The 136,091-nt window shown below is 40.8% G+C and overlaps 3 protein-coding genes across 5 annotated transcripts; 1 reads left to right on the top strand and 2 right to left on the bottom strand.

Moving 5' to 3' along the window:
* Positions 1–6,976: 6,976 nt before the first annotated feature.
* LOC125374643 (extensin-1-like) lies at positions 6,977–17,671 on the bottom strand. Its single transcript, XM_048385767.1, has 3 exons — positions 17,625–17,671; positions 8,732–8,905; positions 6,977–7,580 (listed from the first exon to the last, which is right to left on the bottom strand). The coding sequence occupies exons 1-3, from the start codon at positions 17,669–17,671 to the stop codon at positions 6,977–6,979; spliced, it is 825 nt and encodes a 274-aa protein (XP_048241724.1).
* Positions 17,672–17,874: 203 nt separating this feature from the next.
* Positions 17,875–20,829, bottom strand: LOC125374642 (acanthoscurrin-2-like; the record flags this gene model as incomplete). Its single annotated transcript, XM_048385762.1, has 2 exons — positions 17,875–17,931; positions 20,698–20,829. Coding segments are annotated over 2 exons (189 nt in total), but the record flags the coding sequence as incomplete, so codon positions are not given.
* Positions 20,830–78,078: 57,249 nt separating this feature from the next.
* On the top strand, positions 78,079–134,041 carry LOC124135046 (SWI/SNF-related matrix-associated actin-dependent regulator of chromatin subfamily A-like protein 1). Of its 3 annotated transcripts, none has more exons than XM_046500210.2 (17): positions 78,079–78,204; positions 80,961–81,542; positions 82,612–82,662; positions 83,903–84,086; positions 86,771–86,921; positions 92,545–92,706; positions 94,757–94,822; positions 95,067–95,204; positions 96,909–96,988; positions 97,753–97,885; positions 101,595–101,665; positions 103,315–103,417; positions 104,987–105,172; positions 107,593–107,693; positions 109,075–109,162; positions 132,324–132,474; positions 133,046–134,041. In XM_046500210.2, exons 2-17 carry the CDS (start codon positions 80,984–80,986, stop codon positions 133,252–133,254), a joined length of 2,433 nt encoding a protein of 810 aa, XP_046356166.1. In that variant the 5' UTR covers positions 78,079–78,204; positions 80,961–80,983; the 3' UTR covers positions 133,255–134,041. The 3 variants fall into 3 exon arrangements, with proteins under 3 accessions (XP_046356166.1, XP_046356168.1, XP_046356167.1); XM_046500211.2 differs by lacking the exon at positions 78,079–78,204 and adding an exon at positions 78,240–78,805; XM_046500212.2 differs by lacking the exon at positions 132,324–132,474 and having other exon boundaries at positions 133,046–133,221.
* The last annotated feature ends 2,050 nt before the right edge of the window (positions 134,042–136,091 follow it).

Below are 136,091 nucleotides of genomic sequence, written 5' to 3'. Positions count from 1 at the left end.
GTGTTTACGTCATTTCAAGAACACGGTCTCGTGAAAAACGTCAGATTGTGTCGTTCATACACTTATGAACGTCAATTTCGCGGGCATGTGACCGATCTCTTGTCCTATAGAAAAGCCGTACATCGTGTAAAATCCAAATCAGAAACCTATTTGATCTTGACTGCCTCCATGGTCCAGTGGTGGTTGTCCGCTAAGAGAGCGAAAGGTCCGGGATTCGATCCCCGGGCGTGTCATACCAAAAGACGTTAAAACATGGTACTTGTTGTTACCCTGTCTGGCGCTCGACATTAAGGAGCTAAAACAAGGACTGGTCGGCTCGGAGTCAGTATACTGTGTCTGGGTTGAGGATCCATGTTAAACTGCGGCGTGGTATCTCAGTAGGCTAGCACTATAACATCGGCATTAGTACGGACTAATCCACACACACACACACACACACACGCACGCACGCACGCACGCACGCTCGCACGCACGTCACGATGTAAGTGCAATAATCTTGGACGCGACGTTAAATCCAGTTTCCCGTCACCCCTTATTGATCTTCCTGCCAATGGTGACATAAAAGTAATTATTGACACCTCGCAAAGAAGACTTTACTAAATCATTATCATCAGATGCATGTAACCAATACTTGGACATGTCATCATTTCAAAATGCCTGTCGACAATGATTTAGAAAGAAGTACTTCTCCTTAAATATTAGGGGGCACAGGTGGCCCAGTCGTCTAAGGCGCCGCGATTCGCTGTGCAGAGTTGTCCCTTGGGCACACCAGAAACCTATGACTGTGGGTTCGAATCCCGGTTCGCCCCGATTATCTTTCTAGGTTTGTCAGTACTATACCCGTGCTCGTGGCTTTCACGGACGTGGTAACGCCTGAGACCTGCATCACTTCGGGCTTTCCTCTCACATTAAGCTGGCACGCCGTGATATAACTGGAATACTGTTAAAAGCGGCGTTAAACACAACTCACTCACTCTGTAAATATTAGCTGCTGTGGTCATGGGAGACATCAAATTGGTTGTTTTTAATCAGAACGATCTCATTAAAATCATATCTTAGTTCTCGCTACCGCTAAACTAGGATCTGAGAACATCCCATTACGGGTCACGTCAGACCGACCTTGCGCGAACTTTGACCGACCAATTGAATGACCAATCAGAAGGCAGCTTTCTCGTGCTTTACGGCACTAATTTCAAATTGACGACTACGCTTCGAAACATATTTTGACAAATTCTCGATTACAAATTTGAAACCTGAACAAAAAACATTCTGGAATGGCTAATAGATGGTCTAGATTGTAAGGATTCAGTCGTTAAACCCGTAACTACCGTTCGGAATACCCCATGTTAAAGATTTCGAGGTTGCATAATTAGAAATCACATCCCGACTGTCACTTTCATAATCTGGTAAGCGACGCTCTGATTGGTCGAATGAAAGGTCGTTCTGACGTGACCCCTAATGGGATGTCTTCAGATCTTTGTTTAGCGGTAGCGAAAACTAAGGTCTGATTTTAATAAGATTGCAATCAGTGGGGGTTATTGTAATTTGAACCTCTGATTGACCGATCAGAATCGAGTATATCCAAATTCATTGTTTACTTAACCAGCATACATAATCAGATCTCATTAATGTCAGGTTGACCGTTCTGAATGACACCCAGACGTGAAGCAACGCCATCGCATCTTCATGACGAAAATACCAAGGTGTAATTCCCAGCGTGCACAGTTAGATATTATACAACGTCTGAGCTATTTTGTTACTAATCTGTTTCTAGGTTTGTCAGCACCCGTGCTCGTGGGTTTCACCGAAGTGGTAAACGTTTGAGACCTGCATCACTTCGGGCTTTCCTCCCACATTAAGCTGACACGCCGTGATATGACTGGAATAATGTTTAAAGCGGCTTTAAACCAAACTCACTCACTCACTCTTATTAATCTTTTTTTATCCATTCCGTGTCAAATCCCTATTGCTGTGGAAAATATGTTGAATAATAATTGTTGGTTTTCAAAAGGTGGATTTGACATATGTCACTTATATCAAGTTCTCTGATCAAACACTTAATGTTGTGAGTGAGTGAGTGAGTTGGGTTTAACGCCGCTTTTAACAGCATTCCAGTTATATCACGGCGTGTCAGCTTAATGTGGGAGGAGTGATGCAGGTGTCTGACGTTTACCACATCGGTGAAACCCACGAGCACAGGTATGGGGCTGACAAACCTAGAAACATGATCGGGGCGAACTGGGATTCGAACCCACAATCATAGGTTTCTGGCGTCCCCAAGGGACGCAACTCTGCACAGCGAATTGCGGCACCTTAGACGACTGGGCCATCCGTGCCCCCACTTATTGTAGTGATGCTTACATATACTGGTTATGTCATTTGACGCTTTGTCAGAGGGAACAGCTGCAAACTTGTCATGATGGGCAGCCAGACTTTAAATGGCAGGCTGGGACAGAATATGTTTATTCCAATTCTGTTTCCTCTTTGCGAAAATTGTTGATTTGAAATGATGCATTGTTATATACAGTAAACTACGGTTATAACGAACTCAAAGGGACTGCTAATTTTAGTTCGTTATAACCGTAGTTCGTTATAAGCATATATGCAGTTATTACTGTAAATAGTCGGGACCAAAAAGTAAGTTCGTTATATCCGTCAGTTCGTTATAAGCGTGTTCGTTATACCCGTAGTTTACTGTATTACATACTCACCGACAACAGAAACGCGAACACATATATGTTGGTTAATGTATGAAGACTGAATTACTCGTAGGAATTCTGTAGGAAAATAATTGCATGTTTAGAAAGCGTCAAAATACACAAAAGGTTTTACACTCTTTCCCGAGAAGATCCAGGTTAGAATTGGTCTTTTCAGCAACCCATGCTTGTCGTAAGAGGCGACTAACAGGATCGGGTGGTCAGACTCGGTGACTTGGTTGATGCACGTCATCGTATCCTAATTGTGTAGATCGGTGCTCATGATGTCAATCACTGGATTACTTGGTCCAAACTCGAATATTTACAGACCACTGTCACATAGCTGGAATATTGCTGAGTTCGGCGATAAACAACAAATAATTCGTCTCATGTTACAGATTTTTACCAGCTACAATCATAATAAAGTATAAGATTTCATTCAGAATGGCAAAAAACATATTAAATCAAAGCGCAAAACACCCATTTCCATGGTAAAAAAATCGGATAAAAACATCAAATACATCGATATGCTTTTTTGAAAGCGCATATTAATACTCGATAAATCTTTTTTTACAGTATGAATCATAAACAACTTTTATTCTAATCTTTTTCTAAACACTGAAACGTGCAACGTAGATCGTGTTAGGTAGGCAGAGCATGTATACTGTTTTGTTGGTCATCTACCGCCTACGACTCGACCTTCGTTAAACCGCTGATCATCTTTAACGCTCATCAATTATTTGGACCCCGAAGGTAGCGTTGAAGCGAGGGGTCACTGTAGAGTGAGTGAGTGAGTTGGGTTTAACGCCGCTTTTAACAGTATTCCAGTTATATCGCGGCGTGTCAGCTTAATGTAGGAGGAAAGCCCGAAGTGATGCAGGTCTCAGACGTTTACCACTTCGGTGAAACCCACGAGCACGGGTATGGTGCTGACAAACCTAGAAACATAATCGGGGCGAGCCGGGATTCGAACCCACAATAATAGGTTTCTGGCGTGCCCAAGGGACGCAACTCTGCACAGCGAATCGCGGCGCCTTAGACGACTGAGCCACCTGTGCCCCCGGGTCACTGTAGAGACGACACAAGCATGTGAGCGAAAGGTTACGCGTGCCTTCTCGCGAACACCTGGTTTCATCACTGTTTGATAGTGATTCATGAACACATGCTCATGATATAGTCGGAATCGTACAATCGACTCTTATGATGACGGAAGTATTTTTTGTCGCTTTTATCTTAGACTAACACAAACAAAACAATGGTAGACATAATGATACTTGGTAGTGGTCTTGCATACTATCTCCGGGGATACCTATTATACTATACACTAGGTGAGGTGAAATGGGGTTTAACGTCGCGTCCAAGATTATTGCACTTATGTAGCGGCGTGCATGCACGTGTATATGTGTGTGTGTGGCTGCTTGTACTAGTCCGGACTGATGCCGGTTTATAGTGCTAGCTCACTGAGATACCAAGCCGCAGCTTAACATAAATACCCCACTCAGACACAGTATACTGACTCCGAGCCGACTAGTCCTTGTTTTAGCCCCTTAATGCCGAGCGCCAGACAGGGTAACAACAAGTACCATCCTTTAACGTCTTTTGGTATGACGCGGCTGGGGATTGAATCCCGGACCTTCCGCTCTCCGGGCGGACACTCTACCATTAGACCACGGAGGCGGTCTTACTATACACTAATTGCGGACTTGTAATCCCTGCAGAGAATTATTTTGATTAATATCCAAAGGGTTTTGTCGCTTTATTTTTATGACAATTTATCTAATTTGTAACAGGAATCTATTGGGACTAACGAAGTTAACGGGATTTCACAGTTGAGTTGAAATGGGGTTTAACGTCTCGTCCAAGATTATTATTGCTCTTATATAGCGACGTGCATGCACGCGTGTGTGTGTGCGTGCGTGCGTGCGTGCGTGCGTGCGTGCATGCGTGCGTGCCCGTGCTTGTACCAGCCTGGACTGAGGCCGATTTATAGTGCTAGCTCACTGAGATACCATGCCGCAGTTCAACATGAATACCCCACTCAGACACAGTATACTGACTCCGCGCCGACCAGTCCTTGTTTTAGCCGCTTAATGCCGAGCACCAGGCAGAGTAACAACAAGTACCATCTTTTACATGGCAGAGCTTGGTGAACGTTCTCCTGAATTATGCAGTGGATTATCTTGGAGTTACCATGACAACTTCCTTTGTGAAGTGACGTCACGATCTCTATCTTTCTTAATGGTAACGAGTCACACAAAAAGGCACGAGCACGGACCCAAAATGAGTGAGTGAGTTGGGTTTAACGCCGCTTTTAACATTATTCCAGTTATATCACGGCGTGTCAGCTTAATGTGGGAGGAGAGCCTCAGGTGATGCAGGTCTCTGACGTTTACTTCTTTGGTGATACCCACGAGCACGGGTATGGTGCTGACAAACCTAGAAACATAATCAGGGCGAACCGGGATACGATTCCGCAATCATAGGTTTCTGGCGTGACCAAGGGACGCAACTCTAAAAAGCGAATTGCGGCGCCTTAGACGACGCCCGTGCCCTCGACTCAAAATGAAACTATGTACGGTATGAGTAAGAGTGTAAGAAAAACAAATGATGATGAGAGTAAAAACAACAAAAGATGACCATAATATAAGGAACAAAACACCCTAATAACAATATATGAAAGGCAACAACAATTTCAATATTATTCTTATAACTTTAACAATAATATAAGAATATCAATAATATAGATATATTTAGAGTGAGTGTCTACGCCGCTACCAGCAGCTTACCTTTGGATGAAAACCCGAATTTTTGCAGGTCTTAGACATTTACGGCTTTGAAACCCACAAACACGGGTGAGACAACCAGGGATCGAAATCAGCACGGATCTGGGATTCGAACCTACAATCACAGGGTCCTGGTACGCCTGAATGACGCAACGCTGCGCAACAAATTGCACCCCCTGAGACACCTGGGCCAGCAACGCCCTCGAGGTACTCAACACTGACACTGACAGGGTGGAGAGAAGGACGTTATTTTACAGCGCTTCAGGGAATTTTGTCCTTTTGTGTTCAAACTTAAATAAGTACTGTCGGAAATGCGAGAAAAACTGCTTTTCTGGCTTCATGGAATAAATACGAGTCAAAGGACTATAAAAGAGCATATATCAAAATAACGCGAACTGACCTAATCTAGCCTGTCCTAACTGACATTGTGATTACCCTTAAAATGTACCTTTACAGGAAAAATAAGTAAGCTTCAGGAATAATGAGCAGCTGGAATAGGGAAGTGCTGGAATAATGAGCTGCCGGAATAATGAGCTTCTGGAATAGTAAGCTTCTGGAATAATGAGCTGCTGGAATAATGAGCTGCCGGAATAATGAGCTTCTGGAATAGTAAGCTTCTGGAATAAGGAGCTGCTGGAATAGTAAGCTTCTGGAATAAGGAGCTGCTGGAATAATGAGATGCTGGAATAATGAGCTGCCGGAATAAGGAGCTGCTGGCATAGTAAGGTTCTGGAATAATGAGCTGCTGGAATAATGAGATGCTGGAATAATGAGCTGCCGGAATAATGAGCTGCTGGCATAGTAAGCTTCTGGAATAGTAAGCTTCTGGAATAAGTAGATGCTGGAATAATGAGCTGCTGGAATAATGAGCTGCCGGAATAATGAGCTGCTGTCATAGTAAGCTTCTGGAATAATGAGCTGCTGGAATAAGGATATGCTGGAATAAGGAGCTGCTGGAATTGTAAGCTTCTGGAATAATGAGCTGCTGGAATAATGAGCTGCCGGAATAATGAGCTGCTGTCATAGTAAGCTTCTGGAATAAGGATCTGCTGGAATAAGGAGCTGCTGGCATAGTAAGCTTCTGGAATAATGAGCTGCTGGAATAAGGAGCTTCTGGAATAGTAATCTTCTGGAATAAGGAGCCGCTGGAATGATGAGCTGCCGGAATAATGAGCTGCTGGCATAGTAAGCTTCTGGAATAATGAGCTGCAGGAATAATGAGATGCTGGATGAGGAGCTGCTGGAATAATGAGCTGCCGGAATAATGAGATGCTGGAATAATGAGATGCTGGATGAGGAGCTGCTGGAATAATGAGCTGCCGGAATAATGAGATGCTGGAATAAGGAGCTGCTGGAATAATGAGCTGCCGGAATAATGAGATGCTGGAATAATGAGATGCTGGATGAGGAGCTGCTGGAATAATGAGCTGCCGGAATAATGAGAGGCTGGAATAAGGAGCTGCTGGAATAATGAGCTGCCGGAATAATGAGCTGCTGTCATAGTAAGCTTCTGGAATAATGAGCTGCTGGAATAAGGATATGCTGGAATAAGGAGCTGCTGGAATAGTAAGCTTCTGGAATAATGAGCTGCTGGAATAATGAGCTGCTGGAATAATGAGCTGCTGTCATAGTAAGCTTCTGGAATAATGAGCTGCTGGCATAGTAAGCTTCTGGAATAATGAGCTGCTGGAATAATGAGCTGCTGGAATAAGGAGCTTCTGGAATAGTAATCTTCTGGAATAAGGAGCTGCTGGAATGATGAGCTGCCGGAATAATGAGCTGCTGGCATAGTAAGCTTCTGGAATAATGAGCTGCTGGAATAATGAGATGCTGGATGAGGAGCTGCTGGAATAATGAGCTGCCGGAATAATGAGATACTGGAATAAGGAGCTGCTGGAACAATGAGCTGCCGGAATAATGAGATGCTGGAATAAGGAGCTGCTGGAATAATGAGCTGCCGGAATAATGAGCTGCTGGATTAAGGAGCTGCTGGAATAATGAGCTGCTGGAATAATGAGCTGCTGGAATAATGAGCTGCCGGAATAATGAGCTTCTGGAATAGTAAGCTTCTGGAATAAGGAGCTGCTGGAATAGTAAGCTTCTGGAATAAGGAGCTGCCGGAATAATGAGATGCTGGAATAATGAGCTGCCGGAATAATGAGCTGCTGGCATAGTAAGGTTCTGGAATAAGGAGCTGCTGGAATAATGAGATGCTGGAATAATGAGCTGCCGGAATAATCAGCTGCTGGCATAGTAAGCTTCTGGAATAGTAAGCTTCTGGAATAAGTAGATGCTGGAATAATGAGCTACTGGAATAATGAGCTGCCGGAATAATGAGCTGCTGTCATAGTAAGCTTCTGGAATAAGGAGCTGCTGGAATAAGGATATGCTGGAATAAGGAGCTGCTGGAATAGTAATCTTCTGGAATAATGAGCTGCTGGAATAATGAGCTGCCGGAATAATGAGCTGCTGTCATAGTAAGCTTCTTGAATAAGGAGCTGCTGGAATAAGGAGCTGCTGGCATAGTAAGCTTCTGGAATAATGAGCTGCTGGAATAATGAGCTGTTGGAATAAGGAGCTTCTGGAATAGTAATCTTCTGGAATAAGGAGCTGCTGGAATGATGAGCTGCCGGAATAATGAGCTGCTGGCATAGTAAGCTTCTGGAATAATGAGCTGCTGGCATAATGAGATGCTGGATGAGGAGCTGCTGGAATAATGAGCTGCCGGAATAATGAGATGCTGGAATAAGGAGCTGCTGGAATAATGAGCTGCCGGAATAATGAGAGGCTGGAATAAGGAGCTGCTGGAATAATGAGCTGCCGGAATAATGAGCTGCTGTCATAGTAAGCTTCTGGAATAAGGAGCTGCTGGAATAAGGAGCTGCTGGAATAGTAAGCTTCTGGAATAATGAGCTTCTGGAATAATGAGCTGCCGGAATAATGAGCTGCTGTCATAGTAAGCTTCTGGAATAAGGAGCTGCTGGAATAAGGAGCTGCTGGCATAGTAAGCTTCTGGAATAAGGAGCTGCTGGAATAATGAGCTGCTGGAATAAGGAGCTTCTGGAATAGTAATCTTCTGGAATAAGGAGCTGCTGGAATGATGAGCTGCCGGAATAATGAGCTGCTGGCTCAGTAAGCTTCTGGAATAATGAGCTGCTGGAATAATGAGATGCTGGATGAGGAGCTGCTGGAATAATGAGCTGCCGGAATAATGAGATGCTGGAATAAGGAGCTGCTGGAATAATGAGCTGCCGGAATAATGAGATGCTGGAATAAGGAGCTGCTGGAATAATGAGCTGCCGGAATAATGAGATGCTGGAATAATGAGCTGCTGGAATAATGAGCTGCTGGAATAATGAGATGCTGGATGAGGAGCTGCTGGTATAATGAGCTGCCGGAATAATGAGATGCTGGATTAAGGAGCTGCTGGAATAAGGAGCTTCTGGAATAATGAGATGCTGGAATAAGGAGCTGCTGGAATAATGAGCTGCCTGAATAATGAGCTGCTGTCATAGTAAGCTTCTGGAATAATGAGCTGCCGGAATACTGAGCTGCTGGAATAATGAGCTGCCGGAATAATGAGCTGCTGGCTCAGTAAGCTTCTGGAATAATGAGCTGCTGGAATAATGAGCTGCTGGAATAAAGAGCTGCCGGAATAATGAGCCGCCGGAATAATGAGCTGCTGGAATAGTGAGCTACTGGAATAGTGAGCTACTGGAATAGTGAGCTGGTGAAATAATGAAACACGTCCCACGCCGTCATGGTACGATGAAACGTCAACGACGGTCTGTTAGTCTGAACAAGTGAAATAAGTGGTAGATAGTATGAGCAATGATGCTGATGACAGTCAGTCAGATGTAACTACCTTATCTTCAGACAAGCTGTGGGTACTGGGAGCCAATGACATACTGGAAATTCATCCTGATCCGGATTCCAAACAGGATAAAATCTTGATTCATCGCTAAACCACACTCGTCTCCAGTTTCTCAAATTCCAAGGTTGTAAGGTATGGCACCAACGCAAGCGTCGCTGTTGATGGATCAGTTGCAAAACAAAGTCGATAACCTCTCTTCTGGGTCGGATTCCAGCCTCGCGAAGATGGTTCCTGACAGTCTGGTCCGATATCCTCCTCAAACCAGGGATGCGTCCTGCAGTCTCCGTAGCTGTGACATTGCGATGACTTAGGTGGAACAGTCGAATGTAGCGATCTCGGACGGTCTGCAGTGGAATTGAACTGTGTATCGGTCACAAAGGCGGCAAATGGTGCTGAGGTGGACATTAAAGTAGCGTGCAACAGAAGACTGCGATTCCCCTCTTTGGATACGTCCTATGGCGAAGTTCCGATCGGCAGCACTGAGTCTCGGCATTTTCGTACTTGAAATATGTTGAGAATTGAATGACAAATTATTGGCTGATACTTACTTATAAAAATAGCCATTACCACGAGTTACGAATGCCATATACTTGCACGTGCATGTTGCTTTACTGTTTTCCTCCATGACATTTTTGAACAAGTGTGAAAACAATACCGTTTAAGACATTGCAAATGGACAATGGCATCGTTTCGACGCACCGTTTGTCGAATATCAGACCACCAACATTTTCCAATAACATATATCCAATTTATTTGCCGGAACGATTTTAGTCAGGCTCAATGAACTACATACTACCCGTGCGTTTCTTTTTTTGAAGAGTGTATACCACTCAAAAGAGGTTAAGGAACACCTGATTCTTTCCTATTACTATAGTTAATCTGTGATGGCAAAGGATCGGGTGTTCTTTCTTTGAGTAGTATATATTCAGCGAACATAGGCGTATCCCCTTAGCCATAAGCCCCCTCCGGACAGGACTCTGAATCCGCAGGACTATCTATTTATATGAACACAATATGCCATGTAGAAAGTGGTCAAATGTAACAAATGTTATATTTGGGATAACACATTCTAAGTAAAGTGCAGATTCTCGAGTCCCTACCGGGATTCGAACCCACACTGCCAGACTGAGGCACCTAATCGCCACCACACACCGAGACTTCCACAAAAATGAAAGTCCCACAACTGGTAGTCTAGATCACGTACTTTGTGTACCCTTCTGACAAGTGTTAATTGTACGTGATTAAGACTACCAGTTGTCGGACTTTCATTTTCATTTCACGGCTATTCGTGCCGATTGCTGAGGCCACCGCAGCACCAACAACTACATCGACGATAAAGGACAGCCGTCCGACTTCCTGCACTTGTGTAAGTGACAGCGCGTGCCCCCGCACCGGCCACTCAGTCAGGTTGTGCGTTCTGTCACGTGCTCACTAACATGTACCCTTTCGATCGTTATAAGCAATAAGTGAAGGGAAGCGGCCGTTCAATCCCTCTTGATGGATGTGAGCTCATTGCCGTCTTGGTGTTGTCTCTGCCACCATAGACCATATATATATAATAGGTGTAAAAGGCAAACTAGCAGCGAAAGGTGTATAAATCAGTGAAGACCAGTTGTTCGCGAAAAATGTAAAGACACGGATAATTTGATTTATTTATAATCGGTCTTGACATGCTTGAGCTTGTAAAAAGTGAGTGAGTGATTTTGGTTTGACGCCGCTTTTAACAGTATTCCTGTCATATCACGGCGTGTCAGCTTAATGTAGGAGGAAATCCCGATGTGATGCAGGTCTCAGACGTTTACCACTTTGGTGAAACCCACGAGCACGGGTATGATGCTGACAAACCTAGAAGCATAATCGGGCGAATCGGGAATCGAACCCACAATGTTAGGTTTCTGGCGAGTTTCAGCGCCTTAGACGACTGGGCTACCCGCGTACACTTCCGTCCACGTTTGTAACAGGAAGCAGTGGGGTAGGCAAATAGGTAGTGCGTCTTTTGTCTCGTCGATGACCAAGGTTGGATTCCAACTTGTTCCTCGCAGTAATAGAGCAAGGATATTACTAAAAGTCCACCTCACTCTCAATAACCGGCAAATGTACATATATTTTGCATATTCGCCTGCCCTCGTATGCAAATATTCGAGTCTGGACAAAACAATCCAGTGATTAATATCATGAGCATCGACCCACGCAAGTGGTTTGTTTGTTTGTTTGTTGTTTCACGCCGCACTCAGCAATATTCCAGCTATATGACGGCGGTCTGTAAATAATCGAGTCTGAACCAGACAATCCAATGACTGACATCATGAGCATCGATCCACGCATTTGGGATACGATGGCATGCATCAACCAAGTCAGCGAGTCTGACCACCCTATCCCGTTAGTCGCCTCTTACGACAAGCATAGTCGTCTATTCTACCCTGGATCTTCACGGGTCTGGGATTTAAGATTGGATTATTGTGCAACACATAAAGGAAAAGGTTCCAAATTGAGTGTTCACCATCTAAAGGTCAGTAACATTATAACAAATACATCTGATATAGCAATGAAAGTAGGTAATCTGTAGCTGAATATACCTTATAATTGTGTATTAATAGTTCACAAAATTTCAAGGACAACAAGAGAACACTATAGTTCTGATAATGTTGAGGGCATTACAACGAAATCTCCCTATGCATAAGTTGCATACTACAAGCTACAGAAACCAGATAATGTTCATTTGCTAGTACTTTAACACTCTGTTTCATGTTTAGGAACACTATCAAATACATTTGACAATACGTTGACAACGGCGTAATGTTATGGTTCTTCTGATACATAATCTGACCATGATCATACTGATCGTTTTTATTATAGCTCACTATCAGTAACTACCTGTGTTTTGTAAGACCATGGGTAGAATGGTCAATAACCGGTAAATATGGAACTAAGAAATGTTCTGTGACTTGCCTATGACAATCTGTGACTTGCCTATGCATGTATTTGTGACAGCCGCCACCGGTTAAGCAGGACACGCTGACCTTTCCGCCAACACCTGGTATCATCATTATTTTAAAGTGATTCATAAACACGTACATTTGGTATAGTTGGAATCGTACAATTGACTCTTCCTTATAATCATGATTGTGTATGGGTCCCAATATGTCGGATATTAATATCAAGATAGAGATGTCCCAAAAGGTAGCATATCGTCATTAACTTTATTTAGTATTTAAATGGATAGTCTATCAACAGTTTTAAATGACGCTGTTGGTGGGTCATTGTTTATGGATTATTATAATGTAATCTGACGAGTTAAAATTATAGACACTATTGAGACAGTTGAAGAGACGTATCAGTACATCAATGACTGGTGAATACCTAACGACTTGAACATTTTCAAAATGAAAACCTAATTGCTTTTGAACAGCCAATATTAACCATATAGTGAAAAAAATATCAAGCTGGCACTCCAATTACGTTTGTGAAGGAGGCCAAGTTCCTAGATGTATCATATGACCATCATCTCACGTTTCTGCTTCATATTAAAATAATCATAAAATATGGTTTCAAATTCAAGGTTGGGAGGGGTCCATTCAGCCTTTCATTTGTACGTATCATATAGCCTTTCTAAACTGGGCTATGATGGAGTCATAAAAGTACCCATAATGTACCTCATTCTATTCATCCTCAAGTTAACAGACACTGTGTTGGATCTTTCAGAACATCTCTTATTAACATTCAGTACACTGAGGCCTACACAGTGAGTCATACAGCATAGAACTGCGTTTTAATGCTCTTCGTGACGACCTTTACGAATAAGAATTCATATCTTATTCCATCTCCTGGCATAAGAATAACCTTATTTACAGACGGACTCAGAACGATAAAATCAAGATTGTCAGATAACAACTCCATTTTCAGAAAACCAAATGCCAGTTAACAGTTCCGAAATTAGTCAATACCCAGTCTCGGCAAGCATAGTCGCCTCTTACGACAAGCATAGTCGCCTTTTACGGCAATCATGGGTTGCTGAACATGCCGTAAAAGGCGACTATGCTTGTCGTAAGAGGCGACTAACGGGATCGGGTGGTTAGGCTCGCTTACTTGGTTGATACATGTCATCGATCCCAACTGCGAGGATCGATGCTCATGATGTCAGTCACTGGATTGTCTGGTCCAGACTCGATTATTTACAGACCGCCGTCATATAGCTGGAATATTTAAAATAGTTTAATTGTATCGGACCTAATTAGTGTCATTGGTGAGCTAAAGCTGGAAATGTCCTCCACACGACATCGTCTCCAAACTTGTGTTGTCGAGAGGTTTGTTGTCAGAAAGAACGGAGTGGAACGTTTGAAAGAAAATGGCTGCCAGTGCTTGCAACCTTTAACTGAATAAGGTTTCTTTCATGCAAGTCACGTACAGTGATTTTGTCTCAAGTTATGCCTTGAAAGCTGACCACTAAAGACGTTTTATTGTTTCCCTGGGGGTCTAATAGACAGATTAAAACAATGAAAGCAATTATTTTTATTTCATGAAATATGATACTTTGTTTTTCAATACATGTATGTATGTCGATTCTTTTGTTCAGCAAGTCCACAAAATACCAAAATCGTGAACAGGTGTAAGGTAGTTCATGACAATATGAAATTAGAGAAGAAAACGAAATATGAAAAACACCCACAAAAAACACCGCCCACACAACACACACAAGAGCTTACAAAAAAATTATGTATTTATTTTGTGATACTGCAATAGTTTTGAGAGTGTATTTATTAGAACTGTAATCAACTAGTGTCCTGTCCAGTTTCATGGTCAGAATCGAACCGCCAATTGTTGGTTCGAAGTTCACATTCGTGCCGTCTTAATTTGACTTCTTAATTGGGGTTAATTGGGATATAAACATCTTTAAGTTTTCATTTCAAAGGTTTCGAAGGGGTATTCGTTATCAATAAGTTTGATTTGAAACCTATTGCATGAAGTATCAAACTTGAAAACGGTGCGTCGGTGCGACGTTGTAAGTTAACAAGACCTACGCGCTATTTCATATTGCTTTTTGAGCGAAAGTTGGGATTGAAATCGTTCGTATATCGGTACTTTCTAAGAAATTATTTCTTTTGTAGTCAAGCCGTTGGCAGACCAATGAGAATGTAGATTTTACAAATATCGACACTGTTGTTTGTTTATTATGACGACTGATACGGTGTTCGAGCTATCCCACGGCAGTCTGCATATAATCGAGGACAGAGTAGACATGACGGAGACTGGAAATCTTTTATTGTAAATATTTGATTTACCTGTTAATCCAATTTCTTCACTTAATGGCGATTTTTAAGAAGATACATATTTTTTTTGAAGCCACTGTAGAGATCCAATGTTCATGGTATCAAATCATATGTTTCCCCAGTTATATTAAGCCTGGATGATTTACATGATCATATAATCTGTTATATTGGTGACATCAACATTTATATAAACCTAACCGAGAACGAGTCGTTTCAACATGATCCCGTGAGAGGACTGGTCATCTGCATGCTTGTCGTCAAATCCGTGTAAAAGGTTTCGGTTGGCCAGTCTCTGTGGCGACCCGTGAAGATTCCGGGGTAGACTAGGTCTTCAGCAACCCATGCATGCGCAAAAGGCGACTATGCTTGTCGTAAAAGGCGACTAACGGGATCGGGTGGTCAGGCTCGCTGACTTGGTGTATGCATGTCATCGATCCCAACTGCGTGGATCGATGTTCATGATGTCAATCACTAGGGTTGTGTGGTCCAGACTCGTTTATTTGCAGACCGCCGTCATATAGCTGGAATATTGCTGAGTGCGGCGTTAAACAACAAAGCAACCAACCAACTCTGTGGCAATGTCGTCGGTCGGGGCTCATAATATCAATCACTGGATTGTCTGGTCCAGATTATATGTTTTTACAGGCCGCCGTCATATAGCTGGAATGTTGCCGATTTCGACGTTAAACAAACAAACAAACAAACAAACAAACAAACACAATAATCATAATGCGGGAAGAACAGATGCAATGTTTGAACATTATCGCTTGCCGATGGACCCCTCAAGACTGCTGATGCGGCGTTAAGCAACACTTACTCATTCACTTGCCTTAAGAGACACGCTATGTTTCTTTGCATGCCGTGTGAGCAGGGACAAAAGAACCTCCCAGGAAGCAAGCTTGTCTTGTAGCCCACACATCCAGCTTCAGTGCACATAAACCCCGCCGCGATAACCTGATATCTGACCGGTGCATCATAACCCACACCACCACTAATGACCAACGTGTGTCAGCATGTAACGAATCACTCTATTAGCCTGCTGCTGTTATTCCATGAGTCACATACTTGTATTTCATTCTTGACGTCTTTATTTATTAAATACTGGACAAATCCCATCCACAGTTATACTCGACCATCAGTTCACCTGCTGACTTCTTTTATGACACACTGCCGGATCAACCCGGTCTGGGAGTACTGATCGCCTTTAATATTGTTAATTTATTGAGATGTTTGGATCTCATTTTAAGACAATGATATATAGGGTCATACAATTAACTCACGCCAGACGGGTGATTGGAGATAACGATTTGAACAATGACTATATCTCCAGGGTCGGCTCGGAGTCAGTATACTGTATCTGAGTGGGGTATTCATTATTAACTGCGGCATGGTATCTCAGTTGGCTAGCACTATCAATCGGCATCAGTCCGATCCAGTACAAGCAGCCAAACACACACACGTGCATGTACATTGCCATATAGATGCAATAGTTTTGGACGCGATGTTAAATCCCATGTCACCTCCCCTCTAACTCAACGACCTCCTACTCCACCAACTCCTCCACAACCTTCTACTCCACCACCTCCTCCATCACCATCTCGAACACCTCCTACTCCACAACCTCCTCCTCCACCACCTTCTACTCCACCACCTCCTACTCCACCACCTCCTACTCCACCACCCACTCCACCATCTTCTTCTCCACCACCTCCTACTCCACCACCTCCTACTCCACCACCTCCTCCACCACCATCTTCTTCTCCACAACCTCCTACTCCACCACCTCTTACTCCACCACCTCCTACTCCACCACCTCCTCCACCACCTTCTACTCCACCACGTCCTACTCCACCAGCTCCTACTCCACAACCTGCTCCACCACCTTCTACTCCACCACCTCCTTCACCATCTCCTACTCCACCACCTTCTACACCACCAACTCCTACTCCACCACCTTCTACTCCACCACCTTCTACTCCACCACCTCCTCCACCATCTCCTACTCCACCAAGTCCTCCTCCAACACCTCATACTCCACCACCTCCTCCAACACCTTCTACTCCACACCACCTCCTCCACTACCTTCTACTCCACCACCTCCCACTCCACCACCTTCTACTCCACCACCTCCTACTCCACCACCTTCTACTCCACCACCTCCTCCACCATCTCCTACTCCACCACCTTCTACTCCACCACCTCCTCCACCATCTCCTACTCCACCACCTTCTACACCACCACCTCCTCCACCATCTCCTACTCCACCACCTTCTACACCACCAACTCCTACTCCACCACCTTCTACTCCACCACCTTCTAACCCAACACCTTCTCCACCATCTCCTACTCCACCACCTCCTACTCCACCAAGTCCACCTCCAACACCTCATACTCCACCACCTCCTCCATCACCTTCTACTCCACACTACCTCTTACTCCACCACCTCCTCCACCACCTTCTACTCCACCTCCTTCTACTCGACCACCTTCTACTCCACACCACCTCCTACTCCACCACCTCCTACTCCACCACCTCCTACACCACCACCTCCTACACCACCACCTTCTACTCCACCACCTCCTACACCACCACCTTCTACTCCACCACCTTCTACTCCACCACCTCCTCCACCATCTCCTACTCCACCAAGTCCTCCTCCAACACCTCATTCTCCACCACCTCCTCCAACACCTTCTACTCCACACCACCTCCTCCACTACCTTCTACTCCACCACCTCCCACTCCACCACCTTCTACTCCACCACCTCCTACTCCACCACCTCCTACTCCACCACCTTCTACTCCACCACCTCCTCCACCATCTCCTACTCGACCACCTTCTACACCACCAACTCCTACTCCACCACCTTCTACTCCACCACCTCCTCCACCATCTCCTACTCCACCACCTTCTACACCACCAACTCCTACTCCACCACCTTCTACTCCACCACCTTCTAACCCAACACCTTCTCCACCATCTCCTACTCCACCACCTCCTACTCCACCAAGTCCACCTCCAACACCTCATACTCCACCACCTCCTCCATCACCTTCTACTCCACACTACATGTACCTCTTACTCCACCAACACCTCCACCACCTTCTACTCCACCTCCTTCTACTCGACCACCTTCTACTCCACACCACCTCCTACTCCACCACCTTCTACTCCACCACCTCCTACACCACCACCTCCTACTCCACCATCTCCTACTCCACCACCTCCTACTCCACCACCTCCTACTCCACCACCTCCTACACCACCACCTCCTACTCCACCACCTCCTACACCACCACCTCCTACTCCACCACCTCCTACACCACCACCTCCTACTCCACCACCTCCTACTCCACCACCTCCTACACCACCACCTCCTACTCCACCACCTCCTACACCACCACCTCCTACTCCACCACCTCCTACTCCACCACCTCCTACACCACCACCTTCTACTCCACCACCTCCTACACCACCACCTTCTACTCCACCACCTTCTACTCCACCACCTCCTACACCACCACCTCCTACTCCACCACCTCCACCACTACCTTCTACTCCACCACCTCCCACTCCACCACCTTCTACTCCACCACCTTCTACTCCACCACCTTCTACTCCACCACCTTCTACTCCACCACCTCCTACACCACCACCTTCTACTCCACCACCTTCTACTCGACCACCTTCTACTCCACACCACCTCCTACTCCACCACCTTCTACACCACCACCTCCTACTCCACCACCTCCTACTCCACCACCTCCTACACCACCACCTTCTACTCCACCACCTCCTACACCACCACCTTCTACTCCACCACCTTCTACTCCACCACCTCCTACACCACCACCTCCTACTCCACCACCTCCACCACTACCTTCTACTCCACCACCTCCCACTCCACCACCTTCTACTCCACCACCTTCTACTCCACCACCTTCTACTCCACCACCTTCTACTCCACCACCTCCTACTCCACCACCTCCTACACCACCACCTTCTACTCCACCACCTCCTACACCACCACCTTCTACTCCACCACCTTCTACTCCACCACCTCCTACACCACCACCTGCTACTCCACCACCTCCACCACTACCTTCTACTCCACCACCTCCCACTCCACCACCTTCTACTCCACCACCTTCTACTCCACCACCTTCTACTCCACCACCTTCTACTCCACCACCTCCTACTCCACCACCTCCCACTCCACCACCTTCTACTCCACCACCTCCCACTCCACCACCTCCCACTCCACCACCTTCTACTCCACCACCTTCTACTCCACCACCTTCTACTCCACCACCTTCTACTCCACCACCTCCTACTCCACCACTTCCTACTCAACCACCTTCTACTCCACCACCTCCTCCACAACCTTCTACTCCACCACCTCCTCCATCACCATCTCGAACACCTCCTACTCCACAACCTCCTCCTCCACCACCTTCTACTCCACCACCTCCTACTCCACCACCTCCTACTCCACCACCCACTCCACCATCTTCTTCTCCACCACCTCCTACTCCACCACCTCCTACTCCACCACCTCCTCCACCACCATCTTCTTCTCCACAACCTCCTACTCCACAACCTCTTACTCCACCACCTCCTACTCCACCACCTCCTCCACCACCTTCTACTCCACCACGTCCTACTCCACCAGCTCCTACTCCACAACCTGCTCCACCACCTTCTACTCCACCACCTCCTTCACCATCTCCTACTCCACCACCTTCTACACCACCAACTCCTACTCCACCACCTTCTACTCCACCACCTTCTACTCCACCACCTCCTCCACCATCTCCTACTCCACCAAGTCCTCCTCCACCACCTCATACTCCACCACCTCCTCCAACACCTTCTACTCCAGAACCACCTCCTCCACTACCTTCTACTCCACCACCTCCCACTCCACCACCTTCTACTCCACCACCTCCTACTCCACCACCTTCTACTCCACCACCTCCTCCACCATCTCCTACTCCACCACCTTCTACTCCACCACCTCCTCCACCATCTCCTACTCCACCACCTTCTACACCACCACCTCCTCCACCATCTCCTACTCCACCACCTTCTACACCACCAACTCCTACTCCACCACCTTCTACTCCACCACCTTCTAACCCAACACCTTCTCCACCATCTCCTACTCCACCACCTCCTACTCCACCAAGTCCACCTCCAACACCTCATACTCCACCACCTCCTCCATCACCTTCTACTCCACACTACCTCTTACTCCACCACCTCCTCCACCACCTTCTACTCCACCTCCTTCTACTCGACCACCTTCTACTCCACACCACCTCCTACTCCACCACCTCCTACTCCACCACCTCCTACACCACCACCTCCTACACCACCACCTTCTACTCCACCACCTCCTACACCACCACCTTCTACTCCACCACCTTCTACTCCACCACCTCCTCCACCATCTCCTACTCCACCAAGTCCTCCTCCAACACCTCATTCTCCACCACCTCCTCCAACACCTTCTACTCCACACCACCTCCTCCACTACCTTCTACTCCACCACCTCCCACTCCACCACCTTCTACTCCACCACCTCCTACTCCACCACCTCCTACTCCACCACCTTCTACTCCACCACCTCCTCCACCATCTCCTACTCGACCACCTTCTACACCACCAACTCCTACTCCACCACCTTCTACTCCACCACCTCCTCCACCATCTCCTACTCCACCACCTTCTACACCACCAACTCCTACTCCACCACCTTCTACTCCACCACCTTCTAACCCAACACCTTCTCCACCATCTCCTACTCCACCACCTCCTACTCCACCAAGTCCACCTCCAACACCTCATACTCCACCACCTCCTCCATCACCTTCTACTCCACACTACATGTACCTCTTACTCCACCAACTCCTCCACCACCTTCTACTCCACCTCCTTCTACTCGACCACCTTCTACTCCACACCACCTCCTACTCCACCACCTTCTACTCCACCACCTCCTACACCACCACCTCCTACTCCACCATCTCCTACTCCACCACCTCCTACTCCACCACCTCCTACTCCACCACCTCCTACACCACCACCTCCTACTCCACCACCTCCTACACCACCACCTCCTACTCCACCACCTCCTACACCACCACCTCCTACTCCACCACCTCCTACTCCACCACCTCCTACACCACCACCTCCTACTCCACCACCTCCTACACCACCACCTCCTACTCCACCACCTCCTACTCCACCACCTCCTACACCACCACCTTCTACTCCACCACCTCCTACACCACCACCTTCTACTCCACCACCTTCTACTCCACCACCTCCTACACCACCACCTCCTACTCCACCACCTCCACCACTACCTTCTACTCCACCACCTCCCACTCCACCACCTTCTACTCCACCACCTTCTACTCCACCACCTTCTACTCCACCACCTTCTACTCCACCACCTCCTACTCCACCACCTCCCACTCCACCACCTTCTACTCCACCACCTCCCACTCCACCACCTCCCACTCCACCAACTTCTACTCCACCACCTCTTACACCACCTCCTACACCACCACCTTCTACTCCACCACCTTCTACTCCACCACCTCCTACACCACCACCTTCTACTCCAACACCCCCTACTCCACCACCTCCTACACCACCACCTTCTACTCCACCACCTCCTCCACCACCACCTCCACCACGACCTTCTACTCCAACACCTTCTACTCCAACACCTCCTATTCCAACACCTCCTACTCCACCACCTCTTACTCCACCACCTCCTACTCTACCAACTTCTACTCCACCACCTTCTACTCCACCACCTCCTACTCCACCACCTCCTACTCCACCACCTTCTACTCCACCACCTCCTGCTCCACCACCTTCTACTTCACCACCTCCTACTCCACCACCTCCTCCACCATCTCCTACTCCACCAAGTCCTCCACCAACACCTCATACTCCACCACCTCCTCCAACACCTTCTACTCCACACCACCTCCTCCACCACCTTCTACACCACCAACTCCTACTCCACCACCTTCTACTCCACCACCTTCTACTCCACCACCTCCTCCACCATCTCCTACTCCACCAAGTCCTCCTCCAACACCTCATACTCCACCACCTCCTCCAACACCTTCTACTCCACACCACCTCCTCCACCACCTTCTACTCCACCAACTCCCAATCCACCACCTTCTACTCCACCACCTCCTACTCCACCACCTCCTACTCCACCACCTTCTACTCCACCACCTCCTCCACCATCTCCTACTCCACCACCTTCTACACCACCAACTCCTCCATCATCTCCTACTCCACCACCTTCTACACCACCAACTCCTACTCCACCACCTTCTACTCCACCACCTTCTACTCCACCACCTTCTAATCCAACACCTTCTTCACCATCTCCTACTCCACCACCTCCTATTCCACCAAGTCCACCTCCAACACCTCATACTCCACCACCTCCTCCATCACCTTCTACTCCACACTACCTCTTACTCCACCACCTTCTACTCCACCTCCTTCTACTCGACCACCTTCTACTCCACACCACCTCCCACTCCATCACCTCCTACTCCACCACCTTCTACTCCACCACCTCCTACACCACCACCTTCTACTCCACCACATTCTACTCCACCACCTCCTACTCCACCACCTTCTACTCCACCACCTCTTACTCCACCACCTCCTACTCCACCACCTTCTACTCCACCACCTCCTCCACCACCACCTCCACCACTACCTTCTACTCCAACACCTTCTACTCCAACACCTCCTATTCCAACACCTCCTACTCCACCACCTCTTACTCCACCACCTCCTACTCCACCACCTCCTACTCCACCACCTTCTACTCCACCACCTCCTCCACCATCTCCTACTCCACCACCTTCTACACCACCAACTCCTACTCCACCACCTTCTACTCCACCACCTCCTCCATCATCTCCTACTCCACCACCTTCTACACCACCAACTCCTACTCCACCACCTTCTACTCCACCACCTTCTAATCCAACACCTTCTCCACCATCTCCTACTCCACCACCTCCTACTCCACCAAGTCCACCTCCAACACCTCATACTCCACCACCTCCTCCATCACCTTCTACTCCACACTACCTCTTACTCCACCACCTCCTCCACCACCTTCTACTCCACCTCCTTCTACTCGACCACCTTCTACTCCACACCACCTCCTACTCCACCACCTCCTACTCTACCACCTCCTACACCACCACCTCCTACACCACCACCTCCTACACCACCACCTCCCACTCCACCACCTTCTACTCCACCACCTCCTACTCCACCACCTCCTACACCACCACCTCCTACTCCACCACCTCCTACACCACCACCTCCTACACCACCACCTCCTACACCACCAACTCCTACTCCACCACCTCCTACTCCACCACCTTCTACTCCACCACCTCCTACACCACCACCTCCTACACCACCACCTCCTACACCACCACCTTCTACTCCAACACCCCCTACTCCACCACCTCCTACTCCACCACCTTCTACTCCACCACCTCCTCCACCACCACCTCCACCACTACCTTCTACTCCAACACCTTCTACTCCAACACCTCCTGTTCCAACACCTCCTACTCCACCACCTCTTACTCCACCACCTCCTACTCTACCAACTTCTACTCCACCACCTTCTACTCCACCACCTCCTACTCCACCACCTCCTACTCCACCACCTTCTACTCCACCACCTCCTGCTCCACCACCTTCTACTTCACCACCTCCTACTCCACCACCTCCTCCACCATCTCCTACTCCACCAAGTCCTCCACCAACACCTCATACTCCACCACCTCCTCCAACACCTTCTACTCCACACCACCTCCTCCACCACCTTCTACACCACCAACTCCTACTCCACCACCTTCTACTCCACCACCTTCTACTCCACCACCTCCTCCACCATCTCCTACTCCACCAAGTCCTCCTCCAACACCTCATACTCCACCACCTCCTCCAACACCTTCTACTCCACACCACCTCCTCCACCACCTTCTACTCCACCACCTCCCAATCCACCACCTTCTACTCCACCACCTCCTACTCCACCACCTCCTACTCCACCACCTTCTACTCCACCACCTCCTCCACCATCTCCTACTCCACCACCTTCTACACCACCAACTCCTCCATCATCTCCTACTCCACCACCTTCTACACCACCAACTCCTACTCCACCACTTTCTACTCCACCACCTTCTACTCCACCACCTTCTAATCCAACACCTTCTTCACCATCTCCTACTCCACCACCTCCTACTCCACCAAGTCCACCTCCAACACCTCATACTCCACCACCTCCTCCATCACCTTCTACTCCACACTACCTCTTACTCCACCACCTTCTACTCCACCTCCTTCTACTCGACCACCTTCTACTCCACACCACCTCCCACTCCATCACCTCCTACTCCACCACCTTCTACTCCACCACCTCCTACACCACCACCTTCTACTCCACCACATTCTACTCCACCACCTCCTACTCCACCACCTTCTACTCCACCACCTCTTACTCCACCACCTCCTACTCCACCACCTTCTACTCCACCACCTCCTCCACCACCACCTCCACCACTACCTTCTACTCCAACACCTTCTACTCCAACACCTCCTATTCCAACACCTCCTACTCCACCACCTCTTACTCCACCACCTCCTACTCCACCACCTCCTACTCCACCACCTTCTACTCCACCACCTCCTCCACCATCTCCTACTCCACCACCTTCTACACCACCAACTCCTACTCCACCACCTTCTACTCCACCACCTCCTCCATCATCTCCTACTCCACCACCTTCTACACCACCAACTCCTACTCCACCACCTTCTACTCCACCACCTTCTAATCCAACACCTTCTCCACCATCTCCTACTCCACCACCTCCTACTCCACCAAGTCCACCTCCAACACCTCATACTCCACCACCTCCTCCATCACCTTCTACTCCACACTACCTCTTACTCCACCACCTCCTCCACCACCTTCTACTCCACCTCCTTCTACTCGACCACCTTCTACTCCACACCACCTCCTACTCCACCACCTCCTACTCCACCACCTCCTACACCACCACCTCCTACACCACCACCTCCTACACCACCACCTCCCACTCCACCACCTTCTACTCCACCACCTCCTACTCCACCACCTCCTACACCACCACCTCCTACTCCACCACCTCCTACACCACCACCTCCTACACCACCACCTCCTACACCACCACCTCCTACTCCACCACCTCCCACTCCACCACCTTCTACTCCACCACCTCCTACACCACCACCTCCTACACCACCACCTCCTACACCACCACCTCCTACACCACCACCTCCTACACCACCACCTCCTACTCCACCACCTCCTACACCACCACCTCCTACTCCACCACCTTCTACTCCACCACCTCCTACACGACCACCTCCTACTCCACCATCTCCTACTCCACCACCTTCTACTCCACCACCTCCTACTCCACCACCTCCTACACCACCACCTTCTACTCCACCACCTCCTACTCCACCACCTTCTACTCCACCACCTTCTACTCCACCACCTTCTACTCCACCACCTCATACTCCACCACCTCCCACTCCACCACCTTCTACTCCACCACCTCCTACTCCACCACCTCCTACTCCACCACCTCCTACTCCACCGCCTTCTACTCCACCACCTTCTACACCACCACCTCCTACACCACCACCTTCTACTCCACCACCTTCTACTCCACCACCTCCTACTCCACCACCTCCTACACCACCACCTCCTACTCCACCACCTCCTACACCACCACCTCCTACACCACCACCTCCTACTCCACCACCTCCTACTCCACCACCTTCTACTCCACCACCTTCTACTCCACCACCTCATACTCCACCACCTCCCACTCCACCACCTTCTACTCCACCACCTCCTACTCCACCACCTTCTACTCCACCACCTCCTACTCCACCGCCTTCTACTCCACCACCTTCTACACCACCACCTCCTACACCACCACCTTCTACTCCACCACCTCCTACTCCATCACCTTCTACTCCCCCACCTCCTTCTCCACCACCTCCTACACCACCACCTCTTAATCCACCTCCACCGAACCCCGTCCCTAGTGCAGGCACCCACCCACCCGTACCCCACTTATAGCCAAACTAACATACCCCACCCCGTTCCCGGTACAGTGAGACAACTTACACCACCTCATAGTTCCAACCACCCAACCCCACCCACCTTCAGCTCCCAGTGCAGGAAGACGCAATATGTATAGGTCAAATGATATGGGTTATGGATACTGTACAATACGACATTGACACTTTACATTACCTTAGCTTCGCCACCACCTGAGTGCACACAGCCAAGGCACAACGCGTCGAATGTTTTCATTCTGAGGCTAATGTATAACCGGACCCAAGCCATTACTGGCACATCGGTAAACACAGTTAAATTAACCTGATTACTCCAGGTGGGAGTAAGTGTCACAATGGGGGATGTAGACCTGACATTCTGACTCTGGATATTTGCACATATATAGCGGCGTGGATGCACGGACTACGGAGGCGGTCTCCGGTATATTTAGTATGTACTAGCGAGTGGAGAAAAAAACGTTTTATTTATTATTTCCTTATGATTTTGTTCTGATACCCCTGATGTATTAGTCTTGGCTGAAGGTAGCGATCATGTAGTGGTCAGCGAAAACTGGGGGCAGGGTTGCTCAGTATGGTGGCCGAGGTGGGACATCGAATTCTCGCTTTCTCGCTTTCTCGCTCTATCGCTTTCTCGCAGTAGTATAGGTAAACAAATTTAACATCGGAATATTGTTGAGTGCGGCGTAAAACAACAAACAAACAAACAAAACATCTTAACGTGTCATATCGTAATATGACTGATCTCAGTGAAATGAAAGGAGTTGCAACTTGGATACAAAAACACAAATGGCGACATTTTTTGGCGTCAATGTAACAAGCAACTTCTCATAAAAAATGCTTATATTCAAAGCTTTTCATTATCCTTTGTTATCTGAATCCCAAAATGCTATATATAGAGAGATTAAATGTGCGTTTTCTAGTGGTTCCGTACTCCGACAGACGGCGCATCGATCTTTCATAGTCCCATTGGTGTTAGGGCGGTCGGGTAGCCTAGCGGTTAAAGCGTTCGCTCGTCACGCCGAAGACCCGGGTTCGATTCCCGACATGGGTACAATTTGTGAAGCTCTTTTCTGGTGTCCCCCGCCGTGATATTGCTGGAATATTGCTAAAAGCGGCGTAAAACCATACTCACTCACTCACTAATCAATTATGTGCCGGGAACGCCCAATCTGAATTATATTTGATTTAAACATATTTTTGTTCAATAAATGAATCAGGATTGGTAAACAAGTCATCTGACATATGTTAATACCGCCCCAGTTCAAAGTAATAGAAGCAAAATTTTATTTATCAAGTAACATTGATACATGTTGGTTATATATTATCTGACAGACTCTGGTGTCATGGTTTAAGTCCAAATGTATATTTGTAACATTGTCCAAGTTAAATAATCCAATCGTTTCTACTTTAGTCATTGTATCAGGTTACGTATTCCAATGATTGAAGGTATCTGGTGGGAATGACTTGGCATAGCATCCTGTTCTACATCTTATAGTCTGTATATTGGATTGATTCCTAATAGGTAATCAGTAACAGCAGAGGCGTTTTGTGGAATAAGGATAGAAAGATAATCAGGTGTTAACCGATTTACCATCTTATCAAATAGTGTTACTTTTGAATGTAATCTTCTTTTGGCTAATGACTGAAAGTGAGTTTATCTATAAAGTTTATCATGACTTGTACTTTTTGTAGCTCCACAAATAGTCCTTAATGCATCTAACTGTAAACTTTCTAGAACTGATTCTAGTTCTTTGGTACAATTTGGTTCTCCCAAATATAGGTGCAATAATCAAATATGGGCAATGTGAAAGACTTGTACATAACTTCTAACGATTACCGTGTAAGGCAGTATTTTAGACTTCAAAGGCAATTAATAATAGGGCTTACTTATTTAACTATGTCGTCAATATGAGAATATCTGATACCCGTGAAGATCCGGGGTAGAATAGGTCTTCAGCAACCCATGCTTGCCGTAAAAGGCGACTATGCTTGTCGTAAAAGGCGACGAACGGGATCGGGTGGTCAGGCTCGCTGACTTGGTTGATGCATGTCATCGATCCCAATTGCGTGGATCGATGCTCATTATATTAATCACTGGATTGTCTGGTCCAGACTCGATTATTTACAGACCGCCGTCATATAGCTGGAATATTGCTGAGTACGGCGTTAAACAACCAACCAACCAACCATAAACAATCTGACTGAAATTTTAATCCCAAATGTTTATGATTTTATACTTCTTTGATATCAATTCCTTTCATTTTAAGACTAGGTTTTGCACTTTGGCAGAGTTTACGTGAGAAATGAATAGTTTCTGTTTTCACTGGATTAAAGTTTACATGCCATTCATCTGCCCAATTGGTAATTTTCTCTAAATCGGTATTAATAGTAAACGCAGTAATTTATGGATCTTCTACAATTACATATACCGAGGTGTCATCCGCAATATACCGAGTCTATCAATGCCATCAACGTTATCATTAATGTATACAAGAAATAGCAATGGCCCCAAAACTGATCTCTGTGGGACTCTAGCCATTACAGGTTTCAAGTTAGATTTACTACTAGATTGACTAAATTTCAGATAGTCCCGGGAGTGACGAAGTCATTAATCGATAGATTCTGCTGTTGGTTAATCGACGGATTACCCGTGAATGCGTACCATTTAATGATATAAACGAGACATACCTGACTGAAACGAGGCATACCTGACTGATTGAGATTAAACGTTTAACGTCCACTTCACAGTTATTGTATTTTGTAGACGGGGTAGGTGTGTTTTGGAAAATATGAATAATGTTGAATAACGATAACTTAAGGGGGTAAAAGAGCCTTAGCATATTAATTAAATATAAATATTATATATGAATAAAAGTATAATTATAGAATGAGTGAGTTTAGTGAGTGAGTGAGTGAGTGAGTGAGTGAGTGCTCTACGTCACATCGGCAGTATTTCAGCCATATCGTGACGAGATGTTATACATTATTTATACATATATTTAAACTAAATAAAACCAGCCATAGATGGACCGTAAAATAACTAGAATATCACAGATTAATATTTAAAACTAGCATACAACCATAAAAAGATATCACTAAATGAAACAGTACAATATAAAAAAGGGCTATAGATCGCCAGCATCTGAAGGTAGATCACCATGCTGGGGTCCATGGGGACTTACATTACTTTTGCTACCTGCATGGACCCCAGCCGGATTTACATCATCCCTTCAGCTGTTGGCGATTTTTGACAAATTTAGCCAGATAAAACGAACATATATTCTACGATTAAAATTGTGGTGGATTTTTTTTTACTTCGAATGACGTGGTCTGACGTACCCTCTCTGGGGAAATTTAACTTAGTAGCATTGTTTAATACACTAGGGATATAGTAGAGAGTAAGTAAATACCAAATACATTAGTAGAAATATGATATAAACGAGTTATTCAGTGAGTGTGTTTACATTTGCAGCTAGTGGAATCTACTTATGATGCGGATGTGTTAACAGATAAAGCTTAAGAAGATCAAAACTATCAAAGAGTTATTGACTGTGTTTACAGTTGCAATGAGTCTACTCTAATCTAATCTGTTTATTCAGTACATGAGTGGGCCAGCGGCCCATAGTACAATTCGGTTCACCAGACATGTATAAAAATACAACTGTGTACACCTAAATACACAACAGCAAGGCATTCATAGATAAAGAATATTACTTCTGCAAAAATGAATTCCTTAACTTAAAAGCGTGGTAAATATAACAAGCCAGACTTCTAATTGTTGACTGATGCAGAGACGACATAAGTATGTAAAATTGTTCTATTGATGGATTTACATAATATTTTTGAGGAATATATGTCACTCGGAGAGCATAATATTTTTCACAAACCAATACAAAATGGTATTCAGACTCAACATAGCCTGTTTTACAAACCATACATAACCTTCGCTGTCTTGGGATACCAAAATATCTCCCGGTTTCTATGTGGAGCGAGTGGGAGCTAGCTCTAAAACGTGCCAGTGCAACGCGAAACTTATTGATTGTAATTGCCGATAAATAAAATTCCCTGCTAAACCTAAATTTATAACAAAGATATGATGAATACTTGGGGCTATTGGTCAAAGCAAAATGCCAATCTTGTTCATAAGAGCATTTTAATCTTTGTATGAACTCATCAATAAATGAAATAGAAATAACAAGATGCTGATTTTCCCATACGTAGCCAAAGCCATAGGCGTACAAAAGTAATTTAACTCTAGAGGCCCAATTAGTCTTACCTGCTATGGCCTGCTGCACAAGCATATTGTAACTTTTTCGTGGATAACGCGAATCGGGCATCTTTAAAATCTTACACCAATAATTCAAGCATCTTTTGAAAGCATAGATATACAAAGGGTATCTCCCACACTCTCCACGCACAACATGATTGGAAGTTGCTGACTTAACTCCTAAAATACGTTTACAAGCAAGTGTATGAACAACTTCAATCTCCTCGCAAAACGATAAAGATAAACCCCAAACTTCTGCACCGTAAAGAAGTACTGGCACAACTTTAGCATCAAAAATTTTAAAGAAAATATTCATAGGAGTAGGTTTAATTAGCTGTAGGGACTTCAAAAGCTTAAACAAAACCTTTTTAGCTTGATTAACAACATTAGATATATGTGCACTCCAAGATAGATTTCGAAAAAATAATACACCAAGGTATTTATATGTAGTTACACATTCCAACAATTTTCCATCGTAAACCCATTTTTCATATTTTGAAAGAACACTCCCATTTTTAAAAACTACTACTTTAGTTTTATCAATATTGACTGTTAATGAATAATCTTTACAATAACATTCTAACACATTGATTCTTTTCTGGAGACCATAAACAGTATCTGCTATGAGAATGACATCATCTGCGAAAAGTAATAAAAACAATTGAACTACATCTGGATGAAATTGGATACCATGTGCGCAACTGGATTCAATATCTATGGCAAGATCATTTATGAACAAGGCAAACAAAATGGGACTAAGGACACATCCTTGACGAACTCCCTTACTGCAGCTAAACATATCAGAAAATGAGTTATTGTATTTGACCAATGCCAAAACTTGTTTATAAATTGACTGTATACAACAGAACATTTTCGGAGAAATACCATTTTTGTATAGTACCATACGCAATTTGGATCTATCTATGGAATCAAAGGCTTTGGCAAAATCAACAAACAAGGCATAAATCACACCTCGTTTCTTAGCCAAATATTTCTCTATTACTGAATATAAAACAAAAATATTATCAGTTGTGGAATATCCACTCCTAAAACCAGCCTGAGACTCTACTAGTCTATCATAGGATTCCGACCAAAACTGAAGTCTTCTGTTTAAAATAGAAATATAAAGTTTACTGAATACACTTAAGATAGTGATACCCCTATAATTAGTGGGAGAATTGGCATCGCCTTTCTTATATATAGGAACAATGTGGCCAACAGCCCAAGATGAGGGAAAATATGCAGAATCAAATATAGCATTAAAGAAGAATGTCAAAAAAGGAACCAGAACATCAGGAGAGAGTCTACTCACGATTCGGATGTGATTACAGACAAAGCGCTTGTTATAGAAGGTCAAACATACCGATTAGCTTTCATTGTTGAAATAACATTGATATGACACTGAGTAAAATGCATGCTATATAAGTCCACAATATTATCCGTGTGCGCTTACAGTCGGAAAGCGCACGTTAGATTCCCCAACAGTAAGAAAGTAATAATACCACCAAAATGGCAAGTGCGCAAATGAGAGTGACTTTGATAGTGAGTGTGAGAGGCGGACAGCAACTGTACTGTGGCGGGTATAGATTTCGTCGTAAAAGCGTACATAATGAAACAAAGTATTGGAGGTGTGCTGTCGTCGGGTGTACTGCACGTTTTTCAACAGACAGACTCTATAAGGTTGAAGTGAGTGATTGAGTTGGGTTTAACGCCGCTTTCAACAGTATTCCAGTCATATCACGGCTAGTCAGCTTAATGTGGGAGGAAAGCCTCAAGTGATGCAGATCTTACACGTTTACCACTTCGGTGAAACCCACGAGCACGTTTATGGTGCTGACAAGCCTAGAAACATAATCGGGGTGAACCGGGATTCGAACCCACAACCATAGGTTTCTGGCGTGCCCATGGGACGCAACTCTGCACAGCGAATCGCGGCGCCGAAGACGACTGGGTCACCAATACCTCCTCTATAAGGTTGACGCACCGGCCCACTGGAGACGATTGCCGACAGCCCTGCAGGACCGCCTTCAGGGACTACGTGACAACAATTTGGGTTGAAGGACGGCAGGTCAGTCCTGACATCTGGAACCACTTTGGCAACTGTGGCCATCGGACTAACAACAATTTTGAAGGGTGGCGCCACCAGCTAGCCAGGAAGAGCCCCCCTTACGTCTACGACGTAGTTCAGCCATTTCAGAGAGAGCAGTCCAACACCGATGTCAGCATCCTGAGATTGAAAGGCAACCGCTCTGCACTTCCCCGTAAGCGATGTTACCACCAGATCGAAGCACGTCTCAGATCATTGAAGGTTGGTTGGTTTGTTGTTTAACGCCGCACTCAGCAATATTCTAGCTATATGACGGCGGTCTGTAAATAATCGAGTCTGGACCAGACAACCCAGTGATTGACATCATGAGCATCGATCCACGCAATTGGGATCGATGACATGCCTCAACCAAGTCAGCGAGCCTGACCACCCGATCCCGTTAGTTGCCTTTTACGACAAGCATAGTCACCTTTTACGGCAAGCATGGGTTGCTGAAGACCTATTCTACCCCGGAATCTTCACCTGGCAGATCATTGAAGGACGACCTTGTCAACCATCATCTGTCTGACATTGACAATTCAGACCATGTGACGGATCTTCTTCACCTGGATTGAACATTAAACAAAGCCGAACTCATTATTCGAGAGATTCTTTTATGGAACATTGATGGGTTATTTTGAATATGTACATTTTAACTTAAAATGCATAAATTAAACATTAACTTCTCGGAACTTCTAAACCGGGACAGAACATTAATGTGAATGTGTATATTTAAACAGTCATTAACTTTGATGGATAAATACGGTGACGAAATTGATGAGCGGAACTCCTTTGTTCTCGTTTCATTTGCCTGGTACAGGGAGTGCCAATAAACATGACTTCTGCTATACGACGCCGGCTTGTAAAGTATTGAGTCTTGACCAGACAATCCAGTGACACGGACAAGATCCAAGAATATATCAATATTAATTCAAAACAAGAAGGGACGTCAGTTAAGGGTGATAAGAGAAACATTAAACGTTGAAGTCCAACACAGTAAATTAGAATGTCGGTGAAAGAAAATAAGGTACCTGAAATAGTTTTTTATCAATGACAAAACCCCAAAATACATTAACCTATAAATGGAAAAGTTGTTTGCCAAAGTTTACAAACGAGACATCTTGATATCAAAGTCCTGTCATTACCGTCACCAAATACTGACAATAAGCCATCACGCACCATGCTGACAACATCGGTCGCAGTGGGATGTTCTTCTCAACGTTATAACATTGGATAATTTGTTTTAAAATAGCTGGATCCAGATGACAATAGCATTTACGTCCATCCTATAAAGAGGTCATTAGTGATGAATACGGGATAATAAATGAAACTTTACCCTGACGAATTCCATGAAAGGAAACACCAGACGAGGCACACAGTGAGAGCGCGTCAAAACCAACTGATGTGAAGATGGCTAAGAACGCTGTTTAGCATTTATCGTATTTACCGTTATCATCTCTCCAATCAATCAACCAGTAACTTTGTCTATTTTGCCGTATTCTATTGCGGTGGTGATTACAATATATAAAAACAAATTGCGCAATACCGCAACTGTCTGGATTGTTGAATGCCTGTGCTTCGTGGGTGGGTGGGTGGGTGGGTGGATGGGTAGTTGAGTGGGTCGGTGAGTGAGTGGGTGGGTGAGTGAAGATGGGAGAGGGTGGTCCTTATCGTATACGCAGGTAGATATTCCCAACAGGTGTCGGGGAGGAGATGTCTGTTGTAACTGGGTCCAGACTATCTACACATCCATGACGTTGGCGTACCTAAAGAACATCTGTGGACATTTCTAAAACACCGTACACAATTCAGTTGCATGGTTTTTGAATATTATCACGCAACTGAATTGTGTACGGTGTTTTAGGAAATGTCCAAAGATGCATGGTATTTTAATAGTCTCACGACCCGTGAAGATCCGGGCTAGAATACGTCTTCAGCAACCCATGCTTGCCGTAAAAGGTAACTATGCTTGTCGTAAGAGGCGACTAACGGGATCGGGTGGTCACGTTCGCTGACTTGGTTGATGCATGTCATCGTATCTCAATTGCGTGGATCGATGCTCATGATATTAATCATTGGATTGTCTGGTCCAGACTCGATTATTTACAGACGTCCGTCATATAGCTGGAATATTGCTGAGTGCGGCGTTGAACAACAAACCAAACCAAACCAAAGCCAACATTAACATTTACAGCTGGAATTTTATTAGTTATTTGAGAGAGAAAACAATTCATGTTATTACTTTAATTTAGCTGAATTGTGAATACGTGATGTGCCATGCCTATACATGACACATGACAAAGCAATTTCAAGCAATTACTCAGCAGTAAAATGAATTTTAATTCAAATGATACATATAGAAAATGTTTTGTTGTGCGAGCTAGATGACACAAGAAACAAAAGTCTTTGATATCCTCGGAATTGTTATATTTACAACTCAGACCAATTTTAAAGTCGTATCAAGTTTGGTATAACGCTTTTTGGCGTCGCAATTTGCTGTGCAGAGTTGCGCCCCCTAGGTGTACCAGAATCATGTCATAGTGGGTTCCAAATCCCATTTTCGCCCTGATCATAATGCTAGGTATGTCACCACCATACCCGAGGTCGTGGGTTTGCTATGCGTGGTAAATGGTTAAGACCTGCAACACTTCGGTCTTTCCTCTCACATTAAGCAGACACGCAGATAACTGAAATACTGTTCCAGGCGGCGTTGAAACAAACTCACTCACTCGTAACTCAATATATTAATGCAGTTACTGATTCACTTATCTCACAACCAACGTTTCAGTGTCACACAAGTCACCAATTTCGACAGCATTCACCTAGTTCCAGGGGCTGTGGACTCAGCTAACGGTCAAAGCGTTCGCTCGTTCTAGAGTCTTTTGAGCCTAAGCCCATATGACTAGAGACACATTTAGGGGGAGTGGTTCGAGCCAACTACACCGGGTTAGATTCCCCACATGAATACAATGTGTGAAGTCGTGATAATGCTGGAATATCGCGGCGAAAACCACTTAGCTCACTCACTATACGCTTGTTTGACTACAAAATCACGAATAACTGACTGTTTTGCTTGCCTATTTCTTCATTATTTGATCAAGGAATATAATTTCCTATAAGTAGAACCGTGTTATTCCAATGAACTATTCCAATAGTCTTGGTCCTCCGGGTCACTTTATACTGCCAAGTCGATCGATAAACTAAACATGAAAGTGTTGTGTTAACAAATCGGTGACTAATTTCTTCCTGCTTCACGGGGTAGTAGATATTTATGTGACGCTACTGGTCACAGGGCGAGTGGACAACCAAAGCTAAAGTTAACACAGTTCTCTAAAATGATATACTCATAGGCAGAACAATATGCGCCAGTGTCAGAAAGGTAAATAAATATATTGCGTGCATATATTTCCATTCACGCAAAATGCTTACACAAAAGCTAGAGACGCCATATGGTCCGTCGTGTGTTTGTATGTTGAGGGACCACCCCCGCTCATATCAGATGAAGCCATTGTTGTTAGTGTTGTTACTTTGGTTATGTTTGGTTTGTTGTTTAACGCCGCACTCAGCAATATTCCAGCTATATGACGGCGGTCTGTAAATAATCAAGTCTTGACAAGACAATCCAATCATTGTCTTCGTGTTCCCCTGCGTTTTTGTTTGTGTGTTTGTTTGTTGTTTAACGCCACACTCGGCAATATTCCAGCTACATGTACATGTATATCACGGCGGTCTGTAAAAAAGACGAATCTGGATCAGACAATCCAGTGATTGGCATCGATCCACGCAACTGGGATCGATGACATCGATCAACCAAGTCCGCGAGTCTGACCACCCGATCCCGTTAGTCGCCTCTTACGACAAGCACAGCCGCTTTTTACGGCAAGCATGGGTTGCTGAAGACCTATGCTACCTCGGATCTTCCCGGGTCTAGTGTTGTTACAACCGTAGGACGACTATGGAATTAACACATTTGGGTAAGGAGAATTTCCAATTATTTTGTCAGAATCCCGTGAGCGTTAGCTCGTCACGCCGAAATGAGTGGGTGGGTTTGTTAAACGTCACTTTAAAAATATTTCAGTTTTATCACGGCGGGTCAGTATTGTTTTGGAGGAAAACCCGAAGTGGGGCTGGCCTTAGACGTTGACCACTTTACCGTAATCGAGAATATTTAGAAAAATAAACATGGCGATTTCGAACCCAGGGTCATTGGCTGTGGCACGCCTAGGGGTGCGGCGATTAGACGAATGGGCCATTCGCGCGCCATTTACGTCGGAGACCCGCGTTCGATTCCCCACATGTGTACAATGTGTAAAGTCTTCGTGTTCCCCTGCCGTTTTGTTTGTGTGTTTGTTTGTTGTTTAACGCCACACTCGGCAATATTCCAGCTACATGTACACGTATATCACGGCGGTCTGTAAAAGGACGAGTCTGGATCAGACAATCCAATGATTGACATCATGAGCATCGATCTACGCAATTAGGATACGATGACATGGATCAACAAAGTCAGCGAGTCTGACCACCCAATCCTGTTAGTCGCCTCTTACAAGCATGGGTTGTTGAAGACCAATTCCAACCCGATCTTCACGGATCTCACCTGCACTGATATATAAAAGCAGGGTAAAACCAAACCCGCTCTCACTCATTGGTCCATGAAATGACGCGTAACGAGAGCCATCTTTATGTTTCTACGTATCTGCCGTGATACACAGCACATTTGTACTGGTTGGTTGGTTGGTCTGTTGTTTAACACTCAGCAATATTCCAGCTATATGACGGCGGTCTGTAAATAATCGAGTCTGGACCAGACAATCCAGTGATTGATATCATGAGCATCGATCCACGCAATTGGGATCGATGACATGCATCAACCAAGTCAGCGAGCCAGACCACCCGCAATTGAGATACGATGACATGCATCAACCAAGTCAGACCGCCGTCATACCGCTGGAATATTGCTGAGTGCGGCGTTAAAAAACAAACCAGCCAACCAACCACTTCTTCACTCACCCACCCACTTACTCACCGACCCACTCAATTACCCATCCACCCACTCACTAAGCACAGACATTTAACATTCCAGACAGTTGCGGTATTGCGCAGTTTGTTTTTATATATTGCAATATTGTAATCACCACCGCAATAGAATACAGCGAAATAGACAAAGTTACTGGTTGATTGTTTGGAGAGATGATAACGGTAAATACGATAAATGCTAAACAGCGTTCTTATCCATCTTCACATCAGTTGGTTTTGACGCGCTCTCACTGTGTGCCTCGTCTGGTGTTTCCTTTTATGGGATTCGTCAGGGTAAAGTTTCATTTATTACCCCGTATTCATCACTAATGACCTCATTATAGGATGGACGTAAATGCTATTGTCATCTGGATCCAGCTATTTTAAAACAAATTATCCAATGTTATAACTTTGAAAAGAACATCCCACTGCGACCGATGTTGTCATCATGGTGCGTGATGGCTTATTGTCAGTATTTGGTGACGGTAATGACAGGACTTTGATATCAAGATGTCTCGTTTGTAAACTTTGGCAAACAACTTTTTCATTTATAGGTTAATGTATTTGGGGGTTTTGTCATTGATAAAAAACTATTTCAGGTACCTTATTTTCTTTCACCGACATTCTAATTTACTGTGTTGGACTTCAACGTTTAATGTTTCTCTTATCAGACTTAACTAACGTCCCTTCTTGTTTTGAATTAATATTGATATATTCTTGGATCTTGTCCATGTCTCTGGATTGTCTGGTCAAGGCTCAATAGTTTACAACCGCCGTCGTATAGCAGTAGTCATGTTTATTGACACTGGATTTAGCATTCCCGGTACCAGGCAAATAAACCTGGAACAAACGAGTTCCGCTCATCCATTTCGTCACCGTATTTATCCTTCAAAGTTAATGATTGTTTAAATGTACATATTCACATTTATGTTCAGTCCCATCAATGTTCCATAAAAGAATCTCTCGAGTTCGGCTTTGTTTCATGTTCATTCCAAGTGAAGAAGATCCGATACATGGTCTGTTTAGTCAGTGTCAGGCAGGTGATGGTTGACGATTTTGTTTGTTTGTTGTATAATCGAGCTATTTGACGGCAGTTTGTGATAATCGAGTCTGGACCAGACAATCCAGTGAGCATCGATCCACGCAATTAGGATCGATGACATGCATCAACCAAGTCAGCGAGTCTGACCACCCAATCCCGTTAGTCGCCTCTGACGCGCGTACGACGAGCAGATTTGCTTTTCTTAGCGTGAGTGACTGAGTGAGTTTATGCTTTACGTCACATCGGCAGTATTTCAGCCATATCGTGACGAGAAGTTATACGTTATTGATACTTATATTTAAACCAAATGAGCACCTGTCAGCGATGGACAGTAAAATTACTGGAATATCACAGATCATTATTTAAAACAAGCATACAACCATAAAAAAAGATATCACTAAACAGACATGAAACAGTACAATGTAAAAAAGGGCTTTAGATCGCCAGCATCTGAAGGTAGATCACCATGCTAGGGTCCATGGGGACTAATATTACTTTTGCTACCTGCATGGACCCCAGCCGGATTTACATCATCCCTTCAGCTGTTGGGGATTGTTGACAAATTTAGCCAAAGTTTAAACGAACATATATACTACGAATAAAAAACGTGGCAGAAATAACATACTTTGAAAGTCGTGGTCTTACATACCCTCTCAGGGGGACAATATTTTTACACTACTTTAACCCCTTTCAAGGATATCGTCACAAACAATCACAGCTCCTGATTTATACTACCCATCATAAAAGTTAATTCATTTATTTACATAATATAGCAATCAAAATATATTTATCAATTCAATTTCCTTTAAAAAAACAAGAATTAAATGAGAACTTACCTGATTAAAAAGATCCTAGATTCCTGAAACTTTAAAATATTGATCCCATGTGATGGAAAAATCAGTGCAGTCAAGCAGGACATGCTTGACCGTGATTCTTTCATCACAAGGGATACAAAATGGAGGATCCTCACCTTTCAATAAATATTCATGAGTATAACGAGAATGACCAATACGACATCGTCTTAATACGACCTCTTCAAATCTGGACTGACAACCCAAGTAGGTATGACCGATAGTTGCTTTTATTGCATGTAATTTATACCCACTTGGAAGTCCCACTTCTTCTGCATTAGATCTCTGATGTAAGATCTAATGACAAGTTTATAATCACTGTATGGTATAAGAAGTGGTGTCACAGATTTTCTTAGCAATTGAACACCTTTCCATTAACTGCACCAAACTGTTGAGCACTCGTGTTTGTTCAGTTTTAGTGCGTGTGTGTGTGTGTGTGTGTGTGCGTGTGCGTGTGCGTGTGCGTGTATGGTGCTTGTGCGTGTGCGTGTGCGTGTGCGTGTATGGTGCTGACAAACCTAGAAACACAATCGGGGCGAACCGGGATTCGAACCTACAATCATAGGTTTCTGGCGTGCCCAAGGGACGCAACTCTGCACAGCGAATCGCGGCGCCTTAGACGACTGGGCCACCCGTGACCCTATATATATATATATATACTACTCAAAATTTGATAAGGATCGTAGATATTTTTCTTAATAAAAAAACAAAATAACTGCATAACTGGCAATATTGTGTTCAAGTGAAATCAAAAACGTCTCCAACACACTTGCACGTGCATTTCATGCCATGGGAAATGCGTTTCACATCACAGTTCATGCTTTTGCTACCATTGCACGATTTCCAATCAGGCAACGGTGTCTGATTCATTCTGAAACTTTAAACTCAATTGAGTGTTTACACTACGTTTATCTACGCAATGCCCCCTCAACGTGTAAGGCGTCGCCTGACGACAGAACAACTGGGCAGATGTATTGGAATGCTTGATGCTGGCTATTCACAACGTGACGTTGCCAATGCACTAAACGTCAGCCAGAGCGTTGTAAGCAGGGCCTGGTCCCGACAGCAAAATTTTGGTACAGCAGCACACCGACATGGGGGTGGTCGTCAGAGGTCGACAACCCAACGCCAAGATCATTTTGTGGCTCTTCAGGCACGACGTCATCCCTTCTGGACAGCAACCAGCCTACGTAACGACCTCCTGAACGCCTCGGGGGTGAATGTGTCCACTCAGACGATACGGAATCGTCTTCACAATGCAGGTCTCTACTCGAGAAGGGCATGTGTCCGAATCCCCCTGACTGTTCGACACCGGCGGGAGCGATTGGAATGGGCTGAAGATCATGTCACTTGGACACGGAACGATTGGGTTCCAGTTCTGTTCACCGATGAGTCCAGGTATTGTTTGGACTTTACAGACAGGAGGCAGCGGGTGTGGCGACGACAACGTGAACGTTTCCATGATGCCAACATCAGTGAACATGACCGTTATGGTGGTGGTTCCATTATGGTCTGGGGTGGAATCAACAGAGATGGAAGGACAGATCTTCATGTCCTGGAGAGAGGGACAATGACGGGGGTGAGGTACCGGGATGAGATCCTCGATGTGTACGTCAGACCCTACGCTGGTGCTGTTGGCCCTGAGTTCATCCTGATGGATGATAACGCCCGTCCTCATCGCGCCAGGGTGGTTGAGCAGTACCTTGAGCAGGAGACAATTGTCCGCATGGATTGGCCAGCGCGCTCGCCGGACTTGAACCCGATTGAGCATGTCTGGAACATGCTGCAGGTTGCCCTTTCACGCCGTAGAGCACAACCCACGACTTTGGCAGAGCTCGGACATGCCCTCGTGGAAGAGTGGAACAACCTTCCCATTGGGAACATCCGGGTGCTTATTGACAGCATATCTCGACGTTGTCAGGCCGTCATTGATGCAAGGGGAGGTCATACTCGATATTGACACTTCATCGACTAAGTGTAATGATGGACTATCCCTCATAACTGTGTAATTCTTTCTCTTGTTTGCTGTTAATATTTTTTAATGAAATGCCTTTTGGTGTTTGCAGATTTCAAACAATCCATATTGATACAAGTTCATGCCGTTCATGCATTTTCATTCATAACATGATTAAACACGTTTCTGAGTCAGAGTCATGTCTTTTGTTATGTTTGTGGTAACTTACACACATATCACCTAGTGATCCTTATCAAATTTTGAGTAGTATATATATATATATATATATATATATATATATATATATATATATATATACTTTATGAATAAAATTTTGCTTCTATTACTTTGTACTGGATCGGTATTAACATAAGTCAGATGACTTCTTAACCAATCCAGATTCATTTATTAAATACAAATATGTTTCACTCAAATCAAATTCAGATTGGGCGTTCCCGGCCAATAACCGATTAACACCAATGGGACTATGAAACGATCGATGCGCCGTCTATCGGAATACGGAACCACTAGGAAACGCACATTTAATCTGTATATTAATCTAGCATTTGGGGATTCAGACAACAAAGGACAATGAAAAGCTTTGCATATTAGCATTTTTTATGAGAAGTTGTTTATGGCGTCAATTTTGTTTTGTATCTAGGGTTCCAACTCCTTTCATTTCACTGAAATCAGTCATATTACGATATGACACGTTAAGACATCTCCTGCCCATGGAAGAGACGAGTATACGAATCACATCCTGGGGAATGGTAGCCCACTCGGCCTGCAACGCAAAAGCCTACTGCTGCAAGGTGTGGGGTTGTGGTTGACGTCAGCGTAGCCGTCTATCCAATTCATCCCAAAGGTGCTCTTTCGGGTTCAATCCCGGGCATCTGGGAGCTCTTCCATCCCCTCGGCGGAGGTGAAATCTTGATTCGGCGCTGAACCAGACATCTCTCCATCGCAGATGAGGCCATACCCTGTGTTGACGACACCAATGCAGTCGTTGTTGACGATTTTGTCGACTTAATATGACGCGTCGAACAGGACGTCTTGCTCGTAGACCTGCTGCTGTTAAACGGTTTCGTACGGTCTGGTCGGAAATTCTGCGCAGTCCGGGTATCTCGGATGCGGTTAAGGTGGTTGTGGTCGTTTTTACACGTAGGTGGCACAGTCGGTTGTAGCGATCTTGGGAAGGGGTGGTTACATTTGGTCGTCCCGACCTTGGCCGATAACGTGTTGACCCATGCTGTTGAAACCGATTTCCATAGCCTTGTGATGGTGCTGGGCGCTACATTGAAAACCCTGGATACAGCTGATGGGGATTCCCCTGCCTGCAAGCGGCCTGTGACGTTGTTTCTTTGCACTTCTGTTAATCTTGGCATGTTGTTGAACTGTCACGTCTCGATTGGCGCAGATGCCAGCCATAAAAAACCCTGCACTTTAATACCGTTCATAGTGCTGCTGCACATGCAGTGCGTGCATCTCCATGGCCCTTGTGTTAATGCACTGGGTGCGTTTTTTCCGAATCGTACGTGTTTCCTGACTAATGGTTTGCATGTCCTTGTTGTGATCAGTTTGATCCGGGAAATTTGTCACTGACACTATGACACATTAATTAAATCCCTATCATTTTGCACCTCTTGTCCGCTAATTTTGCTTTTATGACCAAACATATATATAAAGTATATTGGAAGTTAAACATTTTGTCATCCACTGTTGTGATATAATATATAAATATTTTTATATCGGAGGGATCTTTAAATAGGCACAGCGCCTGTTGACCAATCCATTTCGAAGACAATAAAATATTGTTTAAAGTATATTACGATATTTGGTATCCCTTATAAAATATATTTCAATTATCTCTTTAAAATAGTTTGTAATCAGTATTGCTGTAATTACACGAGAAAAAAACACAAGGTGAAAATCTAGAAGATTTATTATACAAGCTAGCAATTAAACAATTAAATAGAGATATTATTTTGCAACAAATATTTACACATGTACATATCGCTTTTGACATATAAACATCGCATCAACAATTTGGCGTATCATATTATCATTGTCACATTACATATAATGGAATACATAACATCATTGAATGTTAACTTTAAAATCAATGCTAACTGGCGAAATCATGACATGTAATTATGTAACATGAACTTGACATAGCAAAGTGATAATGAATATGAAGATGGGTAAAACTTCTGGTTAGGAAGATGTTTTAAATATATTATTGTAATGAGATATTATTTCAATCCTAAGGTACGGAATCTCCAATCCTAATCCTAAGTTATTAATTAGCAGGTAAACATAAATTAGTTCATTTTGAAAGTTGCTACACAGAGCAATAACAGAAACAGTGGCGTAGGTATTAATACTTGAAATGAACAGTACACTCCGCCGTCGTGTTTCTCGCCTGCGTCGTTCTAAAATATGTCTTTTATATATCCACCATTTCATACTTTTAACTTTATAATTGTGAGTGAGTGAGTGAGTTGGGTTTAACGCCGCTTTTAACAGTATTCCAGTCATATCGCGGCGTGTCAGCTGAATGTGGGAGGAAAGCCCGAAGTGATGCAGGTTTCAGACGTTTACCACTTCGGTGAAACCCACGAGCACGGGTATAGTGCTGACAAACCTAGAAACATAATTGGGGCGAACCGGGATTCGAACCCACAATCATAGGTTTCTGGCGTGCCCAAGGGACGCAACTCTGCACAGCGACTCGCGGCGCCTTAGACGACTGGGCCACCCGTGCCCCCTTATGATTGTGAAGACATTCGTTTAAGAAATATGACATGACCAGTTCTTTCGTGATGAACACCATGGAGAACAAGGAAGCGTATCACACGAAGAAGTATCATTCCAGGCGAACAAATCAATGCAACAAGTCTATACAAAAATATATTTTTTCATTGTAATGACATACATATGGCTGTGATATCAACAGGATATCATTAAAAAAAACTTCATCCGTTCGAGTGGCTGTGGCCTTAACATTCATGCGTTACACGTTTCGCACGTGTTTGACCGTGGCCTTGAGCCAGGAAGGTCACCTTTACGCTCTCAACGAATGCTCGAGTAGAGATGACGGTAAGCTGTCGATATACAAAGGAATGTTCATACAATCGGTCGTTACTCCCTTGACTATACACAAGCACTGAGCATCTATATTTAGTTTATAATGTGTTCAATGTTGAAACAGATCGAGCATTTCCGAGGTGGAGGATCGATGTAAGTGAATACCGTTGGGCGTAACGTCGCTTTGAAGAGTATTTCAGATATGTCACGGCGGCCCAGGGAGGAAGGCTAGAGTGATCCAGGCTACAGACTCTGGTTTAAACAGGGAGGAAAGCCTAGAGTGATCCAGGCTACAGACTCTGGTTTAAACAGGGAGGAAAGCCTAGAGTGATCCAGGCTACAGACTCTGGTTTAAACAGGGTGGAAAGCCTAGAGTGATCCAGGCTACAGACTCTGGTTTAAACAGGGAGGAAAGCCTAGAGTGATCCAGGCTACAGACTCTGGTTTAAACAGGGTGGAAAGCCTAGAGTGATCCAGGCTACAGACTCTGGTTTAAACAGGGAGGAAAGCCTAGAGTGATCCAGGCTACAGACTCTGGTTTAAACAGGGAGGAAAGCCTAGAGTGATCCAGGCTACAGACTGGTTTAAACAGGGAGGAAAGCCTAGAGTGATCCAGGCTACAGACTCTGGTTTAAACAGGGAGGAAAGCCTAGAGTGATCCAGGCTACAGACTCTGGTTTAAACAGGGAGGAAAGCCTAGAGTGATCCAAGCTACAGACTCTGGTTTAAACACAGTTATGCTGACAAATTAACGATCATATTCGGGAATTCGAACAATCGGATTCTGACACATCTAAGGGACGTAACTTTGCACTGCGAAATGTCACGCTGACCAGTAACCCATTCACACTCTCTAAAATATTTCTACCTAAAATCATTGTGTCACTAGGAATAAGCCATTGTCTGGTGAAAACAGGTCATTCAAATAAACAGGGTATAAACAATTTATATTCGAAAACATACAAAGGTAGGAACGCATGTGGCTATTGACTAGTCATTGTCAAAGCAAAATAACGTCAGAGTATTTCATTTTCATTATCTGCATGGACTGAACAGTGGAATCGGACGTTGAGCGGCAACACCCACTGGGGTCATAAGTTCCGAACTCAGCTATAGTTCCAATAGATTTCTCAATAATGTAATACGCTACAACAGAAATCTTGAAAGACGCCTTTAGTATCACAAGACACAAATGTTCAACCAAAGTTTTCGTGAATCACACAGGTTATATCATTTCAGTGACTCAACGATGATTGTTTTCTATCTTAATCTGTGGTGATGTCTGGTGTTGTGGGGATTGGTATGCCTGGTGTTTCTGATAAGTTCTTCGGACGAATGTATGTCATCCACCATGGAACAAGGACGACACATACAGCCCGTCGGGAATAACATCCGAACTGGGCGGCTGACAAGTCTTCTGTGTGGTGTCGGGCATCGCAGTATCACGGGCCTGGCTACACGGCGTATCTCTTGGCAACAGCGGCATGACCTTAGCACTTCGCCAGGATTGGTAGGTGAAGGTTGAACAAATGACGTACACGTGCCGTTGCAAGCAAGTGCTGGGAACCGTTTCGGTTGACAATTTCGGTATCTGACACGGATGCCTATTGTGCGGACTACACAAGTTTCCTCTGTAGATTGTCCGTAGTAGAAGAGTGATGTGACGACGACTGCGGTGACACACGAGTGATACAAGCGGGGGAGGTTGAACATGTTCATCATCAGTGTCTGCAAGCAGAGGATACATGAATCAGCATTTGACACAATAATAAACTGAAGAGCAAAACTAGAACTCTCAGTTGATTTAATCACGTGTTTGATTTTCAATTGAAAATATATTAAGTAAGTGATACCCGTGAAGATCCGGGATGGAATAGGTCTTAAGCAACCAATACTTGCCGTAAGAAGCGACTATGCTTGTTGTAAGTGGCGACTAACGGGATCGGGTGCTTAGGCTCGCTGACTTGGTTGATGCATGTCATCGTATCCCAATTGCGTGGGATATGATATGATTGATACCCCTACCAAATACATCGCCGTCGAATAACTATTTCTTCTTTGTTTCACTTTTAGCCACCATCAAAAATAGTGTATACTTTCTTTTCCCCGGCAGTTTACGAGTATCTCACTGTGTCGTTACATAAGCAATATGCATGTACCTATCTACCTTAATCTTCCATTAGTCCCATTAAAAATATTGAATATAGAAAAGTGTTCAGCTGCTTTTGAGGCGCAATGGTAGGTCTAAATAATCGAGTCTGGTCCAGAAGATCCGGGGTAGAATAGGTCTTCAGCAACCCATGCTTGCCGTAAAAGACGACTAAAGGGATCGGGTGGTCAGGCTCGCTGATATGCATGGATCGACACTCATGATGTCAATCACTGGATTGCCAGACTCGATTATTTACAGACCGCCGTCATACAGCTGGAACATTGCTGAATGCGGCGTTAAACAACAAACAAACCTAACAATCGAGCGGTCATTTCTCAAACAGCTTCAGTAACAAAAGCACAGGGCAGGATACATCTAAAATCAGTTGGTTTATTTTACGAGTAACCAACTACAACAGAAGCAGTAACGGCGAACAATCCCTGCCGGGTCCCATTTATGGATCGTGATATGAAGACCGGAATTCATATAATACATATCTCGCAGCTGGGACACTGTGTTGTCAGCAATTTCCTTAGTGCAGAAAATTTATTTATTTATTTATTTATTTATTTGTTTGTTGTTTAACGCCGCACTCAGCAATATTCCAGCTATATGACGGCGGTCTGTAAAATAATCGAGTCTGGACCAGACAATCCAGTGATTGACACCATGAGCATCGATCCACGCAATTGGGATCGATGACATGTATCAACCAAGTCAGCGAGCCTGACCACCCGGTCCCGTAAGTCGCCTTTTGCGACAAGCATAGTCGCCTTTTACGGTAGTGCAGAAAAGTCATCTATTAATAGGCTTCTACATGACTTTCCATTAAAAGCAAGACCTTGAATTCGTCTATAAAATACTTCTATTTTGTTGAAAGGTTTCCCAGTCTGAGAGGGGTATCAGCGTCAAGTAATTTGAAATCACATGGCTAAGTTTAGATTACCTGATGTATGGTACACCACAGTAATGGTAATTATCGACTCGGAATGGCTCCTTTCGTACAATGACATATGATATATTGATCTGAACTATAGGAACTAACGGTAAAGAAGCTCTTGGTTTCTCAGTAGTTACTTCCATTGGCAATGTATGTGTGTGGCTTCACAATCACTGAGATATCTGAGAGTGATAAGAAATGGTAGAACTGCTGATAAGTGAGTGAGTATGGTTTTACGCCGCTTTTAGTAATATTTCAGCAATATCACGGCGGGGTACACCAGGAATGGGCTTCACACGTTGTACCCATGTCGGGAATCGAACCCGGGTTTTCGGCGTGACGAGCAAATGCTTTAACCACAAGGCTACCCGACCGCCCCTGAACTGCTGATAAAACATCAAGCTACATCATCTTGTCTTGACATGTAGACTCACTGTGTGAAGTAGTTACAAAGGTCCACTGCATAACTGACTCGATAAAATCGTAGAAAAATGTATTGACAAGAATTTTCAACAAGACGGTCGGGACAGTTCTACGGAAGTCTTACTAGCCCAATTCTAAAGTCACTGGCGTTAGGCAAGCATCACATTATGTGTCGGCTGTTGACTTGGAAGATGCAATGTGTTATTCTTACGCACTGAGACGTTGTATTTCATTAAAATGTACACCATTTGAAAAGTGTTCTGAAGTGAACATTCGTATTGATCTATCTTTTCCGCCTATAATTGCTCCTCACAAGTCATTTACCATGGAATACGATAAACGTTTGAAACATTGGTTAAATTCAACAAAGTCTAATAAATATAAAACGTCAACCGCTATCATCTTGTTTGTTTGTTTGTTTTTTAACGCCGCACTCAGTGCTTAATATTCCAGCTATAAGACGGCAGTCTGTAAATAATCGAGTCTGGACCAGACAATCCAGTGGTTGACATCATGAGCATCGATCCACGCAATTGGGATTAACATAATATATAAACATTGTTAATAAACTTTGCAGATAAGCATTGTACATGTTCTTTGTTGTTAACGCAGCACTCAGCAGTATTCCAGCTATATGACGTCGGTCTGTAAATAATCGAGTCTGGACCAATCCAGTGATTGACACCATGAGCATCGATCCACGCAATTGGGAAACGGGGACATGTATCAACCAAGTCAGCGGGCCTGACCATCCGATCCCGTTAGTCGCCTCTTACGACAAGACCCATTGTACATGTAACTTTCTCCGTAAGCTTCCGGGCAAGAATACTGGTCCCAGCAACTCATGACTGTCGTAACAATCGATTAAATGGATCGGTGACTTGGCTCATTGCATGTCATAATATCCCAATTACCACGATCGATTCCCTTGATGTAAATCACTGGATTATCTGGTCCAGATTCGAGTATCTTTGTTTGGTTTGTTTGTTGTTTAACGCCGCACTCAGCAATATTCCAGCTATATGACGGCGGTCTGTAAATAATCGAATCTGGACCAGACAATCCAGTGATTGATATCATGAGCATCGATCCACGCAATTGGGATCGATGACATGCTTCAACCAAGTCAGCGAGCCTGACCACCCGATCCCGTTAGTCGCCTTTTACGACAAGCATAGTCGCTGGTTGCTGAAGACTACCCCGGAATCTTCACAGGTCCCGAGTATCTACAGACTGCCGTCATGTAGCTGTGATATTGCTGAGTGCGGCGTTAATTGATAAACCAACATTACAAATGCACGTAAAGACACAAAAGGGTAAAAATTATATCCTTCGTCTGAGTCTTTGGTAGCTATGGTGCAGCAATAAACAGTAGGTTACCATTAACAAAACATTCAACCCACACTACTATTTAATGTCTATGCACTCTTGAGATCACTGTTAGAAGACAAAGGTACAATCGCGTCAAACGTTTTACGTTATTGCCGTGGAGGCTTTTCAAATATTTATTGTCAATCCAGCGGTATATTAGATGGATATGTCGTGCTGAACAAAACCATCGCATAAAAGACCGTGATCGTCCATCCCCGTTAGCTACTGCGCTGTATGGAAATCTGTTTTATTCACATGTCGCAATGTTTGCTCTGCGCTTTTCTATACAACACAAATATGTCTCTATACAATATGATCCGCGTTTAAATCTATTTAATTCTTTAGTAATGTTACTGTAAATGTTTCACTTACACGCTGGTCATCAAATATTAGACAAGGGGACATTAATCCTAAACTAATTATGTCTGTAGGACAGGTTCCAGTATTAGAGGTCTTCAGCAACCCATGCTTGCCGTAAAAGGTGACTATGCTTGTCGTAAAAGGCGACTAACGGGATCGGGTGGTCAGGCTCGCTGACTTGGTTGAAACATGTCATCGATCCAAATTGCGTGGATCCATGCTCATGATATCAATCACTGGATTGTCTGGTCCAGACTCGATTATTTACAGACCGCCGTCATATAGCTGGAATATTGCTGAGTGCGGCGTTAAACAACAATCAAACCAAACCATCCAGTATTAGAGGATTTAGGATATACCCTTGATCTTTCCGTTTTCGAAGTCTACCCTTTCGAATTAAATGTAGGACATTATTGTTATACAAATACGTGAGTATTTTTTGCCGTTTTGAACAGTATTCCAAGTATTCCTCGACTTGTCTGTTTAATGTGGGAGAAATTCAGAAGGCTTTATCACTTTACAGTTGGCGAAACTACGATGCTGACAGATCAAGGACCATGATAGAACCTTGACAGACCAGCATATCCTGGCACAGCTAAGGGACTTCACTCTGCACGGGGAACTGCGGCGGTTAAGTTGTTGGTTGGTTGGTTTGTTGTTTAACGCCGCACTCAGCAATATTCCACCTATATGACGGCGGTCTGTAAACAATCGAGTCTGGACCAGACAATCCAGTAATTAATATCATAAGCATCGATCCACGCAATTGGGATCAATGACATGTATCAACCAAGTCAGCGAGCCTGACCACCCGATCCCGTTAGTGGCCTTTTACGACAAGCATAGTCACCTTTTACGGCAAGCATGGGTTGCGGCGGTTAAGTGCCGTCAGTCACAGTTTCCCAGGATTATACGTTTTAAAGAACACTAACAATATTAATACAATTCCAGTACTCTTTCGGATAGTATACCTTACACCGCGGGGAATCTCTGTTAAAACTTCGCCCTTGCGGTGTGTCCTAATACCCTGACGGCGTGGTTTATCAATATCAATCACTGGACTGTCGAGATTCGATTAGATACAGGCTGCCGTCAAAGCTGGAATATTTCTGAGTGCGGCGTTAAACAACAAACAAACAAAGTCCAAGCTAACCACAATGGTAGGTTTGGTTTGTTGTTTAACGCCGCACTCAGCAATATTACAGCTATATGACGACGGTCTGTAAATAATCGAGTCTGGACCAGACAATCCAGTGATTGACATCATGAGCATCGATCCACGCAATTGGGATCGATGACATGCATTAACCAAGTCAGCGAGCCTGACCACCCGATCCCGTTAGTCGCCTTTTACGACAAGCATAGTCGCCTTTTACGGCAAGCATGGGTTGCTGAAGATCTATTCTACCCCGGAATCTTCACGGGTCTAACCACAATGGGAGCGCCAAAGGTATATAACTGCTCCCCAATTCACCGTCAGTGACAAACCACACTCCCATTTCAACGCAAAGACCTCATTAGGATAGAGACCCTTTGGACCCACAATTGTATCATTTAAGATTGAACAAAACGTTTTGTTTGACTTCTAACAACTAAAAATATAGAGGTAAGTTTACAATCTGTTAAAGACCCGTGAAGATCCGGGGTAGAATAGTTCTTCAGCAACCCATTCTTGCCGTAAAAGGCGACTAACGGGAACGGGTGGTCACGCTCGCTGACTTGGTTGAAGCATGTCATCGATCCCAATTGAGACCCGTGAAGATTCCGGGGTAGAATAGGTCTTCAAAAACTCATGCTTGTCGTAAAAGGCGACCAACGGGATCGGGTGATCAGGCACGTTGACTTGGTTGATGCATGTCATCGATTCCAATTGCGTGGATCGATGCTCATGATATCAATCACTTGGTTGTCTGGTCCAGACTCGATTATTTACAGACCGCCGTCATATAGCTGGAATTTTGCTGAGTGCGGCGTGAAACAACAAAGCAACCAACCTACCAACAACAATCTGTTGAAATGGTTGGTTTTAAAGTTTTTTTCCTTCGGAACATCTGATTGTCTCCCTATTCAACCATACGAATGTGTGCCACGTGCCTTTGTTTGTTTGTTGTTTAACGCCGCACTCAGCAATATCCAAGCTATGTGACGGCGGTCTGTAAATAATCGAGTCTGGAACAGATAACCCAGTGATTGACATCATGAGTATCGATCCACGCAGTTGGGATACGATGACATGCATCAACCAAGTGAGTGAGCCTGACCACCCGATCCCGTTAGTCGCTTCTTACGCCAAGCATAGTCGCCTAGTGTACAGGATCATGTAACAAGAGCAGTGCTTCAGTGTGCAAAATAGGATCAAATGCTACAGGTAACATAATTCTAACATCAATATTTCAAAGTTTTGTAAGTTTAAGATGAGATAAAAGCCGCGCCCCCCTGATGTGTATATAACCAGCTATAAAATTTCAACTTTAAACCTGTATTATATACTTCATTTCTTTTTCTTCCTTTGTTTGTTGTTTAACGCCGCACTCAGCGATATATTCCAGCTATATGACGGCGGTCTGTAAAATAAATCGAGTCTGGACCAGACAATCCAGTAATTGACATAATGAGCATCGATCCACGCAATTGGGATCGATGACATGCATCAACCAAGTCAGCGAGCCAGACCACCAGATCCCGTTAGTCGCCTTTTACGACAAGCCATAGTCGCCTTTATCGATGACATGTATCAATCAAGTCAACGAGCCTGACCACCCGAAGAACCCGTTAGTCGCCTTTCACGACAAGCATAGTCGCCTTTTACGGCAAGTATGGGTTGCTGAAGACCAATTCTACCCCGGAATCTTCACGGGTCTTATATACTTCAGGGTGAAAGACTGAGTTTATACAGTTGTGATGAATTATTTAGATTTCTGGTAAACAACTACGCAAAAAGTATATTATAGCTGCGAAAAATCATAAAATAAAACCATATGATGCAAAGAAAAGATATCAATTTTATTCAGCGATAAACACTGAATAATTAAGTATCTTCAGTTGCCTAGCAATACACACTTTGTACTTAAGTTTACCTATAGTTTCACACCTCCTGGTCGCGTATCTAAGCACCCCATGATATATTCTTTGCAGTTACCATGCAACACAAATGATCTATTACCTACATTCTAACACCTGGTTTGCGTATCGAAGCACCAAAGATGACACACATACATTGCCAACATACATTGTAGATATTTGGAAGACATTTCCAAATTTGATGCATCAGTGACAAAAATGATATCTGCAATTGCCGTAAAAGGCGACTAACGGGATCGGGTGGTCAGGCTCGCTGACTTGTTTGATGCATGTCATCGTATCCCAATTGCGTGGATCGATGCTCATGTCAACCACTGGATTGTCTGGTCCAGAATCGATTATTTACAGACCGCCGTCATACAGCTGAAATATTGCTTAGTGCAGCGTTAAACATCAAACAAACAAATTAATAATAATATTATTAATAATAATCATAAAAATAATTTAATAATAATAGCAAGCCTGGCTGTGCAAGGATCACACAAACCCTCTTTGCTGCATTTTTTATTGTAATCTGTAAATAATAATAATAATATTTGTGGTGCATTAGTTTGAAACGCTTTTATAAAGATCGTCTACCAATAAACATGCACCGGTCCAAATTATCCTCCATGAGGTCAATACAGCTTTGATGTACTTAAGACCCGTGAAGATTCCGGGGTAGAATAGGTCTTCAGCAACCCATGCTTGCCGTAAAAGGTGACAATGTTTGTCGTAATCTTCACGGGTCCCACGGGATCGATGACATGTATCAACCAAGTCAGCGAGCCTGACCACCCGATCCCGTTAGTCGCCTTTTACGACAAGCATGGGTTGCTGAAGACCTATTCCACCCCGGTTCTTCACGGGTCGATAGTTGGTGGACAGACAGCAAAGTAGTTTACTATGTACTCTGACATTCATATGGGTAAAAAATAACGAACAGTATACACATTTTGAAGAAACAAAATACTTTACACGTAAGTTTAATTTATTTTTGTGTGTAAAAGTCCAATGTACTGTCAACAGGCAGTAAACACTCACAAAGAATCGTATGCAATCACAAACTGTAAATAAAGAAGATTTCTACAATACCAAAGATCGCTAGCTGTAAAATGTTACTTGAAAACGACACCCACTGAACTTTATCATTCTTCCGCTTAAGAATAGCATCATACCAAATTGCAAAGTTCTATGAAATAACACGCAATTCTAGTTCAAACATTGTAAACTACAATAAGTGACAAGAAATTGCAAAGTTCCAAACAAGTAACAAAATAACATGAATATTTAACACAAAAATGGATCAGTAAGAACTAAAGAATATATTGGCACCCATGAAATGACGATTTGGTACTAAGATGGAAGTGTGTTACCTGGAAGAGCTGGTATGACGCCACGGTTTAGAAGACTTCACCGAGAGATGCATGAACTTATCGAAATATGTCCGCAGCTCTTAACGCCATTCTAGGTCTTTAAATAATGGTATATTGTAAAAGTGTCTCACAAAGTTTGAAAGTGTACGAGTGGCCAGTAAATATAGCACGGCTGACGTTGGTTTACCTATCTGCACTACGGCACCGCATTATGGCGTCAATAAACCGCCCACTAACATTTGTCTTCATTGCACTGGCCATCGCCGCCTTTTCACCCTGCAAGGTAGCAATAATCATAATTGATTCTCGAATGAGAACATTGCTAGCGGACGTAAGGACACAAAAGAAGCTCAGGGTGAAATGTGAAGTGCTATTGATCAGTCAAGTTAAGCTAGAGGCAAACTACACGTCTGATAATTTACACCTCAACTTGATACTCATGTCAGGTCGTGCTTCAAGGGTTTCTCTATTGTCGGAACATAGACATGGTCCAAACCAAGCTAATAGCATTGATGGAGGGCTGGAAAGCTGATTCCTTTATGGAAAGTTAAAATGACACGAAATCATGTCCTATTGCGGAGCCTGTCAGAGAACTGGTTGGTGTGTTGTTTTACGCCGCACTCAGCAATATTCAAGCTATATGACGGCTGTCTGTATATAATCGAGTGTGGACCAGACAATCCAGTGATTGATATCATGAGCATCAATCCACGCAATTGGGATCGATGATTTTTGGTTTTGGTTTTGTTTGTTGTTTAACGCCGCACTCGGCAATATTCCAGCTATATGACGATGACATGTATCAACGAAGTCAGCGAGTCTGACCACCCGATCCCGTTAGTCACTTTTTTTAACGGCAAGCATGGGTTGCTGAAGACCTATTCTACCCCGGATCTTCACGGGACGATGACATGCATCAACCATGTCAGCGAGTCTGACCACCTGATCCCGTTTGTCGCCTTTTACGACAAGCATAGTCGCCTTTTACGGCAAGCATAGTCGTCTTTTACGGCAAGCATGGGTTGCTGAAGGTCAGAGAACTGATCTCCATGATCAAAGGAGATGCAACAGAGGACGAGAAAGCGCTGAGGGTGCGAATGCATGTTGAGACTGCGACTGTACTGAAATCTGTCCCTTATTCAGTACAAAAATGGGAAAATAGATCGAAACTGACAAAGCCATCTTAAATGAAATCAATTTTAAAAATTAGTTTTTAAGAAGTAATAAACAATAAGAAATGACAATAAAAAAAAAACAGAATAAAAAACTCGATATTTCAAGATTTAATAAACAGTCAACATCTTATTCTAGAGTGCGATAGGGATGCCGTAAGTGGCGATTAACGGGATCGGTTGGTTAGACTCGCTGTCTTGGTCGATCCCAATTGCGTGGATCGATGCTCATGATGTTAATATCTGGGTTGTCTGGTCCAGACTCGATCATTTACAGACCGCCGTCATATAGCTGGAATATTGCTAAGTGCGGCTTTAAACCAACCATGGAATTACTTTAAAGATGCATACATATTGTAAAAACAGTGTGGCTACATAATTGACTGATAAGACCCCTTTTGAAAAATATAAATCAGTTCATTTTACTTGATTAGCAATGATTTAAACACATCTGTGATGTTGTATTTGTTAAACGATCCAAACCTACATGACCTTATGGTGTACGACGTATTTAACATAAAAAGACATGAGCATAACACGATGGACTACGCTTTTGGACTTAGCAGCCAAATGAGTTATTTCCGTATTCATTCCCCTGAAGCACAGAACGATAATTGATATCCTCTGACGTCGATAAGGACTTAATCTGCTGCACTTTTGCACTTATTGATATGCCAGTACATAATTCCTTGTATCATGTCCTAGAGTTTCATTTGCCTTATACCCCGTTAGTCGCCTTTTACGACAAGCAAAGTCACCTTTTACGGCAAGCATGGGTTGCTGAAGACCTATTCTACCCCGGAATCTTCACGGGTCGCGACTAACGGGATAGGGTGGTCAGACTTGGTTGATGCATGTCATATGATATCAATAACTGGATTGCCTGGTTCAGACTCGATTATTTACAGACCACTGTCATATTGCTGAGTGCGGCTGTAAACAACAAACAAACCAAACCATTTGCCTTATAACTTTATACGTTGGAATTATACTCATTTCTGATTATTTAATACATCACGTGTTTCTTTGTGTTAAGGATCGAAGGACGTAGAGAAATATAAAAAAAGTGATGTACACTTTCCCACTGTACAGAAACTTTATCGTATTTAGGATAAATGCCACTCCGATGTTTGAAACGTGAATGCGAATTATTGTTGTCAGCACCAGTAGATCAAGAATGATTCGCGACACCTTTGGGTACTTTGACATGGCAGAGAGCATATACGTTCATTTGAAACATTCAGCTGCTAGGTCCCTTTCATTCTTTTTTTGGACTAGGCTCGCTGACTTGGTTAATGCACGGTCATCGATCCCAATTGCGTGGATCGATGCTCATGATGTCAATCACTGGATTATTTATAGACCGCCGTCATATAGCTGGAATATTGCTGAGTGCGGCGTTTTACGCTGCACTAAGCAATATTCCAGCTGTATGACGGCGGTCTGTAAATAATCGATTCTGGACCAGATAATCCAGTGATTGACATCATGAGCATCGATCCACGCAATTGGGATACGACATGCATCAACCAAGTAAGCGAGCCTGACCACCCGATCCCGTTAGTCGCCTTTTACGGCAATTGCAGACATCATTTTTGTCACTGATGCATCAAATTTGGAAATGTCTTCCAAATATCTACAATGTATGTTGGCAATGTATGTGTGTCATCTTTGGTGCTTCGATACGCAAACCAGGTGTTAGAATGTAGGTAATAGATCATTTGTGTTGCATGGTAACTGCAAAGAATATATCATGGGGTGCTTAGATACGCGACCAGGAGGTGTGAAACTATAGGTAAACTTAAGTACAAAGTGTGTATTGCTAGGCAACTGAAGATACTTAATTATTCAGTGTTTATCGCTGAATAAAATTGATATCTTTTCTTTGCATCATATGGTTTTATTTTGTGATTTTTCGCAGCTATAATATACTTTTTGCGTAGTTGTTTACCAGAAATCTAAATAATTCATCACAATTGTATAAACTCAAGTCTTTCACCCTGAAGTATATAATACAGGTTTAAAGTTGAAATATTATAGCTGGTTATATACACATCAGGGGGGTGGCTTTGATCTCATCTTAAACTTACAAAACTTTGACTGACTGACTGAGTATGGTTTTACGCCGCTTTTAGCAATATTCCAGCAATATCACGGCGGGGGACACCAGAAATGGGCTTCACACTTTGTACCCATGTCGGGAATCGAACCCGGGTCTTCGGCGTGACGAGCGAACGCTTTAACCACTAGGCTACCCGACCGCCCCTTACAAAACTTTGAAATATTGATGTTAGAATTATGTCACCTGTAACATTTGTTCCTCTTTTGCACATTGAAGCTTGCCGTAAAAGGCGACTAACGAAATCGGGTGGTCAGGCTCGCTGACTTTGTTTATGCATGTCATTGATCCCAATTGCGTGGATAGATGATCATGATATCAATCACTGGATTGTCTTGTCCAGACTCGATTATTTATAGACCGCCGTCATATAGTTGGAATATTGCTAGGTGCGGCGTTAAACAACAAACCAAGCAGTGTTGAGTGTCACTTTGAATCATTATGCAAACACCTCTGTGACTTCACCCGATGTTTTAAACGATCAATTATTTTTCACGAATGGACAGTGGGTTAAATTGTCAGTTATGGTCACATGGAATTAACAGAACTATATTTTGTTTTGACATGTGAATGATGTCATGCCTCTATATTTCCACAATCAACCCGTGTAGTAAATACACGGGATTGATAAAATATTTTGTTCAATTTGATTATGTCTATTTAACCATCACTCATTCCAGTTTGTAAAAAGTAGTTGGTTGGTTGGTTGTTTAACGCCGCACTCAGCAGTATTCCAGCTTTATGACGGCGGTCTGTAAATAATCGAGTCTGGACCAGACAATCCAGTGATTGATATCATGAGCATCGATCCACGCATTTGGGATCGATGACATGCATCAACCAAGTCAGCGAGCCTGACCACCCGATCCCGTTAGTCGCCTTTTACGACAAGCATAGTCACCTGTAAAAAGTAATCTGTGGCTTGGCAATTTTGTGTAAAAGCAAAGATATTTATTTTTCAAAGATAAAATGTCTTTAGATACCAATAAGAAATTGTGTTTCATGGGAAATGTGTTTTTTTTCACTTTTAAACGCTGTAAATATAATAATATTTTCTTAAAAGTGTTAAGTATAAGTGTTTTTTTTATTGCTGACTCAGCGCCAATACAGTTCTTTTTGTAAATATAATATCACTGACTTCGAAAATAGAACATATGTTAAAATCAACTGAGAGATAAGTTAATTTTGCTCTCCTTTTGCTGAGTGAAAAATATTATTAGCAACCAACTGCATCAGAACTTTCGTTCTGCTAAGAACTTTTCAACCAGCCTCGTTTGTTATTCCAAATGATGTTTTTTATGTAGGGTTTAAGGCGAAGAATCAATCAATCAGCATGTCCAAAACACATCCACAAGTACACGTTTACTGAGATTGTTAATGTGCAACATGCTTATTGATTTGTCTGAGATAGCGACCTTTCCGTTCTCAGTTAAGTAAATGTATATATGCACCAGTGGAGATAAGTAGAATAGACGCCGTGGGCAACAAGTTTGGACGTCAGAGAAGCCGTGAGGGGTGCTTTCAAAATTATGTCTTGAAATGTACATGTCTACCTCATGAAATTCCCTTATCACCTAATAGTCTCATGATACACCGTATGGGCGTTGGGGTAGTCCAGTGATAAAAGCATTATTTCGTCACGCCAAATATACTGGTTCGATTCCCCATATGGGCACAACGTGGAAAGACCATTATTGGTGCGCAACGTGATGTGACTGGAAACATGCTTAGTCACTTTTATGATGAATTTGTACCCCAATTTAATTGTGTGTTGAAGATCATCGCCAGCTATTTCATAAAAATGGTAAAGGAAATAGTTCTGAAAATTATCATAAGAGACGAATTATTAGAGCAGGCGATGGGGCTGTTTACTCCGTTCTGGTGATGGCGTATGTGCGGCAGCGTAGTAGGGCCACGGTTAATTTTTTTTGTCTAAGTATCTCCTACGTAGAAGATAGTAAATTCTAGGCCATACCACGTCCTACGTAGGAGATACTTAGACAAAAAAAATTAACCGTGGCCCTACTACGCTTCCGTACGTATGCTCTGCAGTTCACAGACACAGCTATATTGTAGACATACATATGGGACTCAATCTTCTATTGACAGAACACAAGACACATTTTCCATTCAAGTTGCGGTTTTGTCGAAAGGAAACCCAATAGCATGACATTTCTGTTCAGTGTGAATTGTTCAACAATATTCCAAAGAATACGACCTCTTTAATATCACTTACACCTTCGAGGTACATATCAAGTCAAGTAAAACTCCAGCAAAGGAAACGAATTATGTACTGAAATAGCAATAGTGCAGCAGATTAAGTCCTTAACGACTTCTGAGGATATCAGTATCCGGTACACTTGTGTAAGACTTAAATATCTTGCTGTGCAACAGGTGAAGGGATACGAATATATCTCACTTTACTGTCAATCCCCGAGGCACAGCCCATCGGAAGATATTATATTCACCTTTAGTATTTAATATGCCGTATCCCGTGATGTCATGTTTCCTTCCTGAAGACGGCGATGTAGGCATTTGCAGCCCAGGCCGCGTAGAACTAACCCAGAAGTCGAAAGATTTAATCATGTTATTGTGAGAATTTTAAATGTTGCATCGACTGTTAAGTGTATCCCTTGTGATGAAAGGTTCACCGTCAAGCATATATTGCTTGAGTGTGTGGACTTTGCAATCGCAAGGGATTCACATTACCAAAGCGTAAATCTGAAAGATCTCTTTTCCCGTGTCAGCGGGCATCTTATCATCAGCTATTAGAAAGAAATTGGTCTGTATAATAATTTTTAAATATCTATGTGAATAATTAAATGCTTGTTTTTAAATTTGGTGTGATGTTATTAGCAACTGATATTATGGAAGGCCAGGAGGGTTAACGTTGCGTAAAAATATTGTCCCCCTCCCGTTAGTCGCTTTTTACGACAAGCATAGTCACCTTTTACGGGAAGCATGGGTTGCTGAAGACCTATTCTATCCCGGAATCTTCACGGGTCCCACGCAATTTGGGATACGATGACATGCATCAACCAGTGATGAGTTCAGACTTATAGTCACATCGGCAATATTTCAGCCATATTGTGACCAAATCAATTTGTACAGTAATAATACATAAATATAGACTATAAAATCTGTCGTCAATAGACAGTAAAAGAACTAGAGTATCACAGCTTTAAATATAAAACTAGTAAGTAACTATAAAATTTTGACTAATCAGTACAATACATTATAAAAGTTGGCTAGAGATCATCAGCAACCAAAGTTAGCCACCATACAAGGATTTACACCATCCCTCCGGGCAACTGGTGATTGTTAGAAAGTTTAAGCCAAAGCATTTAAAAACAAACAAGTATTCTGCGATTAAAACTATGGACAATGAAAAATACTTTGAATGAAATAGGACTTATGTACCCTCTCAGGGGGACAATCCAAGTCAGCGAGCCTGACCACCCGATCCCTTTAGTCGCCTTTTACGGCAAGCATGGGTTCCTGAAGACCTATTCTACCCCGGATCTTCTGGTTGGTTGGTTGGTTTATTGTTTAACGCCGCACTCAGCAATATTCCAGCTATATGACGGCGGTCAGTAAATAATCTTGTTTGGACCAGACAATCCAGTGATTGATATCATGAGCATCGATCCACGCAATTGGGATTAATGACATGCATCAACCAAGTCAGCGAGCCTGACCGGCCGATCCCGTTCGTCGCCTTTTACGACAAGCATAGTCGCCACCAGACTCAAAGAACATCAGATCTAGGGTTTTAGGGTTTCAGGTGTAGTTGAATCAATCAATCAGCATGTCCAAAGCACATCCACAAGTAAACCTTTACTGAGAGTGTTAATGTGCAACATGCTGATTGATTTGTCTGAGATAGCGACCTTTCCGTTCTCAGTTAAGTCAATGTCTTTATGCATCAAGTAGAATAGACGCCGCGGGCAACAAGTGTGGACGTCAGAGAAGCCGTGAGGGGTGCTTTCAAAATTATGTCTTGAAATGTACATGTCTACCTCATGAAATTTCCTTTGTCACCAACACGAGATACCTAATAGTCTCATGACACACCGTATGGGCGTTGGGGTAGTCCAGTGATAAAAGCATTATTTCGGGATCGGGTGGTCAGGCTCGCTGACTTGGTTGATGCATGTCGACCAGTGAAGATTCCAGTGTAGAACAGGTTTTCAGCAACGGTTTTATTATTTTACCCATGCTTGTCGTAAAAGGCGACTAACGGGATCGGGTGGTCAGGCTCGCTGACTTGGCTGATGCATGTCATCGATCCCAATTGCGTGGATCGATGCTCATGATATCAATCACTGGATTGTCTGGTCCAGACTCGATTATTTACAGACCGCCGTCATATAGCTGGAATATTGCAGAGAGCGGCGTAAAACAAAAATCAAATGATGCATGTCATTGATCCCAATTGCGTGGATCGATGCTCATGATATAAATCACTGGATTGTCTGGTCCAGACTCGATTATTTACAGACCGCCGTCATATAGCTGGAATATTGCTGAGTGCGGCGTTAAACAACAAACCAACCAATCAAATCACGCCAAATATACAGGTGCGATTCCTCGCATGGGTACAACGTGGAAAGACCATTATTAGGGTGCCAACATGATGTGACTGGAAACATGCTCAGTCACTTATATCATGGTTTGGTTTGCTTACATTTTGTTGCCTGGCTGATTCTGTGTAATTGTGCATTGAGCAATTGTCAGCCACGACTTTCGAACTGTTCGTCCCAGCGGAAAACTGCTGACTGAAGTGTAAAATAACGCCACATTCAGCTATATGACTGCGGTCTGTAAATAATCGAGTTTGGACCAGATAATCCAGTGATTGACATCACGCCTCAACCAAGTCACCGATCCCGTCAGTCGCCTCTTACGACAAGCAACGTCGCCTGTTACGGCAAGCATGGGTTGCTGAAGACCTATATTCTACCCCGGATCTTGCATAAGAAACATATCTAGATCTGACGAATATCTTTTCTGAATTTTAATTGTTTTTCTTGGAGCGATATTCTACTGAAATATAATGATGATTTAGATAATAAAATCAACGTTTGAAATTGTATAGTTGGACATATTCGCCCCTAAAGGCGCGTTTGAATGTTGTCATTTGACCCATTCAGTGTATACAAATTGTATGTATATCATGTTATATTCACTGAATCATATTTTATTTCGTATGTCTCCATCGTATACATGTAATTAGAAACAAGTGCGATGGTAGTTACATGTAGATACATAGTTATAAAACGTCACACTTTAGGGGTATATATATATCTATATATATATCTATATCTATATATATCGGGAGACAAGTCTATATGCCTATATGCAAAATGTTTGGATGTTGTTTAACGTCGCACTCAGCAATGTTCCTGCTACATGACGGCGGCCTGACAAACAATCGAATCTGAAACACACAAACCATGGAGTAATATTATATTTGTCTGTTGTTTAACGCCGCACTCAGGAATATTCCAGCTATATGACGGCGGTCTGTAAATAATCGAGTCTGGACCAGACAATCCAGTGATTGACATCATGAGCATCGATCCACGCAATTGGTATCGATGACATGTATCAACCAAGTCAGTGAGCCTGACTACCCGATCCCGTTAGTTGCCTTTTACGACACATATGGGTTACTGAAGTCCTACTCTACCCGGGAATCTTCATGGGTCGAGTAATATTAAAAGCTAGGTAAGAGATCCGTGAAGATCCGGGGTAGAAAAGGTCTTCAGCAATTTACCATGCTTGCCGTAAAAGGCGACTAACGGGATCGGTTGATAGGCTCGCTGACTTGGTTGATGCACGGTTATCGATCTCAATTGCGTGGATCGATGCTCATGCTCTGCTCCATTCTGTATCTCTTGTGATGAAAGACTCACGGTCAAGCATTTCCTGCTTGACTGTATTGATTTTTTCATCACAAGGGATAATTATTTCCAGGTTTCATCCATAAGGGATCTTTTTAATGTAAGTTCTCATTTAATTCTTGGATTTTTTAAAGAAATTGAGTTAAATAGATAAATTTTGATTATATGTATTGTAAAATGTATGTGATTTTAATTTGGTAGAATGATTCGATAACTGATTGTGAGTGGCTGTACCTTCAAAGGGGGTTGACCCCCTGAGAGGGTGCATAAGTCCCACTTCTTTCAAAGTATGTTTCATTTACCTGGATTTTAATCGTAGAATGCTTGTTGTTTTTAATTACTTTGGCATAAAATGTCTAACAATCACCAGCAGCCAGAGGGATGGTGTAAATCCTGCTGGGGTACCATGCAGGAAGTCGATGTACCATAAGTCCCCATGGGCCCTAGTATGGTGGCCTAACTTTGGTTGCTGGTGATCTCTAGCCCATTATTATAATGTATTGTTCAGAATAGTCAGTCACATTTTTATGGTAACATGCTAGTTTTAAATCTATATCTGTGATAGTCTAGTGCTTTTACTGTCCTTTGTCGACAGATTTTAATGTATATATGAATGTATTATTACTGTATAACTTGATTTAGTCACTATGTGGCTTAAATATTGCCGATGTGACTTTAAATCTTAACTCACTCACTCATATCAATCACTGGATTGTCTGGTCCAGACTCGATTATTTAAAGACCGCCGTCATACAGCTGGAATATTGCTGAGTGCGGCGTTAAACAACCAATCAACCAGCCAACCAACCAACCAACCAACCGGGGTGTAAGATGTCACGCAATCAAAGTCCTCGGGCCTGAACAGGCCACCCTGTCTATAACAGTTCTGGGGGTAGGTATTGTGGTAGAGCTTTGGGTAGCGAATTGTGGATCACTCCCAACCACATAGTTTTTAATCATTTAGATTATCAAAAATAATTTCACAAAAAAAGATGAACACAATAAATATACATTATAAAGAATATTACAGTAATACATTCAGTTAATAAAATATACAAGCAATATATAATACGTGAATCGCAACTCATATTTCTCGGTCTCGAACCGGCAATACTCTCTCAAGCCTGAGATATTTCACAACTGATTTGACTGTCAACAAAGTGAAATAGTCTCTCGGCTCCAGGATACGATCGGTGGAACGTAGGAAAATTGCATCCATCAGTGACAGAAGTTATTTTACGTCTTGTCACGGCTATGTAGGAATACACAGTGCATTAGATAGACTAGATGCAATTTTGTAGCCATACATGGCGGATGTAAGCCATAATACTACAAGAGGTAGTTTTGTGGAACAGACTCACGAATATAGGTGACGTGACACGAACTATCACGTTGGCAATTGGAAACAGATGATTTACAGCGTATTCACATTTTGTTTTGGCACATTAAACAAACAGTCAGTAACATCAGTGGCGACATACGTTAATTTGTGTAGCAGTAACGTATACGTTTACGGTTGTATGCTGTATTACATACAACATGTAAATCTGATTAATCTTACTGTCTACTGACCGAAATATACAAAAAGTCTTGTACATTACAATATTCCCCGTTTTAAATTGTAACTCGACCGCGAGTCAAACAACAATCTAATAATGTTGGATATATGTCTAATACAATTGATATTACACAACAATGTAATATGATAATATCTTGGAATGTAGGTCTAATTCATTTCTTATTTGACATAGTGGAACATAAATTTTAATATACCAGTATACATACTAATTATACTTAGAAATACAAATAACTATACACAAGAACAAAACATTTCACAAGTACAATTTACACAGTCTGAGAGACAATCCCATTGTTCATCAACTACTCTGTTTTACTTCTGCAGGCTCAGGATATACGCATTTGCTTGATGTCGCAGGTTCAGCTACTCTATGAACCTCGGGTCTTCGGCCTTGTGAAGAACTGAAAGGGCCTGCCTGCCAGAATTGATGAATTTATCGAGAGCTGGTCGTGACAGCTGCAGTAGACCATGAGGGAGTTGCTTTGGCCAGACGTCGTTGCAGATGCTCGACTTCCTGCCTGAACATCTGAATGTCCAGTTGGGCCCTGTCGCACGCCACCTCCCACTTCATGGACTGGTCCGCAATCTGGTCGGATCTCGGCTCCGTGACCGGAACTGCCTCTCCAGTGCTGAAATTGGTATGCTCAGCCTTGGGTATATACTCTCCAGGTTTGACGGTTGCAGGTACCTGGGTAACCTGTGGTCGTATCGGCTTTTCCTTCCCAGTTACCTTCTTCGTAACGCTCTTCTTTGTCGACTTTGTTGGGAAGACAAGATTGCCTGGGTCGTCAAAGCATCGATTCACCCTCGTCTTGGCTCTTCTGCAGACCTGCATTGGGTTGGCCGGATTCCCTTTACGCCCTGCGTGCACCACACCATAGTGACGGGTCAGGGACCCGTGAAGATTCCGGGGTCTTCAGCAACCCATACTTGCCTTAAAAGGCGACTATGCTTGTCGTAAAAGGCGACTAACGGGATCGGGTGGTCAGGCTCGCTGACTTGGTTGATGCATGTCATTGATCCCAATTGCTTGGATCGATGCTCATGATATAAATCACTGGATTGTCTGGTCCAGACTTGATTATTTACAGAGCGCCGTCATATAGCTGGAATATTGCTGAGTGCGGCGTTAAACAACAAACAAACAAATGACGGGTCAGGTCAGCGAACCAGTTATAAATTGATCGGCACTCCCTTACGGGGCAGAAGAATGTAGTCAGGTGTTGAGTATGGCGCATCAACCAGTGCATGTCGAAAGCCTGTACATTATCAAAGATCTCCTTGTCAGGGCATGCCGGGCACTCCATTCCACTCCTGAAAGTAACACCTTCCAGGGCATCTGGCGACTCAGACCGAGCATCTTGGTCAAAGTTCATGTCCTCATCACCAAGGTCAAGGATATCCTCGTCTGGAACATTGGTCGCCCTGGGAGAATGAATGAATGAATGAATGAATGAATGAATTTCCTCCAGAGTTGAATCCGAAGATTTTACATGGGCAAATACATTATTTACAATACATCAATGAAATTATTTGACTATATACAATGAAATCATGTTATACACTGCTATGAATTAATAATTTACAAAGTACATTTTGAGAGCAGTAAGGTATCTAGTAGATATACATTAGGTGTTTCTTTAAATTCCATATGAAGTGGCAGAAAGACATTATGATGCTTTGCCAAGTATCGTAATCAAGTTCGTTAGTCAAGTCATGGACATCTGCACCGAGAAAGAATGAAAGCATATCATCATCGTCAAGCATATCTATTTTCACGTATACATCTACATCAAGATTATCAATCAGGCATGAGAAGAAATTATTTCTGTCAGGCATAAACATTTCACAGTGCAAAATAATATGGCAATCATAGTCATAGCAATGTCTATTACAATGGTTACATTCGACACTTTTGCTCTTGAACCGATTTTAATACAAAGTTGCAGGGCTTGTCTTAAATGTGGATAGAGATACATTACATTATAAAAAAAACATGCATTTGTAACCGTTTATGAATTTTATGGTATTGTGAAAGATCTGGTCTCTGTGCTAGTCTCTCTCTCCAGATGTACTGTTCATTCTCTGATAGACGTCTGATTACAAGTCTCGTTAATACTAACGGTTTATCCAACATCTACCATCAGGTAAAACAAGACATTATGGCGTCTACGTTCTAAATCGTCATTCTCTGGAATATCTGTCGGAAAGCGCCAAACGCGCCCAGATTTTAAATCCATATAGCATCCAGAATGAATAAATCAATAAGAACCAGTCAAACAGAATGTGGCATATCTCATCCATGTTTACACCTTGACATAGGCTATTGTAACTGTATTTGAATTGTTTTATTTTTACACAACTAATTCTCATCTCTGAATGTTTCGGGATGGCTCACTGGGAGGTATTCACTCAATCTTTATACTCAGGAGTCCACCATGATGGTGGGTCATTACCCTCGTACGGTAACAACCGGTCAACATGAACAACCCTGGAAGATCTATTTGGACCATTTTGAATATGATATGTGATGTCATCAATTTGCTTAACACCACTTTGAAATGAATTTGTAACTCAGTTTTGCTTTTGTTGGGGTTAAACAACCATACTGGCTGTCCGACTTTAAGTCGTGATTCCTTGCTCCACAGGTCATATCGTTTTTCACACACTTCGGAAGAATTCTCCGAGCAGACTCAAAAGCATATTCACAATGTTGTTTGACCTCGTCGACATAGTTATATCTAGTCACGGGGTTCTCGTTAGGATTTCCTGTGACCAGGTGGTAAGGCATTCGCACTTGCCTTACCGAGCGTCAACTCGTTTGGTGTATAACCTGTCGACTCATGCTTTGAGCTTCGATAAGCAGCCATTACGAAAGAGACCTTGGTGTCCCTTCAGTATAAATGCTAAGCATTGCTGCTGATAATCTGTTAAACCACTCGACCTGGCCATTTGCCTGTGGTACTGTCTACCCTGATCACTAGACCCGTGAAGATCCGGGGTAGAATAGGTCTTCAGCAACCCATGCTTGCCGTAAAGTAAAACAACAAACCAACCAACCAACCAACCAACCATAGCGACAGACCCACTTCTCGACAATCTTCTATGCCACTGTTTTCGCCTAAATATTTGAAAACGCAAATATGTTGCCACTGGAGGTACGGTCCAGTGGGCCAGTGATATCAGTGGTGAGTCTCTCCATGGGTGAGCCTGTTGTATACTCTTTCATGGGTGCTTTCTGTTTTCTAGGACTCTTCCTGGCAACACACTTGTCACAACTGATGCAGTGCCGACGCACATCAGTTTCCATACCAATCCAGAAGTAGGACTGTTCAAGCTTGGCGAAAGTCTTGGAAACCCCAAGATGGCCTCCCAAAGGTGAGTCATGACATGCTTGAGGATAATTCGCCGCTTGATGGATGGTAGAACTATCTGCCAATGCCAATTCTTTCCATCCTGATTCTCCCATCTTCTGTGTAAGAAACCCTGCCTTATCGACAGTCAATGAAACTGGCCCCACAGCGCTTTGCATGCCTCAGAATATCCTGAAACGGTTTTCCCATTCAGGCCGTATATTTTTATCTCTAGCCTTCTATATTAGGATCGGGATCTCGAACCTGCAGGTCGTGAATCTCCTCAGGACTGAAGGAGGTTTCCTCAGCTCTATCGGACTGGTTTGAGCTGGAACAGGGGCGTATCTTTATTCTGTTTGGCAGTTTGTTAGCTGGTGATGGCATAACAACCAGGATTCGACTCTACCAGCCCAATGCTGTAAGGTGCACTCTCCCATTTACATTGGGGACAGGGCGCCTGAGGGATAGGTCAGGCCAGATTCTTAAACTGCGCTTCGAAAGCATGATAATCCAATTGGCCATTGAATTTAGGCAATTGGAGAGATATTCTTCCAATGATATGAGGGGCGGTCGGGTAGCCTAGTGGTTAAAGCGTTCGCTCGTCACGCCGAAGACCCGGGTTCGATTCTCGACATGGGTACAATGTGTGAAGCCCATTTCTGGTGTCCCCCGCCGTGATATTGCTTGAATATTGCTAAAAGCGTCGTAAAACCATACTCACTCACTCACTCACTCCAATTAAATGATCTCCCCTTGGGGGTTACTACAGACATAGGCTGCTTGAGACCTATTCTAACACGGAAGCCCCAGCGGGATCTGCAGACAGAATGACAATAATCTTTTTACATCATGAAACAATGGATGAGGGCAACTGATGAGAAATAAATACTGAGATAATGGCTTGGAAATAACAGCTGAGAACAATGAATGGGAAATAATGGATAAGAAATAACAGAATGGATATTGAATAAGAAATAATGGATGAAAAATAACAGATGCGAATATTGATGTACTGATGGATGAGAATCATGAATAAGAAAAGATGGATGTGAGTGAGTGAGTTGGGTTTAACGCCGCTTTTAACATTGATCCAGTTATATGACGGCGTGTCAGCTTAATGTGGGAGGAAAGCCCGAGATGAAGGTCGCAGATGTTTACCACTTCGGTGAAACCCACAAGCACGGGTAGTGTGCTGACAAACCTAGAAACATAATCGGGGCGAACCGGGATTCGAGCCCACAGTCATAGGTTTCTGGCGTGCCCAAGGGACGCAACTCTGCACAGCGAATCTCGGCGGCTTAAACGACTGGGCCACCCGTGCCCCCCGAAAAGATGGATGAGAATAATGGATAAGAAGTAATGGATATAAAAAATGAATAAGAAATAACTGGTGAGAACAATGGATGGGAAATACTGGATGTGAACAGTCGTCGGAAAATAACAGATGCAAACAATGAATTTAAAAATATTGGATGAGAATTCATGGATGAAATACAAATGATGGATGAGAACAATCAATAAAATATTACGGATGCAATCAAATAAGTCTTCAGCAACGCGACTAACGGGATCGGGTGGTCAGGCTCGCTGACTTAGTTGATGCATGTCATCGTATCCCAATTGTGTGGATCGATGGTCATATCATGATGTCAATCTCTCGATTGTCTGGTCCAGACTCGATTATTTAATGCCGTCACTTAGCTGGAATGTTGCGGAGTTCGGCGTTAAACAACAAACAAACAAACAAACAAACATTCTTCCTTTAACTGCGACGTAATTACAACCTGTGACCCTCACGAACCCCGCTTTTCTAGTTGAACCATACCAAGGACGCATGGACGAAGGAATATTGCTGAGTGCGGCGTTAAGCAAAAAACAAACTATTTAAAACACAATTAAAGACGAGACACCAACATTATTACTCCTCCGATAATGTGATTCCAAATTGTAATGGTATAACTGATGCTATTAGACCCAGGTTATCTTCATCACATGCCCTGTGGGGGTGAAATGCCAACCTACGCAAACGATTATTGTAAATAACACTACTGTAGATTTCCAGACAAGCTTTTTTTGAAAATGCATCAAACTTGTCAGAAAAGATCCATTTTAATTAAAAAAATACATCGTATGATAGTTTCCCGTACATCAGAAAGATTTAAGAATAGTTTTAAACTTCAGTACAAGAAAGGCAGAGGATATCTTAAATACCAAGACTGATTCGATACTATTCTGAATAATAATGTAGGTTTGACCCATGGGTTATAACTTTAGGGTGAGGCGATTTGGCGCGATATATTAATAATAAATATTTATATTTGCTAGTTTGTTTTTAACGCTGCACGCAGCAATACACACGCTATATGACGATGGACTCTAAATAATCAATAAAATCCAGTGATTGATGTTATGAGCACCGATCCTCGTTGTCACTCTATACCAGGTCACAGAGTCTTATGATTCAATAACAAGGCCTTTGATGATGAAACCATAATTCGAAGTAAGCAAAATGGGTCACATATGTTTATTTGTTTTGTTTATTGTTTATGATGATTGTGGACTTTGAGACTGAAGTGAGTGGGAAATACATGAATTGTTAATTTGTGTGTCATTTTTTTCACCTGAATTGTGTTGTATAGGTCGAGATTTTGTATAAAAAGTATCAAATTTAAGACATTCATACATTTCGCAACAGTAACAAGAGGCAGAATTTGTTTTTGAATATACGTACCCTAACTATAGAAGAAATAATAGGGTGCAAACTATCCTGAAAATTGAACGGTATGTATTCATATGGACCCGTCACTTGGTTGAAGCATGTCATCGATCCCAATTGCGTGGATCGATGCATCTTTAATCACTGGATTGTCTGGTCCAGACTCGATTAATTACAGATGATAGTTACATATATCAATATCAACTCACCTAGGATTTGTTTCACACATACGAGACGGGCTATGGAATGATGACAGAAATTCTTTGGTGAGATTTAACCACTAGGCTATACCCTATTGATATGTTTAGCTAGCCGCTAGATCAGCATTGACTCTCTTAGTTGCAAATATTTAATAAAAGTGAATGCGTGAGTTACACGTTAATATCACGTCGGCATTATTTATTTAATCCACCTCGTTACTTGGAGCAGGCCCCTATACAGCCTCAGACGTATCCAGGCCATCAAACCTGATCTTGTCCTTTTTGATAAATCCATTGAAATCATTTACATTATTGAATTTTCTGTCCCTTTTGACGCTAATATGATTGACAAGATTCAGGAAAAACATGGCAAAAGCGTGACATATCTACAAAAAAAAGTATTATTTACTTATTTGTTTCAGTTTTTGTCGCCATTATGTAAATTTGTAGAGTAATTATGTACACAATACATGTGTATTACATGTTTTTTTAGTTGAACAATTGACTTGCCTTTGCATGTGTTTGTAACGGGCGACTACGGTGGGGCTGACCTTTTCGCGAAGACTTGGTATCATCACTACTTGATAGTAATTCATGAACACGTATGATATAGTCGGAATCGTACAACCGATTCTGCTATCAGCAGATATTTCTAATGAATGTGGAAATGCTTTTGTCCCTTTATTTTACTTTAGTGAGTTGTCTCGATCATCTCTGGTTACGTACGCGTACAGTTACATTAATAAAGGATGCCGGAGATTATTACGAGTTGAACAGGTAATGTTTTCTTATTTCAATTGATTTAAAAAATAAATAAATTAATAATTCACTTATCAAGGTATGGGTCAAACAGTTTATATCACTACTTAGTGTTACTTATATACAAAATAATGATTTAGAAATAGATACTGTGTTGTAATTAATAATTCATGTATATTATTTGAACATTTTTCAACATTTAAACATGCGTCGTAATTAAATATTCGAATCCTAGTAACAGACAGTTTTTTAGTAAGAAATATTTGTTGTTTGTCCCCAGATATCAGATATGCGCTAAATACAATGTCTATTCCGAATACAGGATATTTACCATCCCAAAACACACTCGCGCGATAACCTCTATGTTCCATCTAACATGGCCAATGCATTTCTTAAGTGAGTGAGTGAGTGAGTTTGGTTTAACGCCGCTTTTAACAGTATTCCAGTTGTATCGCGGCGTGTCAGCTTAATGTGGGAGGAAAGCCCGAAGTGATGCAGGTCTCAGACGTTTACCACTTCTGTGAAACCCACGAGCACGGGTATGGTGCTGAAAAACGGGGCGAACGGTGATTCAAACCCACAATTATAGGTTTCTGGCGTGCCCAAGGGACGCAACTCAGCATAGCGAATCCAGGCGCCTTAGACGACTGGGCCACCCGTGCCCCCGCATTTCTAAAGTAAACAAGCACCTAGTCAGTGACTAGCAGTTTATCCTCCTCATTCGACTGCTCGTATAAATCTGATATCTCACAGCAGGTAATCATTTCTAGAAACAAAGTGCGTCAGTTGATCAGAAAAGTAGTTATTTCAATGCATTTAAACGTGTGAGGAGAGCCTAGGAATGATGCAGGGTCTTAGACATTTACCAATTTAGTGATATGGTGCTGACAAGAATCATAATCATGTGGTTGTGGCATGCATAAGGGACGCCATGTTTCTACCATGACTACCGGGCCACCTGGGATCTCTTGAAAGAGAAACCTAAAAAAATCTTTGATGCGCGGCACCAACACGGCCGCAAACACTTTGGTCGTTTATTAAATTTACAATAAATTAATTTTTCCCAAATTTGTAATCAAAACGGTCATGTTTAAAAAATATGAACAATATTGACTATTTTACATCTTATGCCATATTTTTTACTACTGTACGATTACCTCCCCTACATTTCACAATTTTATAAGCAATGCATTGTTTGACAGGCATTTCTTAGGATTTCAAAGGATTTGCTTGACTTTTTGCAATCTCAGAAAAGAATCAAGTTCCATTCTGTCAAAACATTTGATTTTTCAACTTTGTACACCATTATCCCACATGACAAACTTAAGGAACAACTTCTTTCCTTTATCCATAACGTGGTGATTACAGACAGTTTAGATTTGGACTCTTTAATTTGTAGTGCCATTTAACTCAAGCAGTCGTCAGGACGTTACTATGTTTGGAAACTAGTGTGGTGTTTAAACTCCGGGTATACCGTGGACAGGTACGGAATATTCTGTGGTGTTCTTGAAGCAAATTGGACTGTATGTAAGGGGACATTAACTCACACCTTCTCTCACACACACATGCATTTTCATCACATCAAGACCAGCTTTTATGTGAGGATCGCTCATCATCCCTGATTCCCTGCCTAGTCAATCACGGAAACTTGACCACTGTCGCCTCTGGGTGAATATATAAAATTGTCACTGACTTTTGCTATCACCACTGTATTTTTGTATTTGATACTGACCACTGCCATATTATTTATTGCCATTGAATATTGCACTATCACTCTATTGCTTACTGCCATTGTTATTGCTGTGCAGTAATTTGTATTTGTTTGTAAACTTAGTGGATTGTGTAATACATTTGTTGGTTGTATACCAATTGTTGATTGTTTGTTGGTTAATTTCCGGATTAACATATTGTTTCCATTTGGGAATCGACACGTAACAGTGTTGAAATGCCTGTGATTTCATTTTCGGATGAAATGTACATTGTTTGCTGATCAAGCAAACAGTATGCAAACAACGGTACCAAACTTTCAAGACATATCAATTGACCTAAGTCTTATGTTGTTCTGCAATGAAGATCTTCTTCAGCAAAAATAACGAAGCTACATTTCAAGTAGTTAATCTTGATATATTTAAAGCAAGAAGATTTTAATGATCTGATCTTCCACTATTAAATACTAGTATCTCTTATACTGCTTCCTCAATTTACTCATTTTTTTGTTAACATACGATGTAAGCTGATTAATTTAAATACCTGGTAGAGGGTTTCTGAGTTAAATAAGTTGCATGTTAAGAATAAATTCAATATGTCAGTTGATATGTGTCACAAAAGAGCACACCCACCTACGGATTTTAGTGAGTGAGTATGGTTTAACGCCTCTTTTAGCAATATTTCAGCAAAATCACGGCGGGGGACACCAGAAATGGGCTTCTGACATTGTACCCATGTCGGGAATCGAACACGGGTCTTCGGCGTGACGAGCGAACGCTTTAACCACCAGGCTACCTGACCGATCCCCTACGGATTTTAACTGACATAAATGACTATTATATAAGATGCAGACTCTGAATGTCAGAACCATGTTCACATGTAATACTGTTTGTTCTATGCAATGAACATGTTCAAAAACAAGAACGTGTAAAAACATTAAAGACTCGATTGGGAAGAAGATAACTGCAAATCACAAAAAGAAGTTGTAAGACAGTATACTGCCTCAGTCTTGTCTTCTATCTACATGACCCGTGAAGATGCGGGGTGGAATAGGTCTCCAGCAACCCATGCTTGTCGTAACAGGCGACTAATGGGATCGGGTGGTCAGGCTCGCTGACTTGGTTGATGCATGTTAAGATCCGGGGTAGAATAGGTCTTCAGCAACCCATGCTTGCTGTAAAAGGAGACTATGCTTGTCGTAAAAGGCGATGAACGGGATCGGGTGGTCAGGCTCGTTGACTTGGTTGATGCATGTTATCAATCCCAAATGCGTGGATCGATGCGCATGATGTCAATCACCGGATAGTCTGGTCCAGACTCGATTACTTACAGACCGCCGTCATATAGCTGGAATATTGCTGAGTGCGGCTTTAAACAACAAACAAACAAACAAACAAACAATTCTATCTACACCAAGCTTGGCGTGCCTGGCGGTGACGTCGAAGCAAAACAGCGTGCACGTGTATTCCTGTACGTCACAGGGCCGGATGTAGTGCTCCCTCAACCGGTTGCCTATGGTTCTGCCCCTAATTGGTCTCAACCCAGGAATTGTCCGATCTGTTTATGTCAGTTTGGTATCGATTCTGTAGATGCACCAAACGAATGTGAGTTGTCTTGTTTCCGTGACGTCACGCGTGGACAACCGGCCCTAAGCAAGTCCTGAGTGTTGCGACCCGTGAAGATCCGGGGTAGAATAGGTCTTCAGCAACCCATGCTTGCCGTAAAAGGTGACTATGCTTGTCGTAAAAGGCGACTAACGGGATCTGGTGGTCAGGCTCGCTGACTTGGTTGATGCATGTCATCAATCCCGATTGCGTGGATCGATATTCATGATGTCAATCACTGGATTGTCTGGTCCAGACTCGATTATTTACAGACCGCCGTCATATAGCTGGAATATTGCTGAGTGCGGCGTTAAACAACCAACCAACCAACCAACCAACCTGAGTGTTGCCCTGCTGTAGATAACGTCACCAAAGAGATGATATTGTGTTTCAATGAACATTACAATGTCTGGCAGCTTCGTTTTGCGCCATTCCTATTTGCAGCATATCCACGTCAGGTAGAAGTTGATTTTCAACAAACCGTGTCATTGCGTAAACTTTTTTTCGTACAGTTAAACAAGTCTTTTTTATTAGCATCCGATAGTTAAACAATCATTGTGTGGTCGTCACATTAAAAAACACGTGTGTGAGTATCATGCTCCCAACAAACACGCAACGATTAAACTTGTGCCCGTGCATGAACATGCACGTGCAATTGTGAATTACGATCTTAAAGTCGATGGGGCCTCTTCATGAATATGTATTGACAGATGCATTATTGAATTTTTTGAACTTTTCATGAAGCACAGTTACTTGTTTCTGTTGGTATATAACAGTATATGGGTGGACGAATGTTCCAATTTGATCCCTTTTAGTCTCCCTATTGTTGCACCAACGCCATTGCATCTGCTTGCGGCTGATCTGTTTGTTACACTTCAGCTGTCAAGTGAGATTTCTTCAATTGGGTTTACCTGTAGAAGCTGCATCCATCCACGTGAAACATAACCGCCTCCGTGGTCTAGTGGTAGAGCGTCCGCCCGGAGAGCGGAAGTCCGGGGTTCGATCCCCGACCGCGTCATACAAAAAGACGTTAAAAGATGGTACTTGTTGTTACCCTGTCTGGCGCTTGGCATTAAGGGGCTAAAACAAGGACTGGTCGGCTCGGAGTCAGTATACTGTGTCTGAGTGGGGTATTCATGTTAAACTGCGGCATGGTATCTCAGTGAGCTAGCACTATAAATCGGCATCAGTCCGGACTAGTACAAGCAGCCACACAAACACGCACACGTGCATGCACGTCGCTATATAAGTGCAATAATCTTGGACGCGACGTTAAACCCCATTTCACCTCACCACGTGAAACAAGCAGCGTCTGCCGCTATCATAAATCTGACACTGAGAGCTTCATCCACCAGCAGACAGTTTTACTGTATCAGTTATGCGTGGGCGTCGAAAAAGCGTCGATTTTACGCTTGTAATTAACGACGAATTTTCAATGCTTTTTGGACGCGCACCAGGTATTGAATTTTCCTTCGATGCTTCGTCCAATGGCGACATATGTGTTTGCAGTGCATGAGTGAGTGGGTTACTGGAAACAGTTATATGTAAATGGTGGGTGTTTGTCTTACCTAGAATACCCACGGGCTTCTTTACTTAATACGAAGACATGTATTGTACAGGTAGATTACATATAAATACAGAAACGCGACAAACACAAACAAACACATCAACAAACAACCAAATCGATGCACTCACGGTTCTCGGCGTCAAAGGCTCCATGTACAGAATCCTTTGTTTAATACCGTACCCCATGTAGGTTTCATCAGTGTGTTTAATGTTAAAGATTAGCGTCACTTCAGAATTTCCTCCCACGTCAAGCTGAAACGCAGTACATGTAATATAATGTGTTCAAAGCTGCGTTTAACCAAACTCACTCATTCCTGTCAGCGGCGAGACTTTTGGTTAGTAGCAGTCGGCGACGAGAACCTTTAACGCAGAGTTTAACGCCTCTTTGAAGAATATTCCATATTTATCACGGCGTGCCAGCTTAATATGGGAGGAAAGCCCGAAATGATGCCGGTCTCAGAATGTTACAACTTTGGTGAAAGCAACGAGCACGGGTATGGGTGGAAATGAAAGTGGCCTAAATTAATTAAAAAGTCCACAAACAGTAAACGGCAACTGACTAGGTTGCTACCTTGATATTTGTGCAAATCCTCCTTAAGCAATACAGAAAGCTATAAGAACAATACCACTGAAACAAAACCTACACTCATGTAAACGGTTATATTTTTTCATTTTCAAAATGTGTCGTCATCAACTAATTGACCTTAACTTTCTGAGAGAAATACTGAAAACAATTGTATTTGTTTGTTTGTTTATTTGTTGTTTAACAGGGCACTCAGCAATATCCCAGCTTCATGAAGGCGATCTGTAAATACTCGAGTCTGGATCAGACAACCCTGCAGTGATTGACATCATGAGCATCGATCCACACAATTGGGATACGATGACATGCATCAACCAAGACAGCGAGCCTGCCCACCCGATCCCGTTAATCACCTCTTACGACAAGCATACGGCAAAGAAGGGTTGCTGAATACCTTTTGAAAAGTTTGTGAGTTTGGCGATGAACACAAACCCTACCCTCAGTGGAAATTTCACGCAGTTACTTCTACCCACTTATTTCTTCAATAGTCGGGCGCGGTAATATAGCTAAATGGTTAAAGCGTTAAAGCGAATGCCTAGGTTCGATTTCCCCATGGGTGCAATGTGTTAAGCCATTCTGGTGTTCTAGGAATCTTGGCAAAGAGACGTAAAACATACACTCGCTCAATAGTCATTGAAGCATACGTAAAATATCTTCAGGCACTCTCTTGTGGCGTTTTTATGTGATACTGAAATACTGAACTTCATTCTGTCTTAACATATATAGTTGATATGTACACGTTTCACGTTTAACCAAAAATAATAAAAACACATTAAGAGCAATATTGTCAATGCATGCATTTCCCATAATTCCAAAATTATCATTACAAGAGAATTTTTGGGGGAGAACAATGTTCATGGAAAATTAATACATTGCCTAAACACGTTTTTGAAGTGCGACTTCCGCAAACGGTTGTAATCAATATTTAAGGATAAAACTGTATACTTGACATTTATTTAAGACTCGTTTCATTATTACATTTGAGACAAAATATATTTCGTTCACTATGCGGGTTGTAACGACATTAACAAACCGGAAATAGTCAGAAAAACGACAATCATGGCGGCAAAAACGAAAGTTGACAACATTCTACTGTCGTCTTGTACTAATTTTAATGTATGTCGACAAACTTTTCTGTGGATATGTTATTTATGGAATCATGCCTTCGACATGTCTAGATATTTGTTTGTTACGGTGATAAGTAATGGTTGTCAGGACGAAATATGGCTGTTCGCTACATTTGGCAAAAGAGGATATTCAAAGAAGTCTTAATAATGTCAAATGAAAAATAATGTCAAATGAGTGAGAGGACTGTTCGGCAAGTATATTACTTATGTAACTATAAATTACTGCATTGGTGGCCATCATGTGACAGAAATAGTAGTGTAGTTTTCCGCTCCGTTAGTGGCATCACCTGTTTTCGTTGTATTTTTATGTGACTCTCAGTCTCGCAATAAAAAAAAACAGACACCGTGTTTACAGCGCCACCTGCCCCTAGATTTTTCGAAACTAACGCTGCCGCGTTATAACCAATGTCAGTATGTTAGTTTCTCTGTTCTCATATGACAATACATAATAGGACTGGCTGTTGATATAGTATAGAGATCGATAATTACTCACTAAGTATTGATTAATAATCGATAATTATCGGAGAAGTAACTTTAACTTTAAAATGCAAGAAAGTCACAAGAAAGACATCAACATATTTCACTCATTGGTGAGCAGTGACACATTTATGCATAGATTACTTTGTGGACATTTGAGATATAAGATTAACAGTTGCTTTCCTTCTTCAACAGTTGACTTTATCATGTTTATCATGTTTATTGACAATGACAAGACTGTTTCAGTTAATCTAAACTTTGATCTCATCACAATATTTTATGTAAGTAAAAATACATAAAAATACATAAAAATACAACAATATTTTATGTAACAATTTCATATTGATAATCGTTAATATTTCTTCCCACCGATGATAATTGTGATTATCTATTGTTTTAGTCATCCCTTCTACATAATCATGATAAGATATATTCATAGCCGATTGCTGCTATGCTGGATGTAGACTCATGTCTTGACTGTTGTGACTCTTGGCTAGATAATTCACTGTCATGGCATTGCGCACCTTTCAGCTATTTCAAAACGTTTTTCAAGCTTGGATGTCTGACTGTAAACATGGTAAAGCCAACATTATTTCATTTTAAATTGGCCTGTCGATTTATGAAAATTTATAGATCATAATTTTGGGGTCATCTCTGATATGTTTTTTGCTATTTTGCACAATTGCTCCTTAAGCCTGATCTGTTGGTGAAACTTTCAAGTGGTGTTATTGTGGTGATTGGTCTTTGAATATGGAAAATTGGTGAACCAAACGTTGGTGTTGTTCTTATTATTCCAAAAGGAAATCCACTTTTTTTGTCACAGAGTTTGACTTATCACAGATTCTACCACCTGCATTGTCATGGTTGGTTGGTTGGTTTCTTGTTTTACGCTGCACTCAGCAATATTCCAGCTATATGACGACCGTCTGTAAATAATCGAGTCTGGTCCAGACAATCCAGTGATTAATATCATGAGCATTGATTCACGCAATTGGGATTGATGACAGGCATCAACCAAGTCAGCGAGCCTGCTCATGATATCAATCACTGGATTGTCTGGTCCAGACTCGATTATTTACAGACTGCCGTCATATGGCTGAAATATTGCTGAGTGCCCTTGTTAAACAATAAACAAACATCATATACAATGATATAGGAGGGTTCATAGAACACAATTTTCACCTTGAGATGGTTTCTTGACATTGAAAGGTAAATCTTGCCTGTTAAAGACAATTGTATTCTATAAGGTGAACATACAGTTTTTAATTTGTCCTCAGACATATCCAGCTGTGCCACATTTTCTCTCAAAAGGGAGGTAACTCTCCCAAGTGCTCAAGTACGAGTTTACTTCTTGAGTAGTGCTTCTACTTGAGTACCCATTTCACTTCTAGTTTTAGTTCTATTTTGTAAACTGAACCCTTGTTCAACCATTTTACTATTTGTCATCCAAATGAAACAAAACTAACCAATGAGTTTTTAATTGAGTTATAATGTGTGTCGCCATCCTTCACTTAAAGAATATTAACTTGCAGATATTAATGTAAGACATGTATTTAGAACTTGTGTTGTCATCCTTAAGTTACACCCGAATATGTTTCTTGGTTTGTCAGCACCATACCCTTGCTCATGTGTTTCACCGAAGTGGTAAACACCTGGTAAAGGTCTGTGAGAGAAGCATCACATCAGGCTTTCCTCCCACATTAAGCTGACCCATCGTAATGTAACTGGAATACTGTTCAAAGTGGCTCGCTCACTCACTCACTCACTCACTCACTCACTCACTCACTCACTCACTCACTCACTCACTCACTCACTCACTCACTCACTCACTCACTCACTCACTCACTCACTCACTCACTCACTCACTCACTCACTCACTCACTCACTCACTCACTCACTCACTCACTCACTCACTCACTCACTCACTCACTCACTCACTCACTCACTCACTCACTCACTCACTCACTCACTCACTCACTCACTCACTCACTCACTCACTCACTCACTCACTCACTCACTCACTCACTCACTCACTCACTCACTCACTCACTCACTCACTCACTCACTCACTCACTCACTCACTCACTCACTCACTCACTCACTCACTCACTCACTCACTCACTCACTCACTCACTCACTCACTCACTCACTCACTCACTCACTCACTCACTCACTCACTCACTCACTCACTCACTCACTCACTCACTCACTCACTCACTCCAAGGTTATCGTCTCTGGTTGGTATTAAGTTTTGAACTTTATTTCCAGTATTGTCACTACTAGATGCATCAATGGAGAAAGGTGGTCTCACAGATGAACAGAGGAGGAAAATAGAAGAAAACCGCAAACGAGCCTTGGAACGACGTCAACAAAAGAGTCCACAGAAAGCATCTCTTCCTGTTCAAACTGTCACAACAAATAAAATCATTAATCCACCATCTCAATTTCCAGGAAACAAAGGACAAATAAGCAGTTTTGGACTGACAACTGTTAGAAGCATTGGTACAAACTCACATCAGCACAGTTCCAAACCACCTTCTTCATCTTTGGGATCAATAGCCTCAGAAAAATCATTTCAGAATAACCGGTTCCAACAGTACAGCTATTCACATGCTTCTGGCCAGAGCAAATCTAGTGATTGGAAAAACACAAGGACTAATTCATCCAGCACGACAAGTGGTCTATATAAGTCTGGACATAAGCAAGATCCTGTGTCGGCAAAAGTTTTCTATTCCCAAAATACTGTAAAAGGACAGTGTGTGTTGGAGTCGAGGGAAAGATTCCGTGTGGACATCAGCTATCATGCAGGGCTGGTGGAGATCTTCAAATCTCTCAACTCAAAATTATATGGTAACAGTTTGATGACAGTTTGTAGTATGGAATGGTTAGTCCTAATAGTATAGATTATGCCAACTGGATTTACTGTAATGAGGGGTGGGGTAGCCTAGTGGTTAAAGCTTTTGCTCGTCACATCGAACACCCAGGTTTGAGTTCCCATATGGGTACAATGTGTGAAGCCCATTTTTGGTGTCCCCCGCCGTGATATTGCTGAAATATTGGAAAAAGCGGTGTAAAACAACACTCACTCACTACTGTAATGAAGCCATAGGAAGAGACCATCAGGAATATTACTGGTACTTGTGTGGGGTCTTTATTTGTGTCCACATGTACGTAATAGGTAATTAATGTTTAATATACGGTGCCAGTATTAAAAATGTACGCCCCATCTGCAGCTATTTGCCTATCTTCTTTCTTGGTATGCTGGGGGCATGGGTGGCCCAGTTGTCTAAGGCGCCGCAATTTGCTGTGCAAAGTTGCGTCCCTTGGGCGCGCCAGGAAACCTATGATTGTGGGTTCAAATCCTGGTTCGCCCCGATTATGTTTCTAGGTTTGTCAGCACCATACCCGTGCTCGTGGGTTTCACCGAAGTGGTAAACGTCTGAGACCTGCATCACTTCGGGCTTTCCTCCTACATTGAGCTGACACGCCGTGATATAACTGGAATACTGTTAAAAGTGGCGTTAAACCCCACTCACTCACTCACTCACTCTTGGTATGCTTCTGGAAACCTCCACACCATTTTGTTCAGTAGTTTTTTAATATTCTATTGAGTGCAACATATCAATCATAATGTAAGAAATGATCCCATTAAGATCCAAATTTAAATGTTTTAGAGGTTTTACTGTAATACATGTTTCAAGTTTTATCAAGTTTAATAGCAAACAAAATATCACTTCCTCGTCACGCTCATCTTACTGGTATCTGACTGACTGACTGACTGACTGACTGACTGTCATGTTAGATTGAAGTAACGTGGACCTTGAGTGTATTTCTCACCAGGACTCACTTCTTTGTGCCTACATGATTTATAATAAAACTATATATGGATGGTACACTGACAGATATTGTTCTTTTCCAGATGCTGTCAGTCGAAAGTGGAGCTTTAAGCTGGAAGATTATGATAACCTGTGTGAGTATCAGTTAGACCCCTCGGAAAATACTTAGCATGTCACTTACAGCTGTGATCCGTGTGGGATTCTGGGTTAGAATAGATTCACAGCAACCTACTATCCATGCTGGGTGTACATGTTGTACGAGTTGAAACATTGTTTTGATGGGTCAGTATGACCTGCCTCACTATATACACTACCGGTATATACGCCATGTACACTACATGCACTATAGATACTATGTACACTATGACCGCTTCCGTGATCTAGCTGATAGAGTCTCTTTCTGGAGAGTGGAGGTCAGTGGTTCTATCGCCATCACCTTGCCATACCAGAAAACAGCAAAAAGTGGTACTTGTTTTTTTTCTGCCTGGCATTCGGAAACATAGCCTCACACACCTCGAGATCCGTTGACAATTTCCTATATACACTTTACATTTACAAAATTATTGTCCCCCTGTGTGACACGTAATCCTATCATAATCGATGTAACTATCATCAACCAGTGTTTTTAAGCCAACTCATTGTTGAGTATCTTTAATTTTGGCTGGTATTGTGCACAACCAAGTGATGATGTAAATCCTGCTGGGGTATCATGCAGGACGCAGAGGTACTGTAAGTCCCAATGATCCCCAGCGAAGTGGCCTAGCTTTGGTTACTGGTGGCCTATAGCCCGTGTTTTAAAACTGTATATATAATATTGTTATGTTCAAATATGTTTCATAAATTGTTTCCAAATATATTATTCTCAAATATGTTTCACAATTTGTTTTTAAATAAAAATTTGCATTAAAAACTAAATTGTAAATATATTAACTTGGTCTCGTCGCTATATGGCTGAAATAATGCCGATGCGACGTTAAATTTTAACTCACTCACTCACTTTACATTCTATACACTGTACAATATATACACTATGTACACTATACACTGTACGCACACAACACTCTTTATTCACTGTAGACCTGTGAAGATCTGGGGTCTTCAGCAACCCATGCTTGCCGTAAAAGGCGACTTTGCTTGTAGGCAACTATGCTTGTAAGCTGGTAAGAGGCGACTAACAGCATCGGGTGGTCAGGCTCGCTGACTTGGTTGATGCATGTCATTGTATTCCAATTGCATGGATAGATGCTCATGATGTCAATCACTGGATTGTCTTCTCCAGAGTCGATTATTTACAGACCGCTGGAATATTGTTCAGTGCAGCATTAACCAACAAACAAACAAATAAACAAACAAACAATACACTGTATGTTGCAGTGAAGGCTGTGACCCCCCTGAAACCCCAGGTCCACCTTGAGCCCCTCCCCAGGGCTATACTACAGACGTTTGCCAAGCAGCTCAGGGGCACCTATGAGTCCAATGACATCCCTGAGGCTGACCTCTCCAAGGTCGATGCCGTACTGGTCGACGCCCTCATGCCGTTCCAGCGACTCGGTGTCAGGTAATTATTGGGGTTGATAGCGTGAGTGAGTGCATAGGTGAAGAGTCGTGTGTTAGTGCCACAGTGTTTCAGTTATGTCATGACATGTCCCCAGCTTGTGTCAACTTTGTAGAATTCAGGGTGTAGTCATATACCTCATTAGTGAAAGGAAGGAACGGGTACCCGGGCCAAGTTGTCAAAGGTGCAGAGTTGCGCCCCTTGGACACGCCAGAAACCTATGATCGTGTGTGTGAATGCCGGTTCACACCGATTATGTTTCTGTTTTGTGGGTTTCACCAAAGTGGTAAACATCTGAGACCTGCATCACTTCGGGCTTTCCTCCCACATTAAGCTCACGCACTGTGATATGACTGGAATATTGTTCAAAGCAGCATTAGAAGCCAACTCACTCCCTTAGTAGCAAAAGGCAGCCCATGATCACTACATCCGGCTCCTTGACCTTTGAAACCGGACACTCACTGCAATATTCACTCCAACATACACTGCAACATACACTGCAACATACACTGCAACACCAATTCCTTTTTTGAGTCTCATATCTACACAGACTGTCCGTAACCGTTCACCAGCTGCTGGAAGAGGCTTAGCAAGATGGCCTGACGTTGGCATTATTTTACTTCAAAGCAATCAACTTCAGCACATGCAGTGTCATGACATCTTCAGTGGCTTCCCCATAATGGCGTAGTGTTTGGTTTAGTGGCAGATCCTGTTTCCTTCTTCCAAGAAATCTGTATGTATCGGCAACGGAATGAGCGTTATACAAGATGTTGCATACAGATTCAGTGGAGGAAGAGACATTTTGTGGGGAGTCAGCTCTTATCGCTGAACGACAGATCTTGTTAATATCTAGGGCAACTTAGCAGGTGTACTTATCATGAAGAGATCTTTGGTCTTCCCATTCTTGAGTGTGAAGCCATTTCTGGTATCCCTGCCGTGATATTGCTGGAATAATACTGAAAGTGGCGTAAAACTATTGTCACTCTCTCAGACCCATGAAGATTCCTGGGTAGAATAGGTCTTCACCAACCCATGCTTGCCGTAAAAGGTGACTATGCTTGTCATAAAAGGCGACTAACGGGATCGGGTGGTCAGGCTCGCTGACTTGGTTGATGCATGTCATCGATCCAAATTGCGTGGATCGATGCTCATGATATTAATCACTGGATTGTCTGGTCCAGACTCGATTATTTACAGACCGCCGTCATATAGCATGAATATTGCTGAGTGCGGCGTAAAACAACAAACCAACCAACCAACACTACCATTCTCCAGGCTCTGCATTCAGCATGACAATGCTCGTTCCCACTCTGCAATTTCTGAGGTCTCAGAACATTTACGTACTGCAGTGTCAGTCAATCACCGAATCTGTACCCGATATAGCATCTGTGGGATGAGCTGGACTGACGTTTACGTCATTGTCAACTAGGGCTGTAGAATCTGCAGCTATTATGCCAAGCTCTTCAGTAAGAATGGGCTGCCATTCCACAAATCGTCATCCACAGGCTTCTTTGTTACATGTGCAGGAGGTGTGCCAGTCATTCAGCCTAATGGTGGACACATGCGGCATAGTCTCTACAGCTGCTGTGATTGAGCCATAACTGGCACATGCAGAGATGTCTGTGTTAACATTTGATGAACTCTGTTCCACTCTGTGATCTTCGCAACACACATGTCCCACGTATCACTTTTAAGGCCTTAGAAGTCACTGAACAAATCTCTTGAAAAGCACATATGCGTTTCATTTGAGAGGGGAGTATATTGTTATGTCACTTGTTACATTTTTGTGAATTCAAAATCATTAATTTACAATCAAAATAAATAACTCACAATAGCCACCTCTGATTGAAACAGCAGATTTGATGTCCCCATCAACACAGAAGATAATATTCATCGAAAGTACTTCTCCCTCAGTCACTTTCAGTAGCACTGAAATAGCGATTCATAACATCATTGGTTACAAACTGCAAGAGTTGCAGTTTCTACAGCCTTCAAAGTATGTGTGGCGATATGTTTGAAATTGAGGGGCGACCAAGTCATGTTTCCTTTTGAAGCAGCTATGCTACACTTTTAAAGCCTAGCATGTATGCAAGTAATGTATAGTGATGTGATAAGAAACAAGGTTTTCAGCATAAAGAGAGCAATACTTTGATTTAAGGCTATATCAGTGTTTCCTTAATTCAATTTGACAACTCACCCAAACATTAGACTCAACCCACGTCCCTTCACTTAGTATCTTGGTAGGGGGCGGTCGGGTAACCGAGTGGTTAAAGTGTTCGCTCATCACGCCGAAGTCCCGGGTTCGATTCCCGACATGGGTACAATGTGTGAAGCCCATTTCTGGTGTCCCCCGCCGTGATATTGCTGGAATATTGCTAAAAGTAAAAGCGGCGTAAAACCGTACTCGATCACTCACTAGTATCTTGGGTAGAATGTGTGAAGCTCATTTCTGGTATACCCCTCCGAAATATTGCTGGAATATTGCTATAGTGGTGTAAAACCATACTCACTCACTCACTTAATATCTTCGCAAACAGTTTGTGTTTAATTTTGTCATGGCAGAATGGAGATAAACATACTTATCTTCAATGTTGAGCAAGCTTACCTGTGAACATAACTAAGCTGAGATGAGTTTTGAACTGAAAGTGTTTTGAACGACAGATGTTTAAGCTTACTTTTGCTTTCAGTTTTGCCATCCATAAGCAAGGCCGGGTGCTGCTAGCTGATGATATGGGCCTGGGAAAGACGATACAAGCCATATGTGTTGCAGCCTACTACCGGCATCTGTGGCCGTTGTTGGTTGTCTCCCCTTCTTCTGTTAGGTTCGACTGGGCTCAGGTAGGTCTGTATTTACAGCCGTACTACATGGTGAATTGTAGCTATCTGTGTTGCAGCCTACTACCGGCATCTGTGGCCCTTGTTGGTTGTCTCCCCTTCTTCTGTTAGGTTCGACTGGGCTCAGGTAGGTCTGTATTTACAGCCGTACTACATGGTGAATTGTAGCTATCTGTGTTGCTGCCTACTACCGGCATCTGTGGCCCTTGTTGGTTGTCTACCCTTCTTCTGTTAGATTCGACTGGGCTCAGGTAGGTCTGTATTTACAGCCGTACTACATGGTGAATTGTAGCTATCTGTGTTGCTGCCTACTACCGGCATCTGTGGCCCTTGTTGGTTGTCTACCCTTCTTCTGTTAGGTTCGACCGGGCTCAGGTAGGTCTGTATTTACAGCCGTACTACATGGTGAATTGTAGCTATCTGTGTTGCTGCCTACTACCGGCATCTGTGGCCCTTGTTGGTTGTCTACCCTTCTTCTGTTAGGTTCGACCGGGCTCAGGTAGGTCTGTATTTACAGCCGTACTACATGGTGAATTGTAGCCATCTGTGTTGCTGCCTACTACCGACATCTGTGGCCCTTGTTGGTTGTCTACCCTTCTTCTGTTAGATTCGACTGGGCTCAGGTAGGTCTGTATTTACAGCCGTACTACATGGTGAATTGTAGCCATCTGTGTTGCTGCCTACTACCGACATCTGTGGCCCTTGTTGGTTGTCTCCCCTTCTTCTGTTAAGTTCGACTGGGCTCAGGTAGGTCTGTATTTACAGCCGTACTACATGGTGAATTGTAGCCATCTGTGTTGCAGCCTACTACCGGCATCTCTGGCCGTTGTTGGTTGTCTCCCCTTATTCTGTTAGATTCGACTGGGCTCAGGTAGGTCTGTATTTACAGCCGTACTACATGGTGAATTGTAGCCATCTGTGTTGCAGCCTACTACCGGCATCTCTGGCCGTTGTTGGTTGTCTCCCCTTATTCTGTTAGATTCGACTGGGCTCAGGTAGGTCTGTATTTACAGCCGTACTACATGGTGAATTGTAGCCATCTGTGTTGCAGCCTACTACCGGCATCTCTGGCCGTTGTTGGTTGTCTCCCCTTATTCTGTTAGATTCGACTGGGCTCAGGTAGGTCTGTATTTACAGCCGTACTACATGGTGAATTGTAGCCATCTGTGTTGCAGCCTACTACCGGCATCTCTGGCCGTTGTTGGTTGTCTCCCCTTATTCTGTTAGATTCGACTGGGCTCAGGTAGGTCTGTATTTACAGCCGTACTACATGGTGAATTGTAGCTATCTGTGTTGCAGCCTACTACCGGCATCTCTGGCCGTTGTTGGTTGTCTCCCCTTATTCTGTTAGATTCGACTGGGCTCAGGTAGGTCTGTATTTACAGCCGTACTACATGGTGAATTGTAGCTATCTGTGTTGCTGCCTACTACCGGCATCTGTGGCCCTTGTTGGTTGTCTACCCTTCTTCTGTTAGATTCGACTGGGCTCAGGTAGGTCTGTATTTACAGCCGTACTACATGGTGAATTGTAGCTATCTGTGTTGCAGCCTACTACCGGCATCTGTGGCCCTTGTTGGTTGTCTACCCTTCTTCTGTTAGATTCGACTGGGCTCAGGTAGGTCTGTATTTACAGCCGTACTACATGGTGAATTGTAGCCATCTGTGTTGCAGCCTACTACTGGCATCTCTGGCCGTTGTTGGTTGTCTCCCCTTATTCTGTTAGATTCGACTGGGCTCAGGTAGGTCTGTATTTACAGCCGTACTACATGGTGAATTGTAGCTATCTGTGTTGCAGCCTACTACCGGCATCTCTGGCCGTTGTTGGTTGTCTCCCCTTATTCTGTTAGATTCGACTGGGCTCAGGTAGGTCTGTATTTACAGCCGTACTACATGGTGAATTGTAGCTATCTGTGTTGCAGCCTACTACCGGCATCTCTGGCCGTTGTTGGTTGTCTCCCCTTATTCTGTTAGATTCGACTGGGCTCAGGTAGGTCTGTATTTACAGCCGTACTACATGGTGAATTGTAGCTATCTGTGTTGCAGCCTACTACCGGCATCTCTGGCCGTTGTTGGTTGTCTCCCCTTATTCTGTTAGATTCGACTGGGCTCAGGTAGGTCTGTATTTACAGCCGTACTACATGGTGAATTGTAGCCATCTGTGTTGCAGCCTACTACCGGCATCTCTGGCCGTTGTTGGTTGTCTCCCCTTATTCTGTTAGATTCGACTGGGCTCAGGTAGGTCTGTATTTACAGCCGGACTACATGGTGAATTGTAGCCATCTGTGTTGCAGCCTACTACCGGCATCTCTGGCCGTTGTTGGTTGTCTCCCCTTATTCTGTTAGATTCGACTGGGCTCAGGTAGGTCTGTATTTACAGCCGTACTACATGGTGAATTGTAGCCATCTGTGTTGCAGCCTACTACCGGCATCTCTGGCCGTTGTTGGTTGTCTCCCCTTATTCTGTTAGATTCGACTGGGCTCAGGTAGGTCTGTATTTACAGCCGTACTACATGGTGAATTGTAGCTATCTGTGTTGCAGCCTACTACCGGCATCTCTGGCCGTTGTTGGTTGTCTCCCCTTATTCTGTTAGGTTCGACTGGGCTCAGGTAGGTCTGTATTTACAGCCGTACTACATGGTGAATTGTAGCTATCTGTGTTGCAGCCTACTACCGGCATCTCTGGCCGTTGTTGGTTGTCTCCCCTTATTCTGTTAGATTCGACTGGGCTCAGGTAGGTCTGTATTTACAGCCGTACTACATGGTGAATTGTAGCTATCTGTGTTGCAGCCTACTACCGGCATCTCTGGCCGTTGTTGGTTGTCTCCCCTTATTCTGTTAGATTCGACTGGGCTCAGGTAGGTCTGTATTTACAGCCGTACTACATGGTGAATTGTAGCCATCTGTGTTGCAGCCTACTACCGGCATCTCTGGCCGTTGTTGGTTGTCTCCCCTTATTCTGTTAGATTCGACTGGGCTCAGGTAGGTCTGTATTTACAGCCGTACTACATGGTGAATTGTAGCCATCTGTGTTGCTGCCTATTACCGGCATCTCTGGCCGTTGTTGGTTGTCTCCCCTTATTCTGTTAGATTCGACTGGGCTCAGGTAGGTCTGTATTTACAGCCGTACTACATGGTGAATTGTAGCCATCTGTGTTGCTGCCTACTACCGGCATCTCTGGCAGTTGTTGGTTGTCTCCCCTTATTCTGTTAGATTCGACTGGGCTCAGGTAGGTCTGTATTTACAGCCGTACTACATGGTGAATTGTAGCTATCTGTGTTGCTGCCTACTACCGGCATCTGTGGCCCTTGTTGGTTGTCTACCCTTCTTCTGTTAGATTCGACTGGGCTCAGGTAGGTCTGTATTTACAGCCGTACTACATGGTGAATTGTAGCCATCTGTGTTGCAGCCTACTACTGGCATCTCTGGCCGTTGTTGGTTGTCTCCCCTTATTCTGTTAGATTCGACTGGGCTCAGGTAGGTCTGTATTTACAGCCGTACTACATGGTGAATTGTAGCTATCTGTGTTGCAGCCTACTACCGGCATCTCTGGCCGTTGTTGGTTGTCTCCCCTTATTCTGTTAGATTCGACTGGGCTCAGGTAGGTCTGTATTTACAGCCGTACTACATGGTGAATTGTAGCTATCTGTGTTGCAGCCTACTACCGGCATCTCTGGCCGTTGTTGGTTGTCTCCCCTTATTCTGTTAGATTCGACTGGGCTCAGGTAGGTCTGTATTTACAGCCGTACTACATGGTGAATTGTAGCTATCTGTGTTGCAGCCTACTACCGGCATCTGTGGCCGTTGTTGGTTGTCTCCCCTTATTCTGTTAGATTCGACTGGGCTCAGGTAGGTCTGTATTTACAGCCGTACTACATGGTGAATTGTAGCCATCTGTGTTGCAGCCTACTACCGGCATCTCTGGCCGTTGTTGGTTGTCTCCCCTTATTCTGTTAGATTCGACTGGGCTCAGGTAGGTCTGTATTTACAGCCGGACTACATGGTGAATTGTAGCCATCTGTGTTGCAGCCTACTACCGGCATCTCTGGCCGTTGTTGGTTGTCTCCCCTTATTCTGTTAGGTTCGACTGGGCTCAGGTAGGTCTGTATTTACAGCCGTACTACATGGTGAATTGTAGCTATCTGTGTTGCAGCCTACTACCGGCATCTCTGGCCGTTGTTGGTTGTCTCCCCTTATTCTGTTAGATTCGACTGGGCTCAGGTAGGTCTGTATTTACAGCCGTACTACATGGTGAATTGTAGCTATCTGTGTTGCAGCCTACTACCGGCATCTCTGGCCGTTGTTGGTTGTCTCCCCTTATTCTGTTAGATTCGACTGGGCTCAGGTAGGTCTGTATTTACAGCCGTACTACATGGTGAATTGTAGCCATCTGTGTTGCAGCCTACTACCGGCATCTCTGGCCGTTGTTGGTTGTCTCCCCTTATTCTGTTAGATTCGACTGGGCTCAGGTAGGTCTGTATTTACAGCCGTACTACATGGTGAATTGTAGCCATCTGTGTTGCTGCCTACTACCGGCATCTCTGGCCGTTGTTGGTTGTCTCCCCTTATTCTGTTAGATTCGACTGGGCTCAGGTAGGTCTGTATTTACAGCCGTACTACATGGTGAATTGTAGCCATCTGTGTTGCTGCCTACTACCGGCATCTCTGGCAGTTGTTGGTTGTCTCCCCTTATTCTGTTAGATTCGACTGGGCTCAGGTAGGTCTGTATTTACAGCCGTACTACATGGTGAATTGTACTGGTTCTGTTTATCTGAAAGAAGACTTGGTGAGTATATCAGCAGTGCTAGGAAGTGGATCAAGTGGACGGGTCTGGCATTATAACATACAGACAGAACTAACTCTCAATTTAATTAAAATCAGACTTTAGTTCTCGCTGCCGCTAAACAATAATCTGAGGACATGCCATTACGGGTCATGTCAGACCGACCTTTCGGGAATTTTGACCGACCAATGGGTTGACTGACAAGAAATTGACATTAGCCAATCAGAAGGCAGCTTTCTTGTGCTTGCACTAGTTTCAAACTGGCGACTACGCTTTGAAACATATTTTGACGAATTCTTGATTAACAATTTGAAAACAGAACAAACAAACATTCTGGAATCTATAATAAATGGCTTAGATTGTATTGATTCAGTCATAAAGCTCTTTACTGTCGTATACACCCTGTTAAATATTTCTAGGTTGCATGATCAGAAATCACATTCTGAATGTCACTTATATGATCTGGTAAGGGACACTCTGATTGGTCAGATGAAAGATAATTCTGACGTGAATCGTAATGTGATGTCCTCAGATCTGTGTTTAGCAGTAGTGAGAACTAAGATCTGATTTTAATGAGATCGAGCTATCTCTAGGATATTCAACTGTGGCAATCAAATTTCGAAAAAGTCCTTATTTGTCCCAAAATGGAAGTGTCTTTTAGTCCTTTTTCTTAAATTTAGAGGAATTTAGCATTACATTTGCAGTGGTGTTAAACTAACAAGTAAATCTCTCTGTATTGACCAATTGACCGTATCCTCTGTGAAATAAATCCCAGCCCAGTCCGATGTACCTCCTACATGTCCATGCACTCCCTCACGATGTACTTATCGAGTTGTATAATACAGCAAATCCGGCGGTGGATCCCGAGTTTGGACCCCCAGGAGATCAACGTGGTGGTGTCGGGCAAGTCCAGCTGTACTTCGGGGCAGGTGAACATCGTCAGTTATGACATTCTGGCAAGGAAGGCTGAAGACATCAAGAAGAAGCACTTCCAGGTGGTCATCATGGTGAGGCAGAGTTTATGCTCATCTGTGAGGTGAAATAGGGTTTAACGTCGCGTCCAAGATTATTGCACCTATATAGCGACATGCATGTACATGTGTGTGTTTGTGTGGCTGCTTGTACTAGTCCGGACTGATGCCAATTTATAGTGCTAGCTCACTGAGATACCATGTCGCAGTTTAACATGAATACCCCACTCGGACACAGTATACTGACTCCGAGCCGACCAGTCCATGTTTTAGCCCCTTAATGCCGAGCGCCAGACAGGGTAACAACAAGTACAATCTTTTAACGTTTTTTGGTATGATGCGGCCGGGGAACGAACCCCGGACCTTCCGCTCTCCGGGCGGACGCTGTACCACTAGACCACGGAGGCAGTCTGCTCATTTGTGTCCAATTGCTTTCTTATATCATTTATATATATGTCCGCCAGGAGAGTGGAAGGTTTTTTTGTTCGACCCCTGGCTGCCTTGTACCAAAAGACGGTAAAAGATGGTACTTGGTGATACCCTGTCTGGCGTTCGGGGATAATGGGCTTAAACAAAGACTGGTTGGCTCGGAGTCAGTATACTGTGTCTGAGTGGGGTATTCATGAAACTGTGGCATGGTATCTCAGCGGGCTAGCACTATAAAATCGGCATTAGTTCGGACTAGTACAAGCTCAACACACATTTTTTCGATTCATGTCACAACCTTAACATGAATAGACATAATAAATATAAATAACTTTAGTTTATTTTTTGGTTATCGGCTGAAATATTTTTGAAGCATTTGATATATTACAAATACAAAAAGATATAAGGCCACACCAGTTTAATTGTTCCACAGGTCTGACTGGGACTTTGTAGCCATACGGATCAAATGCATGTATTGGCCTAATCTCATTGAAATCAGGGACTGCCACCGTGGTCTAGTGGTAGAGCATCCGCCCGGGGAGCGGAAGGTTGGGGTTCGATCCCTGGCTGCGTTATACCAAAAGACGTTAAAAGATTGTACTTGTTGTTACCCTGTCTGGCGCTCGGCATTAAGGAGCTAAAACAAGGACTGGTCGGCTCTGAGTCAGCTCGGCTTGTTGTTACCCTGAATTCTTTTACTCCAATGTGATACCTCTCAGCGTTAAGTGAGCGAAACGTTCAGACAGTATATCTGATTTCTTGAAAACAGTCATAGTTGTGATGTTCCGACTGCCATTAGATAAAGCCTTGCCGTCATATTGAAATTCATCTGATTGTTTCTGAGCAGCATGGCATCTACCCTCAAAAGGGAGAACGCTGGAAGGAATATTTGTGTTTTCTGTATGGGTTTTCATTTGTAAATATTGAACTTTATGAATCGAGTTGGTAAAGAAGTAAGACAAATCATTTTAGAAAGCTGACTCCTGATTGGCTCATGAACCCGTGTCTCCTTTATGTTAATTGGGTGGTCAAAGTTCGCTCAGGGTTCACCAGACGTGATCTTCTCTAGAGGTGTCCTCAGATCTTGAAGCTGAGAGGAATCTTCTCGGAGTAAAATATCTGATTGTAATGAGATTGGTGTTGTCTCTGGCTAGCACAAATTGTGATTGTCACTTGTGTATCATTACTAAACCAAAGAACCTGGAAATATTATGCTGATACATTAATCAGGTACACAAACACAGAGGTTAACTTCAAGTGCTGTTTTGAATAAAAAAACATTAAAATAACTGCCATAGGCCACACATTTTGTATTTTTCGTTTAAAAAATTAAACAGAAAAGGGATTATTTTTATTATGTTTCCCGCTACTAATATAGACCTAAATAAAAAATGTTATATATAAATTCCATGTCTACATCACTATCAGTTTTAACTCCACAGGAGAATGATTTTCAAATGAATGCATGAATGAATGAATAATAAAAAAAAGTAAAAAAAATAAACAAAAAATAAATAGCTGTTTATTTAAATATTTATTTTAAAAGAACCTTGTGTGGAAAAGCTGGAATAAATCCTTGAAACATTAAATTTAAGAAGTGTGGCCTAATTTCTCATGTACATTGGTCAGACGTGTTGACATGAATGTTGTTTCATTCAAGGACGAGTGCCACTTCCTGAAAAACTTCAAGACTGTTCGGACAAAAGCAGCTCTGCCAATACTTCAGGTCAGTTCATTGGATGTGTTCAGGGGTGTTTCGTTATTCTTGGTGATGGGAATGTATTACATTACATCACACTGACCCCCTGAGGTGAATAATTGGATCAGGTTGTCAAGCTTATTTACTTAGTTGATTGTGGTAAATAGAATCTCACCCTCTATCTTGGAAGACATTAGGTCGAGTTTCCCTATGCATTCACTGCTGGTAATGTGTTGGTCATGCTGTACGTCATCACATGATCTGTTGTCAGAATGCAAGGAAGGTGTTGTTGCTGTCGGGCACGCCGGCCCTGTCTCGTCCGTCCGAGCTGTACACGCAGATTGTTGCTGTTGTTCCATCTCTCTTCAAGTTCCATGACTTCGGTGTCCGCTACTGTGATGGGAAACAGGTAGATGCAAGAAGCCCATTGTTCCTAGGTGCCTCAGTTTGCTGAGCAGAGTTGCACCCCTTAACCTTGCCAGGATTTACTGTTTGTGTGTTCAAATCACTGTTGCATTGACAGTTGGTGTGTGTTTGTGTGTCAGCCACATTTGCATTGGCTGTTGGTGTGTGTCAGCAACATTTGCACTGGCTGTTGGTGTGTGTTTGCGTGTCAACAGCATTTGAACTGGCAGTTGGTGTGTGTCAGCAACATTTGCACTGGCAGTTGGTGTGTGTCAGCAACATTTGCATTGGCAGTTGGCGTGTGTCAGCAACATTTGCATTGGCAGTTAGTGTGTGTCAGCAACGTTTGCATTGGCAGTTGGCGTGTGTTTGTGTATCAGCAGCATTTGCATTGGCAGTTGGTGTGTGTCAGCAACATTTGCACTGCCTGTTGATGTGTGTCAGCAACATTTGCATTGGCAGTTGGTGTGTGTCAGCAACATTTGCATTGGCAGTAAGTGTGTGTCAGCAACATTTGCATTGGCAGTTGGCGTGTGTTTGTGTATCAGCAACATTTGCACTGGCAGTTGGTGTGTGTCAGCAACATTTGCACTGCCTGTTGATGTGTGTCAGCAACATTTGCACTGGCAGTTGGTGTGTGTCAGCAACATTTGCACTGGCAGTTGGTGTGTATCAGCAACATTTGCACTGGCAGTTGGTGTGTGTCAGCAACATTTGCACTGGCAGTTGGTGTGTATCAGCAACATTTGCACTGGCAGTTGGTGTGTTTCAGCAACATTTGCACTGGCAGTTGGTGTGTGTCAGCAACATTTGCACTGGCAGTTGGTGTGTGTCAGCAACATTTGCACTGGCAGTTGGTGTGTATCAGCAACATTTGCACTGGCAGTTGGTGTGTGTCAGCAACATTTGCACTGGCAGTTGGTGTGTGTCAGCAACACTTGCATTGGCTGTTGGTGTGTGTCAGCAACATTTGCACTGGCAGTTGGCGTGTGTTTGTGTGTCAGCAGCATTTGCACTGCCTGTTGATGTGTGTCAGCAACATTTGCACTGGCAGTTGGTGTGTGTCAGCAACATTTGCACTGGCAGTTGGTGTGTGTCAGCAACATTTGCACTGGCAGTTGGCGTGTGTTTGTGTGTCAGCAGCATTTGCACTGGCAGTTGGTGTGTGTCAGCAACATTTGCACTGGCAGTTGGTGTGTATCAGCAACATTTGCACTGGCAGTTGGTGTGTGTCAGCAACATACGCACTGGCAGTTGGCGTGTGTTTGTGTGTCAGCAGCATTTGCACTGGCAGTTGGTGTGTGTCAGCAACATTTGCACTGGCAGTTGGTGTTTTTCAGCAACATTTGCACTGGCAGTTGGCGTGTGTTTGTGTGTCAGCAGCATTTGCACTGGCAGTTGGTGTGTGTCAGCAGCATTTGCACTGGCAGTTAGTGTGTGTCAGCAACATTTGCATTGGCAGTTGGTGTGTGTCAGCAACATTTGCATTGGCAGTTGGCGTGTGTTTGTGTGTCAACAGCATTTGCACTGGCTGTTGGTATATTTCCGCAACATTTGCACTGGCTGTAGGTAAATTTCGGCAACATTTGCACTGGATGTTAGTATATTTCCGCAGCATTTGCACTGGCTGTTGGTATATTTCAGCAACATTTGCACTGGCTGTTGGTATATTTCAGCAACATTTGCACTGGCTATTTATGTGTTTCAGCAACCGTGGGGCTGGGACTTCTCCGGGGCATCCAACATGGCGGAGCTGCAGCTACTGCTGGAGGAGCGGATCATGATCAGGTGAGGAGACAACACAGCAGCAACACCACCAGGGCATTCTTCATCTAGGTTCCAAATTACGTGCCCTCCACATACAACTTGGGAACATTTTTGTAAAGAGCACACCATTTGGAAGATAGGGGAGCTGAATGTTTTGAGAAATAATTTGGCTCCTGAAGGAGAAAAATAATTGTGCTCCATTAAGTGGTGATATTCAAAGCTCAGCTCTTAAACAAAAATATCCTCTTAACAACTTTATTTTTAACTGAAAAACATATTGTGATGCAAAGTAGACATATCTGTAAAGATCTGGGGAGAATAGGTCTTTAGCAACCCATGCTTGCCGTAAAAGGCGACTATGCTTGTCGTAAGAGGCGACTAAAGGGATCGGGTGGTCAGACTCGCTGACTTGGTTGATGCATGTCATCGTATCCCAATTGCGTGGATCGATGCTCATGATATCAATCACTGGATTGTCTGGTCCAGACTCGATTATTGTACTGACCGCTGTCATATAGCTGGAATATTGCTGAGTGCAGCGTAAAACAACATACGCACAAACACTTAGACAGTTTAAACTTTCATCAGAGCTTGCTTTGATTAGGTGTCATCCTACCCTTACAGCTTGGATCTTTCACCTATAAAATTGGGTCCATACTCAGTTATTTACAGGCTGTAGGCCATAGCTGGAATTTGTGAAGAGCAGCATTAGATAACAAACAGACATAGTGAAACTCAATAGCCTTTGATAGTCCAATAGTTCTGATTGAAGTTCCTGCTTGTAGACGGCAGAAGAAGGACGTATTGTCCCAGTTACCTGCCAAGGTCCGTCAGATGGTTTTGCTAGATCCCCAGGACATCAAGTCGAACAAGGACCTGAAGAACTCCTCCAAACTCCTGGATCACAAGAACCTCAAGGTGAACAGCAGTAACTCACAGAGTTGTGTCCCTTTGATATGCCAGGATTTTATGAGCATGGGTTCAAATGTTACTTTAGATTAGATTACGACTCTTGGTTTGTCAGCACCGTTCTTGTGATCGTGGGTTTCACCAAAGTGGTAAATGTCTGACTGCATCACTTCAGGCTTTCCTCCCACATTGCTTGCACACCATGTTAGCCATTGTTAGGGTTTCACCAAGTTTTAAATACTGTAAATCTTGATAATAACGCGAGCGTGAATTAAATGCGAAAAATGTGAGTGGTCTTTGCTCGCATTTTTAAACATCGCATTTATATCAACAATAAGACATTTTGGATAGCAGAAATACCAACTTAGACATACGCTGAAAACAAACAACTATGTATTCCACATCACTGTTTATTGAGCAGCACTTGTTACAAGTATATGAACAATGTCATTCAAACACTAATTACATCCTGTGAATTGTCACTGCTGGGGTCAAGACAAGCGTTCTACTCACTCATGTCATCACTGATCACACCTGCAAGTCCAGACAGACGCCACCCAACCTGGTGTCTTTGATCTTTACGACTGCATCAAAGGCTGACACGAGCCAGCGCACACGTATTGTTTTAGCTGAAGTACTCTACTCAACACTAATACTCGGTGCTATTTGGTGTGTGATTGGATTAATGTAAGGTTTGATGAGGGTGAGGATTCTCCAGTAAACCTGACAGAGGACATTTTGTTTAGATATAAATCCACTGATGCCTGAGAAGAGGGGGTGTTGCATTCATATTGAGTCACATTTTTGACTATGGCCCAGCGGTCGCATTCTTTTGGAGACTCATTAATTTCATGTTTTACAGTATCTATAATGATCTGCATCACCTTGGATTCCCCTTTCACACAAAGCTGACACTGTGATGTAACTGAATTATTGTTCAAAATGGGGTTAAAGGGGCACTGATCTAACGCAATTCCCCGGGACTGGTTGTTGCCTTTGTTTTGTTTTTTTCCCAGTGAGTACCCGGATGTATAGCAGAAATCTAGACTAGTTCGCGACCTCTGCTGCGCCATTCATAAGCGCATTAGTCACTTTTATGGGTAGTAATAAGGGCGTACGGTCACATTGATCAACAAAATGAAATACAGTTTTCGAGATAATAAGGAAATGTAGGTATCTTTGCGGGTAGTATCGGTAATGGTGACGAAATTTTGATAAGTCACTTGCTTGGTAATTTTGCGATTTTCGTTTACACTATTTTGACTTTCAACACAAAGTAAATATTTCACCTGAGCATTGCTTTTTTTTATAGTGTGTATATTTTTTTACTGTCAAAATGTGTAACATTTTCAAATTTATTAAACGCCTAAATATTCAGTTATTTTACAAAGTGACTGAAAAACATTTCCATCTGTATTATTATGATAACGAATTCCAAACATTTTGATGTTTAATGTCATCACCAAGAGACTGAAAAGGTTACGCTGAAAAGTACATTTCTATGTTGTTTGGCTTCTAATCCAACATAATAATCTGTTGTGATGTTGTTAGGCCCTTTTGATCGTCTTAATCAATTTTAGTCAATCTGAAGAATTTCCCAACCAAGACGTAGAGGAACAACACGAATCGGTTCAATGCTACAGCGAATGAATGAAAACAAAATGCAAATACCATAATTACAACCTACCAAATTTATGTGTATAAATTTTGGGCAGCTTCCTTGTTTGAGGAATGTATCCGTGAATATCCACACAAAGGAACAATATCCCACTCGTCTGCAGCTGTACAAAGAAACTTATTCGATGTCACGTGTCTCTGTAACAATCAAATATTTTTAAAGATATATATCGTTTCGGGATATAATAACCCGTGTTCCTTTCTCAACTGATCACTTAGATTGTTTCAGGTGTTTCACATAGGTGTCAAGTCTCAAGGGTCGGCTGAGAAAGCCCACGTGACAACTATTTTCATACCGTCCACGGTTCCTAAAAAAATCATTGAGTGATAGATAACAATGAGCAATCAATCAACGTATTATTAGTTAACCCTTTGAACAAAGTATGTTGTTTTTACATCGACACTTCACGCCATGATATGAGTGTATTCCCTTTGTTTAGTAAACCTAGACATGTAAACACTCCCTTTTGACATATCCACTGTGCAAGATAACAGTGATTAATCAATCAACATATTTTCTGTTAATCCTTTGATGACTAGGAACGATCCGTTGATTTACAAAAAAAGTAAATGAACTGATCATTCACCTCTTGCTGGGCTGCCATGTGCATATTACATAACACACATTTCACCTCACTTCAAACCTGGATTTAGATTGAATAATTACCCCCGACACAATAAATGCCAAATGGGAACCTTTGTCAGGTAATCTAAGTGGTGCTACCACTAATTGTACCCGTAGTAAATTCATTAACTGAGCATCAAGTGAATGACGACAAATACACAAGTGTAGGGTTATACCAGAAAACGTGGATGACAACAAGTGAGTAGTAATCGTATTATCGTCACAATCCGAAATCCGAAAATGCTTTCACTGCATGGATACTTTTTTTTTATTATTAAACTATAACCATCTGGGGTATTTCCAAATGACGACATACGATGAGCTCCGCCGTTCTTTTTGTCTGTTTGTTTAGGCTGAAGAAATTAATTAACATGCGCCTTTTGTCGAAATCTTTATAGATCACGGTTAAACTAATCAGTGTTCAAAAATGCGTAAAACAAATATTGCCTCCAGCCTCCAAGTTTATTTAGCTGTCCTTGCAGACGGTAGCCCAGTCTCTGGTCACGCTCAGTTGCGTTGCGTATCATCCGGGTACTCACGGGGAAAAAACAATAACAAAGGCAACAACCAGTCCGGGGAATTGCGTTAGATCAGTGCCCCTTTAACCAAAAAAATGTTAAAGCTCTTTTTCTCGCTTTTCAACAGTTTTGAGATGGCAGGGAGATTTGAGTCAAATTGGTGAGATAATTATTCAGAAGCAGGGGTCGATTTTGCTTTATCCCAGGTGCACCAGTGCAGGTAACATTTCCCACCACAAGTGCAAGGCAGCAGTTATATTTGATAACAGTGGAAAACTGAATTCTTTTAGAACTTGCTGCAAATCTTTTAGAATCCAGGAAACAAAAGTTGCTTATAATTGTGAAATAAACAGGTCTGAAGCGAACCTGCGGAACTAATTCTTCACAAATACCACTTGAACAGTCACTCATGAGGTTACAATCACAACAAACAGACACTTTGACACTTCTGTTTAAGGTTGTTTACTGGATATCAAGATGTGAAAAGCCATATACAGATTTTCTCAAAATAAAATACCTGAGCTCATTCTCAAGTTTATTTTCTTTGAATTTATTTATTATTCAAAATCACTGAAAATACAGTGTTTAAATTTATGATGAAATGCTGCAGCCAATATTTTGGTGGTGCAACCTGAATAATTCACTTGGTTGCACCTGGTGCAGGTGATAAAACAGAATGAAATTGTATTCTGAGAAGATTTATCAAAGCATTTCTCCAGACAACGAGAGTCACCGGCACTGTACAAGATATAAAGTGACATTAAGAACTGTCGTATAAGTGACAACAGTATTGACTAATGGATTAATACTGTCACGTTTAAAGAAATAAGATATCGGAATTCATAAATTAATCCTGTCTTAAATAGCAGCATAATCTGCATTATATCTGTTGTTTCAGGGGATGGAGAGACGAGGAGCCCTGTTAGAGTACTTCCACCACACCTGCACTGCCAAGACGAAGGCTGTCAGGTGGGAAGCTCACCACAAAAGCTCATAAGTTCATGCCCTGTTAGTCTGGAAATGTCTGTTAGTCGAGTTCATTTTAGACAAAATAGTTACTATGTAATTTCTAAGAAAATTCAGCTTCAAGGACGGCCATCAAAGGTGAAAAAGAAGCTCAAATAAGTTCTAAAACTTCCTAGTAACCTTGTCACAAGCTAAACCATATCATTATATAACACAGACTTTATGGCCAAGGGGCTATGTTTTTGAGTATTTGATTTCAAGATACACTGAACCTACAATAAGAAAGGGGACAAACTGTTTTCAGTCGGAAACCTTTTGTTATTGGAGCCAAGACTGATTATCACCTTTATGAATGTCAAATCAGAAAATGGGGCATGGGTGGCCCAGCCATCTGAGGTGCCGTAATTCTCTTTACAGAGTTGCGTCCCTTGGACATGCTAGAAACTGGTTCGCCCTGATTAGGTTTGTCAGCACCATACCCATGCTCGAGGGTTTCACAGAATTGGTAAATGTCTGAGACCTGCATCACTTCGGGCTTTCCCCCCACTTTAAGCTGACACCTGTGATATAACTAAAATACTGTTTAAAGCGGCATTAAACCCAACTCACTCACTCAGAAATTGCCTCTTCCTCATCCTGCCCTATGACCTGGAAATGCTCGCTCAAATACTGTTCATAGTGTCATAGTGTGCCAGAGGGACAAAGGTCTGCATTGATATGCCCCTTACAGATTATGGATCTTAGGTTAAATTTTCGAATCCAAACCACAGGCAAGTTCTGGCATCTTCCACCACTGGGCCACCCTTTCCGTAGTGGCAAGGGGATATAAGAATTGGTGCTGTCTGTCCGTCCGTCCGTCCATCCATCCGTCCGTCCATCCGTCACATTTTGCTTCCCGGCAGCAGAAATAAAAAACATGAGAGTTATCTTAACCAAACTTCGCACATAGATAGGTCAAATGGTGAACTCCTGCCTTTTGACAGTTTGGGATTTTGTAAATTTATTTTTCGAGTTTCCATGGCAACAACTTATGGAGGGCTTATGCCTTGCACACAACCGGAAATGTCATATTGGCAGATGATATGAGTATTTCATGCTTGTTATATTAGAGAAATTGTTTCAGGATCCAAGTCACTTGAATCAAAACAATTATCATTGTATTATTGAAATAGGTACATTCAACGTTTATTTTAGATCCACCCACCCTCATTTCCTTAACTTGCCTAGATCGTTGCTGGTTTTGATCCCAGATATCATGACCATTGCCTTGACCAAAGTGGTCAAAATCTTTGACCTGCATCACTGAGCTGATTGTGTGATATTATTAACACTGTCCAAAGCAGTATTTCAACCATCTATCCTGCCTGGAGTGTGAAAGGTCGCTGGTTGGTTCCCAAAGATGTAGAAGATGATACTGTTGTTACCTGTCACACATTACTAAGGGGTTAGCAAGGAGTTGGTATACAGTGTCTGATCAGGTATCCACATTAAACTGTGGGATGGTGTCTCATTGGGGTAGCAGCTCGAAGCAGGACTAGTAAACGTAGTGGGAACTAGTAAAAGCAGCTACACACACATGTACATGCACATATCACATAGCTGTACAGGTGAAATAACCTCACCTCAACCACCTCACGTTCTCCATCTTATAGAAACTACATACTGGACATGTTGGAGTCGGACAAGAAGTTCATCGTGTTCGCACATCATCAAGAGATGCTGGATGCTGTAGAGGATGCCATCGTGTCATGTAAGGTAAGCAACATTCAGAGGATGTCATTGTGTCTTGTCAGTAAGAAACATTCAGAGGATGCCATTGTGTCATGTAAGGTATGCAACATTTGGAGGATGGCATCGTTACTGGTAAGGTAAGCAACATTCAGAGGATGCCATCATGTCTTGTAAGGTAAGCAACATTCAGAGGATGCCATCATAACTGGTAAGGTAAGCAACATTCAGAGGATGCCATCATGTCTTGTAAGGTAAGCAACATTCAGAGGATGCCATCATGTCTTGTAAGGTAAGCAACATTCAGAGGATGCCATCATGTCTTGTAAGGTTAGCAACATTCAGAAGATGCCATCATGTCTTGTAAGGTAAGCAACATTCAGAGGATGCCATCATGTCTTGTAAGGTTAGCAACATTCAGAGGATGCCATCATGTCTTGTAAGGTTAGCAACATTCAGAAGATGCCATCATGTCTTGTAAGGTAAGCAAAATTCAGAGGATGCCATCATGTCTTGTAAGGTTAGCAACATTCAGATGCCATCATGTCTTGTAAGGTAAGCAACATTCAGAGGATGCCATTGTGTCTTGTAAGGACAGCAACATTCAGAGGATGCCATCATGTCTTGTAAGGTTAGCAACATTCAGAAGATGCCATCATGTGTTGTAAGGAAAGCAACATTCAGAGGATGCCATTGTGTCTTGTAAGGTACGCAACATTCAGAGGATGCCATCATGTCTTGTAAGGTAAGCAACATTCAGAGGATGCCATCATGTCTTGTAAGGTAAGCAACATTCAGAAAATGCGATCATTACTGGTAAGGTAAGCAACATTCAGAGGATGCCATTGTGTCTTGTAAGGTAAGCAACATTCAGAAAATGCCATCATTACTGGTAAGGTAAGCAACATTCAGAGGATGCCATTGTGTCTTGTAAAATAAACATTCAGATTTTGCAATCATGTCTTGTAAGGAAAGCAACATTCAGAGGATGCCATCATGTCTTGTAAGGTTAGCAACATTCAGAAGATGCCATCATGTGTTGTAAGGAAAGCAACATTCAGAGGATGCCATCATGTCTTGTAAGGTACGCAACATTCAGAGGATGCCATCATGTCTTGTAAGGTACGCAACATTCAGAGGATGCCATCATGTCTTGTAAGGAAAGCAACATTCAGAGGATGCCATTTTGTCTTGTAAGGAAAGCAACATTCAGAGGATGCCATCATGTCTTGTAAGGTTGGCAACATTCAGAAAATGCGATCATTACTGGTAAGGTAAGCAACATTCAGAGGATGCCATTGTGTCTTGTAAGGTTAGCAACATTCAGAAAATGCCATCATTACTGGTAAGGTTACTAACATTCAGAGGATGCCATTGTGTCTTGTAAAATAAACATTCAGATTTTGCCATCGTGTCTTGTGAGGTAAGTGTCATTCAGAGGAAAACAGATTTGTGGGTGTTAGGCTAGCTTGGTGGTTAAAACTCAACTTGTCAAAGGCCCAGGTTTTATTATGGGCATAATATTCCATGTTTACCACCTGTCCAGGTTTGTTTTGATGCCTCTTGTTTTGAATTCTTTGCTTTCATCAAATTCAGAATGGGCCCGAGTTTATTCGGATTGATGGCAAAACTTCCTCCGAGGAGCGTAACATTCGCTGTCAGAGGTTTCAGAACAGTGAGTCTGTGAAGGCAGCTGTGCTGTCCATCACTGCAGCCAACGCAGGACTCAACATGGCCGCTGCAACCGTCGTTGTATTTGCTGAGCTGTTTTGGAACCCAGGGGTAACTATATGATAACTATTTGAGAATGTTCAGAATGAGTATTTAGTTGTATTCTGATACAAGGGGATCAGAAAATAAAATGGTTTTCAAGTTTACCATTTGCCATTGGCAATATTTTGAACTTTGATACTTTTTTGAATTATAGCTTTATGTGTGGGTGAGTATAGAATAAGCTGATCTATGGCAGTGTTACATCTGGCAAAAATCTCAATGGTTAAGGTATGTGATGACCTGGTAGAAAATCCCCAATGTGGAAGGTTTTCCTATCTTTCATTTGCTAATATGCTTGAGTATTTACTGCTAATAGGTTTCTGTGGGACATTACTTTTTTGCATCACTTTATAGGATTATAAATCAGTTCGAACATGTTTTCAGCATACCTATACAGGTGAAAATCAAATTTACTGTGTGACTAGAACGTCCTCCTCGATTATCCAGTGTATTGTATCTCCATCCTATTATGATGAATACCCTGACTCATTCCTCTTACCACGGGTTTGTTTTGGAAGTGACGAGATTCCAAAGTTGAGAGTTTAGAGAATACTGGCATTATCGCTGCGTCTTTAACTCAAGAAAGAACAGTGTATGTCGATTGGATGTCTATTTTTAGTATCTTGGATGTCTATTTTTAGTATCTTGTCATTAATCCGTCCTCAAAACGAAGCTTAGGTGGCAAATGGGCCCACTGTATATATCATAACAGAATGGAGACATGAGTCACTGGAGCATCAAGGTTTGTCAGCATCATACAAGAGTTCATGGTTTATCAAAGTGGTAACACTTAGGTAACATTTTTTCAATGTGGTAACATTTTGGGATAAGTGCCATGATGCATCTGAAATATTGCAGTGCGGTTAAACCCAACTCTCTTATAATGAAGTGTATTAGTGCCACAGTCTAATTTTTTTTATCATCTACGTAGAGGATGCTTACATTTACGTAGATGATACCATGATCTACATAGATGATGCTTGATTTTTTTATCATTGTAGTATTATTTACGTAAATGTAAGTATCATCTACATAGATGAAAGTATTATCTCCATAGATGATAAAAAATAGTTAAACTGTGGCACTAATACGCTTCCATACTCTTACTGTTATCATTGTTATTGTGTTTACTCGTTAACAACTGTACATGTTACCATAGTGATTTGACTCTATTCCATCTCTAATAAATCCAGGGGGCGGTCGGGTAGCCTAGTGGTTAAAGCGTTTGCTCGTCACGCCGAAGACCCGGGTACATTGTGTGAAGCCCATTTCTGGTGTCCCCCGCTGTGATATTGCTGGAATATTGCCAAAAGCGGCGTAAAACCATACTCACTCACTCACTCACTCTAATATATCCAGGGGGCACAGGTGTCCCAGTTGTCGCAATTTGCTGTGCAGATTTGAGTCCCTTGGGCAGACCAGAAACCCATGATTCATGATTTGTCAGCACCATACCCAGGCTCTTGGGTTTCACCAAAGTGGAAGAAGTCGGAGACCTGCATCATTTCGGGGTTTTCTTCCACATTAAGCAGACACACCGTGATATTACTTGAATGCTTTTAAAAGCGGCGTTAAGCCCAACTCACTCACTCTTATATTTCCTGTCTCTGCAAGAAGATTTTGAATCTTATTACCCACAGGTTATCTTTCAGTGTCATTTTCAGTTTTTAGAAAAATTATACTGTTAGGCCACAATGATTGAATGAATAAGTTACTTATCCAAATGTCACATGGAGTATAAACCACTATTGGGATTTTACTCATTTGGTTTGTTTGTTTGTTTGTTGTTTAACACTGCACTCACAAACAATATTCCAGCTATATAATGGCAGTGTGTAACTTCTTAAGTCTGGACCAGACAATCCAGTGATTGATATCATAAGCATCGATCTACGCAAGTCAGCGATCCTGACATCCCGATTCCCGTTAGTCGCCTCTTACGACAAGCATGGGTTGCTGAAGACAAATTCTACCCGGATCTTCATGAGTATCTTCATTTGGTAGATAGGTGGGCAGGGATGAGATTGTAATAAATAATACAAAATAATCTAGTATGAGGACTTTTCTTTGCTGACTGACCCCATGGGGATTCTTGGTTAGAATTGGTCCCGAGCAGCCTATGCTGGTCTTTAGAGGTGACCAAATGGATTGGGCTGTCAGACTTAGTGAATTGGTTGATAGCATTTCATTGTACCCCGATGGCATGGATCATTGCTGACAATATCAATTATCTGGTGCAGACTTGATTATTTACAGGCCGCTGTCAAAAAGCTGGAATAGTGCTGAGTGCGACGCTAAACAGCAAACAAACTTTGCTGTCAGAAAGATATTTTACTGGCACTTCAGAGAATTAAAGTCCATGTAGCATTGAACTGTCAGCCTTGTCCTTCACTGTTTGACAGGGATTGTCTGTGACATGTTTTCCGCAGATCCTGGTTCAAGCAGAAGACCGAGCTCACCGGATAGGGCAGATGGACTGTGTCAATGTCCACTACCTGGTTGCCCAGGCAACTGCTGATGACTATATATGGTATGAAGCTATTTGTGCAGATGTGTAAATATTGACTCCCAATTCCATGAGACAACATTACGAGTCATTTTATAATAGTGTCATGAATAAATTGCTACAGGTGTCATCTCGATTATCATGTTTATTACATCTTCAAGCTATGTTGATAAATACTCTGGGTCATTTCATTACTGTGACTTCATGCAGATTTGGATGCCACTTCCCAAACAATGCAAAGCAAATTGGCCCAGGTTATTCTAGAGGATGACTGTGAAATGAGTGTGAAATGGCCAGTACATGTTGTTGCTTTGTGCTATCTCAGAGCTCAAAGGAGCTGTCAAGAATGAACCATTTGTGTTTATTCCCACACGCTGAGGAAAGTTATGACACACTTAATCCTGTGGAGAGATATATCTAGACCTGCTCTGAGGCCAATATTTGGCCCCCCAAGTCTGCAGAAAATGTCACTAAAATTCCCTAATTGAATTTCAAAATGTCCTAGTTCACAGGTTCATGTTAAAATGTTCAATGAACCTCCAAAAAAGAAAATTGAAAAATCCCTATTTTGAGCAAAATAATCATTTTTGGTTATTTGATGGCACTGGCACTGTGTTTGTAACGCTACTTCTACTGCTTTTGAGGCAAGTTAGCATTTATTTACCTGTACAATTTTTGTGATGGTTACATGTCCACCAGCTGTCAAAAGTGAGTGAAACGTACATAAAATATCACAAAACTATGCCCTTCGAGATGCAATTTAAGAACTCTTCAGTGATATTATTGTTGTTGTCTCTAACCCAAACACTATCCTTTCCCAGTGTTAGTATTTTCTGACCCAAACGCTAACCTTTCCCAGTGTTAGTATTTTCTGACCCAAACACTAACCTTTCCCAGTGTTAGTATTTTCTGACCCAAACACTAACCTTTCCCAGTGTTAGTATTTTCTGACCCAAACACTAACCTTTCCCAGTGTTAGTATTTTCTGACCCAAACACTAACCTTTCCCAGTGTTAGTATTTTCTGACCCAAACACTAACCTTTCCCAGTGTTAGTATTTTCTGACCCAAACACTATCCTTTCCCAGTGTTAGTATTTTCTGACCCAAACACTAACCTTTCCCAGTGTTAGTATTTTCTGACCCAAACACTATCCTTTCCCAGTGTTCGTTTCTAACCCAAACACTAACCTTTTCCAGTGTTTTTGTTTCTACCCAAACCCGAACCCAAACACTAACCTTTCCCAGAGTTTGTTTCTAACCCAAACACTAACCTTTCCCAGTGTTTGATGTTTCTTCCCTAACACTAACCTTTCCCAGTGTTAGCTGTTTCTACCCTAACACTTACCTTTCCCAGTGCTTGATGTTTCTACCCTAACACTAACCTTTCCCAGTGTTTGTTTCCAGGCCTCTCATTCAGAGTAAGCTGGAAGTGCTGAGTAAAGCTGGGCTCACCAAGGACAACTTCTCAGAGGCAGACACTACACACATGAAGGTGAGCTCACTACTTGCCCATCACCAAGTGGGGCATGGGTGGTACAGAGTTGCATCCCTCAGATGTTCCAGAAACCTATGCCCGGGGTTCAAATGCCAGATTAACCCAGATCAAGTTTATTAGTTTCTCAGCACTGTTGAAACCTATGGTCCAGGGTAAGCAGTAATTATCTGGGACCTGCATCAGTTTGGGCTTTCCTTCCACCTCAAGCTGACATGAAAAATGTTCAAATCGGCATGAAACCAAACTCACTCTCTATGGCTGATCACCTAGCTGTTATTGCTTACCTTGACACCGCTGGTGTGAACTTATGTTATGTATCTTTGTCCGTCAGTCCATCAGTTAACACACATTTAGTTTATGGTTTACCATTCTGTTGCTCCAAATGAACATTTGATAAAAATGCTTATCCGTGTGATATGACGGTAGCCAAAGTAACTGGTCATACAAAAAGGTGAGGTGTTGCTGTAATACTCACAAGGAACATCCATAACAAAATATTTTGTTGAATAACTATATTTACTATTTTTTTTAAAGATTCTCCTGTTCCCATATTACTTCATGATATGTAGATGTTGTTTTGTTTGCAACATTATTGAGCTGAGGATACATACATGTCATATTGGTTGTAGAATTCTTGATCTGAGGATAAATACATGTCATATTGTTTGTAGTATTCTAGCTATAAGGATAAATACATGTCATATTGTTCATAAGATTCTTGATCTGAGGATAAATACATGTCATATTGTTTGTAGGATTCTTGATCTGAGCATAAATGGATGTCATATTGTTTGTAGAGCTCTAGCTATAAGGATAAATACATGTCATATTGTTTGTAGGATTCTTGATCTGAGGATAAATACACATGATATTGTTTGTAGGATTCTAGCTATAAGGATAAATACATGTCATTGTTTGTAGGATTCTTGATCTGAGGATAAAAACATGTCATATTGTTTGTAGGATTCTAGCTATAAGGATAAATACACATCATATTAGTTGTAGGAGTCTTGATCTGAGGATAAATACATGTCATATTGTTTGTAGGATTCTTGATCTGAGGATAAATACATGTCATATTGTTTGTAGGATTCTTGATCTGAGGATAAATACATGTCATATTGTTTGTAGAACTCTGGCAAAAAGGATAAATACACATCATATTGTTTGTAGGATTCTTGATCTGAGGATAAAAACATGTCATATTGTTTGTAGGATTCTAGCTATAAGGATAAATACACATCATATTAGTTGTAGGAGTCTTGATCTGAGGATAAAAACATGTCATATTGTTTGTAGGATTCTAGCTATAAGGATAAATACACATCATATTAGTTGTAGGAGTCTTGATCTGAGGATAAATACATGTCATATTGTTCGTAAGATTCTTGATCAGAGGATAAATACATGTCATATTGTTTGTAGGATTCTTGATCTCAGCATAAATGCATGTCATATTGTTCGTAAGATTCTTGATCTGAGGATAAATACACATCATATTGTTTGTAGGATTCTAGCTATAAGGATAAATACACATCATATTAGTTGTAGGAGTCTTGATCTGAGGATAAATACATGTCATATTGTTTGTAGGATTCTAGCTATAAGGATAAATACACATAAAAAAAATACACGTCGTATTGGTTGTAGGATTCTTGATCTGAGGATAAATACGTGTCATATTGTTTGTAGTATTCTAGCTATAAGGATAAATACATGTAATATTGTTTGTAGGATTCTTGATCTGAGGATAAATACATGTCATATTGTTTGTTGGATTCTAGCTATAAGGATAATTACAGGTATTGTTTGTAGAACTCTGGCAAAAAGGATAAATACACATCATATTGTTTGTAGGATTCTTGATCTGAGGATAAAAACATGTCATATTGTTTGTAGGATTCTAGCTATAAGGATAAATACACATCATATTAGTTGTAGGAGTCTTGATCTGAGGATAAAAACATGTCATATTGTTTGTAGGATTCTAGCTATAAGGATAAATACACATCATATTAGTTGTAGGAGTCTTGATCTGAGGATAAATACATGTCATATTGTTCGTAAGATTCTTGATCAGAGGATAAATACATGTCATATTGTTTGTAGGATTCTTGATCTCAGCATAAATGCATGTCATATTGTTCGTAAGATTCTTGATCTGAGGATAAATACACATCATATTGTTTGTAGGATTCTAGCTATAAGGATAAATACACATCATATTAGTTGTAGGAGTCTTGATCTGAGGATAAATACATGTCATATTGTTTGTAGGATTCTAGCTATAAGGATAAATACACATAAAAAAAATACACGTCGTATTGGTTGTAGGATTCTTGATCTGAGGATAAATACGTGTCATATTGTTTGTAGTATTCTAGCTATAAGGATAAATACATGTAATATTGTTTGTAGGATTCTTGATCTGAGGATAAATACATGTCATATTGTTTGTTGGATTCTAGCTATAAGGATAATTACAGGTATTGTTTGTAGAACTCTGGCAAAAAGGATAAATACACATCATATTGTTTGTAGGATTCTTGATCTGAGGATAAAAACATGTCATATTGTTTGTAGGATTCTAGCTATAAGGATAAATACACATCATATTAGTTGTAGGAGTCTTGATCTGAGGATAAAAACATGTCATATTGTTTGTAGGATTCTAGCTATAAGGATAAATACACATCATATTAGTTGTAGGAGTCTTGATCTGAGGATAAATACATGTCATATTGTTCGTAAGATTCTTGATCAGAGGATAAATACATGTCATATTGTTTGTAGGATTCTTGATCTCAGCATAAATGCATGTCATATTGTTCGTAAGATTCTTGATCTGAGGATAAATACACATCATATTGTTTGTAGGATTCTAGCTATAAGGATAAATACACATCATATTAGTTGTAGGAGTCTTGATCTGAGGATAAATACATGTCATATTGTTTGTAGGATTCTAGCTATAAGGATAAATACACATAAAAAAAATACACGTCGTATTGGTTGTAGGATTCTTGATCTGAGGATAAATACGTGTCATATTGTTTGTAGTATTCTAGCTATAAGGATAAATACATGTAATATTGTTTGTAGGATTCTTGATCTGAGGATAAATACATGTCATATTGTTTGTAGGATTCTAGCTATAAGGATAAATACACATCATATTAGTTGTAGGATTCTTGATCTGAGGATAAATACATGTCATATTGTTTGTAGAACTCTGGCAAAAAGGATAAATACATGTCATATTGTTTGTAGGATTCTAGCTATAAGGATAAATACACATAAAAAAAATACACGTCGTATTGGTTGTAGGATTCTAGCTATAAGGATAAATACACATAAAAAAAATACATATAATATTGTTTGTAGGATTCTTGATCTGAGGATAAATACATGTCATATTGTTTGTAGGATTCTAGCTATAAGGATAAATACACATCATATTAGTTGTAGGAGTCTTGATCTGAGGATAAATACATGTCATATTGTTCATAAGATTCTTGATCTGAGGATAAATACATGTCATATTTTTTGTAGGATTCTTGATCTGAGCATAAATGCATGTCATATTGTTTGTAGAGCTCTAGCTATAAGGATAAATACATGTCATATTGTTTGTAGGATTCTTGATCTGAGGATAAATACATGTCATATTGTTTGTAGGATTCTAGCTATAAGGATAAATACACATCATATTGTTTGTAGGATTCTTGATCTGAGGATAAATACATGTCATTGTTTGTAGGATTCTTGATCTGAGGATAAAAACTAGTCATATTGTTTGTAGGATTCTAGCTATAAGGATAAATACACATCATATTAGTTGTAGGAGTCTTGATCTGAGGATAAATACATGTCATATTGTTTGTAGGATTCTTGATCTGAGGATAAATACACATGATATTGTTTGTAGGATTCTAGCTATAAGGATAATACACATCATATTAGTTGTAGGATTCTTGATCTGAGGATAAATACATGTCATATTGTTCATAAGATTCTTGATCTGAGGATAAATACATGTCATATTGTTTGTAGGATTCTTGATCTGAGCATAAATGGATGTCATATTGTTTGTAGAGCTCTAGCTATAAGGATAAATACATGTCATATTGTTTGTAGGATTCTTGATCTGAGGATAAATACACATGATATTGTTTGTAGGATTCTAGCTATAAGGATAAAAACATGTCATATTGTTTGTAGGATTCTAGCTATAAGGATAAATACACCTCATATTAGTTGTAGGAGTCTTGATCTGAGGATAAATACATGTCATATTGTTTGTAGGATTCTTGATCTGAGGATAAATACATGTCATATTGTTTGTAGGATTCTTGATCTGAGGATAAATACATGTCATATTGTTTGTAGAACTCTGGCAAAAAGGATAAATACACATCATATTGTTTGTAGGATTCTTGATCTGAGGATAAAAACATGTCATATTGTTTGTAGGATTCTAGCTATAAGGATAAATACACATCATATTAGTTGTAGGAGTCTTGATCTGAGGATAAATACATGTCATATTGTTTGTAGGATTCTAGCTATAAGGATAAATACATGTCATATTGTTTGGAGGAGTCTTGATCTGAGGATAAATACATGTCATATTGTTTGTAGGATTCTAGAGCTATAAGGATAAATACATGTCATATTGTTTGTAGGATTCTTGATCTGAGGATAAAAACACGTCATATTGTTTGTAGGATTCTAGCTATAAGGATAAATACACATCATATTGTTTGTAGGATTCTTGATCTGAGCATAAATGCATGTCATATTGTTTGTAGAGCTCTAGCTATAAGGATAAATACACATCATATTAGTTGTAGGAGTCTTGATCTGAGGATAAATACATGTCATATTGTTCATAAGATTCTTGATCTGAGGATAAATACATGTCATATTGTTTGTAGGATTCTTGATCTGAGGATAAATGCATGTCATATTGTTTGTAGAGCTCTAGCTATAAGGATAAATACACATCATATTGTTTGTAGTATTCTTGATCTGAGGATAAATACATGTCATATTGTTTGTAGAACTCTTGCTATAAGGATAAATACACATGATATTGTTTTTATAGGATTCTTGATCTGAGGATAAATACACATGATATTGTTTGTAGAATTCTAGCTAAAAGGATGATTACATATCATATTGTTTGTAGGATTCTTGATCTGAGGATAAATACATGTCATATTGTTTGTAGGATTCTTGATCTGAGCATAAATGCATGTCATATTGTTGGTAGGATTCTAGCTATAAGGATAAATACATGTCATATTGTTTGTAGGATTCTTGATCTGAGGATAAATACATGTCATATTGTTTGTAGGATTCTTGATCTGAGGATAAATACACGTCATATTGTTTGTAGGATTCTTGATCTGAGGATAAAAACACATCATATTGTTTGTAGGAGTCTTGATCTGAGGATAAATACATGTCATATTGTTTGTAGGATTCTAGCTATAAGGATAATACATGTCATATTGTTTGTAGGATTCTTGATCTGAGGATAAAAACACGTCATATTGTTTGTAGGATTCTAGCTATAAGGATAAATACACATCATATTGTTTGTAGGATTCTTGATCTGAGCATAAATGCATGTCATATTGTTTGTAGAGCTCTAGCTATAAGGATAAATACACATCATATTAGTTGTAGGAGTCTTGATCTGAGGATAAATACATGTCATATTGTTCATAAGATTCTTGATCTGAGGATAAATACATGTCATATTGTTTGTAGGATTCTTGATCTGAGCATAAATGCATGTCATATTGTTTGTAGAGCTCTAGCTATAAGGATAAATACACATCATATTGTTTGTAGTATTCTTGATCTGAGGATAAATACATGTCATATTGTTTGTAGAACTCTTGCTATAAGGATAAATACACATGATATTGTTTTTATAGGATTCTTGATCTGAGGATAAATACACATGATATTGTTTGTAGAATTCTAGCTATAAGGATAAATACATGTCATTGTTTGTAGGATTCTTGATCTGAGGATAAAAACATGTCATATTGTTTGTAGGATTCTAGCTATAAGGATAAATACACATCATATTAGTTGTAGGAGTCTTGATCTGAGGATAAATACATGTCATATTGTTTGTAGGATTCTTGATCAGAGGATAAATACATGTCATATTGTTTGTAGGATTCTTGATCTGAGGATAAATACATGTCATATTGTTTGTAGAACTCTGGCAAAAAGGATAAATACACATCATATTGTTTGTAGGATTCTTGATCTGAGGATAAAAACATGTCATATTGTTTGTAGGATTCTAGCTATAAGGATAAATACACATCATATTAGTTGTAGGAGTCTTGATCTGAGGATAAAAACATGTCATATTGTTTGTAGGATTCTAGCTATAAGGATAAATACACATCATATTAGTTGTAGGAGTCTTGATCTGAGGATAAATACATGTCATATTGTTCGTAAGATTCTTGATCAGAGGATAAATACATGTCATATTGTTTGTAGGATTCTTGATCTCAGCATAAATGCATGTCATATTGTTCGTAAGATTCTTGATCTGAGGATAAATACACATCATATTGTTTGTAGGATTCTAGCTATAAGGATAAATACACATCATATTAGTTGTAGGAGTCTTGATCTGAGGATAAATACATGTCATATTGTTTGTAGGATTCTAGCTATAAGGATAAATACACATAAAAAAAATACACGTCGTATTGGTTGTAGGATTCTTGATCTGAGGATAAATACGTGTCATATTGTTTGTAGTATTCTAGCTATAAGGATAAATACATGTAATATTGTTTGTAGGATTCTTGATCTGAGGATAAATACATGTCATATTGTTTGTTGGATTCTAGCTATAAGGATAATTACAGGTATTGTTTGTAGAACTCTGGCAAAAAGGATAAATACACATCATATTGTTTGTAGGATTCTTGATCTGAGGATAAAAACATGTCATATTGTTTGTAGGATTCTAGCTATAAGGATAAATACACATCATATTAGTTGTAGGAGTCTTGATCTGAGGATAAAAACATGTTATATTGTTTGTAGGATTCTAGCTATAAGGATAAATACACATCATATTAGTTGTAGGAGTCTTGATCTGAGGATAAATACATGTCATATTGTTCGTAAGATTCTTGATCAGAGGATAAATACATGTCATATTGTTTGTAGGATTCTTGATCTCAGCATAAATGCATGTCATATTGTTCGTAAGATTCTTGATCTGAGGATAAATACACATCATATTGTTTGTAGGATTCTAGCTATAAGGATAAATACACATCATATTAGTTGTAGGAGTCTTGATCTGAGGATAAATACATGTCATATTGTTTGTAGGATTCTAGCTATAAGGATAAATACACATAAAAAAAATACACGTCGTATTGGTTGTAGGATTCTTGATCTGAGGATAAATACGTGTCATATTGTTTGTAGTATTCTAGCTATAAGGATAAATACATGTAATATTGTTTGTAGGATTCTTGATCTGAGGATAAATACATGTCATATTGTTTGTAGGATTCTAGCTATAAGGATAAATACACATCATATTAGTTGTAGGATTCTTGATCTGAGGATAAATACATGTCATATTGTTTGTAGAACTCTGGCAAAAAGGATAAATACATGTCATATTGTTTGTAGGATTCTAGCTATAAGGATAAATACACATAAAAAAAATACACGTCGTATTGGTTGTAGGATTCTAGCTATAAGGATAAATACACATAAAAAAAATACATGTAATATTGTTTGTAGGATTCTTGATCTGAGTATAAATACATGTCATATTGTTTGTAGGATTCTAGCTATAAGGATAAATACACATCATATTAGTTGTAGGAGTCTTGATCTGAGGATAAATACATGTCATATTGTTCATAAGATTCTTGATCTGAGGATAAATACATGTCATATTTTTTGTAGGATTCTTGATCTGAGCATAAATGCATGTCATATTGTTTGTAGAGCTCTAGCTATAAGGATAAATACATGTCATATTGTTTGTAGGATTCTTGATCTGAGGATAAATACATGTCATATTGTTTGTAGGATTCTAGCTATAAGGATAAATACACATCATATTGTTTGTAGGATTCTTGATCTGAGGATAAATACATGTCATTGTTTGTAGGATTCTTGATCTGAGGATAAAAACTAGTCATATTGTTTGTAGGATTCTAGCTATAAGGATAAATACACATCATATTAGTTGTAGGAGTCTTGATCTGAGGATAAATACATGTCATATTGTTTGTAGGATTCTTGATCTGAGGATAAATACACATGATATTGTTTGTAGGATTCTAGCTATAAGGATAATACACATCATATTGTTTGTAGGATTCTTGATCTGAGGATAAATACATGTCATATTGTTCATAAGATTCTTGATCTGAGGATAAATACATGTCATATTGTTTGTAGGATTCTTGATCTGAGCATAAATGGATGTCATATTGTTTGTAGAGCTCTAGCTATAAGGATAAATACATGTCATATTGTTTGTAGGATTCTTGATCTGAGGATAAATACACATGATATTGTTTGTAGGATTCTAGCTATAAGGATAAAAACATGTCATATTGTTTGTAGGATTCTAGCTATAAGGATAAATACACCTCATATTAGTTGTAGGAGTCTTGATCTGAGGATAAATACATGTCATATTGTTTGTAGGATTCTTGATCTGAGGATAAATACATGTCATATTGTTTGTAGGATTCTTGATCTGAGGATAAATACATGTCATATTGTTTGTAGAACTCTGGCAAAAAGGATAAATACACATCATATTGTTTGTAGGATTCTTGATCTGAGGATAAAAACATGTCATATTGTTTGTAGGATTCTAGCTATAAGGATAAATACACATCATATTAGTTGTAGGAGTCTTGATCTGAGGATAAATACATGTCATATTGTTTGTAGGATTCTAGCTATAAGGATAAATACATGTCATATTGTTTGGAGGAGTCTTGATCTGAGGATAAATACATGTCATATTGTTTGTAGGATTCTAGAGCTATAAGGATAAATACATGTCATATTGTTTGTAGGATTCTTGATCTGAGGATAAAAACACGTCATATTGTTTGTAGGATTCTAGCTATAAGGATAAATACACATCATATTGTTTGTAGGATTCTTGATCTGAGCATAAATGCATGTCATATTGTTTGTAGAGCTCTAGCTATAAGGATAAATACACATCATATTAGTTGTAGGAGTCTTGATCTGAGGATAAATACATGTCATATTGTTCATAAGATTCTTGATCTGAGGATAAATACATGTCATATTGTTTGTAGGATTCTTGATCTGAGCATAAATGCATGTCATATTGTTTGTAGAGCTCTAGCTATAAGGATAAATACACATCATATTGTTTGTAGTATTCTTGATCTGAGGATAAATACATGTCATATTGTTTGTAGAACTCTTGCTATAAGGATAAATACACATGATATTGTTTTTATAGGATTCTTGATCTGAGGATAAATACACATGATATTGTTTGTAGAATTCTAGCTAAAAGGATGATTACATATCATATTGTTTGTAGGATTCTTGATCTGAGGATAAATACATGTCATATTGTTTGTAGGATTCTTGATCTGAGCATAAATGCATGTCATATTGTTGGTAGGATTCTAGCTATAAGGATAAATACATGTCATATTGTTTGTAGGATTCTTGATCTGAGGATAAATACATGTCATATTGTTTGTAGGATTCTTGATCTGAGGATAAATACACGTCATATTGTTTGTAGGATTCTTGATCTGAGGATAAAAACACATCATATTGTTTGTAGGAGTCTTGATCTGAGGATAAATACATGTCATATTGTTTGTAGGATTCTAGCTATAAGGATAAATACATGTCATATTGTTTGTAGGATTCTTGATCTGAGGATAAAAACACGTCATATTGTTTGTAGGATTCTAGCTATAAGGATAAATACACATCATATTGTTTGTAGGATTCTTGATCTGAGCATAAATGCATGTCATATTGTTTGTAGAGCTCTAGCTATAAGGATAAATACACATCATATTAGTTGTAGGAGTCTTGATCTGAGGATAAATACATGTCATATTGTTCATAAGATTCTTGATCTGAGGATAAATACATGTCATATTGTTTGTAGGATTCTTGATCTGAGCATAAATGCATGTCATATTGTTTGTAGAGCTCTAGCTATAAGGATAAATACACATCATATTGTTTGTAGTATTCTTGATCTGAGGATAAATACATGTCATATTGTTTGTAGAACTCTTGCTATAAGGATAAATACACATGATATTGTTTTTATAGGATTCTTGATCTGAGGATAAATACACATGATATTGTTTGTAGAATTCTAGCTATAAGGATAAATACATGTCATTGTTTGTAGGATTCTTGATCTGAGGATAAAAACATGTCATATTGTTTGTAGGATTCTAGCTATAAGGATAAATACACATCATATTAGTTGTAGGAGTCTTGATCTGAGGATAAATACATGTCATATTGTTTGTAGGATTCTTGATCTGAGGATAAATACATGTCATATTGTTTGTAGGATTCTTGATCTGAGGATAAATACATGTCATATTGTTTGTAGAACTCTGGCAAAAAGGATAAATACACATCATATTGTTTGTAGGATTCTTGATCTGAGGATAAAAACATGTCATATTGTTTGTAGGATTCTAGCTATAAGGATAAATACACATCATATTAGTTGTAGGAGTCTTGATCTGAGGATAAAAACATGTCATATTGTTTGTAGGATTCTAGCTATAAGGATAAATACACATCATATTAGTTGTAGGAGTCTTGATCTGAGGATAAATACATGTCATATTGTTCGTAAGATTCTTGATCAGAGGATAAATACATGTCATATTGTTTGTAGGATTCTTGATCTCAGCATAAATGCATGTCATATTGTTCGTAAGATTCTTGATCTGAGGATAAATACACATCATATTGTTTGTAGGATTCTAGCTATAAGGATAAATACACATCATATTAGTTGTAGGAGTCTTGATCTGAGGATAAATACATGTCATATTGTTTGTAGGATTCTAGCTATAAGGATAAATACACATAAAAAAAATACACGTCGTATTGGTTGTAGGATTCTTGATCTGAGGATAAATACGTGTCATATTGTTTGTAGTATTCTAGCTATAAGGATAAATACATGTAATATTGTTTGTAGGATTCTTGATCTGAGGATAAATACATGTCATATTGTTTGTTGGATTCTAGCTATAAGGATAATTACAGGTATTGTTTGTAGAACTCCGGCAAAAAGGATAAATACACATCATATTGTTTGTAGGATTCTTGATCTGAGGATAAAAACATGTCATATTGTTTGTAGGATTCTAGCTATAAGGATAAATACACATCATATTAGTTGTAGGAGTCTTGATCTGAGGATAAAAACATGTCATATTGTTTGTAGGATTCTAGCTATAAGGATAAATACACATCATATTAGTTGTAGGAGTCTTGATCTGAGGATAAATACATGTCATATTGTTCGTAAGATTCTTGATCAGAGGATAAATACATGTCATATTGTTTGTAGGATTCTTGATCTCAGCATAAATGCATGTCATATTGTTCGTAAGATTCTTGATCTGAGGATAAATACACATCATATTGTTTGTAGGATTCTAGCTATAAGGATAAATACACATCATATTAGTTGTAGGAGTCTTGATCTGAGGATAAATACATGTCATATTGTTTGTAGGATTCTAGCTATAAGGATAAATACACATAAAAAAAATACACGTCGTATTGGTTGTAGGATTCTTGATCTGAGGATAAATACGTGTCATATTGTTTGTAGTATTCTAGCTATAAGGATAAATACATGTAATATTGTTTGTAGGATTCTTGATCTGAGGATAAATACATGTCATATTGTTTGTAGGATTCTAGCTATAAGGATAAATACACATCATATTAGTTGTAGGATTCTTGATCTGAGGATAAATACATGTCATATTGTTTGTAGAACTCTGGCAAAAAGGATAAATACATGTCATATTGTTTGTAGGATTCTAGCTATAAGGATAAATACACATAAAAAAAATACACGTCGTATTGGTTGTAGGATTCTAGCTATAAGGATAAATACACATAAAAAAAATACATGTAATATTGTTTGTAGGATTCTTGATCTGAGGATAAATACATGTCATATTGTTTGTAGGATTCTAGCTATAAGGATAAATACACATCATATTAGTTGTAGGAGTCTTGATCTGAGGATAAATACATGTCATATTGTTCATAAGATTCTTGATCTGAGGATAAATACATGTCATATTTTTTGTAGGATTCTTGATCTGAGCATAAATGCATGTCATATTGTTTGTAGAGCTCTAGCTATAAGGATAAATACATGTCATATTGTTTGTAGGATTCTTGATCTGAGGATAAATACATGTCATATTGTTTGTAGGATTCTAGCTATAAGGATAAATACACATCATATTGTTTGTAGGATTCTTGATCTGAGGATAAATACATGTCATTGTTTGTAGGATTCTTGATCTGAGGATAAAAACTAGTCATATTGTTTGTAGGATTCTAGCTATAAGGATAAATACACATCATATTAGTTGTAGGAGTCTTGATCTGAGGATAAATACATGTCATATTGTTTGTAGGATTCTTGATCTGAGGATAAATACACATGATATTGTTTGTAGGATTCTAGCTATAAGGATAATACACATCATATTAGTTGTAGGATTCTTGATCTGAGGATAAATACATGTCATATTGTTCATAAGATTCTTGATCTGAGGATAAATACATGTCATATTGTTTGTAGGATTCTTGATCTGAGCATAAATGGATGTCATATTGTTTGTAGAGCTCTAGCTATAAGGATAAATACATGTCATATTGTTTGTAGGATTCTTGATCTGAGGATAAATACACATGATATTGTTTGTAGGATTCTAGCTATAAGGATAAAAACATGTCATATTGTTTGTAGGATTCTAGCTATAAGGATAAATACACCTCATATTAGTTGTAGGAGTCTTGATCTGAGGATAAATACATGTCATATTGTTTGTAGGATTCTTGATCTGAGGATAAATACATGTCATATTGTTTGTAGGATTCTTGATCTGAGGATAAATACATGTCATATTGTTTGTAGAACTCTGGCAAAAAGGATAAATACACATCATATTGTTTGTAGGATTCTTGATCTGAGGATAAAAACATGTCATATTGTTTGTAGGATTCTAGCTATAAGGATAAATACACATCATATTAGTTGTAGGAGTCTTGATCTGAGGATAAATACATGTCATATTGTTTGTAGGATTCTAGCTATAAGGATAAATACATGTCATATTGTTTGGAGGAGTCTTGATCTGAGGATAAATACATGTCATATTATTTGTAGGATTCTAGAGCTATAAGGATAAATACATGTCATATTGTTTGTAGGATTCTTGATCTGAGGATAAAAACACGTCATATTGTTTGTAGGATTCTAGCTATAAGGATAAATACACATCATATTGTTTGTAGGATTCTTGATCTGAGCATAAATGCATGTCATATTGTTTGTAGAGCTCTAGCTATAAGGATAAATACACATCATATTAGTTGTAGGAGTCTTGATCTGAGGATAAATACATGTCATATTGTTCATAAGATTCTTGATCTGAGGATAAATACATGTCATATTGTTTGTAGGATTCTTGATCTGAGCATAAATGCATGTCATATTGTTTGTAGAGCTCTAGCTATAAGGATAAATACACATCATATTGTTTGTAGTATTCTTGATCTGAGGATAAATACATGTCATATTGTTTGTAGAACTCTTGCTATAAGGATAAATACACATGATATTGTTTTTATAGGATTCTTGATCTGAGGATAAATACACATGATATTGTTTGTAGAATTCTAGCTAAAAGGATGATTACATATCATATTGTTTGTAGGATTCTTGATCTGAGGATAAATACATGTCATATTGTTTGTAGGATTCTTGATCTGAGCATAAATGCATGTCATATTGTTGGTAGGATTCTAGCTATAAGGATAAATACATGTCATATTGTTTGTAGGATTCTTGATCTGAGGATAAATACATGTCATATTGTTTGTAGGATTCTTGATCTGAGGATAAATACACGTCATATTGTTTGTAGGATTCTTGATCTGAGGATAAAAACACATCATATTGTTTGTAGGAGTCTTGATCTGAGGATAAATACATGTCATATTGTTTGTAGGATTCTAGCTATAAGGATAAATACATGTCATATTGTTTGTAGGATTCTTGATCTGAGGATAAAAACACGTCATATTGTTTGTAGGATTCTAGCTATAAGGATAAATACACATCATATTGTTTGTAGGATTCTTGATCTGAGCATAAATGCATGTCATATTGTTTGTAGAGCTCTAGCTATAAGGATAAATACACATCATATTAGTTGTAGGAGTCTTGATCTGAGGATAAATACATGTCATATTGTTCATAAGATTCTTGATCTGAGGATAAATACATGTCATATTGTTTGTAGGATTCTTGATCTGAGCATAAATGCATGTCATATTGTTTGTAGAGCTCTAGCTATAAGGATAAATACACATCATATTGTTTGTAGTATTCTTGATCTGAGGATAAATACATGTCATATTGTTTGTAGAACTCTTGCTATAAGGATAAATACACATGATATTGTTTTTATAGGATTCTTGATCTGAGGATAAATACACATGATATTGTTTGTAGAATTCTAGCTAAAAGGATGATTACATATCATATTGTTTGTAGGATTCTTGATCTGAGGATAAATACATGTCATATTGTTTGTAGGATTCTTGATCTGAGCATAAATGCATGTCATATTGTTGGTAGGATTCTAGCTATAAGGATAAATACATGTCATATTGTTTGTAGGATTCTTGATCTGAGGATAAATACATGTCATATTGTTTGTTGGATTCTAGCTATAAGGATAATTACAGGTATTGTTTGTAGGATTCTTGATCTGAGGATAAATACATGTCATATTGTTTGTAGGATTCTAGGTATAAGGATAATTACAGATATTGTTTGTAGGATTCTTGATCTGAGGATAAATACATTTGATATTGTTTGTAGGATTCTATCTAAAAGGATAAATACATGTCATATTGTTTGTAGGATTCTAGCTATATGGATAAATGCATTTCATATTGTTTGTAGGATTCTTGATCTGAGGATAAATACACATGATATTGTTTGTAGAATTCTAGCTATAAGGATGATTACATATCATATTGTTTGTAGGATTCTTGATCTGAGGATAAATACATGTCATATTGTTTGTAGGATTCTTGATCTAAGCATAAATACATGTCATATTGTTTGTAGAACTCTGGCAAAAAGGATAAATACATGTCATATTGTTTGAAGGATTTTTGATCTGAGGATAAATACATGTCATATTGTTTGTAGAACTCTGGCAAAAAGGATAAATACATGTCATATTGTTTGTAGGATTCTTGAACTGAGGATAAAAACACGTCATATTGTTTGTAGGATTCTAGCTATAAGGATAATACACATCATATTAGTTTTAGGATTCTTGATCTGAGGATAAATACATGTCATATTGTTCGTAAGATTCTTGATCTGAGGATAAATACATGTCATATTGTTCGTAAGATTCTTGATCTGAGGATAAATACATGTCATATTGTTTGTAGGATTCTTGATCTGAGCATAAATGCATGTCATATTGTTTGTAGAGCTCTAGCTATAAGGATAAATACATGTCATATTGTTTGTAGGATTCTTGATCTGAGGATAAATACATGTCATATTGTTTGTAGGATTCTAGCTATAAGGATAATACACATCATATTAGTTGTAGGATTCTTGATCTGAGGATAAATACATGTCATATTGTTCGTAAGATTCTTGATCTGAGGATAAATACATGTCATATTGTTCGTAAGATTCTTGATCTGAGGATAAATACATGTCATATTGTTTGTAGGATTCTTGATCTGAGCATAAATGCATGTCATATTGTTTGTAGAGCTCTAGCTATAAGGATAAATACATGTCATATTGTTTGTAGGATTCTTGATCTGAGGATAAATACATGTCATATTGTTTGTAGGATTCTAGCTATAAGGATAAATACACATCATATTGTTTGTAGTATTCTTGATCTGAGGATAAATACATGTCATATTGTTTGTAGAACTCTTGCTGTAAGGATAAATACACATGATATTGTTTTTATAGGATTCTTGATCTGAGGATAAATACACATGATATTGTTTGTAGAATTCTAGCTAAAAGGATGATTACATATCATTTTGTTTGTAGGATTCTTGATCTGAGGATAAATACATGTCATATTGTTTGTAGGATTCTTGATCTGAGGATAAATACATGTCATATTGTTTGTAGGATTCTAGCTATAAGGATAAATACATGTCATATTGTTTGTAGGATTCTTGATCTGAGGATAAATACATGTCATATTGTTTGTTGGATTCTAGCTATAAGGATAATTACAGGTATTGTTTGTAGGATTCTTGATCTGAGGATAAATACATGTCATATTGTTTGTAGGATTCTAGGTATAAGGATAATTACAGATATTGTTTGTAGGATTCTTGATCTGAGGATAAATACATGTCATATTGTTTGTAGGATTCTATCTAAAAGGATAAATACATGTCATATTGTTTGTAGGATTCTAGCTATATGGATAAATGCATTTCATATTGTTTGTAGGATTCTTGATCTGAGGATAAATACACATGATATTGTTTGTAGAATTCTAGCTAAAAGGATGATTACATATCATATTGTTTGTAGGATTCTTGATCTGAGGATAAATACATGTCATATTTTTTGTAGGATTCTTGATCTGAGGATAAATACATGTCATATTGTTGGTAGGATTCTAGCTATAAGGATAAATACATGTCATATTGTTTGTAGGATTCTTGATCTGAGGATAAATACATGTCATATTGTTTGTAGAACTCTGGCAAAAAGGATAAATACATGTCATATTGTTTGTAGGATTCTTGATCTGAGCATAAATGCATGTCATATTGTTTGTAGAGCTCTAGCTATAAGGATAAATACACATCATATTGTTTGTAGTATTCTTGATCTGAGGATAAATACATGTCATATTGTTTGTAGAACTCTTGCTATAAGGATAAATACACATGATATTGTTTTTATAGGATTCTTGATCTGAGGATAAATACACATGATATTGTTTGTAGAATTCTAGCTAAAAGGATGATTACATATCATATTGTTTGTAGGATTCTTGATCTGAGGATAAATACATGTCATATTGTTTGTAGGATTCTTGATCTGAGCATAAATGCATGTCATATTGTTGGTAGGATTCTAGCTATAAGGATAAATACATGTCATATTGTTTGTAGGATTCTTGATCTGAGGATAAATACATGTCATATTGTTTGTTGGATTCTAGCTATAAGGATAATTACAGGTATTGTTTGTAGGATTCTTGATCTGAGGATAAATACATGTCATATTGTTTGTAGGATTCTAGGTATAAGGATAATTACAGATATTGTTTGTAGGATTCTTGATCTGAGGATAAATACATTTGATATTGTTTGTAGGATTCTATCTAAAAGGATAAATACATGTCATATTGTTTGTAGGATTCTAGCTATATGGATAAATGCATTTCATATTGTTTGTAGGATTCTTGATCTGAGGATAAATACACATGATATTGTTTGTAGAATTCTAGCTATAAGGATGATTACATATCATATTGTTTGTAGGATTCTTGATCTGAGGATAAATACATGTCATATTGTTTGTAGGATTCTTGATCTAAGCATAAATACATGTCATATTGTTTGTAGAACTCTGGCAAAAAGGATAAATACATGTCATATTGTTTGTAGGATTCTTGATCTGAGGATAAATACATGTCATATTGTTTGTAGAACTCTGGCAAAAAGGATAAATACATGTCATATTGTTTGTAGGATTCTTGAACTGAGGATAAAAACACGTCATATTGTTTGTAGGATTCTAGCTATAAGGATAATACACATCATATTAGTTTTAGGATTCTTGATCTGAGGATAAATACATGTCATATTGTTCGTAAGATTCTTGATCTGAGGATAAATACATGTCATATTGTTCGTAAGATTCTTGATCTGAGGATAAATACATGTCATATTGTTTGTAGGATTCTTGATCTGAGCATAAATGCATGTCATATTGTTTGTAGAGCTCTAGCTATAAGGATAAATACATGTCATATTGTTTGTAGGATTCTTGATCTGAGGATAAATACATGTCATATTGTTTGTAGGATTCTAGCTATAAGGATAATACACATCATATTAGTTGTAGGATTCTTGATCTGAGGATAAATACATGTCATATTGTTCGTAAGATTCTTGATCTGAGGATAAATACATGTCATATTGTTCGTAAGATTCTTGATCTGAGGATAAATACATGTCATATTGTTTGTAGGATTCTTGATCTGAGCATAAATGCATGTCATATTGTTTGTAGAGCTCTAGCTATAAGGATAAATACATGTCATATTGTTTGTAGGATTCTTGATCTGAGGATAAATACATGTCATATTGTTTGTAGGATTCTAGCTATAAGGATAAATACACATCATATTGTTTGTAGTATTCTTGATCTGAGGATAAATACATGTCATATTGTTTGTAGAACTCTTGCTGTAAGGATAAATACACATGATATTGTTTTTATAGGATTCTTGATCTGAGGATAAATACACATGATATTGTTTGTAGAATTCTAGCTAAAAGGATGATTACATATCATTTTGTTTGTAGGATTCTTGATCTGAGGATAAATACATGTCATATTGTTTGTAGGATTCTTGATCTGAGGATAAATACATGTCATATTGTTTGTAGGATTCTAGCTATAAGGATAAATACATGTCATATTGTTTGTAGGATTCTTGATCTGAGGATAAATACATGTCATATTGTTTGTTGGATTCTAGCTATAAGGATAATTACAGGTATTGTTTGTAGGATTCTTGATCTGAGGATAAATACATGTCATATTGTTTGTAGGATTCTAGGTATAAGGATAATTACAGATATTGTTTGTAGGATTCTTGATCTGAGGATAAATACATGTCATATTGTTTGTAGGATTCTATCTAAAAGGATAAATACATGTCATATTGTTTGTAGGATTCTAGCTATATGGATAAATGCATTTCATATTGTTTGTAGGATTCTTGATCTGAGGATAAATACACATGATATTGTTTGTAGAATTCTAGCTAAAAGGATGATTACATATCATATTGTTTGTAGGATTCTTGATCTGAGGATAAATACATGTCATATTTTTTGTAGGATTCTTGATCTGAGGATAAATACATGTCATATTGTTGGTAGGATTCTAGCTATAAGGATAAATACATGTCATATTGTTTGTAGGATTCTTGATCTGAGGATAAATACATGTCATATTGTTTGTAGAACTCTGGCAAAAAGGATAAATACATGTCATATTGTTTGTAGGATTCTTGATCTGAGCATAAATGCATGTCATATTGTTTGTAGAGCTCTAGCTATAAGGATAAATACACATCATATTGTTTGTAGTATTCTTGATCTGAGGATAAATACATGTCATATTGTTTGTAGAACTCTTGCTATAAGGATAAATACACATGATATTGTTTTTATAGGATTCTTGATCTGAGGATAAATACACATGATATTGTTTGTAGAATTCTAGCTAAAAGGATGATTACATATCATATTGTTTGTAGGATTCTTGATCTGAGGATAAATACATGTCATATTGTTTGTAGGATTCTTGATCTGAGGATAAATACATGTCATATTGTTGGTAGGATTCTAGCTATAAGGATAAATACATGTCATATTGTTTGTAGGATTCTAGCTATATGGATAAATGCATTTCATATTGTTTGTAGGATTCTTGATCTGAGGATAAATACACATGATATTGTTTGTAGAATTCTAGCTATAAGGATGATTACATATCATATTGTTTGTAGGATTCTTGATCTGAGGATAAATACATGTCATATTGTTTGTAGGATTCTTGATCTAAGCATAAATACATGTCATATTGTTTGTAGAACTCTGGCAAAAAGGATAAATACATGTCATATTGTTTGTAGGATTCTTGATCTGAGGATAAATACATGTCATATTGTTTGTAGAACTCTGGCAAAAAGGATAAATACATGTCATATTGTTTGTAGGATTCTTGATCTGAGGATAAAAACACGTCAAATTGTTTGTAGGATTCTAGCTATAAGGATAAATACACATCATATTGTTTGTAGGATTCTAGCTATAAGGATAAATACACATCATATTAGTTGTAGGATTCTTGATCTGAGGATAAATACATGTCATATTGTTCGTAAGATTCTTGATCAGAGGATAAATACATGTCATATTGTTTGTAGGATTCTTGATCTGAGCATAAATGCATGTCATATTGTTTGTAGAGCTCTAGCTATAAGGATAAATACATGTCATATTGTTTGTAGGATTCTTGATCTGAGGATAAATACATGTCATATTGTTTGTAGGATTCTTGATCTGAGGATAAATACATGTCATATTGTTGGTAGGATTCTAGCTATAAGGATAAATACATGTCATATTGTTTGTAGGATTCTAGCTATATGGATAAATGCATTTCATATTGTTTGTAGGATTCTTGATCTGAGGATAAATACACATGATATTGTTTGTAGAATTCTAGCTATAAGGATGATTACATATCATATTGTTTGTAGGATTCTTGATCTGAGGATAAATACATGTCATATTGTTTGTAGGATTCTTGATCTAAGCATAAATACATGTCATATTGTTTGTAGAACTCTGGCAAAAAGGATAAATACATGTCATATTGTTTGTAGGATTCTTGATCTGAGGATAAATACATGTCATATTGTTTGTAGAACTCTGGCAAAAAGGATAAATACATGTCATATTGTTTGTAGGATTCTTGATCTGAGGATAAAAACACGTCAAATTGTTTGTAGGATTCTAGCTATAAGGATAAATACACATCATATTGTTTGTAGGATTCTAGCTATAAGGATAAATACACATCATATTAGTTGTAGGATTCTTGATCTGAGGATAAATACATGTCATATTGTTCGTAAGATTCTTGATCAGAGGATAAATACATGTCATATTGTTTGTAGGATTCTTGATCTGAGCATAAATGCATGTCATATTGTTTGTAGAGCTCTAGCTATAAGGATAAATACATGTCATATTGTTTGTAGGATTCTTGATCTGAGGATAAATACATGTCATATTGTTTGTAGGATTCTAGCTATAAGGATAAATACACATCATATTGTTTGTAGTATTCTTGATCTGAGGATAAATACATGTCATATTGTTTGTAGAACTCTTGCTGTAAGGATAAATACACATGATATTGTTTTTATAGGAATCTTGATCTGAGGATAAATACACATGATATTGTTTGTAGAATTCTAGCTAAAAGGATGATTACATATCATTTTGTTTGTAGGATTCTTGATCTGAGGATAAATACATGTCATATTGTTTGTAGGATTCTTGATCTGAGGATAAATACATGTCATATTGTTTGTAGGATTCTAGCTATAAGGATAAATACATGTCATATTGTTTGTAGGATTCTTGATCTGAGGATAAATACATGTCATATTGTTTGTTGGAATCTAGCTATAAGGATAATTACAGGTATTGTTTGTAGGATTCTTGATCTGAGGATAAATACATGTCATATTGTTTGTAGGATTCTAGGTATAAGGATAATTACAGATATTGTTTGTAGGATTCTTGATCTGAGGATAAATACATGTCATATTGTTTGTAGGATTCTATCTAAAAGGATAAATACATGTCATATTGTTTGTAGGATTCTAGCTATATGGATAAATGCATTTCATATTGTTTGTAGAATTCTTGATCTGAGGATAAATACACATGATATTGTTTGTAGAATTCTAGCTAAAAGGATGATTACATATCATATTGTTTGTAGGATTCTTGATCTGAGGATAAATACATGTCATATTTTTTGTAGGATTCTTGATCTGAGGATAAATACATGTCATATTGTTGGTAGGATTCTAGCTATAAGGATAAATACATGTCATATTGTTTGTAGGATTCTTGATCTGAGGATAAATACATGTCATATTGTTTGTTGGATTCTAGCTATAAGGATAATTACAGGTATTGTTTGTAGGATTCTTGATCTGAGGATAAATACATGTCATATTGTTTGTAGGATTCTAGGTATAAGGATAATTACAGATATTGTTTGTAGGATTCTTGATCTGAGGATATATACATTTGATATTATTTGTAGGATTCTATCTAAAAGGATAAATACATGTCATATTGTTTGTAGGATTCTAGCTATATGGATAAATGCATTTCATATTGTTTGTAGGATTCTTGATCTGAGTATAAATACATGTCATATTGTTTGTAGGATTCTAGCTATAAGGATGAATACACATCATATTGTTTTTACGATTCTTTATCTGAGAATAAATACATGTCATATTGTTTGTAGGATTCTTGATCTGAGGATAAGTACATGTCATATTGTTTGTAGAATTCTGGCTATAAGGATAAATACACATCATATTGTTTGTAGGATTCGTGATCTGAGGATAAATACACGTCATATTGTTGGTAGGATTCTAGCTATAAGGATAAATACATGTCATATTGTTTGAAGGATTTTTGATCTGAGGATAAATAGGATATGCAGGATTCTAGGTCTGAGGATAAATCCTGTCATATTGTTTTTTGTATTCTTCATCTAAAGATACATACATGTCATATTGTTTGTAGGATTCTTTATCTAAGGATATATACATGTCATATTGTTTGTAGGATTCTTTATCTGAGGATAAATACATATCATTGTTTGTAGGATACTAGATCTAAGTATAAATACATGTCATATTATTTGTAGAACTCTAGGTCTAAGGATGCATTCACATCATATTGTTTGTAGGATTCTAGATCTAAGGACATCATGGACTATTTTGAGGATTCTTTCATTGAGGAAGGAGAGGTGGAAGGTGATAAGCCCGATGAAGAACCCACTAAACCATCAACGTCCATCTCTCCTGCCATATCTCCAGACAAGCAGGAAAAAAGAGCAGGTTGATTGTCTTGAATTGGATGTTGACCAGATATTTACAAGATGTTTATTGTTCTGATTTGTTCCTTTACTCAGAAATATCTTTGGGGGCATGAGTTATCCAGTTGTCTCAGGAGCTGCAATTTAGGGGGAGAGTTGCCTCCTTTGGGCATACCATAAAGCTTAGATGGTGGGTTTCTATCCCCGATTCACCTGATGATAATTCTTGGTTTGTCTGTGCCATACACAAGCCTGGCCGTGGCCATTTCGGGCTCCCACATCAAGCTGACACTCTCTAAAATAACTGAAATATGTGTACTGTTCAAAGTGGCGCTGAACCACTCACTGTCATTCATTTATTTATTCTGGTTCCTAAGTGTAAAATTTCTAAGACCTGCATCATTTCAAGTTTTCCTCCCACATCAGGCTGACACACTCTTATATGACTGAAATTCACCCTCCCCAATGAAATGTTCAGTATAGTATGAATCAAAAAGGGGAATGTAAGCCCCTGCATGACTCTCATCTAATCTCCCCCTCTCTCACTCTCTCTGGCTCTAAGAAATGAGACCTTATTAAAATCATTCTTTCAGCACACACTGCTCGTCAGTCCAATATTGATAAATTCTTTGTGACAAAGAGTGAAGACAAGGCATCACAGGACTCCAAGACCCAGGACGAAGACTTTGATTCAGATGATTTCTTTGACACCCTGACCAGTGAAGACATGCTGGCTCTCACAGACGACGTCGACTGGGATGAGGAGATACACGAGCCTGATCTCAAAAAGAGAAAACTGTGAAAGGATGAATGTTGACACACTGTCCATCCTTGGTCTAGTCTAAATCAGTCATTGCCAGACTTGTGTTCATCTTTAGCCACATTGTTAATGTAGGAGATGAAGCCATCTTTAAACACTGTAGGATGAGTAGGAATGTATGGCTAACAGAGGTCAATAAGGCACGCCTGGCAATATTGTTACAGATTAAGCCATCTTCACACAGTCAGATGAGTAGGAATAAATGGATAATTGGGGTCAAAAAGTCATCCCTAGCCATATTGTTGGAGTGAGTGAGTGAGTATGGTTTTACGCCGCTTTTAGCAATATTCCAGCAATATCACGGCAGGGGACACCAGAAATGGACTTCACACATTGTACCCACGTCGGGAATCGAACCCGGGTCTTCGGCGTGACAACTAACGCTTTAACCACTAGGCTACCCGACCGCCCCCCATATTGTTGGAGATGACGCCATCTTTGAACACTGTCAGATGAGTAGGAATGTATGGATAACTGAGGACTGTCTGCTTCTCTGCAAGGTCCGGTTCTCAATCAGAACACTTTATCATGGCATGTGTAATATAGATGTGGTAAAATAGCATGTATATTAGTTATCATATGTCATGACAAGAACATTGATATTTAAAAAAGTACCTTGTGATAAATTACATTTATCTAAAAGGGATACAGTTAGCATCACAAGGACATATTGCGATTGTTGTTATGAGAATATTTTGTATATGTAAGTGCTATGTTTTCTGCTGTAAATTTGTACAATTTTGTCAAACAAATAAAACTGTGATATGTTCCAGTGGAGTTGTGGAATTAAAAAATACACAAATAGTTGGACCTTATCTGTTTGTAGTTTCTGTACATATGATACTCATGGTATTACTAGATGCAGACTTTCAAATTCACCCTTGTCTGCTACCACTAAACTGTGAACATTTAAAGTCCAATGATGGTAGTCCTCATGGACTCGTAGCATTTGAAGGCTATAATCTTGAACCAGTTCATATACCTACATTTTGCTATGAGTTTGAACTGAATAAAACTGACAGAAAGTGTAGACCTATTTAACATTTTTGTCTCGCAGGACTAGCTACAGAGTGACAATCAGCCACTGATTGGCGAGGTCCATTGGTGCTCTGATAAACATGCACTGATTGGCCAGAACTAGGGATGCTCACACCATGAAGCACTGATTGGCCAGGTCCAACGGTGCTGTGATAAACATGCACTGATTGGCCAGACCTAGGGGTGCTCACACCATGAAGCACTGATTGGCAAGGTCCAACGGTGCTGTGATAAACATGCACTGATTGGCCAGACCTAGGGATGCTCACACTATCAAGCACTGATTGGCCGGGTCCAACAGTGCTCTGATAAACATGCACTGATTGGCCAGGACTAGGGATGGTCAAACCATCAAGCACTGATTGGCCAAGTCAAACGGTTCTCTGATAAACATGCACTGATTGGCCAGGACTAGGGGTGGTCAAACCATCAAGCACTGATTGGCCAGGTCCAACGGTGCTCTGATAAACATGCACTGATTGGCCAGGACTAGGGGTGGTCAAACCATCAAGCACTGATTGGCCAAGTCAAACGGTGGTCTGATAAACATGCACTGATTGGCCAGAACTAGGGATGCTCACAACATGAAGCACTGATTGGCCAGGTCCAACGGTGCTCTGATAAACATGCACTGATTAGCCAGACCTAGGGATGCTCACACCATCAAGCACTGATTGGCCAGGTCCAACAGTGCTCTGATAAACATGCACTGATTGGCCAGGACTAGGGACACTCTCACAATCAATCACTAGTTGACCTTGTCCTTTTGCATTCTAGCAAGGACACAGTGTCACCACCAATGGCCCAAACCGTCAACTACAGGTGTGTCTGGTCTAAGGGTGCTACACAAAACTTTAAACTTAATCCCAGATACAGTGGTTATCTTATGCCACCATTGTTACCACAGGAATTAAGGATATTCATGAAAATACATACGTCTTTAAAATATCCTCTGATACCAAAGCTATAAAGACATAAGTAGTATGTTACTTAATGTGTCTGCCGATATTTACATCTTTTATCACACACCAGCGATTATAAAACACGTAAATTAAGCCGATTCCGACATGGTTCTATCTCGACACACAGGTTCCAACCTCTTGGTGATTCCGGGTCAGAACTGACCTCCAGCGAGCTGTGTTTGTTGTACGACTAAATGAATCGAGTGGTCAGACTCGTTTTCTTGACACGGTCGAGTTTTATTCCCGTAGGGAAACCTGGTAAGCGGAAAGGTATGCTTGTCGAGCGAGGCGAATAAGGGAATCGGATGGTCACGTTCGGTGACTTGGTTGATTGCATGTAGCCTGTGCGCACATGCGCGCCTTCGCATGACTGTGTGTGTGCGCGCGTGCATGCATGCATCAGTGTAATTTGTCCATTGTATATTATTACAAGACATTCATTCAAACTGCCTCCTCAAAATAAATAGTACCACTTGCAGTTAATACTCGTTTAGGGCTACACGTTTTAGATGTTCTGTTTTTTATGGAGTAATCGATGCCCAAAAATATCATATTGCTTTGGACAAAACAAACCTCGAAAAAAAACCCCGAAAATTAAAACATGCACTATTCGAGACGGGTGTGAACAAATCCTCCTGATGGAAAAACTGACGTGTGATGTCAAACAAAGTACGCTTCGGTAACTTTCTTTTCCCGTGAGACAGACCCCTGGTGTTGACATAAAGATCATGAAGATCATTAACAAAATTAAGACATCAACTTTGTCAGATCACTCAACGAGATACACATGATACTACAATATATACAAGAAACTCTTAA

This window comes from Haliotis rufescens, unplaced genomic scaffold (genome assembly GCF_023055435.1).
Source record: "Haliotis rufescens isolate VD_foot unplaced genomic scaffold, xgHalRufe1.0.p SCAF_10, whole genome shotgun sequence".
Taxonomy (NCBI): domain Eukaryota; kingdom Metazoa; phylum Mollusca; class Gastropoda; order Lepetellida; family Haliotidae; genus Haliotis; species Haliotis rufescens.
The sequence above is the reverse complement of the archived record's forward strand: the minus strand, read 5'-3'. Positions and strand labels throughout refer to the sequence as shown.

What these genes read in the sequence shown, in the direction of transcription:
- LOC124135046 (XM_046500210.2), top strand. Translation starts at nt 80,984, where the DNA reads ATGGAGAAAGGTGGTCTCACAGATGAACAGAGGAGGAAAATAGAAGAA. An exon ending in CAGACACTACACACATGAAG is followed by an intron (nt 109,163 to 132,323) that starts GTGAGCTCACTA and finishes TATTGTTTGTAG; the next exon opens with GATTCTAGATCTAAGGACAT. An exon ending in CAAGCAGGAAAAAAGAGCAG is followed by an intron (nt 132,475 to 133,045) that starts GTTGATTGTCTT and finishes TCATTCTTTCAG; the next exon opens with CACACACTGCTCGTCAGTCC.
- LOC125374643 (XM_048385767.1), bottom strand. Translation starts at nt 17,671, where the DNA reads ATGGAGGAGGTGGTGGAGTATGAGGTGTTGGAGGTGGACTTGGTGGA. An exon ending in TTGGAGGTGGACTTGGTGGA is followed by an intron (nt 8,906 to 17,624) that starts GTAGGAGGTGGT and finishes TCCTTATTCCAG; the next exon opens with CAGCTCCTTAATCCAGCATC. An exon ending in TCCAGCATCTCATTATTCCG is followed by an intron (nt 7,581 to 8,731) that starts GCAGCTCATTAT and finishes TCCTTATTCCAG; the next exon opens with AAGCTTACTATTCCAGCAGC.